A 144,179-nucleotide genomic window follows, 5' to 3' on the forward strand; every position below is an offset into this window, starting at 1 on the left:
ACAGCGTCCCAATATATATTATACTCTCAACTCACACACACGTATCTATGTACTGCACGTGATAATAATAGGTCCAATCAAATTAAACAAATAATATATATGATGCTCTTTACTCATACACAAGTATCTATGTACTTCACGTGATAATAATAGGCCCAATCAAATTAAATAAATTTTCCGCTGACCAATTCATCACTCACACACCATCCAAAAAAATACGATTTATGGTGCATTTATTTCCCTAAAAAATTCACGAGAAAGGAAACTATTTTTCGTGAAAATCATTTTCAATTGTTAGTTTTTATTTATTTGGTGAATTAGGGAAAACGATATCTTTCATGTTAAAAAGGGAAGTCGTTTTTCCCTGATCTAGGCTAGTTGTTTTTAGTCCATGAAATTTTTTTTCCATTATCCAAATACCGAATAATGAAAAAATAAATTCATGAAAATAGTTTTCTTTCAAACAAACGAACCATTAATGTATCTGGGATTATTACAGGACATGGAGTTTGTGTTGAATTAATTGGTAAAAAAAATGCTATGTTTACTTATAAAAGCATACTAAATTTTGTTTCCTACATAAAATTTGATATGTTTAACATTGCTCTAATTTGTATAGCCAAGAAGAGGCACACCCCATTCATGTTCGCACAAGACAAAAGCACAATCTCAAATCTACCCTATCTCATCTCTATCCACAGTACTATATTCTTAGTTTTCCTTCTACTGAGTTTTATCCTCTCTTTTTTTGTGGGGATGAATATTCGGTTCGTTACGTATACAAAAATTCACAATCTTGCATGATTACTTTGACTATTCTTTTTGACATCCGATTAATGTAGAATGGGTCAAATCATTACGGATTCATTACATAAAACAAGATAATTACCGCAATGCCATATTATAAGATTAATATGCTGAATGACGGATGCACAAAATGTATTGTAATTTTGTTAGACAAGTTTGAACCACCACATGGTGAAATTATTTTAAATATCCAATGCAATCGTGCCACATCATACATTCACAGTATAGAATATTGTTCAAGGTCAAAACAATAATATATACATTACTTGCACAAGCGGATCATCTATTGATATTGATATTGGAATACTTTAAACGTATGAAAATAAATACAAAGATAATAAAGGAAAATTACGCTTCCAAAATCATATAGAATCCAAGGTTTGACTATCCGCTTCACTCTCTCTCCTCAATCGTCACCGGGAACCCACCCTTCATCTTCGAGCTCAGGTACGAAATGAACAACGGCTCCTCCCCTTCCTCCGCCGCGGGCACCACCCTGAACTGCCGCAGCACCCCGGCCACCACCCTCTTCATCTGCAGGAACGCCATTTCTTTCCCCAGACAAACCCTCGGCCCCGCCTGGAAGACCGGGTACGAGAACGCGTCCCTATTGACGAATGTCCACTTCTCCCCGCCGTCCTCTGCCGCCCTAAGCCACCGCTCCGGCCTGAACTCCGGCCAGTCCTTTCCCCACAGCTGCTCCAGCCTCCCCATCGCGTACGGATGGTACGTCACCCACATCCCCTTCTTCACCACCGTGCCGTCCTCCAAGACGTCGTCGCTCACCGCCTCCTTCGTGTCGAGCGGCACCGGCGGGTAAAACCGCATGCTCTCACACAGTGATGCGTGCGTGTACACCATCTCCTTCACATCATCGTACCCTGCGGCATGTGCATCGGACTTCTCCATGATCTCACCCCGGACTTTGGCCTCCACCTCCGGGTTCTTGTGGAGCAGCCAGAAGTACCACGTGAGAGCCGCCGATGTGGTGTCCCGGCCGGCAAGTATGAAGCTAATGACGATGTCAATGACGAAGTCCTCATCGGAGTGACCTGAGCTCAAGAACCGTGACAGGAGGTCATCGGCAGCTGACTCGGGCGACGACTTCTCGCTCAGCTCTCTCTTCTTTTCGCTCACGATTTGTTTCGCAAACTCACGGACTTCGGAGATTGCGACCCGGAGGTGCTTCTCGGATCCTATGTTGAAGAAACGCTTGATCCTCCAAGTTACAGAGAATAACTCTTGAAACCTCTCGCTGCTTATTCTCACTGCGTCTTCAAACGCTTCTGCGAACTTCGCCTGTCGAATGTCGAAAAACTCGCTCTATGAGTGATGGGATTGACAGAAATTTGTGTTGTTTGCCAAGGCTCACCCAAAACTCCACATCTTCTATATCTGTAATTTAGTTAAATGAGTCAGGACAGTACTTACTCTCGGCTGAGGAAGCGATGGCGACAGATACTTGGCATCAAACCCGAACGCGATCTTGCATATGTTGTCGAAGGCGAACCTCTGGAGGATGTCCTGCATGTCTATCACTGACCTGCTCTTGGCGGCGGACGCCAAGAGAGGCACGAGCCGCTCGTTCACCTCCGCATCGACGACGGTCTCGACGAACTTCCGCAGCGACCGGGTGTTGAACTCGTGGCTGGAGACCTGCCTCTGGATCTTCCAGGACTCTCCATCGCTATTGAAGATTCCATCGCCGAGGACGTCCCGGAGGGTCGTCTTGAAGACGCCGCCCTTCTCGTAGTTGGCGAAGTGGGTCTTGAGGATGTGCTGGACGTTCGCAGGATTGCCGGTGAAGACCTGGCGGTGACCGAGGGGGCGGTGGAAGACGTAGGTCGCCGACGGGGAGTTCCGGACCAGGTCGGCGGTCCAGTCGATCAGCCGTTTGATGTTGGCGAAAAGCGAGAAGTAGGAGCCGAAGATAGGGTAGACTCTCGGGAGGTTCTTCGAGGACGGCGGCGACGATTTGTAGAAGAAGAAGACGACGCTGATAACGATGAACAGTGATGGGAAGAGGATGAAGTGAGAAAGTGAAGAAAAGAGATCAAAGCACGACATGGTTGAGAAGGAGGAGGAGATCATGGTGTACGAGTAGTGGTTGGGCTCTGAGACCTTTCGTGGGGTTTCAGGATTTCATGTGCTGGCAGCGGTTGAAATGAGTGGGTGGGATATTTATAACCTTATGAATATATTTTGATTTTAAGTTGTACCCAATGTTTTCTCATGTTCACACATTCGGAGGCAAATGTTTCCACCGTATTTGTTCATAGTCAAGGTTCCAATTATTCTATCTCCAAAAACGTAATGAATGAGCGTTCTTCACGTTTACTATTTGCAGGGTATAACTTGGAATTTGCTCGCTTTCAATGTACTATTTCTAGACGTTGACCCAAAAAGCAAAAGTGCTCCCTGACTTTTATGCTGTTAGAGATGTATTTATGCCTCTCGACTTCGAACCTAACTCTATTATTAGCACGATGTGATTTCATTTGATCACGACCCAGTGGTGCAATTATAAATTTCATCGGAATAATTGGAACAAGACTTATTAAATAGCACAACATATTATAAATATACGATGTGGGATCCGAGTTAAATATATCTTATGCCCAACATCATAAATAAACTCGCATGCGAATAGTTCCTTTTACATTACATGAAGATGGATACGAGTATTGTACTTTTAAAATTGATCGTGCAAAGAAAAAATCTAAGATTTTTTCCTATTAAAAATACATTAATATATTTTTTCCAAACAAAATCTTTTTCATTTAGAAACTTCGTCCCGACCCTATGAGTTGAGAAAATCAATCTTTCTTTTGACTTTGTCAAAAGTGACAGTTGCACGACCTGGGATGTTTCCGCGAAGCCTACGCAAGGCATGGATCGGACTAAGAAATCTCGAAAGAGGTTTTGTCATTGTAGACGTCATCAGCAAGTAATGGTTTCTATGGGTTCGATTCGTGTGCATTTATTATGTGTACTTTGCACGGCGGTTAAAACAATTAAAAGACGTCTCGCCGGATAAAGTCGACTGCATCACCGGCCATGAATTGCGATCCCGGCCACCTACCTCCTCCCGATCGACGGAGGGATAGAGAGAGAGAGAGAGAGAGAGAGAGAGAGAGAGAGAGAGAGAGAGAGAGGCGTGGAATGACAAGGCCAGAATCGAGTGGTGACAAAGGTGTGGCGTTTGCATCGTGATGGCAGGGGCAGAGAGACAGAGAGGCCTATATTTGCATGGGCCTAATTCTAAAAAAAAGGACCAACTTTAGGTCAAGGAACAATTGTGCCTCGAACTTTTTTTTGTCACATAAAAAAGCACTAACTTTAGGTCGAAGGACAATTTTGGCCCGAACTTTTTTTGTCCGGTAAAAAAGCACCAATTTTATGTTGAGTGACAATTATGGCCCCAATTTTTTTTTTTGTCTTATTAAAATCATCAACTTTCATCATGATCCCAAATCTGGCCCTTGTTGACTTTCACCATTATTTGAGAAAGAAGGTTATGGTGTTGAGCTTGGTGAATCTCGTCCATGGCGTCTGTCGACAGGCGGTGGTCAACTTCAGATTACGTTTGGCTAGAGAGATTCAATCTGGAGATATTTTTGACTTGTCAGTGAAGTGAAGGAGACGAACAGTTTTACCGTTATTCTTCAAATTGTGGTTTAGAGAATAAGACAATAAATATTGCTTTAAATCCAGTCAGCAAGCCACGTGGATTTATTGCTAATGTGGAATAGTCAAGTTAGATAATCAATGGTTCTAAGTCAATAAGGGCCAGATTTGGGATTTAAGTTAAAGTTAGTGCTTTTTTACGAGACAAAAAAAAGTTGGGGCCAGAATTGTCTCTCGACCTAAAGTTGGTGCTTTTTTACAGGACAAAAAAAAGTTTGGGCCAAAATTGTCCCTTGACCTAAAGTTGGTGCTTTTTTACGGGACAAAAAAAAGTTCGGGCCAGAATTGTCCCTAGACTTAAAGTTTGTGCTTTTTTTTGGAATTAACCCTATTTGCATGGGTAGTATTTGATTTCCCTATTCCCTACGTTTTGAAAAAGGCTTTGATAGCACAATAGTGTTTGTGCCATTGTGAGAGTAACAGCATATTATAAATCATAAAATTTTGAAGGAATGGACCCGACAATAATTTATAATTATTTATTATTTATTTTATTATGGTCCAAAAAATGTTAGGGTCATGTTTCGCCACGGCATGGAGCTCTATGTCGGGATTAGGGTCGTGCTCACGTGGCTTAGAGCTCGACACTACATCTAGGGTCATGTTTCGCCTCGGCGTCGAGTTCAACACCACAATCCCAAGTTTGAGCTTGGCGGAGAGAGAGAGAGAGAGAGAGAGAGAGAGAGAGAGAGAGAGAGAGAGAGAGAGAGAGAGAGAGAGAGAGAGAGAGAGAGAGAGAGAGAGAGAGAGAGGGGGGGTGCCCCTGGAGCATGCCTTGTAAACCTGAGAACCTACAGGGTTCGATCCTGCTCCAGGGTCTTCCCATAAGCCGGCTAATTTCTTTTTTTTTCATTTTTTAATTTATTAAAAGGAAAAAATTCGCTAAAACACCTCATTATATAAAACTGAGACAAAGCAAGTACAACAAAATGACAAGAACAATACAAAACAAACAGAAAATATAAAATAATTGGGAAGTGTCCAATTCATCCCTTAGTCGAGCAAAATGAAAGTAAAAGCAACAACAAAAATTTTATCCATAAAAGTAACTATACATAAAAGATGAAAATACTAAGGCATCTTCAGCTACATTATTATGGAGTGTTGAGAGCCGTTGACGGTTGAAAGAATTGAATTATTTGAAGGAGGTGGAGATCAAACAATCCATGTCCCTAAAAAGTTTGCCCAATGTATCGACATTAAGCAAGTTGGAGATAGATTGGAACGCCACCAAAAGCTACGGAACACATCATTTGGCTAGGGAAGCAATTGTGAGTCTCGATATTATAGGACAAATAAGCTTCATCCCCAAAATGCAAGAACTTCTGTTGGACGAGTATGAAAGGTGTGCAACTTCGAGGTGAGTGGTTCCACAGTGGATAGGTTCCATGCTTCAAGGTGGGTAAGTTTCAAACATGGAATTTGGAAGGGGTGAGTGGTTCCATAATGGGTAGGTTCTAAGTTGTCATGATCGATTTTCAGTTTTTGAAATCTGAAACCTATCATGTAGATATTGGAATCGAATCGAAACCAATCGGCTAGTTGGTGGTGTCGATCCCTAGTTGGAACTGGTCGGTTCAATCCTGGCATCAATTGGAGGCGGGGGTAGCGCGTTGGTCGGTCACAAAATAACAACTTTTATGTGGTACACTGATGGTATAAAAAATTCGTTACGCAAGTGGAGTTTGGGCATGACACGTATAGAATTTCTAATTTTGACAAACTGCATTCATTCTATTAATATGCGAGAGCTTTCTTTTACGACTGTTTGTGTAAAAAGTATATATAAAAACACAGACGGTTTCCGTCACGTACAGTCCTTATGTACCCAATTTCAATCGGATCCTATTGAGTAGCCTTGGCGTTTTTCTCTTTCCTTTTATAATGATTTTCTTCCTTCCATCACTTTTCGCAAGAGGCGGCCCTATACAATTTGTTCGAAGCTTACACACCAAGAAAATTGAATCGGATAGTTCGGCTTCACCGCAACGGCAAGGAAGACCCGAAAAGATTGACGTACGGAATGACGGGATCTTGTTCATATCATCGACAGAAAGAGACGATGCGGAATGTGACGTATTTAATTCAAACACGTGAATAACTACCATTCTCTATATTGCCAACCAATCTCCGTTTTTATTTTATTTTGCCCTCTCCTTCTAGAACATATAAAAGCTGGTAAAGTTTCTTAATGATTACGAGAAATTAATATTCCGTGCATATTACATTGCTAAAAATAACCCAAAAACCAATTTTAAGTTGATATATATTAGCCTCAGGTCTACAAGGTACTGTTTGGATTGAGTGATCGGGAAAGACGTGAGCTAAAATTTGGGGTAAATGGCCTGATCACGAGATTAGTTTCATTTGATGGTGGGTGTCACTAGAAAAAATCTGGCCTACAGCAATGTCGCTGACGATCAGTATATTTCATCGCCAAAAGCCGGGGTGACAGGAATCTTCGTCGCTGAGCCTCCGTCGCAACCCCTTCTCGCTAGGCTAACGCTACACAAATTCGACATTCCATGGCCATAGCTTCTAGCAACGGTGACAAAATTCTTCTTTTCTTGTCTTTGTAGACACCCAACTTTCGACGGAACGAGAGTTCGTCGCCATAGGTTGTCCGTGGTGACAAAATATGTTCCGTGGCCGTAGGTAGTCTATGGCGACGAATATTATTTCCTCATCGTAGAGTACCCTACAACGACGGAATAAATTTCGTCGCCGTCGGCTTTCGATAGTGATAAATGTCGTATGCGCGTCGTGACGGTGCTCAGTATGTCGTCAGAGCCTATCGCTGTAAAGTCCTAGAAAATAGAAAATGCATTAAAATACCTAAAAACTAGAATTGCATTTAAAGACATAGAAACTATAACTTTGACTCTTGCAAATTCGTGCACCATCCTTGGAAGCCGAATAGTCAGCGTAGGAGATCACCAAACAACGATATTTGAGACGGGGGGTTATAACCTATAATTGCAAGGGCTAGTACTTGTGCACCTAAACATGTTTCAGGATTGAGACGGGGGGTTATAGGTGCATTAGGAGTGGATGCAGCATTGAACATGATATTTAATCATGAAAAACGTAAACATGTTTTTAGTATTGCCAAGTTGTAATGTTGACCATGCCATCTGTTCAAATATAGATAAGTACCAATACACTGTTCAACCTTGTAGCATTTTGTGTATTTTTTTTTCAGACAGATTCACTAATTATTTTAGCAAGTATGGAGAAATTGCTGACTCTGTGATTATGACGGACAAGCATTCTGGAAGGCCTCGAGGTTTTGGATTTGTCACATTTGCTGATTCATCAGTTGCTGATAAGGTTTTGGAGGAATGCAACGTCATAGACGGTAGAGAGGTAATATTCTCTGTCCCAGTCAATTTTTCTACTGCGCAAAACAACTTCCTTGTCATGTTAGAGCTTTCTTGGATGTTGTATCATGTCAGGTAGAAGTGAAGAGAACGATCCCCCGGGAGGATATGGAAGGAAAATCGGCGTTAAGGACAAAAAAAATCTTTGTCGGTGGACTCCCAGCATTCCCGAGTGAAGGTGGCATATCCCGCATTTGATTTTGTCTCTCTGAGACACGAGAATTTATCAGTTGACACCATGCTTTACTATTGCAGATGAGTTGAAGGAGTACTTCTCTTTCTATGGGGGCATAGTTGAGCATCAGATAATGCTAGACCACACGACTGGACGGTCTAGAGGCTTTGGGTTTGTCACATTTGCTGAAGAAGATGCTGTTGAAAGGATAATATCAGAAGGCAAAGTGCATGAACTTGGAGGGAAACAGGTGAGTTATAATTCCTAACTGGGAGGAAACTTCCTCCTCCTGTTCATCGGAGATGAGCAGCTTCTGACGTGGCTCCGACCATAATGCTTAGGTTGAAATTAAGAAGGCTGAACCAAAAAGGGAAGGTAGTGACTACAGTGGAAGCCAATCCAAATTCAGAGGCAGTTTCAACAACAGTGCGGGTGGTTACGCTAAAGAATATTATCCACGAGATGGGTTTGGTGGGAAAGTAGGCAGAAATTTCGGCGGGGGTTATGGAGGTTTTGACAGTTGTGGAGGCTATGGAAGTTAATATTGGAAGCTACGGTGGAAGCTCGGCTGCATTCTATGGTGGATATGGTTATGGCTATGGTTTTGAGGGACCAATGTATGGTGGCGGCGCTTATGGAGGCAGCAGCAGCTATGGTGCCCCTAGTGGTTATGGCGTGAGTGGTTTTTATGCTGGTAATAGAGGCTATGGAAGAGGCGGTGCCCGCTTGTCGCCTAGCCGCCCAGGCCGTCGCCCGTCGCAGCGCCCCGCTTGCCCAGCCACTTGCCCTGCCGTGGCCGAGCACCTAGCCCGTGGCTGAGGGCCGTGCCGACGACCGTGCCGAGGCCTCGCTCATTGGCCGACCGTTGTGCCGACCGCCGCGCCGAGCCCGTTGGAGCTGCAGTTACTCCATTATTTAATCAATGTTAAATATAAATTCTAGAAATTAATTTTGCTTTTAATTAGATTTAAAATCCAAATCGTCCGTAAACAATATTCGTCGCACACTTTGTCGCTAAAGAATTAATAAAAAATCATCACTAAATCCGTTCCGGGCAAACGTCTGTGGCAAAAGTCAAAATTTGGAATGGCAAATTAGTAACGAATTTCACCACGGATCAGTTGGTCACAAATTAATGACCAAAAAAAAAAATCATCAAAAATTAGCGACGAATTTTGCCACGAATACATTTCGTTGCAATTTTTAGACAAAAAAAAACATTTCGTCGCAATTTAGAGACCAAAAAAAATTTTCGTGGCACATTAGCGACGAATACAGTTCGTGGCTAATTTGCTACGAATTTTGCCACGAATAATTAGCGACGAATTTTGCGACGAATACAGTTCGGGGCTAATTTGCGACGAATTTTTCGACGAATACAGTTCGTTGCTAATTTGAGATGAATTTTGCGACGGACAATTAGCGATGAATTTTGCGACAAATACAGTTCGTGGTTAATTTGCGACGAATTTTGCGACGAATAAAGTTCGTGGCTAATTTGCAACGAATTTTGCGACGAATTTTTTTTCGTCGCAAATTAGCGACGAAAATTGATATTTTCCGTTGCTAAATTTTGCGACGCCGAATTAGCGACGGATTTTTTTCCGTCGCAAATTCGTTTAGCGACGAATTTTGTCAAATTTTTCGTCAAAATTCGTCGCTAAAATCTTGTTTTTTTGTAGTGTAATTGCACCATCGGGCCGTGATCAAATCAAATCATATCGTGCTAATAATAGAGTTAGGTTCGGAGATGAGAGGAATATATACATCTCTAATCGTATAAAAGTTAAAAAGTACTTTTGCCTTTTGGATTAAAGTCCAGTAATAGTAATCAAAGGCGAGCAAATTCCAAGTTTTACTCTTGAAATAGTAAACGTGAAGAACGCTCATTCATTACGTTTTTCAAGATGATATAATGAGAACATGACATTATATAATGAGAAAACATTGGGTACACCTTAAAATCAAAATATATTCATAAATGCTTATAAATATCCCACCCACTCATTTCAACCTCCGCCAGCACACGAAATCCTAAATCCCCGCAAAAGATCTCAGAGCCCAACCGCCACTCGCACACTACGATCTCCTCCTCCTTCTCAACCATGTCGTGCTTTGATCTCTTCTCTTCACTTTCTCACTTCATCCTCTTCCCATCACTCTTCATCATTATCAGCGTCGTCTTCTTCTTCTTCAAATCGCCGCCGCCGCCGTCCTCGAAGAACCTCCCGAAAGTCTACCCTATCTTCGGCTCCTACTTCTCGCTTTTCGCCAACAGAAAACGGCGGATCGACTGGACCGCCGACCTGGTCCGGAACTCCCCGTCGGCGACCTACATCTTCCACCGCCCCCTCGGCGACCGCCGGGTCTTCACCGGCAATCCTGCGAACGTCCAGCACATCCTCAAGACCCACTTCGCCAAGTACGAGAAGGGCGGGGTCTTCAAGACGACCCTCCGGGACGTCCTCCGCGATGGCATCTTCAATAGCGATGGTGAGTCCTGGAAGATCCAGAGGCAGGTCTCCAGCCACGAGTTCAACACCCGGTCGCTGCGGAAGTTCGTCGAGACCGTCGTCGATGTGGAGGTGAACGAGCGGCTCGTGCCTCTCTTGGCGTCCGCCGCCAAGCGCAGTTCAGTGATAGACATGCAGGACATCCTCCAGAGGTTCGCCTTCGACAACATATGCAAGATCGCGTTCGGGTTTGATGCCAAGTATCTGTCGCCATCGCTTCCTCAGCCGAGAGTAAGTATCGTCCAGACTCATTTAACTAAATTACAGATTTAAAAGATGTGGAGTTTAGGGTGAGCCTTGCCAAACAACACACATTTCGGTCAATCACATCACTCATAGAACGAGTTATTCGACATTCGACAGGCGAAGTTCGCAGAAGCGTTTGAAGATGCAGTGAGACTAAGCAGCGAGAGGTTTCAAGTATCCTTCTCTGCAATTTGGAGGATCAAGCGTTTCTTCAACATAGGATCCGAGAAGCACCTCCGGGTCGCAATCTCCGAAGTCCGTGAGTTTGCGAAACAAATCGTGAGCGAAAAGAAGAGAGAGCTGAGCGAGAAGTCGTCGCCCGAGTCAGCTACCGATGACCTCCTGTCACGGTTCTTGAGCTCAGGCTACTCCGATGACGACTTTGTCATCGACATCGTCATCAGTTTCATACTCGCCGGCCGGGACACCACATCCGCGGCGCTCACGTGGTACTTCTGGCTGCTCCACAAGAACCCGGAGGTGGAGGCCAAAGTCCGGGGTGAGATCATGGAGAAGTCCGATGCACATGCCGCACGGTACGATGATGTGAAGGAGATGGTGTACACGCACGCATCGCTGTGTGAGAGCATGCGGTTTTACCCGCCCGTGCCGCTTGACACGAAGGAGGCGGCGAGCGACGACGTCTTGGAGGACGGCACGGTGGTGAAGAAGGGGATGAGGGTGACGTACCATCCGTACGCGATGGGGAGGTTGGAGCAGCTGTGGGGAAAGGACTGGCCGGAGTTCAGGCCTGAGCGGTGGCTTAGGGCGGCAGAGGACGGCGGTGAGAAGTGGGTGTTCGTTAATAGGGACGCGTTCTCGTACCCAGTCTTCCAGGCGGGGCCGAGGGTTTGTCTGGGGAAAGAAATGGCGTTCCTGCAGATGAAGAGGGTGGTGGCCGAGGTGCTGCGGCGGTTCAGGGTGGTGCCCGCGGCGGAGGAAGGGGAGGAGCCGTTGTTCATTTCGTACCTGAGCTCCAAGATGAAGGGTGGGTTCCCGGTGAGGATCGAGGAGAGAGAGTGAAAGGGATAGTCAACCCTTGGAAACTATTTTCTCTTTATTCTTCCTTTAATCAATATTCTATATGAGTTTGGAAGCGTAATTTTCCTTTTTTTTGGGAGGTAAGCAGGGGAATAATGTGTGTAATAAATTTTCCTTTATTATCTTTGTATTTATTTTCATATGTATAAAGTATTCTGATATCAATATTGATAGATGATCCGCTTGTTGTTTTGACCTTGTATAATGTTCTATACTATGAACGTATGATCCGGCGCAATTGCATTGGATATTTAAACAATTTCACCATGCGGTAGTTCAAACTTGTCTATCAAAATTACAATACATATGGTGCATCTGCCATTCAGCATATTAATTTTATAATATGGCATCGTGGTAATTATCTTGTTTTATGTAATGAATCCGTAATGAATTGACCCATTTTACACTGGTTGGATGCCAAAGGGAATAGTCAAAGTAACCATGCAAGATTGTGAATCTTTTTTTATACGAGCTCATAGTTACGAATCACTCAGTAGACGCAATGAAACCGAATATCCATCCCTGAAAAAAGAGAGAGGATAAAACTCGTTAAAAGAAAACTAAGAATGAGAACTACCAATTAAAAATGATTTTCATGAAAAAATAAATGCACCATAAATTATATTTTTTGAATAATATTTGAGCGTTGGGCCTATTATTATCACGTGAAGTACATTGATAAGTAGGGGTGAGCGGTTATAGGTTCCTCACAGGCTTCACCTGAAATCTAGAATCTACCATCGGGTACAGGTTTCTCATTTTTTAAAACCTGGAACCTACCTGTCGGAACGTGGAAATTAGAACCTACCATGTCACATGTTCCAGGATTGGTTCTAGGTTCTAATAGGTTATTTTTTTTAATTTCATTTTTAGTTAAACAAAACAAAAATAAACGCAACAATGACTAGTTATTGGAAAGCAACATTTCGCTTAATAAAAAGGGGATAGAACATACAAATAGCAATTGTTGGGATGCAACACATGACTTTAATTCCAAGGCATGATTAGAGTCACTTCATTCATCCAAACGGTTGCTACAATGTTTATATAGAAAATTCCCCATAATCTCTCTAAAATCTACCCAATAATGACAAACCGCACAAACAATTATAAAGTGCAACTGACTTGGATCTTAAGTGAGACCATATAATTTTAGGCGATGTCCAGGTAGGTCTATCATTTGGCAGATAAAATGAGCCAACTAGAGCACATGGAAGCAATTAAAATGCATGCACATATCGCAAAGGAGATTGGTAGTGAGCAAAGTCGAGATTTGTCTGCAAATCAAGCATTCTTTCAGGCTATGCAGGCACGATCATATGGCTAAGATAACAAAGCATATGGTCTCCCATGGTCTCTATCTCGTAACTATGCAAAACTTAATCCGTCGCAAATTTGCGATGAATTTATTTTCCGTCGCAAATTTGCGAAGGATTTTGCGACAGATTCTAAAAATAAAGGGCATTTTCCAATCCGTCGCAAAATCCGTAGCAAACTTGCGACGGATTTATTTTCCGTCGCTAATTTGCGACGGATTTATTTTTCCGTCGCAAATTTGCGACGGATTTATTTTCCGTCGCTAATTTGCGACGAAATTAGCGACGGAAGTGATCTTCACGGCACATGGCGCCCATTTTTTTAAGTCCGTCGCTAATTTGCAACGGAATTAGCAACGGAATTAGCGAGAAATGTTTATACCGACCAATTTTTCGAATCCGTCGCTAATTCCGTCGGAATCTTGAGTAGATATGCTTCTACACTTTTACATACAATGACACATTACTCATATTTGACGAATTAGTAAATGTCATGATCTAATTCGTCTAAGGGCGGTAAGTCTGGTGATGTTTTTTTTTTTTTCATTAGAGCAGCGAATTAGGAATGTCAAACAACTACGGGAGGTTGTTGCGAAATGGGCCCATGTGACTAGCATTACGAACACTGTGGAGAAACATGACTGGTGTGGATGTTGTTGTTACAAACAGACTTGATTGACGCTTTCTCAAATAACAATAGGGCTCTGATACCAAGTCAAGAATGTGATAAAAAAATTAAGAGCAATATATATATCATTGTCAAATGAAGAGTACACGAACCTATTTATCGGTTTTATAGGATGACTATCTAAAAGGGAAAATATCAATTACAATCAATTAAAGGAAATATAGGGAATCTTCTAAATATTTCTCTAATAGAATGCATGCCCTCTATTCACTCATCATTCGGATGTAACCCTTTAGGAGTAATTCATCTAATTGGTTAGATCAAATTGGTTAGGTCTAAATAAGAATATCTCTTTTATATGATCTCCTATAGATATCCCCATATAGATACATTGACTTTACATTTCATACTTTCACCCAATTCCGATCTATTTGAAAATTGCTATAATTTATTTACCCATATATTTACGCATACATAAGAGCTACGTGCAGAGGAAACCGCCATATTCAACTAAATAGATATCTGTGTTATCTATATCTAAGTCTTGAAAAAAAATAAGATAAGATTTGCACCTATCGAATCTAAAAAAGCTTATTTGGGAAGAGAACATTTTAAGAGATTATCTAATATCTTGAGTTTATAATAGATCTTCTTATCTAATTTGAATTTGTAATATCTAATCTCTCTTAGAATTGGACGTGTAGCAAATCGTCCGATCTCTTTTGAATTTGAACTTGTGACAATCATCCAATTTAGTTTGAATTTCAATTAATAATTGTTAGTTTCCCTACGATTTGATTTCATTAGGCAATATTTAGTTTGTCTTGTGATGGAGTATATTCCTTATGTAGTCATCGTCCTTATCATGAGAGATTGAGACATGGTAATCATCGTGATTAGACTTAGAAGAACTTAGGTTTAGTTTTAGAACACTAAAAAAAACAAGGTTTTAGCGACGAATTTTGCAACGAAAAATTTGACAAAATTCGTCGCTAAACGAATTTGCGACGGAATTTGCGACGGATTTATTTTCCGTCGCTAATTTGCGACGGATTTATTTTCCGTCGCAAATGCCGTCACTATTTTTGCGACGGATTTATTTTCCGTTGCTAATTTGCGACGAATTTTTATTTCGTGGCAAATTCTGTCGCAAATTAGCGACGAAAACTTTCCGTCGCTAATTTGCGACAGATTTATTTTTCGTCGCAAATTTCGTCGCAAATTAGCGACGAAAAATTTTCCGTCGCTAAATTCCGTGGCAAAATCCTTGTTTTAATTCAAAAGGCAAAAGTACTTTTATCGCTAAATTACTGGACTTTAATCCAAAAGGCAAAAGTACTTTTTAACTTTATACGATTAGAGATGTATCTATTCCTCTCATCTCCGAACCTAATTCTATTATTAGCACGATATGATTTGATTTGATCACGGCCCGATGGTGCAATTATAAATTTTGCCGGAATAATTGGAACAAGACTAACTTATTATATAGCACAACATGTCATAAGTACACGATGTGGAATGAAAGTTAAATATATCTGATGCCCAACACCATAAGTAAACTCGCATGTGAACAGTTCTTTTTATATTACGTGAAGGTGGATATGTGTATTGTACTTTCAAAATTGATGGTGCAAAGAAAAAATTTCACGATTTTTTCCTATTAAAAAAGGCATTAATATATATTTTCCAAACAAAATCTTTTTTCATTTAGAAACTTCATCCCGACCTTCTGAGTTGAGAAAATCGATCTTTCTTTTGACTTTGACAACAGTGACCGTGTCGCGACCTCGGATGTTTCTGCTTCTCTGCGAAGCCTACGCAAAAGTCCTGCGTTTTTGGGCAAGCATGGGACTAAGGAATCTCGATTTCCTCATTGTAGAAGTCATCAGCAAGTGCTGGTTTCCATGGGTTCAATTCGTATGCATTTGTTGTGCGTACTTTGAATGGCAGTTGGAACCAGTTCAAAGACGCCTCGCCGGATAAAGTCGACCGCATCACCGGCCATGAATCGCGATCACCAGCGACCTACCTCGATCTCGACTGACGGAAGGATATAGAGATAGAGAGGCGTGGAACGACACGGCCAGAATCGAGTGGCGATAGAGGTGCAGCAATGGCGTTATGATTGTAGGGGTAGAGAGAAAGAGACGCATGTATTTTCGGGGGTAGTATTTGACTTTGCTATTCCCTATGTTTTGAAAAGGGTTTTAATAACACAACAGTATTTGGACCATTGTGAAAGTAAAAGCATATTGTGAATTATAAAATTTTGAAAGATTGGACCCCATAATAATTTTTAATTATTTGTTATTTATTTTATTATGGTCCAGAATGTACTGTTAATCTAATAATAGATTAAGGACCGTCGCCTAAAAACTTGATATAGTTTGTTCACTTGCACCAGACGGTCCTCCTTAGAAGAATTCATGTCATTTTAGAGATTCCGTTTTGAGCTCCATCTAACAATTTTAACTTGATTACAAGCATATCATTTTCCTTCGAACTTTACCCCTTCAGACATTCCAAATTTACAAATTAGAAAACACACATAACCCAATCCCTCACCCAACCCATAACTCATGCCTCGGCCCCCTCTCTGCCGGTGTCGCCTACGACCACCATGCTCGTCTCCCCCATCCCTCACCCACTGTTCTCTGTCGCAATCTTGCCAAGCTCGTCGTTTGATCTAGGTTGTGCTCGCCACGGCATCAAGCTCTATGTTAGGATCAGGGTCATGCTCATCGTGGCTTAAAGCTCGACACTACATCTAGGGTCATGTTTCGCCACGGCGTCCAATTCAACATTGCAATTCCCAAGTTTGAGCTTGAGCTTGGCATAGAGAGAGAGAGAGAGAGAGAGAGAGAGAGAGAGAGAGAGAGAGAGAAAGAGAGAGAGAGATGCATGTTGACTTGTGGACCACAACGTTGGTCATGTTGACTTGTGGACCACAACGTTGGTGATAGGGGTTAGCAGTTTCACGGTGGATAGGTTCTAAACCTGGAACTTAAAACCTATTTTGTTGGACCGGTTCCCAGTTTGTATAACCTAGAACCTGTCCTGTAAACCTAAGAACCTACCTTGAAACCGACCCTGTTGATTCAATCCTGTTCCAGGGTCTCCCCGGGAATTGACCAATTTCTGTTTTTTTTATTTTTATTTTTTATTCATTAAAAGGACAAATTTTAGTATAACATCTCATTATTTAAAACCGAGACAAAGAAGTTACAACAAAATGACAAGAACAATACAAAACAAATAGAAAATATAAAATAAAATAATTGAGAAGTGTCCAATTCATCCCTTAGTCGAGCAAAATGAAAGTTAAAGCCATAACAAAAAACTTTATCCATAAAAGTAACTATCCACAAAAGATGAAATACTAAGACATCTTTATCTACGTTATTATGGAGTGTTGAAAGCCACCGACGGTTGAAAGAATTGAATTATTTGAAGGAGGTGGAGATCAAACAATCCATGTCCTTGAAAATTTTGCCTGATGTGTCGGCATTGACCAAGTTGGAGATAGAGGGACGCCACCAGAAGCTGCAGAACACATCATTTGCCGAGGAAGCGATTGTGAGTCTCGAATAAGCTTCATCCCGATAATGCAAGAACTCATGCTGGATGAGTATGAAAGGTGTGCAACTTCGGGGTGAGTAGTTCCACAATAAGTAGGTTCCATGTTTCAGGATGGGTAAGTTCCAAACTTGAAATTTGGAAGGGGTAAGTTCCAAACTTAAAATTTGGAAGGGGTGAGCGGTTTTGGAATGGGTAGGTTCCAAGCTGTTAGGACCGAATTTCAGTTTTTGGAATCTGAAATCTATTATGTAGATCTTGAAACCGAATCGAAACCAACCGTGTAGTTGGCGGCGCGGATCCGTAGTTGGAACCGGTTGGTCCGATCCCGGCGTCAATTGGAGGTGGGGGTAGCGCATCGGTCTGTCACACAATATCAACTTTTATGTGGTACATTGATAGTATAAAAAATTCGTTACGCGAGTGGAGTTTGGGCATGACACATGGAATTTCTAATTTTGACAACCGCATTCATTCTATTAATATGCGGGAGCTTTCTTTTACATCTGCTTGTGTAACAATTATAAAGACACCGACGGTTTCCGTCACGTAAATTCCTTATGTACCCAATTTCAAACGGATCCTACTGAGAAGCCTTGGAGTTTTCTCTTTCCTTTTCTAATGATTTTCTTCCTTCCATAACTTTTCGCAAGAGGCGGCCCTATACAATTTGATCGAAGCTTACACACCAACGAAATTGAATTGGATAGTTCGGCTTCACGGCAAGGAAGACCCGAAAAGATTGACGTACGGAATGACGGGATCTTGTTCATATCATCGTCAGAAAGAGACGATGTGGAATGTGACGTATTTAATTCAAACGCGTGAATAACTACCATTCTCTATATTGCCAACCAATCTCCGTTTTTATTTATTTTGACCTCTCCTTCTAGAACATATAAAAGCTGGTAAAGCTTCCTAATGATTACGAGAAATTAATATTTAGTGCATATTACATTGCTAAAAATAACCCGAAAACCAATTTTAAGTTGATATATATTAGCCTCATGTCTACGAGGTACCGTTTGGATTGAGTGATCGGGAAAGACATGAGCTAAAATTTGGGATAAATGGTCTGATCATGAGATTAGTTTCATTTGATGGTGGGTGCCACTAGAAAAAATCTGGCCTGCAGCAATGTCACCGTCGATCAGTATATTTCATCGCCAAAAGCCAGGGTGACGGGAATCTTCGTCGCCGAGCCTCCATCGCAAAAGCCCCTTCTTGCTAGGCTAACGCCACACAAATTTGACATTCTGTGGCCATAGCTTCTAGCAATTGTGACAAAATTCTTATTTTTTTTTGTCTCCGTAGACACCCAAATTTCGACAGAATGAGAGTTCGTTGCCATAGGTAGTCCGTGGTGACAAACATGTTCCGTGGCCGTAAGTATTCTATGGAGATGAACATTATTTCCTCGTCGTAGAGTACCCCACAATGACGGATTAAATTTCATCACCGTCGGCTTTTGACGGTGATAAATATCGTATGCACGTCATGACGATGCTCAGTATGTCATTAGAGCCTATAGCAATAATGTCCTAGAAAATAGAAATCCATTAAAACACCTATAAACTAGAATTGCATTTAAAGACATAGAAACTATACCTTTGACTCTTCCAAATTCGTGCAACATCCTTGGAATCCGAATAGTCATTGTAGCATATCACCAAACAACGGTAGAAATTGATAAGAACAACCTCCATTCATAGGGTTATCGGTAGGGAGTCTTGAAATTGACAATAAACTTGTATATTGATATCTCGATAGCCGATCGGCAATCATGAAATCGACAACTTGTCCATTGAATCGACGACTTTTTCCGCATAATCGACATATTCATCTTGAATCGATCGACAAAGCCTGTTGCCCATGCGAGTGATGATAAGATTAAGTCACTAATTAAGAAGCGGTCAGGTAAATAGATCAATTGCCGAAAAATCGATAACGGCATGAAGTTCTATGGTAAAGATTTGACCAAGTTATGTCAGCAAGAAGGCATGAAGTTCAGATTACGAAGATTGGATGTCCAGCGTATACTCATGCGAGTGATGATAAGCTTGAGCCAAGGGAGAAAATGTGCATATTTTTAGATTATGCACGTGGGGTGAAAGGTTGCTAATCACGATGTACTAATCCTAAATCACCCGATTTTCTAATCAGTAGAGACGTGATCTTTGATGAGATTACTATGCTTTGATAGATGAGTCCCGAGACACAGAGCAAATGGATCATAGTGCTAATAGTAAGGTGGAGCTTATGGAGGCCTCAAAGGTAATAAAGGTTGAGACCTTAGATAAAGCCACAATTCCTAAAATTGGTAATAATAAACAAATAGCATAGCTGCAACATTACATAGCCACAAACTAACATATAAGGCAAATCAAACCACTAGTACGTTATGGTTATTCTAATATTTTGTATGCATTAACTATAGGTGATGAGGTGAGATAGATGAGCCTTTGTCTTATTCTAAAGCTATGGCTAGTGCTGAGTCGTCGTAGTGGTTAGCGACCATGACCGAAAAGATGGAATCACTCGCTCGGAATAAGATAAGGGAGTTGGTCAAAGTACCCAAGAGTCAAACAAACGGACCCTTAATGTATCTAGGATTATTAGAGGACATAGAGTTTGTGTTGAATTAATTGGTAAAAAAAAATGCTATGTATACTTATAAAAGCACACTAAATTTTGTTTCCTACATAAAATTTGATATGTTTAACATTGCTCTAATTTGTATAGCCAAGAAGAGGCACCCCCCATTCATGTTTGCACAAGACAAAAGCACGATCTCAAATCTACCCTATCTCATCCCTACACGCAGTATTCTTAGTTTTCCTTCTACTTAGTTTTATCCTCTCTTTTTTTGTGGGGATGAATATTCGGTTCGTTACGTATAAAAAAATTCACAATCTTGCATGATTACTTTGATTATTCCTTTTGGCATCCGATTAATGTAGAATGGGTCAAATCATTACGGATTCATTACATAAAAGAAGATAATTACCACGATGCCATATTATAAGATTAATATGCTGAATAACGGATGCACGATATGTATTGTAATTTTGATAGACAAGTTTGAACCATCACGTGGTGAAATTGTTTTAAATATCCAATGCAATCACGCCGTATCTTACATTCACAGTATAGAACATTGTTAAAGGTCAAAACAATAGTATGTACATTACTTGCACGAGCGGATCATCTATCGATATTGATATCAGAATACTTTATACATATGAAAATAAATACAAAGATAATAAAGGAAAATTTATTACACACCTTATTCCCCGGCCTACCTCCCAAAAAAAAATGGAAAATTACGTACGCTTCCAAACTCATATGGAATCTTGATTAAAGGAAAATTAAAGAGAAAATAGTTTCCAAGGGTTGACTATCCCTTTCACTCTCTCTCCTCAATCCTCACCGGGAACCCACCCTTCATCTTCGAGCTCAGGTACGAAATGAACAACGGCTCCTCCCCTTCCTCCGCCGCGGGCAACACCCTGAACCGCCGCAGCACCTCGGCCACCACCCTCTTCATCTGCAGGAACGCCATTTCTTTCCCCAGACAGACCCTCGGCCCCGCCTGGAAGACCGGGTACGAGAACGCGTCCCTATTAACGAACACCCACTTCTCACCGCCGTCCTCTGCCGCCCTAAGCCACCGCTCCGGCCTGAACTCCGGCCAGTCCTTTCCCCACAGCTGCTCCAGCCTCCCCATCGCGTACGGATGATACGTCACCGTCGTCCCCTTCTTCACCACCGTGCCGTCCTCCAAGACGTCGTCGTTCACCGCGTCCTTTGAGTCAAGCGGCACGGGCGGGTAAAACCGCATGCTCTCACACAGTGATGCGTGCGTGTACACCATCTCCTTCACATCATCGTACCCTGCGGCATGTGCATCGGACTTCTCCATGATCTCACCCCGGACTTTGGCCTCCACCTCCGGGTTCTTGTGGAGCAGCCAGAAGTACCACGTGAGAGCCGCCGATGTGGTGTCCCGGCCGGCAAGTATGAAGCTGATGACGATGTCGATGACAAAGTCCTCATCGGAGTGACCTGAGCTCAAGAACCGCGACAGAAGGTCGTCGGCGGCTGACTCCGGCGACGCCTTCTCGCTCAGCTCTCTCTTCTTTTCCCTCACAATTTTCTTCGCAAACTCACGGACTTCAGAGATTGCGACCCGGAGGTGCTTCTCGGATCCTACGTTGAAGAAACGCTTGATCCTCCAAGTTACAGAGAATAACACTTGAAACCTCTCGCTGCTTATTCTCACTGCGTCTTCAAACGCTTCTGCGAACTTCGCCTGTCGAATGTCGAATAACTCGCTCTATGAGTGATGGGATTGACAGAAATTTGTGTTGTTTGGCAAGGCTCACCCTAAGCTACACATCTTCTATATCTGTAATTTAGTAAAATGAGTCAGGACAGTACTTACTCTCGGCTGAGGAAGCGATGGCGACAGATACTTGGCATCAAACCCGAACGCGATCTTGCATATGTTGTCGAAGGCGAACCTCTGGAGGATGTCCTGCATGTCTATCACTGACCTGCTCTTGGCGGCGGACGCCAAGAGAGGCACGAGCCGCTCGTTCACCTCCGCATCGACGACGGTCTCGACGAACTTCCGCAGCGACCGGGTGTTGAACTCGTGGCTGGAGACCTGCCTCTGGATCTTCCAGGACTCTCCATCGCTATTGAAGATTCCATCGCCGAGGACGTCCCGGAGGGTCGTCTTGAAGACCCCGCCCTTATCGTAGTTGGCGAAGTGGGTCTTGAGGATGTGCTGGACGTTCGCAGGATTGCCGGTGAAGACCTGGCGGTGGCCGAGGGGGCGGTGGAAGACGTAGGTCGCCGACGGGGAGTTCCGGACCAGGTCGGCGGTCCAGTCGATCCGCCGTTTGATGTTGGCAAAAAACGAGAAGTAGGAGCCGAAGATAGGGTAGACTCTCGGGAGGTTCTTCGAGGACGGCGGCGGCGATTTGAAGAAGAAGAAGACGACGCTGATAACGATGAAGAGTGATGGGAAGAGGATGAAGTGAGAAAGTGAAGAAAAGAGATCAAAGCACGACATGGTTGAGAAGGAGGAGGAGATCATGGTGTACGAGTGGTGGTTGGGTTCTGAGATCTTTCGTGGGGTTTCAGGATTTCGTGTGCCGGCAGCGGTTGAAATGAGTGGGTGGGATATTTATAACCTTATGATTCTATTTTGATTTTAAGTTGTACCAAATGTTTTCTCATGTTCACACATTCGGAGGCAAATGTTTCCACCGTATTTGTTGATAGTCAAGGTTCCAATTATTCTATCTCCAAAAACGTAATGAATGAGCGTTCTTCACGTTTACTATTTGCAGAGTATAACTTGGAATTTGCTCGCTTTCAATGTACTATTTCTAGACGTTGACCCAAAAAGCAAAAGTGCTTCCTGACTTTTATGCTGTTAGAGATGTATTTATGCCTCTCGACTTCGAACCTAACTCTATTATTAGCACGATATGATTTCATTTGATCACGATCCAGTGCTGCAATTATAAATTTCATCGGAATAATTGGAACAAGACTTATTAAATAGCACAACATATTATAAGTACACGATATGGGATCCGAGTTAAATATATCTTATGCCCAATACCATAAATAAACTCACATGCGAATAGTTCCTTTTACATTACATGAAGATGGATACGAGTATTGTACTTTTAAAATTGATCGTGCAAGGAAAAAATTTCAAGATTTTTTCCTGTTAAAAATACATTAATATATTTTTTCCAAACAAAATCGTTTTCATTTAGAAACTTCGTCCCGACCTTGTGAGTTGAGAAAATCAATCTTTCTTTTGACTTTGTCAAAAGTGACAGTTGCACGACCTGGGATATTTCTGCGAAGCCTACGCAAGGCATGGATCGGGACTAAGAAATCTCGAAAGAGGTTTCCTCATTGTAGACGTCATCAGCAAGTAATGGTTTCTATGGGTTTCATTCGTGTGCATTTATTATGTGTACTTTGCACGGCGGTTAAAACAGTTAAAGGACGACTCGCCGGATAAAGTTGACTGCATCACCGGCCATGCATCGCGATCCCCGGCGACCTACCTTATCCCAACCGACGGAGAGAGAGAGAGAGAGAGAGAGAGAGAGAGAGAGAGAGAGGCGTGGAATGACAAGGCCAGAATCGAGTGGTGACAAAGGTGTGGCGTTTGTGTCGTGATGGTAGAGGCAGAGAGACAGAGAGGCCTATATTTTCGGGGGTAGTATTTGATTTTCCTATTCCCTAAGTTTTGAAAAGGGCTTTAATAGCACAATAATATTTGTGCCACTATGAGAGTAACGGCATATTATAAAATCATAAAATTTTGAAGAAATGGACCCCATAATAATTTATAATTATTTATTTTATTATGATCCAAAACAGTTAAAAGACGTCTCGCCGGATAAAGTCGATTGCATCACCGGCCATGAATTGCGATCCCGGCCACCTACCTCCTCCCGATCGACGGAGGGATAGAGAGAGAGAGAGAGAGAGAGAGAGAGAGAGAGAGAGAGAGAGAGAGAGGCGTGGAATGACAAGGCCAGAATCGAGTGGTGACAAAGGTGTGGCGTTTGCATCGTGATGGCAGGGGCAGAGAGACAGAGAGGCCTATATTTGCATGGGCCTAATTCTAAAAAAAAGTACCATCTTTAGGTCAAGGAACAATTTTGCCTCGAACTTTTTTTTGTCACATAAAAAAGCACCAACTTTAGGTCGAAAGACAATTTTGGCCCGAACTTTTTTTTGTCCCATAAAAAAGCACCAACTTTAGATCGAGGGACAATTCTGGCCCGAACTTTTTTTTGTCCGGTAAAAAAGCACCAATTTTATGTTGAGTGACAATTATGGCCCCAATTTTTTTTTTTGTCTTATTAAAATCATCAACTTTCATCGTGATCCCAAATCTGGCCCTTGTTGACTTTCACCATTATTTGAGAAAGAAGGTTATGGTGGTGAGCTTGGTGAATCTCGTCCATGGCATCTGTCAACATGCGGTGGTCAACTTCAGATTACGTTTGGCTAGAGAGATTCAATCTGGAGATATTTTTGACTTGTCAGTGAAGTGAAGGAGACGAACAGTTTTACCGTTATTCTTCAAATTGTGGTTTAGAGAATAAGACAATAAATATTGCTTTAAATCCAGTCAACAAGCCACGTGGATTTATTGCTAATGTGGAATAGTCAAGTTAGATAATCAATGGTTCTAAGTCAATGAGAGCCAGATTTGGGATTTAAGTTAAAGTTAGTGCTTTTTTACGAGACAAAAAAAAGTTGGGGCCAGAATTGTCTCTCGACCTAAAGTTGGTGCTTTTTTACAGGACAAAAAAAAGTTTGGGCCAAAATTGTCCCTTGACCTAAAGTTGGTGCTTTTTTATGGGACAAAAAAAAGTTCGGGCTAGAATTGTCCATAGACTTAAAGTTTGTGCTTTTTTTTGGAATTAACCCTATTTGCATGGGTTGTATTTGATTTCCCTATTCCCTACGTTTTGAAAAAGGCTTTGATAGCACAATAGTGTTTGTGCCATTGTGAGAGTAACATCATATTATAAATCATAAAATTTTGAAGGAATGGACCCGACAATAATTTATAATTATTTATTATTTATTTTATTATGGTCCAAAAAATATTAGGGTCATGTTTCACCACGGCATGGAGCTCTATGTCGGGATTAGGGTTGTGCTCACGTGGCTTAGAGCTCGACACTACATCTAGGGTCATGTTTCACCACGGCGTCGAGTTCAACACCACAATCCCAAGTTTGAGCTTGGCACACAGAGAGAGAGAGAGAGAGAGAGAGAGAGAGAGAGAGAGAGAGAGAGAGAGAGAGAGAGAGGGGGGGGGGGGGGTGACCCTGGAGCATGCCTTGTAAACCTGAGAACCTACAGGGTTCGATCCTGCTCCAGGGTCTCCCCATAAGCCGGCTAATTTCTTTTTTTTCCATTTTTTAATTTATTAAAAGGAAAAAATTCGCTAAAACACCTCATTATATAAAACTGAGACAAAGCAAGTACAACAAAATGACAAGAACAATACAAAACAAACAGAAAATATAAAATAATTGGGAAGTGTCCAATTCATCCCTCAGTTGAGCAAAATGAAAGTAAAAGCAACAACAAAAATTTTATCCATAAAAGTAACTATACATAAAAGATGAAAATACTAAGGCATCTTCATCTACATTATTATGGAGTGTTGAGAGCCGTTGACGGTTGAAAGAATTGAATTATTTGAAGGAGGTGGAGATCAAACAATCCATGTCCCTAAAAAGTTTGCCCAATGTATCGACATTAAGCAAGTTGGAGATAGATTGGAACGCCACCAAAAGCTACGGAACACATCATTTAGCTAGGGAAGCGATTGTGAGTCTCGATATTGTAGGACAAATAAGCTTCATCCCCAAAATGCAAGAACTTACGCCAGACAAGTATGAAAGGTGTGCAACTTCGGGGTGAGTGGTTCCACAATAGGTAGGTTCCATATTTCAGGGTGGGTAGGTTCCAAACCTGGAATTTGTAAGTGGTGAGTGGTTCGAGAATGGGTAGGTTCTAAGTTGTCATGATCGATTTTCGGTTTTTGAAATCTGAAACCTATCATGTAGATATTAGAATCGAATCGAAACCAATCGGGCAGTTGGCGGTGTCAATCCCTAGTTGGAACTGGTTGGTCCAATCCCGGCGTCAATTGGAGGTAGGGGTAGCGCGTCGGTCGGTCACAAAAAATCAACTTTTATGTGGTACACTGATGGTATAAAAAATTCGTTATGCGAGCGGAGTTTGGGCATGACACTTATAGAATTGCTAATTTTGACAAACTGCTTTCATTCTATTAATACGCGAGAGCTTTCTTTTACGACTGTTTGTGTAAAAAGTATAAAAACATCGACGGTTTCCGTCACGTCAAGTCCTTATGTACCCAATTTCAATCGGATCCTACTGAGTAGCCTTGGAGTTTTTCTCTTTCCTTTTATAATGGTTTTCTTCCTTCCACAACTTTTCGCAAGAGGTGGCCCTATACAATTTGGTTGAAGCTTACACACCAAGAAAATTGAATTGGATAGTTCTGCTTCACGGCAAGGAAGACCCGAAAAGATTGACGTACGGAATGGCGGGATCTTGTTTGTATCATCGACAGAAAGAGACGATGCGGAATGTGACGTATTTAATTCAAACACGTGAATAACTACCATTCTCTATATTGCCAACCAATCTCCGTTTTTATTTTATTTTGCCCTCTCCTTCTAGAACATATAAAAGCTGGTAAAGCTTCCTAATGATTACGAGAAATTAATATTCTGTGCATATTACATTGCTAAAAATAGCCCGAAAACCAATTTAAAGTTGATATATATTAGCCTCAGGTCTACGAGGTACCGTTTGGATCGAGTGATGGGGAAAGACGTGAGCTAAAATTTGGGGTAAATGGTCTGATCACGAGATTAGTTTCATTTTATGGTGGGTGCCACTAGAAAAAATCTGGCCTACAACAGTGTTGCCAACTATCAGTATATTTCATTGCCAAAAGCCATGGTGACAGGAATCTTCGGCGCCGAGCCTCCGTCATGAAAACCCCTTCTCACTAGGATAACTTATGCCGAATCACGATAGAAAATTGACTAAACAGGAATATTTGATAGAGGAACAATTCGTCCTCTCAGGTGTGATTATAAAAAAAATCCAAAATCCAAAATTCTCCATAAAACGAAACCCTAAACACCCTTTTATATGCTGTTAAACCTAATTACAATAGGAAACATGAAAATTACGAAAACGCCATTAAAATACATTAAAATAACAAAAACTGCCTAAAACCCAAAAGCTTGAAAACCCATCTAAACGATTCCGAAACGCAAAAAAATGACGTCGATCACAGCAAAGCGGTGAGTATTGACCAGCGGCCCATTTCCACACAGCCGATCAAATTTCAGCCCATTCCAAGTTCACCAATCTAAGTGCATCATCCTCCCCTGCTAGGAAAAAGATTCGCCCTCGAATCTACTTCAGCTTCATCTTCATTGATATCATTCGCCTCAGGTTCTTCCTCATTTGCATGATAAGGTGATAAATCCGGTACATTAAAAGTCTCGGACACATTGTACTCACTCGGCAGCTCGATCTTATAAGCATTGTCATTAATTTGCTCAAAAACTCTGAATGGTCCTTCAGCTCTAAGTTGCAATTTGTCAAACTTGCTAGCTGGAAAACGCTCTTTTTTAAGGTGAATCCACACTAGATCACCCTCTTTGAAAATGACTCTTTTCCTGTGCCTATTGGCTCGCTGCTTATACTTCATGTTTTGCTTGTTGATCTGATTATGGATCTGTGAATGTAGCTCTTTGATCTGCTTGGCATGCTCATCTGCGTCTAAACTGAACTGCTTGTGAACTGGCAATGGTGTGAGATCCAGAGGAGTAATTTGATTATGCCCATAGACTATCTCAAAAGGACTCTTACCCGTAGTTCGATTCTGTGACCTGTTGTAGGCAAATTCAGCCTAAAGTAACACCAAGTCTCATTGTCGCGGGCTATCTCCAACCAAACTTCGCAGTCAGTTCCCTAAGCTTCGATTGACAATTTCGGTTTGCCCATCAGTATGGGGGTGGTGAGAGGAACTAAACTGCAATTTGGTTCCCATGTGCCTCCAAAGAGTGTGCCAAAAGTGACTCACAAACTTCACATCACGATATGAAGTTATGGACTCGGGAACTCCATGTAACTTAATAATCTCCTGCAAAAATAATCGAGCAACCCGTGAAGCATCAAAGGTCTTGTTACAGGGAATAAAGTGAGCCATCTTCGAAAATCTATCGACAACCACCATTATGGAATCCTTATTCCGCTGTGTTCTTGGCAATCTCAAGACGAAATCAAGGCTGACATTCTCCCAGGGAGCATCCGGAATAGGTAAAGGCATATATAAACCAGCATTGGTACCTCTGGTTTTTGTCATATGACATACTCTACACCTCTCTACAAATCAAGTCACGTCACGATCCATTCGAGGCCAATAAAAGTGCTTACACAGCAAGGACATCGTCTTATCCACTCCAAAGTGCCTAGCTAGACCTCCTGCATGACTCTCAGTAATAATGGATTCTCTCAAAGAGCACTGAGGGATACACAGCCTATTGCCTTTGAAAGGAAACCCCCCCACAACCAGAAACTGTTCAAAGGGCCCTGTTTTGCACTTCCTCCAAATATCCCCAAAAAAAAGATCATCAACATACAAATCCTTAAAAGAATCAAAGCCCAAAACTCTCACCTGCATCGTAGATAGTAGAGAATGTCTTCTGCTCAATACATCTGTTACTTTATTCAGCGCTCCTGCCGTATGTTTAATGGCAAAACTGAAAACCTAAAGAAACTCCACCCACTTTGCATACCTAGCATTCAACTTATGTTGCCCATTAATGTACTTCAAAGCTTCATGATCAGAATACAAAATAAATTCTTTCAAGATAAGATAGTGCCTCCAATGCTCCAAGCTCCTCACTGTGGCGAAAAACTCTTTGTCATAAGTCGATTATCTTCTCTTCGCTTCATTCAACTTCTCGCTGTAGAACGCCACAGGTTTATTTTTTTGGCTTAGGACGCCCCCAATACGAATGCCTGAGGCATCACAATGCACCTCAAAAACCTCACCAAAATCTGAAAGCACTAAAACTGGGGCTTCAGTCACCTTTTTCTTCAACAATTGAAACGCAACGTCTACCTCTTTGGTCCACACAAATCTGTCTCCCTTCAGACAATCCGTAAGAGGTGCAATAATAGTGCTGAAATCCCAAATAAACCTCATATAAAAGGACGCTAACCCATGAAAGTTGCGTACCTCATGAATATTCTTTGGAATCTCCCAATTCGTAATGGGTTCGACCTTAACTGGATCCATTTGAATGCCTTCTTTCGACACAATATAATCCAAAAAAGTCACATTATCAGTTAAAAAGTGACACTTCTTTGTGTTGGCATACAATTTCTGCTCTCTCAAGGTCTCAAATACTCTTCTCAAGTGCCGCAAGTGTTGCTCAATCGAAGCACTAAAAACTAAAATATCATCAAAATAAACAACAACAAATTGGCCAATAAAAGGACGAAAAACCTAATTCATCAGCCTCATAAAAGTGCTTGGCACGTTGGACAACCCGAAGGGCATCACCATCCACTCATACAGACCATCTCTAGTCTTAAACGCCATCTTCCACTCATTTTCGGGTCGCATCCTAATATGATGATAATCACTCCTCAAGTTTATCTTCGAAAAGATAGTCGCTCTATGTAACTGATCAATCAAATCATCAAATCGTGGGATAGGAAATCGAAACTTGATTGTGATTTTATTGACAGCTCTGCTATCTATGCACATCCTCTACGACCCATCTTTCTTAGGAACCAACAAGGCCGGCACTGCACAGGGTGCTTTCTCTGATTGCGCCTTTCTCTAACAACTCATGCACTTGTCTCTGCAACTCCTCATGTTCCTTAGGACTCATTCTGTAAACTGCTTTATGGGGAATAACAGTTCCCGGGATGAAATTAATACAATGCTGAACGTCTCTCATGGGAAGCAACCTAGGTGACATCTCTTCCGGTACAACATCAGCAAACATCTCAAGCAAGGGCAGAACTTGGGTAGGAATTTCGGGATTGTCAGAATTTCGCTCCATCACCACATTGGCAAAAACTTCAGGCACGTTCACTGTTTCTTCTTGAAATTCTGATCTGGACAGCAGATTATTCTTCACATCTTTTCTCAAATCTGAAGGACCTGTGGTAATGGTACGGCCATCCTTCTTGAAGGTGTAGGTGTTTATGAAGTCATCATGCTGTGTCTTTCTGTCAAACTGCCACAGCCTCCCCAATTGAATATGACAAGCATCCATTGGGACCACATCACACCACACCTCATCAATGTAATTTTTCCCAATCGAAAATTGCACAAGACATCTCTTGCTCACCTTCATCTCGTTCCCTTTCCTAAGCTACGACAGCTTGTATGGTTGAGGATAATCTTTTGTTTTCAACCCCAACTTCTCCACCATAATAGTGGCCACCACATTCTCGTAGCTCCCCCCCATCTATTATCATTCTGCATACTTCTCCTCTACTAGTGCACTTAGTATGAAAAATATTATGTCTAAGCCACGACTCATCATCCGCCACAGCAACATTTAAGATTCTTCTAACGACTAGGGACTCACCAGAATTAGCATAGATAATCCCTTCTTGTTCTACATCCGCATCCTCTTGTTCGCCTTCAGATTCATCATAGATTGGACATTTATCAAAGATTGGATTATCAACAAGCGTCACAATCTGTCGGTTAGGACAATCAGCAGCAAAATGCCCAAGTCCCTAACACTTGAAACATCGCTTGGCTGCAGCTCCTCCGCTACTAGTTCCAACACTACTCTGCCTCTCCTTGGATGCAGGTTTAGAACTCGCAACCTTAACTACGGTTGGTGTCGAATTGGTTGCAGATGTTCCCGCTTTTCCTCGGGATTCTTTGCCTGACCATCGATTCCGAAATTTGGAACCCACATTCTTCCTTTTATACTGACCTTCCACCTTCAAGGCGAACTTGCACACATCTTCATAGGTTCAATATTGCTGTAATTGGACAACATCATAAATTTCATACCGTAGCCCTGCCAAATATCGAGCAATTATTTCCTCGTCTTCCTCAGCCGCATCACAACGCATCCACAATCGATCAAACTCCTTAGTATATTGCTCGACTGTTAAATCTTTCTACTTAACGTTGTGATACTCAATAAACGCCTCCTGTCTAGAATGAGTAGGTAAAAATTTCTTTTGCAACAATGTCTTCATCTTATCCGAGCGGTTGACGTTTGATTTCCCCTCTCTAGCACGCTAACCTTTCACATGCTCCCACCATATCGAGGCATGTTTTCGTACCCTAATAGCCACTAATTTAACTTTCTGCTCTTCAATCATATCCTTAATATCAAAGATCCTCTCTACTGTATGTAACCAGTCAATAAACTCATCAGGATGAGCCTTACCATGAAACTCAGGAATCTCAATCTTCATCTTGAAATTACGAAAAAAGGGCTGATTTTCATGTCGTACTTCTCGATTCCGTTCTTAGTTTAGAACCCCGAAAGGGTTGACGTCCTCCCCTTCATCATCGGATGGATCCTCATATTCCGCTCTTTCTTCGGATTGAACATCCAACCTCGCCTCTGCAAGTTGTCACTCCAAATCCTATATTTGCCTTATCTGTTCTTCAATTTCTACGTCTCGCAGATCTCTTAGATGCAGTTGTTCGTTTGCTTCAGGAACGACTCTACACCCCTGACCACTACGAGCCCGCCGTCCACGACCAACGCGATTATGTTCAGCCATTGATTCAAGTAACCTGTGTTTTGATACCAAATGATGCCGAATCGCGATAGAAATTGACTAAACAGGAATATTTGATAGATGAACAATTCGTCCTCTCAGGTGTGATTATAAAAATAAAAAATAAAAAATCCAAAATTCTCCTTAAAACGAAACCCTAAACCTAATTACAATAGGAAACGCGAAAATTACGAAAACGCCATTAAAATACATTAAAATAACGAAAACTGCCTAAAACCCAAAAGCCTGAAAACCATCTAAACGACTCCGAAACGCAAAAAAAATGACGTTGATCATGGCGAATCGGTGAGTATTGATCAGCGGCCCGTTTCCACACGGTCGATCAAATTTCAGCCCATTCTAAGTTCGCCAATCTAAGTGCATTAATAACGCAACACAAATTCAAAATTCTGTGGCCATAGCTTCTAGCAATGGCTACAATATTCTTCTTTTTTGTCTCCATAGATGCCCAACTTTCGACAGAATGAGAGTTCATCGCCATAGGTTGCTCGTGGTGACAAAATATGTTCCACGGCCATAGGTATTCTATAGTTAGGGGTGTCAAAACCAAACACGATACCCGAATCGAAACACGAACCGACCCGACCCGAACACGAAATTTTCTTATTGGGTCGGGTTAGATCTCAACTTGTTTGGGTAACAATAAAAAGAATTGGGTATTGTTTGGATCTATTGGGCAACCCAAACAATAACCAAAACCCTATACCACTTCAAATGCACTTCGTCCACCTCAACCGCCTCCTCCTCGCCCCCGACTCCCCCGTCCCCTGCGCCTCCGGCCTCCGCCCCTCCCCAGCCGCCACCCCTTCCTCGGCTCCCCCGAGCCCCTCGTCGCCCCTTCTCTCCCCCTCCCGTCGTGACTTCGTCATCCAGCTCACCTCCTTCGATTCCGACCTCTCCGCAGACCCCATCGCCGCCCTACCGCGAGAACGCACGCCATCTCCACCGCACTCAGAAGAGAATCGCAAAAACTCAAAAGGCCTACCGAGTCAAAAGCTGGAGGAAGCGAGCGACCGGCGAGGACTACATCCAACACTCGAAACCTACAGGCGACGCGAGCGAGCGGCGGACACCGCCGTCGCCGGCGGACGCGCGGCCCCCTACGCATGCGGACACATACAGAAGCATACGTACAGATCATGGAGAGCGAGAGAAACCACGCGCGAGATAGAGAGAGAGAGACGGGGAGAGGGGAGGGAGGGGGGAGGAAGGGAAGCGAACCATCGCCGTCCTTGTCGAACAAGCTGAAGGCCTCCTTGAACTCGGAGATCTGGTCGTCGGTGAGCTGATCCGCCATCTCAAAACCTTCCTCCCTCCCTCCTCGTCCTCCTTCCGAAATGCGAACAGCGAACGGAGATCGCGAAACAGAGGAGAGAGAAAGAGAGCGCTAGAGAGAGAGAGGGGGTGGGAAGAGCTTTCGTGAATCTTACGAAGAAGACGAGGCTGAACCCGACGCCTGCGGCGGCGGTGGTGGCGGGCTCGTCGACGACGCGAAGTCCTCCTGCTGCGGCAGCAACGATGCTGGGACGACGGGCGCAGAAGGCGGCGATGCCGCGGCGGTGGTTGAATCGCTGAGGCTTCATTGTTTGAAACACAAAACCCACCCCGACATGACCCGGCCCGATCGTGTAGCTTTATCTTGTTCGGGTCTTGTCTCGGGTCGGGTCGAACACATATGCCCAATATTTGGGTCGGGTCGGGTATCATGAAAACCCGACCCGACCCGATCCATTGACACCCCTATCTATAGTGACGAACATTATTTCCTCATCGTAGAGTACCCTATAATGACGGATTAAATTTTGTCACCGTTGGCTTTTGATGGTGATAAATGTCATATTCGCGTCATGATAGTGCTCAGTATGTTGTTAGAGCCTATAACAATAAAGTCCTAGAAAATAGAAAATGCATTAAAACACCTAAAAACTAGAATTGCATTTAAAAACATAGAAACTATATCTTTGACTCTTCCAAATTCGTGCACCATCCTTGGAAGCCGAATAGTCATCGTAGGAGATCACCAAACAATGACAGAAATTGATAAGAACAACCTCCATTCACTGGGTTATCGATAGAGAGTCTCGAAATCGATAATAAACTTGTAAATCGATATCTCGATAGTCAATCGACAATCATGAAATAAACTTGAAACTGTGCTACTTTTTTATTTGTTCGATCTGTTATTTTTTAATTAAGAAAAAATCACAAAAAATTCAAATTATGCTCACCGTGACACATTTACCGTAAATTTGTTTTTATGATGCCAAAAATTTCAAATTTGTACTCGCGTGACATATTATCCTTCTGTCAATGAGGACTGTTAGAAATAAGCTTACATGGACGATGAAAGGCAAAAAATATTGACATGGCGCCCAAAGAGCTTAAATGAAATAAAAACATCTAAAAAAAATCACTTGATGAAACTCTGAAGGAGGTTCAATATGTCGTAGGGATAGAAATTTGGACATTTTTATATCATAAATTTTTTTTAGAATAAATGTGTAACAATGGGCATAGTTTGGGATTTTTGATATCACAAGAATAAATTCATAATAAATGTGTCATAGTATACATAATTTAGAACTTTCAGTAGTTTTTTCTCTTTTTTAATTTTTCGCAACTTTTCAATTTTTTTTTCAATTTTTGCTGATGTAGGGTGATGTGTACAGTCAAATTAGTAAAACACGGGTCCAATGACTCAGTTGGATTGCTACATCATATGCCAATCAGACCAAATTGGTCCAACTCAAAATTGAAAGTCCTAATTAAAGGGGAAGAAGAGTACAAACACTGTTTATGACAACTTCCCAATATATGCTCTTAACTCATACACACTTATCAATGTACTTCACGTGATAATAACAGGCCCAGCGCTCAGATATTATCCAAAAAATATAATTTATGGTGCATTTATTTTTTCATGAAAATCATTTTTAATTGTTAGTTTTCATTCTTAGTTTTCTTTTTACGAGTTTTATCCTCTCTGTATTTTCAGGGATGGATATTCGGTTCAGTAACTATAAGCTCGTATAAAAAAAGATTCACAATGGTTACTTTGACTATTCCCTTTGGCATCCAACCAACGTAGAATGGGTCAATTCATTACGGATTCATGACATAAAACAAGATAATTACCACAATGCCATATTATAAAATTAATATGCTGTATGGCGGATGCACAATATGTATTGTAATTTCGATAGACAGGTTTGAACTATCACATGGTGAAATTGTTTAAATATCCAATGCAATTGTGCCGTATCATACATTCATAGTATAGAACATTATTCAAGGTCAAAACAACAAGCAGATCATCTATCAATATTGATATTAGAATACTTTATGCATATGAAAATAAATACAAAGATAATAAAGGAAAATTTATTACACACCTTATTCCCCGGCCTACCTCCCAAAAAAAATGGAAAATTATGCTTCCAAACTCATATAGAATATTGATTAAAGGAAGATTAGAGAGAAAATAGTTTCCAAGGGCTGACTGTCCGTTTCACTCTCTCGCCTCAATCCTCACGGGGAACCCACCCTTCATCTTGGAGCTCAGGTACGAAATGAACAACGGCTCCTCCCCTTCCTCCGCCGCGGGCACCACCTTAAACCGCCGTAGCACCTCGGCCACCACCCTCTTCATCTGCAGGAACGCCATTTCTTTCCCCAGACAAATCCTTGGCCCCGCCTGGAAGACCGGGTACGAGAACGCGTCCCTATTAACGAACACCCACTTCTCACCGCCGTCCTCTGCCGCCCTAAGCCACCGCTCCGGTCTGAACTCCGGCCAGTCCTTTCCCCACAGCTGCTCCAGCCTCCCCATCGCATAGGGATGGTATGTCACCCTCATCCCCTTCTTCACCACCGTGCCGTCCTCCAAGACGTCGTCGCTCACCGCCTCCTTCGTGTCAAGCGGCACCGGCGGGTAAAACCGCATGCTCTCACACAGCGATGCGTGCGTGTACACCATCTCCTTCACATCATCGTACCGTGCGGCATGTGTGTCGGACTTCTCCATGATCTCAACCCGGACTTTGGCCTCCACCTTCGGGTTCTTGTGGAGCAGCCAGAAGTACCACGTCAGTGCCGCCGATGTGGTGTCCCGGCCGGCAAGAATGAAGCTGATGACGATGTCGATGACAAAGTCCTCATCGGAGTGACCTGAGCTCAAGAAACGCGACAGAAGGTCATCGGCGGCCGACTCAGGCGACGCCTTCTCGCTCAGCTCTCTCTTCTTTTCCCTCACAATTTTCTTCGCAAACTCACGGACTTCAGAGATTGCGACCCGGAGGCGCTTCTCGGATCCTACGTTGAAGAAACGCTTGATCCTCCAAGTCGCGGAGAAGAACTTTTGAAACCTCTCGCTGCTTATTCTCACTGCCTCTTCAAACGCTTCTGCGAACTTCGCCTGTCGAATGTCGAATAACTCGCTCTATGAGTGATGGGATTGACAGAAATTTGTGTTGTTTGGCAAGGCTCACCCTAAGCTACACATCTTCTATATCTGTAATTTAGTAAAATGAGTCAGGACAGTACTTACTCTCGGCTGAGGAAGCGATGGCGACAGATACTTGGCATCAAACCCGAACGCGATCTTGCATATGTTGTCGAAGGCGAACCTCTGGAGGATGTCCTGCATGTCTATCACTGATCTGCTCTTGGCGGCGGAAGCCAAGAGAGGCACGAGCCGCTCGTTCACCTCCGCGTCGACGACGGTCTCGACGAACTTGCGCAGCGACCGGGTGTTGAACTCGTGGCTGGAGACCTGCCTCTGGATCTTCCAGGACTCGCCATCGCTATTGAAGATTCCATCGCCGAGGACGTCCCGGAGGGTCGTCTTGAAGACCTCGCCCTTCTCGTACTTGGCGAAGTGGGTCTTGAGGATGTGCTGGACGTTCGCAGGATTGCCGGTGAAGACCCGGCGGTCGCCGAGGGGGCGGTGGAACACGTAGGTCGCCGACGGGGAGTTCCGGACCAGGTCGGCGGTCCAATCGATCAGCCGTTTTCTGTTGGCGAAAAACGAGAAGTAGGAGCCGAAGATAGGGTAGACTCTCGGGAGGTTCTTCGAGGACGGCGGCGATGGCGATTTGAAGAAGAAGAAGACGACGCTGATAACGATGAACAGTGATGGGAAGAGGATGAAGTGAGAAAGTGAAGAGAAGAGATCAAAGCGCGGCATGGCTGGGAAGGAGGGAGGAGATCGTAGCGTGCGAATGGTGGTTGGGCTCTTGAGATCTTTTGCGGGGATTTAGGATTTCGTGTGCTGGCAGAGGTTGAAATGAGTGGGGTGGGATGTTTATAAGCATTTATGATTATATTTTGATTTTAAGGCGTACCTAATGTTTCGTCCTGCTCACACTTTCGGAGGCAAATGTTTCCACCATGTCTGCCAAAAGTCAAGGTTCCAATTATATTGTCTTTTTCGTTTTGGGGCGTCCAATCATGTTATCTTCAAAAACGTAACGAATCAGCTTTCTCTTAAAAAAATAGAAAAACGAAATGATTATTATTCGCGTCCTGACTAAAAAAAAAGCAAAAATGTTTCTCGACTTTTAAGTGATCTGAGATGTGTCTATTGTCTCTCTACTCCGAACCTAACTCTATTATTAGCACGATATGATTTGTTTTGATCACGGCTCAATCATGCAATTATAAATTTTGCCGTAATAATTGGAACAAGACTTATTAATTAGCACGGCATGTTATAAGTAAACGATATGAGATCAGGGATAAATATATATGATGCCCAGCACTATAAGGAAACTCGCACGCGAATAGTTCCTTTTACGTTGCATAAAGATGGACGTGTATTGTATTTTTAAAATTGATTTTTTCCTACGAAAATTACAATAATATATATTTTCCAAACAAAATCTTTTTCATTTAGAAACTTCTTCCCGACCTTGTGGAGTTGAGAAAATCAATCTTTCTTTTGACTTTGACGAAAGTCCTACGTTTTTGGGCATGCGCGGGACTAGGGAATCTCGAAAGAGGTTTCCTCATTGTAGACGACATCAGCAAGTAACGGTTTCTACTTCTATGGGTTCAATTTCGTATGTGTACTTTGGATGGCAGTTAAAGCAGTTAAAAACCGTCTCGCCGGATAAAGTTGACCGCATCACCGGGCATGAATCGCGATCCCTGGCGACCGACCTCGATCCCGATCGACGGAGGGATATAACCTTAATTTGGACAATTTTCTAAATTTAACCTTAATCTTACGAATTGGTTTTTGTTAATCTAAACTGCTCACAATTCAAAGATTAAGCACTAAAATAGGATTACCAATGAAATCCCACCAAATTAAAAATACTGATATGTGTTCTACATAATTCCAGCGAAAAACAAAAAACATAATTCCATTTCACATAATCTGCATCAGGGGATGAAACAGCTCGAATGATAAGGCCAAAATAAGAAAGCAGGGATACAAGTAAAATTTCTTTGAGGAATTTTCACAAACATGTAGTGGGCTACTTATAACAATTAACAGGGATACCTCTATGAAGTTCTAATAATGACCCAAAGAAACATAGTCATTTTCATTAGCTCTAATTGAAGATCAGACTCAAAGTATTGCCCGTGTTCTTGCTCGACGGCCCTCGGGCGCCGCGCCATAGCCCTGGACAAGCAAACTTAGATTCACAATGCTACAAACTACGAGTAGATGTGAAAAAAAATGAGTTGTATTCGATATTCAATAAAAATATATTCTATCAATTTGTACATAAATCTTATATATCAATCTTGGTATAGCCGATGTCATTCTTTTGAATTCACTTAGCATCCAAGACTAAATATTTGATATTTAATTATGTAACTTCCATTTAACAATGTTATTACTCATTACTTACTTTTTTACTTTTACTACGGGTTTCCCCCTAAAATCCAAAACTGATTTTTTTTAATAAAAGTCGAAACGGTAACCTACATAATTCACGGAAAATCGGAATTTAAAAGTAGAAGGCACATGTAAGCATCCAATCTAGCTTTACCCATGTGAGTGTTTCGATTAATCCTTTGGTGTCCAAGGGGGTACTATTGACTGAATCTTTGGAGCAGGCGACGCAAGTACACACGTCATATAGACAATTTCGTCATGATAGCGAAGCTATATCGCATAAAATAAGTTACTACTAAACAAATTTCGACCAGTGCCCAATCCTACGAAATCAATGGCCAGATCATAAGAACAAAAACGCGACTTCCATTTGTTTATCTGGCTCTTGCAAGTCCGGTTAATGTCCGGGAATCATATTAAATTACATGATGTGCCCCGCCGACCGAGCATTTTGCTAATCAAGAACGTGTTGTGCTTAATAATAGAGGCAAAGGATAATACGAGATATTCTGAGTGCCACATGCAAAGCATCTGCTATCCTGTCACATCTTTGCTTGGTGGGTAAGGCAAAAGCATCGATTTACATAAGAAATCATCCTATGAGATCACTGCTTACGAAAGCTGCAGTGCACGGATTGATTTATTAGACAAGGGCAGGACCTTTCACATAATGGTCCTCGAAGTCGGTCGATGCTCAATTCGGATCACATAGTTCTATTCGATTAAAGGTCTCTACGATACGTGTCCGAGTGTAATAGTAATCACATGAGTCGTAAGCGAATTTATCAATTGACTAGCGAATTTACAATTTGACACGTATCCATCGATTCGATTGATTTAGATGCTCTTTCCTTGTACTTCAGTAATGCAAGCCGTATTTAAAAAGTCACGTATCTTGATTTGCAAGATCACATAGGTTGGAGAGAGGGATATAAAGGGCCTGTTTAGTAACCGGCTAAACAGTGCTTGATTCTATTTTTTTATTCTCGGGAACAAAAACAGAACAGAAATTCGTTTGATAAATTTTTTGTTCCCGGACACAAATTTGTTCCCAGAATAAGTTTTGGAACAAAATAAAAAATGAAAAAAAAATTGATTTTTGATTATGGGAACAAGAATCAGAAATAAAAGAGAATTTTTTTTTCTTTTTCTTCTTTCCTTCCTGGCCTGTGGCCAGTTCTTCTTCTTTCCTGGCCTGTGGCCAGTGGCAGGTGACCATGGGCCAAGGAAGGAGAAGAAGAAAAAAGAAAAAAGAAAAAAAAAGAGAAATAAATATTAAAATATTTAAAATATTATTAATAAAAAGAAAATTTATGCAGTTATCAAACGCATTTCTGTTCTTTTTCTATTTCAGGAATAGAAATTTTGGACCGTTACCAAATACCTTCAAATGCTCAAAAATTATTTACGAAAATAAAATTATTACTAAACGCACCCAAAAGGCACAAAGCCCTTTTATTTGCAAGTTCCTTGGAGGGACTTGGGCTCTTGTGGGCCTTTTATTTTTCAAAATTGGAAAAAGCAATACACGTGCAGTAGATGTCCTTAAACTTGTCATGGAGGTACAATTGAGTAATAAAACTTACAAAAAGTGCAATCAAGTTCTAAAACTGATCAAGTTGGTTCAATCAAGTCATTCCGTTAACTCCTCTAACTGGGTTAATAGAAAATACTGACATGTCTTATTTTTATTACTTTTTGAGATATGTGGTGATGATGTGGTGCTTGGTGGGCGCCACGTCCGAAAAAATATTCAAAACTATAAACTAAATTAGATGAAAAAAAAGCTAAAAAAAAACTAAACTCACAACCAACGATTGTGGAGCCCTCGCCGGTGGCTGCCACCAAAGTCGCCGGGAAGGGTCGGCGGAGGTTGCTTGGGCCTTTCCGAAGCTCGGCGACCCTTGCCCCAGATTTAAGCAAGGACTATCAGCCCTCGCCTGGGATCAGGGCTGGCGAGCGTTACCCACCCCAGGTGAGGCCTCATCGACCTTAGGCGAGGACGGCGACCCTCGCTCAGATCTAGAGCGAGGGTCGTGCCCTCCCCCAAATTTGGGCCTGTAGGCCATTGCTGGCCCTTCTCGGTGACTGTGGCGGCGGCGACCGGTGGGGGCTTTGCCAAGCTGTCATGGGTGAGTTTATTTTGTTTATCTAATTTAGGTTGTATTTTTTTTTTCTGACTTAGAGCTTAGTGGGCGCCATATCATCGCCACGTGTCTTGAAAAAATAATAAAATAAGACACGTCTGCATTTTTCATTAGACAAGTTGAACGGAGTTAACTTTAGGACTCGATTAAATCAATTTGACAAATTTTAAGACTTGATTGCACTTTTTGCAAGTTTTAAGATTCAATTGCATTTTCATGATAAGTTTTAAGACTTTTAGTGCATATATCCCCTTTTCAATTTATGTCAAGATATTTTTAGACTTTTAATTATGACATTGGGGAAAAACTAAAATTGTGTGCGCTTGAAATTCATCCAAACTTTTGAAATTTATTTAAAAACCTATGTTATAAGGAAATTTTAGTAGAAGATTTTTAAAAGTTAAGATCGTATATAGAAATGCTAGTGCTCCTAATTATGAAACACGAGGAACCGGACAGAAAGTAAGTTAGAAAATATAGTATGAACTCATTATAATAAGCGGTTTGCATTTCATCAAGAACAAGAAAGGATGAAATTTCAAGAAACTGTTGTATATTTTCTTCTAAACGTAACCATTATTTCGATGATTATCTATATAATTAATTATCTGACAAATATAAATTGCAATATTTTCTTCCCCAAAAAAATCGCATATATAACTTTTATGACTTTAATGGAATTTGCTAATAAGTTGTATGATTAAAAATCACATATTTGAAGATAATGAAAAAACTTACGATATTTTCATCAAGAAAAAAGAGATCAATTTAAATAATTTAACCGCAGTTTTAACTAGCCATTTTATGGCTAAAGTATTTTAGAAATTTTTTAAGAAACCTATAGAAGTTATAGTATCATCGGGAACTTCACATGATATTAAATTTTTTTTTATCGATACATCATATTGATTCAAAGACTTGCATACGATGTCATTTATCTTAACGAGGATTTCAATTAAAAACAAAACAAGGATTTCAATCAAATTGGCAAACTTGTACGGATTAACTGTACGGATTACCAATTAATACTTGGTTTAAATTTGACATTCCCATACGACTTTGGATCGAGACGTGACGAAAGAAAATAAGTTTTTGTTGAAAAATAATGTGACGACTAGTTTTTGTGACTAAACAAAGAATAAGGACGAACATTGAAAATTCCTACAAGCACGCGACCCTTCAATTGGAATTGGAATAGATATCTCAACCCTACTTCCTATAGAACTTTCTAACCAATCTATATGCCCTCTCTCTCTCTCTCTCTCCGTGAAAAACTTTTCTATGAAGAAATATTCAATAAAACCATGTTTATTTTATTTTTTTTCTCGGTGATTTTTAATATTAATGCATTAGACTTCTCTAAAGAAAATTGTTGCACATACTGTCACGCCCCGAACCCCAACGGGCTCGCGACACCCCTCGATGGTCAATCATTGAACGCGACGTCCCAGGACGCGTCGCCAACCCAAACGAAACACCCAACGATAAAGGCAAGCGGAAGCGAAATTAAAACAACCAGGACAATAAAATATGACAAAGGGATAGCAGCAAAACAATAATTCCAAATACACAACATCAAAAGGGAATAGTGGTGGGGTATCCTACTGCTATACAAAAGAGGGGCACACAAAATATGGGATAACTTGACCCGTCCTCCATCCCCGAGATACCCTGGTGTCGTCTCCAATCAATCACGGTCATGAGATCGAAAATGGTTATATAATAACCGTGAGAACGAGTCTCAATAAGCAACCCCTATACCCCACATAGGCCAATGCGTACCCAGACAAGTCGTACATGCAATCTACCCGATTACATATATATAATTCACATAAATGGACTTACCTCGCCATCCAACCACATGCCCACACTGCACATTAGTCAAATCATAATAATGCAATAATAGTCAATGACACATCAAAATCATTTGAGCGCCATACACACGTACTTTCATCCAATTCAACCCAAACACATTTCACATGCGCATCCATCCAACTTTCACACGACCGGGTCAACACCACCCAGTCCGCCCTCCGATCAATCCGGCTCTGTCCCGGTCAACACCCCAGCGAGGACCTTTCAAAATAAGCTTTCACATGACCCGGGTCAACACCCATGGTCGGCCCTCCGATCAATCCGGGCTCTGTCCCGGTCAACACCCACAGGACCTTTCTTACTTTCACACGACCCGGTCAACACCCCACGGTCCTTTCTCACAACCCGGTCAACACCCTCGAGGTTAGCGGCCCTCCGTCGATCAGGGCTTTTCTCATGCACATGCACCATAATACAAAATTCACCATGCTCTTAGTCATATAAATCAATTTCAATCACCACCCTTTCACTAATGTCAATCTCGCACGCCACATCAGTCAACTCAATTCATGCTCCCCACATCGGTCCACCGACCCGACATTCATGTCGGCACATTCAATTAATCCAATTCACCCACAAGCGCCACGACAATTCAGTCAGGCATATTTATCTCGATCAATCACTAAATTAGCCGCACAATTATCGCCACAATAATTCACCAATTAAGCACAATCGCCTAATTAGCCCACGCCTAATTAAAGTCCTAAGCCGGTACTAAACACATCCTAAACAAGTCTAAAAATACCCAAAGTACTAGGTAGGGTTTAGGAAGTTACTTACTTGGTTTTGGCCGGAGAAAATCGGCTCGGGCCTAAAATGGCCCGGGTGAACAAAGTCTTAGAACTAGGCGCGGGCATGGGTCAACGGGCGCGGTGGCCAAATTCACGGAAAATCGGAATTTAAAAGTAGAAGGCACATGTAAGCATCCAATCTAGCTTTACCCATGTGAGTGTTTCGATTAATCCTTTGGTGTCCAAGGGGGTACTATTGACTGAATCTTTGGAGCAGGCGACGCAAGTACACACGTCATATAGAAAATATGCCATGATAGCGAAGCTATATCGCATAAAATAAGTTACTACTAAACAAATTTCGACCAGTGCCCAATCCTACGAAATCAATGGCCAGATTATAAGAACAAAAACGCGACTTCCATTTGTTCATCTGGCTCTTGCAAGTCCGGTCAATGTCCGGGAATCATATTAAATTACATGATGTGCCCCGCCGACCGAGCATTTTGCTAATCAAGTGCGTGTTGTGCTTAATAATAGAGGCAAAGGATAATACGAGATATTCTGAGTGCCACATGCAAAGCATCTGCTATCCTGTCACATCTTTGCTCGGTGGGTAAGGCAAAAGCATCGATTTACATAAGAAATCATCCTATGAGATCACTGCTTACGAAAGCTGCAGTGCACGGATTGATTTATTAGACAAGGGCAGGACCTTTCACACAATGGTCCTCGAAGTCGGTCGATGCTCAATTCGGCTCACATAGTTCTATTCGATTAAAGGTCTCTACGATACGTGTCGGAGTGTAATAGTAATCGCATGAGTCGTAAGCGAATTTATCAATTGACTAGCGAATTTACGATTTGACACGTATCCATCGATTCGATTGATTTAGATGCTCTTTCCTTGTACTTCAGTAATGCAAGCCGTATTTAAAAAGTCACGTATCTTGATTTGCAAGATCGCATAGACTGGAGAGAGGGATATAAATGGCATGTTTAGTAACTGGCCAAACAGTGCTTGATTCTATTTTTTTATTCCCGGGAACAAAAAAGAACAGAAATTCGTTTGATAAATTTTTTGTTCCCGGGCACAAATTTGTTCCCAGAATAAGTTTTGGAATATAATAAAAAATGAAAAAAAAATTGATTTTTGATTATGGGAACAAGAATCAGAAATAGAAGAGAATTTTTTTTTCTTTTTCTTCTTTCCTTCCTGGCCTGTGGCCAGTGGCAGGTGACCATGGGCCAAGGAAAGAGAAGAAGAAAAAAAGAAAAGAAAAAAAAGAAAGAAATATTTAAATATTATTAATAAAAAGAAAATTTGTGCAGTTATCAAACGCATTTCTGTTTTTTTTCTATTCCAGGAATATAAATTTTGAACCGTTACCAAATATCTTCAAATGCTCAGAAATTATTTACGAAAACAAAATTATTACTGAACGCACCCAAAAGGCCCAAAGCCCTTTTATTTGCAAGTTCCTTGGAGGGACTTGGGCTCCTGTGGGCCTTTTATTTTTCAAAATTGGAAAAAGCAATACACGTGCAGTAGATGTCCTTAAACTTGCATCGTGGGTACTGATTGAGTAATAAAAACTACAAAAAGTGCGCAATCAAGCTTAAAATCGATCGAGTTGTGTTTATTTAGTTCATTTAACTCCTCCTCTTTGGGTTACTAAAAAATGCTGACGTGTCTTATTTTTATTACTTTTTGAGATACGTAGTGATGATGTGGTGCTTGGTGGGCGCCATGTCTGAAAAAATATTCAAAACTATAAACTAAATTAGATGAAAAAAAAGCTTAAAAAAAAACTAAACTCACAACCAATGGTTGTGGAGCCCTCGCTGGTGGCTGCCACCAAAGTCGCTGGGAAGGGTCAGCGGAGGTCGCTTGGGCCTTCTCGAAGCTCGGCGACCCTCGCCCCAGATTTAAGCAAGGACTATTAGCCCTCGCTTGGGATCAGGGCTGGGCGAGCGTTACCCACCCCAGGTGAGGCCTCATCGACCTTAGGCGAGGACGGCAACCCTCGCTCAGATCTGGAGCAAGGGTCGTGCCCTTCCCCTTTAGGCCATTGCTGGCTCTTCCCGGTGACTGTGGCGGTGGCGACTGGTGGGGGCTTTGCCAAGCTGTCATGGGTGAGTTTATTTTGTTTATCTAATTTAGGTTGTATTTTTTTTTTCTGACTTAGAGCTTAGTAGGCGTCATATCATCGCCACGTGTCTTGAAAAAATAATAAAATAAGACACGTCTGCATTTTTCATTAGACAAGTTGAACGGAGTTAACTTTAGGACTCGATTAAATCAATTTGACAAATTTTAGGACTTGATTGCACTTTTTGCAAGTTTTAAGATTCAATTGCATTTTCATGATAAGTTTTAAGACTTTTAGTGTATATATCCCCTTTTCAATTTATGTCAAGCTATTTTTAGACTTTTAATTATGACATTGGGGAAAAACTAAAATTGTGTGCGCTTGAAATTCATCCAAACTTTTGAAATTTATTTAAAAACCTATGTTATAAGGAAATTTCAGTGGAAGATTTTTAAAAGTTAAGATCGTATATAGAAATGCTAGTGCTCCTAATTATGAAACACGAGGAACCGGAGAGAAAGTAAGTTAGTAAATATAGTATGAACTCATTATAATAAGCGGTTTGCATTTCATCAAGAACAAGAAAGGATGAAATTTCAAGAAACTGTTGTATATTTTCTTCTAAACGTAACCATTATTTCGATGATTATCTATATAATTAATTATCTGACAAATATAAATTGCAATATTTTCTTCCCCAAAAAAATCGCATATATAACTTTTATGACTTTAATGGAATTTGCTAATAAGTTGTATGATTAAAAATCACATATTTGAAGATAATGAAAAAACTTACAATATTTTCTTCAAGAAAAAAGAGATCAATTTAAATAATTTAACCGCATTTTTAACTAGCCATTTTATGGCTAAAGTATTTTAGAAATTTTTTAAGAAACCTATAGAAGTTATAGTATCATCGGGAACTTCACATGATATTGATTTTTCTTTTTTATCGATACATCATATTGATTCAAAGACTTGCATACGATGTCATTTATCTTAACGAGGATTTCAATTAAAAACAAAACAAGGATTTCAATCAAATTGGGCAAACTTGTACGGATTAACTGTACGGATTACCAATTAATACTTGGTTTAAATTTGACATTCCCATACGACTTTGGATCGAGACGTGGCGAAAGAAAATAAGTTTTTGTTGAAAAATAATGTGACGACTAGTTTTTGTGACTAAACAAAGAATAAGGACGAACATTGAAAATTCCTACAAGCACGCGACCCTTCAATTGGAATTGGAATAGATATCTCAACCCTACTTCCTATAGAACTTTCTAACCAATCTATATGCCCTCTCTCTCTCTCTCCGTGAAAAACTTTTCTATGAAGAAATATTCAATAAAACCATGTTTATTTTATTTTTTTTCTCGGTGATTTTTAATATTAATGCATTAGACTTCTCTAAAGAAAATTGTTGCACATACTTATGGTGCGTGCCCATTTAGGGCGCTAATGATAACAATTTTATTCAAGGAATAGATTTCTGGCTAGAAATAGATTTTTCTATTCCTTGAACGAGTTTCTGAATAGAGATACGCGTTTGACATCGATACAAAATTTCTCTTCCCGGAACAGATATACGTTTGATAATGATACAAAATTTTTCCCTCTTACGCTTTTTCTCATTCATCGACGAGTGGCGTGAGGCGGGGGGTGGAGGTGGCTGGCGGCGGGCAGCCTGTGGCGGCGGCCGGCATCGGTCATGGGGGGTGGCGGCGGCCAGCAGTTGGTAGGTGGCAGCCGCATGTGACGGGATATTGGAGGCGAGGGCGAGTGATGAGAAGAGTTTTTATTTATCTTTTTGTTTCAGAAATAGAAAAGTAAAAAAATTTACTTCATATTTCTGTTCCAAATCTATTTCTGAACTAAAAATTTGTTCCAAAAATAGAAAAAATGAAATTGCATTCAAACGGATTTCTGTTTCAAACCTGTTGTTGGAAACAAAAAAATGGAAAAACAGAGAAACGTAATGGTTATCATCCGCGCCCTAACTGTTTACGAATAAGTAATGTGAGATTTTATGGGACAATTACCAACTGTTCTAAAATCTTAAGATGTTAGATGAAGATGTGGTTTAATATTTATTTATTCTAATACTCCCCCCTCACACTTAGTCTGGTCTTTTTGCCTAGTACTAAGCGTTGACATATTTAATCGGGGAGGCAAATGGGGTCTGGAAAGATTTGAACTCAGGACCTCTAGCTCGATACCATGTGAGATTTTATGGTACAACTAATAACTGTTTTAAAAGTTTAAGCTGTTAAATGAAGATATGGTTTAATATTTAATTATTCTAATAAGTAAATTTGTCAAATCACTCAAGGTAATTTTTCTTTTGCATGGCGTTCATAAAATCGTACGTGATGCATAATCATTATGTATGAACATAATCTTACGAGCGAATATGAAATGAAGGTGCGAATTTATAAAAAAAAGGTCGAAAAAAGTAATCTTCCATGCAAAAAACGTGACAATCAAAGCTATCCATCCACTTTGATATTCATTTATTCGTTTTCCTGATCACTGAGCCTATCCATAATCCATATCTTCTTCCCCGTATCGTTGTTAGTGGTTATCAATCCTTTTATATATATATATATATATATATATATATATATATATATATATATATATATATATATATATATATTGGAATTTCTTAAAAGATCGTACATATACTTTTGACTTTTCTGGTCCTCCATTCAAAGCTTTGAACGTCGACCAAGAAAATAATGTACGTCGTCCTTCGGCATCTAACGATTATATCTCTTCTTGGGTCAGAATTGTCACTCACCCTAAAATTGATGCTTTTTTACGAGACAAAAAAAAGTTGGGACCAGAATTATCACTCAATTCAAAATTTGTGCTTTTTTTTTTAGAATTAGCCCTAGTCTGAATAGAAAAACCCCGTACTTCACATGTCAGTACCACGTGTCATGACATGTATAGAAACAAATATCTCTCCTTGGCTATTGTTGTCACTAAATTATGGAACGATCCTGAAGATGTGAATCCAGCTCGCACATAATTAGATGAAGTAAGCGCCGCGTGAGTCCACATAACCCCACGTTGCATGGGCAGTGGGCTCACATTCATCGGGTTCATGCAATAATGACTCTCTGACTGTCCGGCCTCTCTCTCCTTGGGTTATGTTTGTCCGCTTCATCTCTCATCCTCTCTCAACCGCCGGCTGCCATCAGGTTAGCGCCCTCTCTCGCTCGTTGCCATGGCCACCGGGGTATCAACCGCTGCACCAAAGGGCGGCCCAAACCCCGGATCCGAGGTCTGATGTCGCGGCCCGCTAGTCCGTGATGGGGATGCGGTGAAGGGCTTGGGCTTGGGCGATGGCAGTGCATGGATCCACTCCCGTCACTAAGGAGAAGCAACAGTTCTTTTTGTCGGACAAGCCGCCTATACATCTGTGAGCTTTCTGCACATGGATCCTCGAACTGCAGATATGATAAGCGGGTGTCATATAACGTGAGGTTTAAAGTTCTAGTAGCTCGATTGAACTGCTCGAAAATTATTTGAACTGGGCTCGACAACCATCAGAAACCTACTTGATTAATTGCTCGATTCGAATATCTGAAGTTTTAAGGGGGGCTCTAACCCTAATTTGCCTAACAAGATCTAAGCCCGCCCGTATATTGGAGCCTAATCACTGTAAAGATCTGTTCGTCGAATGGGCAAGTTCTTAGAGGGTTCAATTCACCTAGCTCAAGGGACAATACCCCTTTTTTTCCCGGCCAAGAGTCCATATGCCTCAAACACGAAATAGTTGCTTTTGGTTCTGAGCTTATGGCTTCAAAAAGGTAGGACTTCCTCTTTATATATTGCTCGCTTGCTCACTTGGCCATCTCGAATAGTAGAGAAAACTGAGGAGAGAGAGAAGTGTTTGAGAGGAGAATGTTTATGTGGAGAATGCTCCGTTACTTCTTATAAATTATAATGTTGGATAGGTGATGATACAAATGAAAAGGAAGGGGCCCATATACATTTGAGCCCTTCCAATTACAATCTTAGATTTCCCTTTGACCTAACAATGAAGATCCAATCTTTTCATCTACCATCTACCCCATTCATTTCAAGAATTCTCCAGAATACAAGTTGTACATTACCGACAACAACGTCAACGACAATTTAGAGTACTCACTAAACTCTAGACCCTTAAAAACGTGAAGGCTTGTTCGGTCGCCTTAGCCACCTCCTTGGCCTGTTGTGCCTTGGATACCTCTCGTCCACGTAGTTGACTAGCATAGTGACAGATCATCCTGTAAGTTTTCCCAAGGAGTCACCTAGTGATGCCACCTCTCTCTCTTAGCAAATTGACACCAAGAAAAATGAAGAGGGTGCTTGCGCCCATATAATGCACCTGTCATTTCCACTCGTAAAGTAATTAACCTTCTAAAGCACACATCCGGAATGGAGGAATCCGCATATCATTGTCCAGGTAACATCCTTAATATCGATAACCACAATCTTAAATTATCATTCTCAAGATTACCAAAACAGATTGATTGTAAGGACGCCTTGGTATGGCTCGCTAAGTCGTTCATGGTTTCATGCCCATATGCAATTCACACTATTCATTCTTGGCTTTTCTATGCATGGATAATTGCTCCGAGTTTCTGGTATTTTCATCCTAGTTCCCTCCCAAAACAAATTCTTGTAGGCAAAAGCACGTGGCCGGAGCTCATCGGACGAATCGGGAAGGTTGCGGCGGAGATCGTAGAGAGAGAGAACCGCAATGTTAGAGCCCGGGTGTTGCCGGAGGGGACGCCGGTGACGAGGGACTTCAGGTGCGATAGGGTTTGGGTTTGGGTCGATAGGTAAGGGAAGGTCACTCAAGTTCCACATATCGGCTAATATGTCCTTCCCATTAGTTGAACTCCGGTTGCTGCTCAAGTTTTCTCTGTGGTTGTTGTAGTTGTTGGATGCTTGGCCTCTCTCTTTCTTCTTGCCTACCTTACTCATCAAGAAAATAGTTACATAAAATTACTATGTATTCTTATATTTATGAGATAGTCATGGCCCTCAAGTGATCGAGGAGATCATCTTTAACCCTTGATCCGCACCTCATTTCACGCCTTAACTGTTTCAAATACCAAACTTAATTGTACGGTTTAACAATTAAGTTCTTATCATCTTTCCTTTATTAGCCTACTAATCGACAAATCATGTTCTTGCCTTTTCAAGGGATTAAAAAGAGCACGCGGCACCAAATTTGAATAAGGTTTTTTTTTTTTTAAATCACACTCTAAGTTCAACATAAATGTGGGGCGACACGAAGTGGGGGCGGCGAGACCCAATTGCCATCCCTCAACTTTAATGATGTCGAAGCCTAAGATGCGTGGCTTACCACGTAAAGGCATAGAGCATCGCGTGTTACGTAATTCCGGAACTTCAGCCTCCAATCACGAACCTACCTATCGAAAACAACATCGATGGGACGTGTTTTGGTCCCGTATTGAAAGCTACTTATTACGAGCGAAAAATAAGAACACGTCTCCTTCTTATAATTACAAAGGGAAGACCCAAACAAACCATAAAATACCAAAATATCGTCCTCAGTTTCCACTTCGATACCAATTTCCCCCCCCCCCCCCCCTTCTCTTTCCAAAAACATCATTCGGCATCCTCGTACACAAATCCTATGAGCGAAGAGATTCAAAATTGCCCTCCTCTCGTAAGACACCGACTCCCAAATTGAGGTCGACGCCACCGGCGTCCGCGGCCTCGACTCTCGGATTGAGGTTGCCGTGGTGGTGACCTTGTGGGGATCGTCGGCCACCAAGCTCGTCGGAAGTCGAGCCCCAACTCTAGGAGCCACCAGAGAGAGAGACACGGGGACAGCATTCGGTGGTGGCTCTGTGGCGAGGGACGTGAGCAGAGCAGAGGGGAGAGAGAGAGAGTATAGAATATCGATATAGATAAGCGGTGTTTCCAATTTTTTTAGCGACGTTCCACGTATTAGATAAGTTTCTTTAAAAAAATCTAAGAGAGAGACTATACCTAATATATATATCTACTCATCTTGCTAATATAGACAAAAAATTACATTTCACTGATAAGCAGTCGGTAAGTTATTCAAATAAAAATTGGTTCACTCATATAAGAGTTGATAAATTGAGGCATTAGTACAAAAAAAAGAAAAAATTATAATTTATAAACTCTCAAAACGAAGTATTAACTTTATAGAAGTTGTCATTAAAATATAAAGGAAATTTGTTGATCCGTAACTCTTTCTACCAAGGAGCTTTCGACACTTACTAATTTTTTCAAAACTCTAGCTGTACGAAAAAAAGGTTTGTTTTTCTGATAGAACAACAATAGACTGGTTCTGACGATTCTTATCGTTACGATAAAAATATGAACGAAGAATTCATAAAATGAAAGCGCAGGTTTTTTACTAGTAGAAACTAAAACTAATCCCTGTACTTATATTTCATCTTGCATAACAAAAATCAAAATCGAGCCCGGATATTTTATTGCAAGAAAGATTAGATTACTTAAACGAAAAAAGAAAAAAAAAGAAAAAGAGAGAAACAAATCCATCATATAAAGGCCCAAACCTCGGATTCTAACGGGCTGGGTCGAAGCCAACACATGTTGTCATTTCCATAAAACCTCTTGCACCTTCTTGCGTCGACGGTGCTGCTGCTGGTCATGAAACACAATGCAATACAAACATGTCCAATTTTGAGGCGAGCGACGTTCGGTTTTAGAAGTCTCTTGCGACGCAACCATGTGGGTCATAGCTGCTTTGAGCCACTGGCTTCAGAAAGGCCGAGATTCGGCCCGAGAAGCCTTAGCCTTCGGGATGCCAGAGCTGTCGTCGAACGATTTCGATTGCCAAAACCAATTCGAAACATGGGTCTCGCTCGTCGGACGGCGAATGTCAATCGCGCGCTCGACGTCCGTTACCGGGGCCCGCCGTTCGATGAGCACGTGATTCGCGTGCGTCGTGGGACTTTATCATCGCGTTGCGGGAAACGCTTATATCGAGAAAAAACAAACGACATCACAACTAGGCCTGCGCCAGGGAACAGGAACAGGAGAGGAGCCCCTGGTTTAAGGATTGGGAAAGTTTCGGGGGGCGGGTACAAAAGGGTGGTCGGACTTCGAAACGTGTCGCAGTTCGATCTTGAAATTTGATCGTGGCCCAGGAGCACGAATTCAAGAATCTCTCTTTTGACTCCCGTGTAGTCCGTTCGGGTGGGCATCCGAGCGCCTCGAAGATCAACGGCGGAGCCACCTCCGAGCTCGGCAGGTACACTCGGTGTCGCTACACTGAGGGATGGTTTCGACTCCTTTTCTCGATTAGAAGTCTGGAACTTGTTCTCTGCTTTTCTTTGTCGGAGTAGGACTAAGCTTTATTGCTGCTCTTCTGGGTGTGGCTGCTTCGATGGGTCTAACGGGTTGCTGCGTGTGAGCCTGGTTTTTGCTGTACTGGGTCGTCCTCTCTTGCTATGCTCGTGATTCGAGATCTCGTCGATCTCTGTGGATTCTTTGAAGATCTGGGTTTTCGGGTGTCCTTAGAATTGGATTAGAAATTGAGGCTTCGAGGTATTCCTGCTAGATTTGTGTTACATGGTATTCTAATGGCGTGTGGATCTTCACCCAGTAACTGCGAGATGCTTCCGCTGAGTCGGTAGATTTGGGGCTCTTCAAGTCTTAGCTTTTGTCGATGCTGTTCGAGATGCCTTGGGGCTTCGCGATTTGTCGGATGGTGTTTCGCTAGAGGTTTCGATTAGTCGATCGTCTGTTCTACTTGGAGGGGTTAGGGTTTTCGTTTATTGATAGATGTGGAAGCAGAAAATGGGTGAGAAGTTTTGGGCTAACGAAGATGACAAGGTGGTGGTTGAGTCCGTGGTGGGTAGCGAGGCGTGCGAGCTTTTGATATCTTCTGGAAATGCTGCGTCTGATGTTACGTTGCCTGGTGATTTGGGTGTGCAACAGGGGCTAGCTCAGCTTGTAGAGGGGTCTAATTGGAATTATGCTGTTTTCTGGCGCGCCGCAAGCTTACGAACTGGCGGAATCGCCTTAATTTGGGGCGACGGACATTGCCGTGACCCAAAGGTTGGCGCAGCTGAAGATGGAAGCTCCCACCAAAATGTCAAATCAGATAGAGTTGAGAAAAAGGAGGAACTGAACAAGTTGGTGTTGCAGAAGCTTCATAGCAGTTTTGGTGGGTCTGCGGATGATAATTTTGCTTCAAGGTTAGATGGAGTCTCAGATGTAGAGATGCTTTATCTGTCCTCAATGTACTTTTCTTTTCAGTCTGATTCTGCGTATGGTCCTATGGGATCTTTGAAGTCCAATAGAGTAATTTGGGCTTCGGATGCACCGACTTGTTTGGATCATTATCAATCGAGGTCATTCCTTGCAAAGTCAGCTAGCTTTAAGACGGTGGCATTTGTGCCTTGGAAGAATGGTGTTGTGGAGCTTGGTTCTGTCAAAGCAATTCCAGAAGAACAAAATATTGTAGAGATGGTGAGGACATTGTTGGGAGGTCCTGCTTCTAACAAAACGAAGGTGCTTCCGAAAATTTTTGGGCAGGAACTGACTTTAGGCGGTGTAAAATCTCAATCAGTGACCATCAACTTCTCCCCCAAGGTGGAAGATGATTCCATGTTCACTTCAGAAACGTTTGACGCACAGAGGGTTGATTCGAATCAATTTCATGGGGGTACATCAAATGGATATCCTAGTGACAATGAGGGAAAACTGTTTTCGCATCCAAACCAAATTGTCATTGGGGGTTTCAGTCCTCAGACAAGAATTTCTGGCTTGGAGCAACACAAGGATGAGTCATCTCACCATGCTGATGACCGAAAGCCACGGAAAAGAGGAAGGAAGCCTGCTAATGGGAGAGAAGAGCCGCTCAATCATGTGGAGGCAGAACGCCAGAGGCGAGAGAAGCTTAATCAGCGGTTTTATGCATTGAGAGCTGTCGTTCCCAACATCTCCAAGATGGACAAGGCATCGCTCCTCGGTGATGCCATTACATATATCAATGATCTCCAGATGAAAATCAAGGTCCTTGAAACTGAGCAGGATATGGTTAACAATAAGCATAAACCGCAGCTAGTGCCCGATTTTGATGTTCAGATGAGACATGAGGATGCAGTTGTGACAGTGAGTTGTCCCTTGGATGCTCATCCAGCTTCCGAAGTCATAAAAACTTTGAGAAATCATCAGGTTGCTTCAGAATGTGATGTCTCCATGAAGGATGGTAACGAAGTGATGCATACATTCTCCATCAGGACTCAAGTTGGCGGCGCCGAGCAACTGAAAGAGAAGCTTGTGGCTGCTCTTTCAAAGTAATCTCAACTTCTTAAATCCATGCGTGAGGTGAATCTCGCCACCTGCCCTGGATTCGTTTGTGAGATATTTGAGTGATGTAGGTTGTTGACTAGTAAATTTAGATGCATTTCTTGACATGTAACTGTTTGTATTCATATATAAATTGTTGGACAAGCTTGTTAAGGTCGAGATGTGACAGAGTGTCCTGCTAATGTGCCTACAGTATGTTGGTGCGGAAGAATAAAGGACGACTTCAATTGTAGTGTTTGAACCTCTGGACTCGGTCATTGTCAGCTTGTTAGCTTTTTCTTTCCTTCTATTCTTCACAATGTTCGCTAGTTACCTTCGGATTGTCAAGTTTGATGCACAAAGTAAGCATTGATTTGCATTTGCGTCATTTCTTCCATACTCGATATGCTTGGGCCACATGTTGTGATTCACGTGTCGTGATATGTGAAGCGGCGTTTGTGTGCCAACAGTCATTGTTCTGATCTTCTGCAAACCAAATTTGGAGCAGTCATTACTATGGGGACTGCGGCTGCTGGTGCATGAAATTAGCAGTGCTCTGTTTCTTCTCTCTATTTCCTTTTATCTTCTTTTGGTAACCCGATTAGCAGTGACTTGCTATGGCCAACGACAATAATAGAATAAAGTTAGCGTTGGCTTGCAAGAGGTAATATTTGGATCATGTCGTGGGCTTGCGTTCCGTATCATAGTAGCAGCATCGGTGCCTTTCACGTACAATTGGAGCATCGATTGCGTGCAAAAGGAAGCGGGCGGTGGATGCGGAGATAAATACAAGTTTATAAAAATAACAAATGTCGTTAAATTAAAGGGATAGGTGCATTAGAAGTCTCAAAATTTGTCACGAAAGTGTAATTGAGTCTTAAAACTTTCAAAAAGTACAATCAAGTCCTAAAACTTGTTAGCATTTTATTTGTCAAGTTATTTAGAGTTAATGGATGACTTGATTACACCAACGTGACAAGTTTTAAAACTTGATTACACTTTTTGAAAGTTTAAGGATCCAATTGCACTTTCGTTACAAGTTTTAAGACTTGATTTTGAAAATTTTAGTACTCAATTGTACTTTTGTGATAAATTTTAGGATTTCTAGTACATTTATCCTTATATTAAAAATAATTGAACAAATTTTTGTGAGTAACTAAAATGGGGATAATTGTCCAAAAAGTCTTAAACCTATTGTAGGGTGGCCAATTTAGTCCTAAACCTGTCAATTATGCTAATTAGTTCTAAACCTTTTGATGATTTTCCAATTTAGTTATAAACCTTTCGATTATGTTAATTTAGTCCTAAATCTATTATTTGGATAATTGGCCAAAATGACTAGATTGACAAATTGTCAAAAGGTTTAGGATTAAATTAACTAACCGTTAAAAATTTTAGGACTAAATTGGCACAATTGAAAGGTTTAGAACTGAATTGGCTACTATATAACAGGTTTAGGACATTTTGAATAATTTTCCCATCTAAAAAATAGCAAGTCACATAAATAAAGATTGGTAAGTTCATATAACATTATGTAAGTTTGAGGCTGTGGAAAATAAACAAATAGAGGTTACCGAAAAAACTAGTGACCGACAATAATTTTTACTACCAGTCCTTTTTAATGCTTACCAACTCCTTCGAAAATCTACTAGTAAAGAAAAATGATCCGTATAATTTAATGAAACAGCAGAATCGTACTGAGAGTAGAAGACGACTAGAAAACACAAAATAAGATCCATATAATGATTGATCAACAATAGGGGTTTTGTTGCAGCAAGGTTAACACAGTCGCTTGAACATTGTCAGCAAAAATTGCACCGCCAGCACCACACCTTGGCGACTTTATCGACATTGCAAGATCTAGCTCCATAGTTGCCGTGCGTAGTCTGATCTTTTTTGCCTAATTCTAAGCATAGATATATTTAATTGGGGAGAAAAATAAGGCTTAGAAAGATTTGAACTCATGACATCTTACTCTGATATCATGTGAGATTTGGTAGGGATCATCGCCAACTATTCTAAAAGTTTAAGCTGTTAGATGAAAGCGTAATTTAACGTTTAATTATTGGAACACAAGAAGTTCCTTGGCATGTAGGATGACCTTTGGGTGATAAAGAGAAAGTTAATGACAGCCACGTCCTAATTGCGTGCTTACGTCGCCCGCCATAGCGAAACCTTTGTCCCTCGAATAATTGGGGCTTAAAGAATGCAAACCAGCTCTAACGTGATAAATTGTTGATGATGAGGCTATCAAAATGTGATGATTAAACATTGTACGGACTGATCACAATGGTGTACATTTGACTTCTCCAAGATTGTGGTTCGCGCTCATCAACCAAAACGCATCTTCTTGGATCGGGAGAGAAAATAGGACAGCTGATGATGAAGCACTAGTGAAAATTATATAATGTTACTATATCTCTTTACATTTAATCGTTGCGTCAAAATTTCAATAGGTTGTACAATATTTTTCCCTTTATTGTTTCACAGGCGTAAATTTCACTTTTCACACCCACGGGAAAGGAAAATATGCAATTTCATCCGTTAAACGATGGAGAAGCAGAGAGAAATGAAAGAACGAGGGAAGATTTACAATGAAAAAATCGTCAGTGTTGCAACTTGAAGTCCTTGTGGATTAATTATGCTCGTTCACTTCTTCCTATCTGCGGCCACGCCGGATCAAACCATCTCTTTGTCACTGGCATGACCGGCCGGAGGAGCCACTGCAGCGTGGCCCGCGAAGTTCCTGGTCTGCGCGCAAGGCGCCCCTCCTCTGCTTGGGGTGTAGCCACACCCGTTCCCGGGAGGACAGACCGGGCCCTTTTGCAATATGTTGAACAAGCGATGGGGGTCATGATTTTGATATTCATCTCTTTGGTGGAGCGATCTGCAGGCTTCATTGGGTTCGAATCGTAGCAACAAAAGCACAAGAACGGCCACTAGAAGTGCCCTCACGAACTTCATTGTTTTTGGGGGATCGATTGATTTGATGTTGCCGTCGAGAACGTTGGAATTTGATTAGGGTTTGTGCCTATGTGTTGGTATTTGTAGACCATATAGGCCGAGTCTGACTTCAAATCTTCTTTCGAGACGTGTTTTTGAACGTTGACTATCTGTGCACGAGAGAATATGAAAGGATGAACGGGTCAAACGCAAGAATTGTGCGTTAGTATTCGTATGATTCGTGCACACACGCTGACAAGAATGCGTCACCTGGGGAGCGGTTCTTGATACGATGTAATTACGTTTCGTAGGTTCCTGTCTGTTGGTTTGGGAATTAGGATTGCAGAGGTCGATGTCATGGAACGTGGCGCAAGAAAACACCTTTATCTGCTAATTTTGAACGTCTTTGCTTGTTCTGTCGTTGTTTTGCAACCAGTGAAGGCCCGTGCTAGGAGAATTGGTCATTCCATGTCGTTCGTAGGGACGATGCGGCCGATGGATAATTTTTTCGAGCCGGTGAATTTCTTTAAGAGATTGTAAGTGATAAAGAATGGTTGGGAGCAAAAGGTACCGGTAATCCGAGTTTTCGAGAGCTTCTTGGTAACTTAGGACACTTTCATGAATTTTATTTACTCTTTTTTTTACAGCTTACAAATAATCAATATCAATATGATTTTTTTACTAAATTTTAGTTGTCTTTCTTATCGACGCTTAAATTTACTCACTCTACCAATCTTTATTTGAGTGACTTACCTACTTTTGCTAATAAAGTAACTAACTAATTTTGGGTTGCCAATTCTCATTTGAGTTGTTTATCAAAATTTATTAGGTACTTTTTTAATTTATCAACTTTTGTTATCGTTTAGCAACACTTATATTTAGAGCTGTGCATAGTTTGGTCTTTTTTGCCTAATAGTAAGCGTGAATATATTTAACCGGAGAGGCAGATGGAGCCTAGAAAAATTTGAACTCAGGAACTTTTGCTATGATATCATGTGAGATTTAGTGGGGACCATCGCCAATTGTTCTAAGAATTTAAACTATTAGATGAATGCGTGGTTTAACATTTAATTACTGGAACACAAAAAGTTCCTTGGCATGTAGGATGACCTTTGGGTGATAAAGAGAAAGTTAATGACAGCCACGTCCTAATTGCCGTGCTTACGTCGCCCGCCATAGTGAAACCTTTGTCCCTCGAATAATTGGGGCTTAAATAATGCAAAATCAGCTCTAACGTGATAAAATTGTTGATGATGAGGCTATCAAAATGTGATGATTAAATATTGTATGGATCTAGCACGAGGTGTACATTTGACTGCTCCCAGATCGTGGTTCGCGCTCATCAACCAAAATGCATCTTCTTGGATCGGGAGAGAGAATAGGACAGCTGATGATGAAGCACTAGTGAAAATTGTATAATGTTAATATATCTCTTTACATTTAATCGTTGCGTCAAAATTTCAATAGGGTGTGCAATATTTTTCCCTTTATTGTTTCACAAGCGTAAATTTCACTTTTCACACCCACAGGAAAAAAACATATGCAATTTCATCCGTTAAAGGATGGAGAAGCAGAGAGGAATGAAAGAATGAGGGAAGATTTCCAATGTAAAAATCGTCAGTGTTGCAACTTGAAGTCCTTGTGGATTAATAATGCTCGTTTCACTTCTTCCTATCCATGGCCACGCCGGATCAAACCATCTCTTTGTCACTGGCATGACCGGCCGGAGGAGCCACCGCGGCGTGGCCCGCGAAGTTCCTGGTCTGCGTGCAAGGCGCCCCTCCTCTGCTTGGGGTGTAGCCGCACCCGTTCCCAGGAGGACGGACCGGGCCCTTTTGCAATACGTTGAACAAGCGATGGGGGTCATGATTTTGATATTCATCTCTTTGGTGGAGCGATCTGCAGGCTTCATTGGGTTCGAATCGTAGCAGCAAAAGCACAAGAACGGCCACTAGAATTGCTCTCGCGAACTTCATTGTTTTTGGTGGATCGATTGATTTGATACTGTCGTCGAGGACGTTGGAATTTGATTAGGGTTTGTGCCTATGTGTTGGTATTTGTAGGCCATATCGGCCGCGTCTGACTTCAAATCTTCTTTCGAGACGTGTTTCTGAACGTTGACTATCTGTGCTCGAGAGAAATAGAAATTTCTGAAAGGATGAACTGGTCAAATTCAAGAATCGTGCATTAGTATTCGTACGTTTCGTACACACACGCTGACAAGAATGCGTCACCTGGGGAGCGGTTCTTGATACGATGTAATTACACTTCGTAAGTTCTTTTCTATTGGTTTGAGAATTAGGATTACAGAGGTCAATGCAAAGGAACGTGGCGCAAGAAAACATCGTTATCTGCTAATTTTGAACGTCTTTGCTAGTTCTGTCGTTTTGCACCAAGTGGAGGCTTGCAAATTTCTTGATACGATATCGTTGACTTACGATGCTTAAACTTACCAACTCTATCGATTTTCATTTGAGTGACTTACCTATTTTTTTTATTAAATTACCGATTAATTTTGGATTGTTAACTCTCATTTGAGTTATTTATCAAAGTTTGTTTGGTACTTTTCTAATTCATCAACTTTTGTTATCATTTAGCAACACTTTTATTTGCCTCTCTTACAAACAACTTAAATTCACGAACATTTATGTAAATTTACTGAACTTTATTCGTGTGAATTATCAATTTTTCTCCCATTAGATTACCCACCGGTTTGGGTTTACCAAATCTCGTTTAAGTTACTTACTAATGTTTGAAGCATTTATCAGATTTTTGATTGAGTTATCAACTTCTATTTGTGTTACTTGCTATCCCTACAAACTCTTTTTAGAAAATATAGATCTCAAGTTACTATTAAATTTTGCGTTACCAACTCAAATTGCTAGGGACTAGTGACAGGCTGTGAGTGTGAGCTATAATAAAGTAAAAATCCTATACTTTCCATCTTGAAATTCGAAAAGGAACTTCATATCACGCACGGAAATCAAACTTCAATGCAAAATTATAAAAATCAAAGAAACCAGAACGTGCAAATTGGAAGACAAACTTCAGACTTTTGAAACGGAAGGGTGGCAGTGGTTATTGAGGCTAGAGGAGACGGTATAAGATAATAATCGATGAAAAATTTAAGAAAGATCCTTCTTTTTTATTATTTAAAACTTTGGAGAGTCACAATTATGTGAAGACCCAGTGGCGTCGTCTGAAATCTCTCCAAGAAATTTCTTCATGTGCGTGCACAATTTCTTCCTTAATTTATAGTGGTGGCACAGACAAAACTTCTGTTCTTGATCCAAATGGCAACGAAATGAGTGATTTTCATCTTGGGAACAGAGGACCTTCCTCGACATGTCTCCAAAATTTTCGATGATTCCACGCTTCAATTTGGCTTCTCTCTCATCTTGTGAAACTAGGTTGCGTTTGGCAAAAGAAAACCTCTCGTGATCACGGGCGTTTGCAATACTTGTAGATGATCTCTGTCTCCGCTCGGCAGATGCATTGTTCGCATTCCGTGTTGTCGTAATGGTCGATGTCGCGCACCCATCCTCTCCTCTCGCAGTGCTCGTTCTGCATTCGGCAGTCGTAGTGAGGAGGCTCTCCTTTGAAGATCGTCGCGTTGTTCCACCACATGTTACGCACGGCGTCAAGGTACTTCTTGCGGCATTCCACCACTCGCCCGCTCGCATAGACTTTTCTTAGCAATCGAACTCCCTCCTCCTTAAACTCGCCGCCTTTGCCGATGAGGAGGAGCCCAACGACATAGGAAGCTTCAAGATGCCCGATCTGCGCAGCCCTCTTTAGTAGCTCCATTCCTAGCTCCACCTTCACGAAACTTATATACTCATACTACAACATTCACAAATCACAAATGGTTAATTTCTAGCTTTGAATGAAATTATAGAGAATAAATTAGAGAGATAAATCATGTAATTAAACACGTACCAATCCTTGCGTGTACAAGGCTTCCAAATTATCACATTTGATGCACCTCTGAATGAAGGCGTTGGCTTCTTGGGGATGCCACCACAATATCTTTGAAATCTTGTCGAGTGATATTTGTCGGTATACGTAGTCTTCTTTGGCTAATTCATTAAGAATTTTGCAACTGCCGGGGAGAAAAAATGACAAGAACAAGATCTAATTATCTAGGTCGTAATATGAATCAGGCATGCTACCGGGGAAAGGAATTGTTTACGGCAAAATAGAAGATTAGTTTATGGCGCTAGTAATGATTTGACGTCATTTGCAACGATATCATAGGAACAACAAATTTCATTTGTACAGTTAATATATGAGCATATTATCATAAATTCTAATGCTAGTATAACAATTGCAATGGTTCTTTGTACTCCACAGTTGACACTATATTATATCTTCTAACGTCGGATTCCCAGTAACTTTGAAACCATATAATCAAGTTTGTATGGCCAACATCGAGTTTAAAAATCTTTATTAGATAAAGTCATCTATCTAGCAAGAACGCTTGATTGGATGAATAACATCACAACATACAACTACAAAAGCGCTATGTATTACTGTATTAGAATTTCTCTCTCATGTATGATTCAGAGATGAGTAAAATAGGAAAAAGTAAAACATTTGCCCCATATTATTAAAAGAAACCTAGCGAGCCCCAGATTATTAAATTCTCTACAATTTTTTTGCTAGAAAATTAAATTCTCTACAATCATTATTTCTTTAATCAATCAATCGCATGTTAGAGAGTATTTTGTTGAAGGGGAAGATTAACTGATACCTTATTTTCACGTTGAAGAAATCGTCCATGGAGTTGGCGGCGACAGAAGCAAGAATCTCCACCACCACATCATTAGGAAGAACATGGAAGGATTCGATCTCCATAGTTCGCAGACAATGGTGAAGCGACTCAATTTTGATCGCGAGAAAATCGTGTTTCTCGAATCTTTCGGTCTTCGATTGCTCGAGGCAAAAGCAAAGGAAGTATACTAATAATGATTGAAGTGATTGAATAAGAAGAAGAAACTACTCGAAACTTGATCAATGCTTGAAGAGTGAATTCATATAGTGTATATTTATAGAAATATTTTACACTTGTGTTGAACTAAAACCTTGTACGATTCCAATTAGGAAATTAGATTTGACGCAATCTCAAGTTTCGTCTCCTTTTAAGTTGCTTGTTTCCTGTTTTGGTGAGGATTCACATCTATCCATCAATGATCACCCTAGAGTCTAAATCAGGAAAGTGAAATTTACGAAGTAATTGGAGTGAGATTAACACAGTTTTAAATAACGGTCATGAACTCGAGCCCTAAAAAACATTAAATATTCTCTTCTCTTGTAAGTCTAGCTTGTTTGGAAGTGCTAACGAACTGTACTTTCTAATTTTACATTTTACTTTCTTTTCAAAATAATAAATATTTTAAATTGCATAAAATTATGAAACAGATCTAAGTTTAACTTGGGCTCATATTGAAATATTTTAAACGATTTTAATTATTTATATTGTACGCTCTATACCCTAAACGGGAGAAAGACACTACAAGTGCCAACAGTTGTATATGATGCTCAATTTGGTGCCAAAAGTTTCTTTTGAATCACTTAAGTGCTAAATTTTTTGAAAAACGATCACTTAAGTGTTAACTCCCATATGATTGATCGAAAATCCGACGTGGCCTTATTTATTTATTTATTAATTTCTGAAGCCGACGTGGGTTGCTAGAGGTCCAGTCAGCATGTCAACAATAAAAACGACGTCGTTCGGCAGATTTCGCCTCGATAAGAACACCCTAAATCCTCAAATTGAAAGAGAACTCCAATTTGAAAACCCTAACCGGCCAATTTGAGCACTTATTTTGGTTTGCCCCCAAAATTACCAGCTCAATCTTGCAAATGGAGGGTAAGAGCCTCTGCAGAGGCTCACATTTGTTCCAACAAAGCAAACACTAAATCCCTAATTTTGCCCTCGTTGCCCTAATTTTGCCGTCGGAGCCTCAAGGAGAGAAGATGACAAATATGAGTGAGTGAGAGTTACAGAGATGGCAGGTAAGTGACGGCAGGCGAGTGACGGTGAGCGAGTGACGGTGAGCGAGTGACGGTGGGCGGGCGACGACCTAGAGATGGCGGGCGAACGAGCAAGCGACGGTTAGTAGTTTGTTCGTATGCGGTAACAGGAAGCGACACCCTCATTTTCATCCACTTTCTGGGACGTCATTTTGGCCAGACGCTATATGCAACGTCGTTTCGTTTATTGGAGCCATGTCGAACGAAAAAATGACATCGTTTTTCACGTTCACGTAGATTGTGTTTTAAAAAATATGCCACCTCACTTTTTTTTTATAAAAGCCACGTATTAATTTTGGCCGGAATTTCTTGCCGTTGGTACTTGAGTGATCGTTTTTTCTTCGATTTGGCACTTAAGTGATCCGGCGAAAACTTTTGCATCAAAATGAGCGCCGTACACAACTTTTGGCACTTGTAGTGTCCTTGTTCCTACCCTAAACTAAATGGGTGAACACATATTTTTAGGTTTCCTTGGATATTCTTTCCTCAGGCCTAGCTCAGTTTTCATGTTGATGCAAGTTTTGGCTTTCTTCTCTAATAAAAGTAACCCATCACTAATCCAAATTTTTCACGCTCTCGTAGAGGTCGGTAACATTTATATGATCGTTCGCAAATTTGATTAGGCATTTGTAAAAGAAGTAAATAAAATTTTGTTAATGATAAGAAAAGTATCATTTTTCAGAAATAAGAGAAGTTGTTAATTTAAAAAAAAAAACCTAAAAAATATCGGTAACTAACTCAAAAAAGAATTAGTAACGCTAAACTAGTTGGTAACTTAATCGGACAAAAGTTGATATTAACTCTTATTAAGATTGGTAATTTCTAAAAAGAGCCAGTAAATTTAACGAGTTGATAAGGAAGACAAATAATAGCTGATCAGTATTAAACAAGAAACAAGAAAAGAATCGCCAGTATGAAACTTAAAAGAGAGTAAGTAAACTAATTTTATTTGATAACCTATTGGGAGATAAGCAGGTATTATGCAAATAAAAGTTAGTGAAGTCCTATAATTATTGATTAATTTAGGCACTTGTAAGGAAAGTAAATTAAAATTGGTAAAAATAACAAAGTTTGATAAATTATAAATAAATAAATAAAATTTTATAGGTAATTAAAACGAGGGTCGGTAACTTAAAAACTATTTTGGATTTTAATAAAAAAAGTTGATAAATAACTCAAACATATAACGGTAAAAAGGATACAAGAGTTTGTAAATTTGAAACGTAGGCAAGAAATGCAAATAAGAAGTTGGTAAAATTGAAAAGAAGTTACTATTATTTATAAAAGTGTCGGTAAGTTACTATTAAATTACCAAAAGATCTGGTGACCCACAATTATTTTTTCTAACAATTTTTTTTTTACTTTTACCAATTCTTTCATAAATCTACTAATATAGAAAAAAAATCTCTCTAGCTCCTCAGTCGGCGAATGCAGAGCCAACTGGTTCGATCGATCGAGAGAGAGAGAGCTTAAAATCAGTGCATAACTTAAGAATTTTGTTGGCACGTAGGATGACCAAATTGAAGTGCTTACACACACGCTACCCTGCCACAGCAAAACCTTTCCCACAAAGCATAATTGGGGCATAAAGACTGCAAAATCAGCTCAAACGGGATGCATTATTGATGATGAGGCTATCAAAATGTGATGATTAAACACTATTCGGATCGAGTACAAGGTGTGTATATCAATGCTATGTGATCGTGATTCGTGGTCATGAACCAAAAAGCATCTTCTTGGACTGTGGGGGAGAAAACAGGAGAGCTGATGATGAAGCACGAGCGAAAATTGCGTACGGAGAATTGCACATACTCTCTTCTCCAAGAATTATAGATTTTCTAGGTTACCCCTTAAATATCTATATATTTTCTTTTAAGATACTTTGAATAGGAATATGTGGCTAATAGATTGGCCAAATATAGTATTATCTAGAAATAATTAGGAAGATATTTTCTCTACAAATATATAGGAGATTAGAATCACCTCCTTGTGGGGCTATAAATAACGAAAAAGTGCTCCTTTTGGGTGCGAGCATGGGTCCCATCTTAGTGTGTGTGAGTGTGCGTTTGGCTCCTAAGTATTTGTGTGTGCCTGTGCGAGAAGTTCTCCCAGCCAATATTGTAGAAAAAGCCTCTAACGAAGAGGGTGTATTTTCTTTAAGCGAGCTTTGTGTCTTTCTCAACTAGTGGTATTAGAGCCACGCTTCCGCATTATGGGTGAGCAAGATGGACCGCCCAAATCGGGACCGGACAGGACCGGAACGGACCGATCGGTTTGGTCTGGTTCTCAAAAATATCGGTCCGGTTCCCGGTTCCCGATTTTAGGGTGAGAACCGGATCGGATCGGACCGACAGGACCGGACCGATAAATATATATTTCTAATTTTTTCATATATTTATTTATTTACTTTTTAAAATTTTTGAAAAAAATAGAAAGCCTAGGCGAATTTCCCCAATCCTCTCTTGCTTTTACCAATAAGTGATTGGTTCCATTAAAACCGGACTGGACCGGCCGGTCTACGGTCCCAAGACTAGCCGGTCCGATCCTCGGTCCTAGAAACTGGGAACTGGTCCTCTCGGTCCGGTTTCCGGTTCTTGTGTTGGACCGGACCGGACTGGGAACCGCTCACCCCTATTCCACACTCAATATATTTCTTTGCTCTTTCACACTGGAAAAAGAAATTAGATTTCATCCATTAAACAAAGGACGAAGAGAGAGAGAGAGAGAGAGAGAGAGAGAGAGAGAGAGAGAGAGAGAGAGACAGAGAGATTTCCAATGAAAAAATCGTTAGTGCTGCAACTTGAAGTCCTTGTAGATCAATACTCTGTCCATTTCTGATCCTCGACCACGCCAGGTCAAACCATCTCCTTGTCACTGGCATGACCAACCGGAGGAGCCACTGCGTCGTGGCACGTGAAGTTCCTGGTTTGCGTGCAAGGCGGCCTCTCTTTGGTGGAGCAATCTGCACGCTTCATTGGGTTCAGACCTCGGCAGCAGAAGCACGAGAATGGGGCAACTAGAATTGCCCTCAGTAACTTCATTGTTTTTAGTGGGTCAATAGATGATGTCGTTGTTGAAGGACTTAGGAATTTGATTCGAATGGGGGTCATTCTTTCGGGACGTGTTTTGAATGTTGACTTTCTGTGCTTGAGATAATTACAAAATTATGACAAAAATGAATGGGTCAAAGGCAAGAATTGAATACGAGTATTTATATGTTTCATGCAGATGACGAGTGCGTCACCTGAGGAGAAACCTTCTTGATACGATGTGATTATATTTCATTAAGTTCTTTTCTATTGGTTTGAATATTAGGATTAAAGAGGTCAAGTCAAGTAACGTGGCACAAGGAGGAAACGTCATTGTCTGCTAATTTTTTTTTTCTGTCGTTGTTTTGCGCCGAGTAGAGGCCTGCGCTAGGAGAATTAGTCATTCCATGTCGTTCATAAGGACGATGTGACCACACCGGTCAATCTGATTTGTCGATAATTTATTGATAATTTACGATTCTTTCTTGTATTTTATTTACTCTTTTTTATAGTTTAGAAAAATTATCGATACTTCTTATCTTTTTTGTTGTTGTTGCTTGAATCGATACTTCTTATCTTATACTAAATTTTAGTTGTCTTCCTTTTCAATGCTTCAATTTGGCAACTCTCATGTGAATTTACCAATTTTTATCTGAGTGACTTACATATTCTTTTCGATTAAATTATCAACTCATTTTGGGTTACCAACCCTCATTCGAGTGACTAAATATGACAAAGTTGTACTGTTGGGAGCTGTTGTCAAACTGTGAGTGCGAACATTAATGAAGCTAAAATTCTCGAAAAAAAAATTTGGATGGAAGCGGGACGGGATGGCATGCCAAATCCCTCCTAGTTAACTTTTTACTACTTTCGTAACCCGTCCCAAACCCGTTATAGTTTTTAATAATAATGTCCCAAACCTGCCTCACTAAAAATAGTCGGTTCCCGTACCCACAAGCCGCCATAGTATTTTATATTGTAAGGTCAACTTAAAAAATCCCCAAAACTGTTTCAAATCCTAATGGAGTTAGTAATTATGTATACTTACTGTACCACTTTGGGATTATGAAGGAAACAAAGACAATTTAATAGCAATCAATATAGGGTTCGGGTATCGGCTTTCTTGATTATAAAATTCCACCACGTTAAACAGAACAAATCAGTAATTTACCCTTTTTTTATTTTTTATTTTTTTTATTTATACGTAGTGATCCTGTGGGGACGAATCGAGCGCTTTAAAAGTTTGAATTGAGTCGCCATTAAATTTCAAAACCCACGATTCTTGTGACCGGTGACCGAAGAAAAAGAAGACAAAGCATGGCGAAGCGTAAGTCAACGCAGGCCACTAAACCAAAAACTTTTTCATACTGCAGAAGACGAGCACACAAGCAAAACATGAGGCAGCTTCTAAGAACATTACGTGTTGTCCGTGCCCAACACTGCATGCTAGCCCTGCTGGGTCGATACATGAACCCTTCGTTTCCACCATGAGCAATGCGTCGACAAGATTTTTGGGAAGCCTTTGGGTTGGGACTTGTCATTCAGGTTCTTTCGTGCTGAATATTGAGACATGTTCCTGTATATTGGTGATCGACTACTCAGATGAGCGTTTGCTTCTTTTTGGGCGTTTGTGCTACATACGTTTGAATGAGACTTTCGGCCTTGAATTGGAATTCCACACTATTTGCAATGCCCGTTTTCTTCGGTATGATTGTCAGACCACATGTTTTGGAAAGCTTCGATTTGGTCGGCTTGGGGCTTCGTTTTTCTGAACTTGCATCATTCAAATTCTTTAATTCTGAATGTAGAGACAATGCTCGTGTCTATTGTATTGAGATGAACGTCGGTTTTGTTGCGTATTGTTACATTTCGTTGAAACGAGAGACTTGACTGGAATTGGAATTTCCCAAATTTTATATATATGTATAAAATTTGGATGGAATGGTAATTAGATTGTGGCAAAATATTACAGAAAACCTAGAACAATATTCATTTAATGAAAACTTGTCTTCCTTGACGACCAATTCAAATACTTCTTCTTCTTTCTCTATAAACAGTGCAGTCAAATTCCATATCTGGTTATCCATAACCGTGGCAGTCAAGAATTCAACAATCCCATGCCCGTTCAACAGGTTTGATCAAGAGAAGAAGAAACGAAGCAATTGCTGGTAGCTGGGCAAAGGCACAATATAAAAACGATACCTCTTCAGACACATTCTCTTCATTGTACACACAAAGTAAATAGACACACAACTTGCAGCAACCAAAACAGGAGAAAGTTATAGATTGTTGGAAACCAGCCAAGGATGAAGAAGATCCTATCTTCAAAAGTAGCCGCTGGTGTGATGGTTTTGTTGTTCTTGATGGGAACGTCAATGCGACCAAGTGAGGCGTGCCGGCTTCTGATTAAAGGGAACGGAGGAGCACGGGCTGGTAATATGGAACCGAGTCTAATTGTTCTCCAGACCCTGCAAAAGGGTCCGACCCCGTGCCCTGGGAACTGCGGCGGCTACACTCCCAAAAGTAGCGCCACTACTAGCACCATTGGCACCAAGGTCTTTGCAGGCCGATCAGCTGTGGGCGTGCATCCACGTGGTTCTGCCGATCATGTCTCTCGATCTGGTGTCTCTACTGATCGTAAATAGTTGGTTCTCCATGCAAAGGACGCTTGTTAAGGGAATTGAGTAGTTGCAAGCAAAAAAGATTGAAGAAGAACCAATACAGAGTCTAGATGCACAAACGAACAATTCTATTTTTCCTTTTTTTATTTTTATTTTTCGGATGGATAATTTGCATCTGTTGTGGAATGTATAACTTGGTAAACGTGTTTAATTAGTTCGATTTAGTCCTTTAAGCCTAATGAATTTGTTAGCAGTTTTTTATTAGTGATAAAGGCGCGAAGCCACAACCCGAGTTTGTTAGCAGTTTCATTCTTCATTGTTTTGTGAATTTGGGATTGATGAAAAAACCCGAGTGTTGTTGAAATGGTAACAAAGCAAATGTTGCGCCAAGTATATTTCTTGGTGTGTACCAAGAATTAAGCTAGAGAAATTCAATGGGACACAACTTTTGTGTGTGATAAATTAAGCTATGCACTTCCTAAGTGACTCAAGGATTTGGTACGGAGGATTAAGTTGTGTTCATGTGTCATAACTCGATGTTGTACCCCTATCATTGACAAACATTAAATTTTTATTTAGCGTGTTAACTTGCGTATATATTAAATTCATGTCAATGCATGTCATTTTTGGATTTGCCATATAATAGGGTTTAAATGTGTTAATCTATGTAAAAATTGTTGTAAAAATAAATGGCTTCGAATCAAAAGAGCAACAAGTCGGACTTTGAAGCGTGATATCACTTTCCTTAAGGATTTATTTGCCCCACAATGTTGCTAATGGTCACCGCAAAAATCCTCCATGATACAATAAAGTCTCAAAATGAGAATACTAGATAGCAATTCTAAGATTTCTCCGCGCCTCTCTAGAAACAATTGAAAATGATGGCTATAGTTTTCGAAAGAAGACTTGAAAAATTGATTTCTCTCATTCTTGCCAAAACTCGACATATATAGAAATCGGTCTTAAAGAACATAGGCAACTCTTCACGAAACGTCAAAGCTAACAAAGATATTTTTTCGGAAGAAGTTGCAAACCGAACAAAATGCAACCCTTCGGGAAAGATTGAAAACCGAACAAGTATAATCTCCAAAAGTTGTCTTGAAAAGACACATGTAAAATTCGGAATAAAATAAAATAAAATATATATAAATAAAATTCCGAATTTTCATAATTTCGAAAATTATTTAATAAACAAAAAACAACCTTTCAACTAATAAAGATTAATGAGATAACCTTACGAAATAAAATAAAAAAAATAAAGGGATTAGTGCTAATTAAACCGCTGCTAATAATCAAGCGCACCGCACGCGGGTATTGTGTGACTAAAGACACACCCCATCGTCTTCACTCTAAGTGAGCAAGAAGATATTCACGCGATATAAAGTTTCGCCCACTTTCTCAAAACTTTCCTATGTGCGACAAAGAAAAGAGCATTATTTTGTTTGTTTTACAAACAAACATCCAACAAAAAATTGCCACCCTATATCGCTGTAGCTAATTATGAAAAGTCGGGAACAATGACAATTCTATAGTAGAGGCCTGTGGTAGGAGAAACGGTCATTCTATGTCGTTCGTAAGGACGATGCAACTCTATGGACTATTTTTTTCATATCGGTCAAATTATAAAAGAGCTTTATAAGTGGTAGAAAAAATTAACGATCATTTGATCTTTCAATAATTTGCTGGTAATTTATCAACACTTTTATGAATTTTACTAATATTTTTTTGATGGTTTACAAGTTATCGATATCTTATCTTTAATCAAACTTTAGCTGTCTTTTTTACCAACTTTTAAATTTATCAATTCTTATATGAATTTATCGATCTTTATCAAGGGATCTAACTTCGATGCAGAATTAGAAAATATCAAAGTAATCAGAAAGTGCAAAATCTTAAACAAACTTCAGAAATTTTGAAATAAGAGGGTGCGAGTGGAAGTTTATTGAGGCTAGATGGTATAAGTTATAATCAAGGAAATTTTTCTTTTTATATCTTTAAAACTTCTGAATTGTTAACATCATTGAAATCATAACTATAGATAGTATAGAAGGGGATTAGAGAAAAACGTACTTAATATTATGAAAAGCACTAGCATTATCAGATGTTTACTTATATTAGGTATTTATTCTTTCGTATATTTCACCCAATCTACCCAAATTCTTCATGGATGATGCTAGACCCTCCTATTCGAGTTCATAGAATTGGATCATCCTCACAGAAGTTGAATCACCTGGTAAGTTTTGATGGTATGAAATGCAGTCAAATCTGATCGTGAAAACAGCTTCACATTGCTGAACCTTTTAAAAAGTTTAACCTCAGCCGTGATAAGCTCTTTTGTGTTTGTGATAAACAAACCCGTTCTAAACTCGGTGCGGAGTTTAGTATATTCCAAACGCGCAGTTACCGTCTTGCACTTGCAACGCACCATAGTATTTTGCAATAAACAGTAGCCTTATGTTTCATATATGATGAACAATCTCAAGTTCGCAAACTCGACTGTATGTTCAAATCTCATCTATTGTATATCTCCAATTAGAAATCTATGGAGTCTCAAAATATAACACTAAATGAATTTAAGATCAATGATCATAAAAATCTATATAATGAAACAATAACCGGAAACAAGGGACACACAAATGGAGTCCTCATACAAATACATTGTACTGAGTACAATGTGACACTCGGTTGCTTTCATCAAAACCACAGGAATTAACTTGCCTAATCGTCGCATCCATGCTTAACCAATATGTACGTAAATGGAGTCCCTTTCTTAATCAATTGCCGCACTGCCGTCTCTTTTACTTGCTGCTCAAACAACATTCATACCGCTGAAATACTCTCATGTTGACCAGAAACAAAATAGCAATTGACCCTTTCTTCTGTTTACTTAATGAACCCGTGTGGTCGAATCGACCGGTTTAAGTTTGAACTGACTCCCCATTAACTTTTAAAACTCACGAATCTCGTGACCAGTGACCGAAGAAAAAGAAAAAAGGATCGAAGTACCAACTTATACGTTGGTGAAGCATAAGTCAACGCCGGCCAATAACCCACAAAGTTTTCATACTGCACAGACAGGAGCACACATGTTGTCCGTGCCCGACACTGCACGCTGGGTCTATACATGAACTCTTTGTTTCCACCATGAGCAACATCACAACAAGATTAAGGAAAATCTTTTGATTTGAACTAGTCATTCCGGTTCTTTTATGCTGAATGTTGAGACATGTTCCTGAATATTGAGATTGTCTAGATGAGCGTTTGTTGCTATTGCGCGTAATTGGTACATATGTTTGAATGTGACTTTTGGACTTGAATTGGAATTCCACACTATTTGCAATTCCCCTTTTCTTAGGTATAATTGTAGGACCATATGTTTTGGAAAGCTCCATGTAGTCGGACTGGGGGCTTGTTGTTTTGGACTCGCGTCATTCAAATTCGCTGACCCTGATCGTAGAGACAATGCTCTTGAATATTGTATGGAGATGAACCTCGTCTTCATTGCGTATTTGTTACATGTCGTTGGAACGAGAGACTTGACTTGAGTTGGAATTCCACACATTGTAGCTATGCCCATCTTTGAGAAAGTAAACATTTGTTTTTCTTAGTATCCTATCGAAGAACACAAGTATTCCACACGACACATAGCATCGACATCGCTGACCAGGAAAAAGGAATTTCTCAACAAGCAAAAAGAGGAACAGCGGCATAGCAGCATACGAATACCCGTTTGCTCCGAAGCATTCCATCTAGGAATTTCTATTCTTGATTCACCGTCACGCAGGTCTAAGATATAAACTTTTGCAAGCGTTATCATTCAAACCGTACATTTGCGCGCATGTCCGTTCATGACAAAGTCTTTATGCTAATATCTCAAATACAGGAACGAGATGAGGAGTGATGCTACGTCCAAATGATAACATATCGAGATTATCTTGGACTAATACTGTCATAACTGAGTTTAATACTGGTTGGCAGCTAGGGTTTCTCATTGTACTTACTATATGTGGACCTCACTGTTGCTATGTGCAAGAACTTGTGTAAGGAATAGGTAATCACCAACCAGTTTGTTGAGACCTATTTTTAATTTGCCCAAAATTAATTACACAAAATTTAGGAATTAATTTTCTTTAATTCCTAAAACAAAAAAATATTTCTATTTAAATGCATTGCATATAGACATTAGGCATATATGCATTAATAGGGCCTATTAGAGCATATTTTCTTAAATTTTAAACAAATTTAAAAAAAAAAAAAAAAAAAAAAAAAACGAAATTGATTCGGGCCGGGTCGGGGCTGGGCCGACCCGGCCCTTTTCTTCCTTTTTCTTTTTTTCTTTTTCCTCCTGCGCGGGCCCAGCCCGTTTCCTTTTTTTCCTCCGCGCGGACTGGGCTTGGCCCGGCCCAACCCCTTCCTCTCTTCCTTCTCCCTCGCCGGTCGCTCTCTCCTCCCCTGTTCTCCCCTGTGCGCAACCGAAGCGTGACGCACGGCGGCGCCGCTCCTCATCGTCGCCATCCTGGGCCGGAGGAGGCCTGTGCGAAAGCACGCCACGTGGACCGGCCATTAAGGCCAGCCTCCCGTCTTCCTCGTTTCCCAGCTTTCTCCTTCCCGCTCTTCTCTCGCATCCTTCTTCGCACCGGCCCCCTCTCTCGCTGCTCTCGCACCGGCTCACATGGCCGCGAAAGTCGCGCGTATAGATAGGCCGCAGTGTGCCGTCATCATTGCGTACTTAACGAAGCCGGGGACGCCGTCTGCTCGCCTATAAAATCGAGAGAGAGAGAGAGCCTGTGGTCGGCTGCTTCTAAAAGACAGAGAAAGAGAGACCGAGCAAGACAGAGACCGAGAGCCTCTTCCCGGCGACCGCCGTACTCGCACCGCGCCTCGGCCCATCCATCCCCGCCGCCGAGCCGACGGGCGACACGCTGAAAGAGAGAGAGCCCTGGTCGGCGAAACACGAGAGAGACCGAGAGAGACAAGAGAGAGAATAGAGAGAGAGAGGAGCAAACCGAGGCCACGCGGGAGCAGGAAGGACAACCAAGAACATCGCCGTCGCCCACGGAATAGCTGAAGCCGCTCGACGAGCCGTCACCGGTGAGCTCCCCCGCCGAGACCCCCGTCCTGCTCTGTTTTTTTGACACGGCCGGGCCGGATTCACGCCGGCCGTGTCGCGTGATTTCCCGGTCCATGCCGTCGCGGCCCTGGGCCCCTAGTCTCGGTTGAGAACCGGCCCTAGCCGGAGTCGACCGGTTCGTCGGAGGAGGCAAACACCTCGCTTTTGGCACACGCGTCAACCTGCTTGACAAAATGCCTCGGAGGCTGGTTTCGTTTTGAGTCGCCGGCCGGCGAACAGTGTGGCCTGACGGTGAGTCCGGGTAAGTGGTGAAGCTCGGCGTTCAACCGGAAGGCGTGCTTGGGGCGGTACGGTCTCCGGGTCGGCCGCGCGGACGGCCATTTTGGCTCACGGCGCCTCCCCAAGGGGAAAGTCTGATGTCTCGGCCTGGATTCGACCCGAATCAATGATCCGACCCGGTCAACGCCGGGTCGGATCCGTTGACCCAGCCTGCCTCCGACCCGACCCGGATTGACCGATCCGACCCGGGTCAACGCTCGGGTCGGATCCGACCCGACCCGGTTAATATTATATTATTATTTTATTTTATTAAAAAAAATTTAAAAAAATTTTAAAAAAGTTTAATTTTTTTTTTCTGTATTATTTTTTTTTCTCTTTTTCTTTTCGAAAAAAAAAATTAATTAAATTTTTTTTTAATTATGTTATATCTAAATTTTTAATTTATTGCTGTATTATTATGCATATTATTGTCTTATTTAAATTAGACAAGCCTGAGATTGCGCGTTAATATTTTGCATGTTATTTTTATTATCGCCGTATTATTATGCATGTTTTTAATATAATCGCATGAGTTGTGTTTTGAATGTCATCTGACTTAGTTAAGGTTAGAACCTTAGGCTGCATGAATTGTTGTATTCTTGACTGCTGATCGTTTCTGATTATGCACTCGCTTGATCACCTCACATGTTAGGAGAAAGGTCCTAAAATCCATCCAAATTGCCCGACAAATGTTTTTAAATGAACAGTGGTAAAAAGGTACCGAAAGGGCATTAGTTATCCAACTAGTGTAACCAAGTCCCCGAATCTGTTAATCTCGGTTCGAGGAATAGGGTGATTCTCCCATCACCCTATTTGGGTTTCTAATCGACCCACCCCAAATCGATTAGTGGCGACTCCTCGATATAAATCACCTGCATGTTAAGAAACTTAAACCCTAAGTCGCGATATGGTATGGGCTTAGGAGAGCCCGAGTTAAGTCCCAAACCTAGACTTAACACGTACCAGGCGAGCCCCCCCTTTTTTGCATGTTGATAAAAAAGGGCTCGGGAGTTCGGTCGCGACAGACTGGCGACTCCGCTGGGGAAATCGCCTTTTTTTTAAAGTGGACTTAAGCCAAAAATTTATCCTGTTCAAAATGATTTTTGTTTGGCAGCAAGGACTCCAGGTATGATCCTGACATTAAGGTGTTATTTGTCTTGCAGGTTCGAATTGATTGTTTATAATTTGTTGTGCATGCCTTAATGATTTAGCACTACACCGTTGCACACACAACCACGCTGCCGGACCTGGGCCGCGATAGGGCATGTTAGGATGGTGTTAAGAAAGATACGACCTCGAACGCGAGCCCGCGATGTAGAGGTTGCCTTTCTTTTCCCCGAAATTTATTTTTAAAAATCGTAAAGAAGTATCTTTAGCCGCTATTCGCGTGACTATAAGATATTCCTTTCGATTTGGCCGAGGTTAAAAGGACTTGACATCAACGCGAGACTGCGATGGTCAGGCACCCTTTTAACTTCATGTTGCTGAGCCAGTCTAGATAGAAATCGAACCTCACTCCTCATGTGCATGTTGTTGCGATTGCCATGGTTCAAGGAAAGGTATATATTCTACCCCTTCTCATTTTTTTTATATATATACGGCCTACTTATTCAATTGATTTGTTACTGTTAGGCCACCCGTTGATTGCAGTCTATATACCAGGGATACGCTTATTGCGGAGCTTGTCCGTAAAAATAAGCGCCTCCGAGAGACCGTGATTTCCCCATCGTTTATAAAATGAGTATTCGGGAAGGGCACCCTTTTGTTAAAAGCCTCTGTCTTTTATATTTCCTAGTAATTATGTTCGGGGATTTTGGTTATCTCCCGTAAAAATGTTTTTAGGTTGTACAAATGTTAATATAACTCGGGCCATTTTTTTTATGCTTTAAATGAAATTTTTTGCTCCCTTAATGACACTCACCGCGGCCTTCGGCCCAAGTGGTATCCGGGGATGAGCAAGACGGTCCGAGGCGACCGGGTTCAACCCTGGGACGCCGCCCGTAATGTTAATATTAATAAAAACCCTTTTTGCTTATTTTTTCTTTGCAAATAAAGAAAATATGCAATAATAATATGACTAAGTCATAGAATGATTCTTTATTGGGCATTATACTCATTCATATACGCGTTTGCAGTAGTTACAAAAATGGCCGAAGAAAATGTCCGCCTCAATAACATGGAAGATGAGATGAAAATGGTCATCAATGCGATCCAAAATCTCACAAAGCAGGTGGAATCCATTCATGGCAAGCTCACACCTACGCCCGCAGAGCTGAAGTGGTGTTACCACCACCGTCTACCGGAAAAGACAAGACCTCCGCCGCCGATAGCAACATGCCCCCGCTAGAGGACGATCCGCTTCCCCTTGCCGTCGGAAGGCCGAACTTGAAGCCGTACCGATGACAACAGACAAACGCCTTGCAAAGGTCGAGGAGATGTCGAAACAGCCTACAAGGCCCGCAGAATCGCCGTCCCACTTGACCCGTCTATATACAAACGGTCAAAGTACCGAAAAATTCAAGATGCCGGAATTCGAGAAGTATGACGGTACCTCATGCCCCTGACATCATTTGCACATGTATCATGTGCGGATGACCCAAGACGCTGACAACGAACCCTCATGATTCGACCTTTCAAGCGAGTTTGATCGGGCCACCGACATGGTATATGTCGAAGGATGTGGATACTTTTAAGTCTTGGGATGAGGCCGCTGATGCATTCCTTAAGTATTATCAATTCAACCTCGACGTCACCTTTACTCGTGACGATCTGGAACGCGCTGAGAAGAAGAAGAGTGAGTCCTTCAAAGAGTATGCCACCAGATGGAGAAACTTGGCCGCCCAGGTTACCCCACAACTCACTGATCATGAACAAGTAAAATTGTTCATAAAGTCTCTTCCATATGAATACAGACACCGCCTGGTTGGTGCCACTGCTGAATCCCTTAATCGTCTTGTTCCTGTGGGTGAACGAATCGAAATGGGATTGCGTGAGGGGTGGTTTGCGTACCCCACTTCCACAAGCAAGAAACTCAAGCATGAAGAAGGAGAAAGAACCTCCGACGGATGCGGATGTTGCATACACCCAAACCGCTCGTCCTTCCCCAATGATTCGGATGAGCAAAGGACAAAGAACCGGCCTCAGCCGCAAGCCGCCCCAAAGGCGAAATAACAAAAACAGCTTCACGCCACTCCCTTTGCCTATGTCTCGCATCCCGCCTATTCTCCCCGGAAAAGAGGTTGCTTGCTAAAGAGCCAAAGCGTGAAAATCCCGAGCGTTTCCCCAACTACGATCCCTCCGAGGCATGTGACTATCATTTGGGCGAAATGGGACATTCCGTCAATGATCGCGTTGTTTTGAAAAATAAGGTCCGTAAATTGCCGGATGCAAAGATGTTTTCATTCCGCAACGCACCACCCAATCAAGCAGAGGCACGGATATCGTCATTGAGTAAATCGTAGACTCAATTTTCCTCCTTTAGAATAGAGGCATATTTAATAGTTTGAATCCTCCTATGTAGGAGCTTTTCTTGCTTTCTAAAAGTCCCAGTTGTTTTCTAAGATTCCTAGTTTTCTGAATTTGTAATTATGCTTGGAATTTTAGTATTGCAATTTCCATTCCAACAAATGTAATTCGCCTGAACTATTCAAAAGAATTACAAATGTTTTGTTTTGAGGGCCTGAGGAAGTATCCCAAACCGGCCCGTTGATGATATCCAGCCATGTAAAGGAAAATGTTCTGAGGCCCGGACTTCCTCATGCTTCCTCGTTTCTAAGCTTTTGAAAATAAAATGAACGTTTTATCATTTTTCAAAAGGGCCAAAAAAAAAAAAAAAGAACAGTGGTGGAAAAGTGTGCATGCTCTTAGCCCTGTTTGTTTTTCTAACTCGCTCACTTCGTGTCTCAGAGCATACTCCTTTTTAATTTGTTATTACGAAGGAGACATTTGGAAATGATACAAACTGAAGAGCACATCAGCCCCTGGTAATGATCGTGGACCAACTCATCTGATAGGAGTAGTCCAAGCGAAGATCATCCAACCTTCAAATGAAACATGGGGCAAATCTCATTACTACCAGTGGGTGATATCAGCCCCAGAAAGTCAAAGAGAATGCTGAGCATTCCTTGACTCCATGATGAGCGAAACATCATTTTGTACAAAAGTCGGGGGCAGATCAAGAAAAGATTATCCCTTTTGAAAGAAAAGGTATGTCTTATTCCTTAACAAATTTTGGAAATGACATTCCATCCCTTTTCTTTTGCAGATAATGAACTGGAGAACATGCTCGACTCTGACGTGCTAGCGAGCCGGATAGAGCACCAATGTTGGAATCTCTCGAATGAAACATGCAAAGAAATGCTTAATTGGGATAGTAGACTAGGGGGCATGCAATCTCCCAGTCCATCAAAAAGGGTGTATTTCGTTCCTAAAGTTCATCCACTTTAGCATGGAAATGACATATCTTTTCCTTTTACATAGGACAAAATTGAGTAAAGAACACTCATGGTACAAGCAGCTGGAAAGGACTTTGCATATGACAAAATGGCGTCAAGGCAGATCCTGACAACCACAGAAGTATCGATGGTAGTCATGCCCATGTTCGTCAAAGACCTTTAAAGCAGAGATTAGCTTTGCTGCGAAATTCTCCACGCAAGCAATTGCACATGCCTGTGCGATTGAGAATCGGAGCATCCACAAGAAACTCTTCAACATGCTGGAACCGCATTGACACAGCATGCGCTGACAATAGAACCCTCTATTCGGGAGCACCCCTAATTATAGAGGATTTCATTCGAGCTTCGAGACTTAGGATATGGAGGAGCAGATTGAGACAAAGAAGGCTGAACAAAGTAAAGAGGAGAAAAGACTCTGCTAGCTTTGAAGGCAAAATGGAAGAAGGGTAATTTGTATCGTTCTCAATTTACCCTCAATCATCTCATTTCTAACATAAGTTCATATTTTTGTCAGAAGGGAATTATCGACATCCGAGGAAACTCAAGGAGCTGTCAATCTAATCTCAAATAAAGGGAATTACGAAGGGTAATGTTGTATCGTTCCCAATTCATGTCCCTCAATGAGCAGTTCATTAACACGGTCTTTCTTATTACCTGGCAGGTTTGTCTCGCCGCCATTGCAGCATAGGTAAGTATCTCTTTCCCTTAAAACTCTTCTTTAAGAGTTGAAAGAAACAAAAGAAGGAGGAAACATGTTAAAGCAAATAAACGCTTAACCTTCCCCCAAGTGTATTGCATGTCTTTTGGAAAGAATTTCGCATGGTAATTTTACCTGTTTAATTCACCAATTCCCTATGAAAATTTTGACAATTCGACGAATGGTGTCGAACTGCTCCGATGTATTGAATGAGGTGTGTCAGGATGATGAGAGGCAATCCTTAGTCTATACTCATTCTCACGTACCAAACCCATGTAAGATGAGCGAAAAGGTTCCACTTCTACAAGGTAAAGGGGTTTCTCGCATAAGGTACGGTAGCCAAAATGACGAGAGGCAGTTCATTTCTCTGCCCCATATACTTCCATTAATCCTTTGCTTGACCATTTGAGCCCATACACTTGAAGGTTCCCTTTAAATCACCCCTGTCAAGAACCACCCCACATTGGGGCAGCTTGAGGTAAACCAGCATTATAGGAAGGATTCAAATCCAGAGGGAGCAAGAAGAGCGTCCCTCCTTTTTGGTCACCGCCCCTGTGGCTTCGACCTCGTCATTTTCACGGGTCCGGCGGTCCTCGACAGAGTCCTCCAAGACAAGCACACCATCGATGGCCGGACAGTCGAGGCTAAGAGAGCTTTGTCAAGAGAGAAGCAGCAAACTAAAACTTGTCCAAAATGCCAACATCTTATTGATAACAGTGATGAGCAAGACAAGAAGGATGAGGAGTTTGTAAAATCTAAAATTTTCTATGATCATCAGCTGCAGCAGCTCACACAAGGTGAAAAGATGAATAGAAATTTTCTTGCTCTCATTTGCATTAATCTTGAGTGTTTTTATTGCAGATGAACTCTCACAATAATTTAAGTGCCTTAGGATGACGAAGAGCGGTTCTTCTTCTATCCCATACACTCATATCCCTTGCTAGCCCAATTGAGCCGGCGATTTCATTTCGTACCAACCTGGGCTTGGTGATCATCCCCTACACCTGGGCAAGGCAAAAGTCACCACGGCTTGAGCATCGTGGTCCAAAGTACCGAATCAAGATGAAGACTCCAAGAGCCTAATAACATTGTCTCCGCTCAAACTTGTTTAGGCTAGTCCCGACAACACCAAAAGAGCAATAAAAAATGCTGAAAACTTGGGGCATGAAAAAGCAAAGGTGTGCCTGGTAAAAGCAAGGCCAATGCCCATGAATAAAAATCAAAGAAAAGAAAAAGGAGAAGAAGAAAAACGATGAAAAGACGACCCCAAAGGGTTAAACTTGAGTTCTTCTTCGATACAAATTCCTACTTTAGGAACTCTGTCTTGACAAAGATCTGTCACATGACAGATGAAGACAAGCCTATTCTTGAGAAAACAATTGGAACAGAGATAGAATGGTATCCAGGAAAATGCTTGACGCAGAAGCTCCTCAAGAAAATGTTGTCAAAGATGCTAAAACATGGGATTACCCAGGGAGTTGTTCAAGAGGATCCTGATGATGAAGAAAAAGACAGGTGACAATGCCAAGATGATCACCAACTCTCACCCTTACACACATTTTTGAGCCTAACGATCCTTTCGTTTCTCAACCTGTGAACCGAGCCCACGTTACGTCCCTCATGAAGTCTCTTCTGACTAGGACACTTGATTTAACGTGAAATTTCAAATGTTTATAAACAACGCCGAGGAAGTGCGAGCAAGACTATTTCTATCTCGTTTTGGTGGTTCTTGACTTGTAAACCGGGAGATGATTGCAGAATATTTTCTTTCATGGCCTTGACTTGGACAAATACCTTCATTAAGCCATTGACCAAGCCTACATTACGACCCCGAAGAAGACCTCTCGCATTGCGCGCACAGATCTGTTTGCGAGAAAACTCTGACCCTCGCAGATGTGATAACGGTCGATTGAGTGTTTTCGATGTTCCCGCATTAATGGACGGGACAAATAGCCCTTTTCAATGAGAGCGAGTGGAAAGTCCTTTCTGACTGAGGATCCCTCGCTCAGCATCTCGAGAAGTCCACCTCCCAAGCGAAAATTGTCTTGATTGACCCTCGGTGGATGTTTGGTGATGCAAACATGGCAAAATCATCATGTATGAACTTTCAAATACACATTCTGGGATAGCCTAGCTTGTCTATCCTTGATGAATGCATGCATGTTTGCGCTAACCCTCTTTGACAGGTAAAATATCCTCAAAGACTCAAAGAACATATGACCTTTGGAGCGTCTCCAAAGATGTCACAGAAAATTTCTTCCGCTCCCCAAGTGGAATTGACACAGCATGCTTTTGTTGCTTAGAGTTCTAATCCCCAGTGATAGAACACGAAAATTCGGGCACTGGAGAAGCCCTCATTATCATCACAAAAAAGATGCCCTGAAAAAGGTCGGGTATTCAGCAGATGATACATCAAACCTCCGGGTAAGAAATCCTAGGTATTTCATCAGAATTCTTTTCAAACTACCCAGAAGGTAAACATGGTGTTTCTTTGAAAAAGAAAAGCATCTTGACTAGCTGGTCAAGATATTTCATACGATATTCAAGAATAGCCTCGCTTGTCTATTTCTCCGATGAATACGTATGTCTTTGCACAAAAACTTGTCCGACAGAGACACGCCCTTAAGAGGCGGTGAACGTGCCCAGGTAAGTACATTTTACCCATGCCGGTTCCAAAAATCCAGGTACCTATGATTGTTATGGTACCCCCCTCTGAACATTGGATTGACCCCTTTGTTCACCCTCTGAACATCGGATTGACCCCGTTGTTCACCCTCTGAACATCGGAATGACCCCGTTGTTCACTTTCCTGAGCATGGAACTGACTCCCTCTGTTCACATCAAATCCTCGGGCGAGGACCCCCAGGTGCTCATCGTTTGAGCTTTTTCAAGACCTGCTGGCGAGGACCCACAGCAAACCAACAAATCCTCGGGCGAGACCCCTGTGTGCTCATCGCTTGAGCTTTTTCAAGACCTCGCGAGGACCCACCAGCAAACAATCAAATCCTCAGCGAGGACCCCTGTGTGCTCATCGTTTGAGTCTTTTCAACACCCGCCGGCGAGGACCCACCAGCAAACCAACAAATCCTCTGGCGAGGACCCCTGTACTTTGCCAAAACAAAATCCAGTCAAATCAAGGCGACCGAAGAAAGGTTCGGTCCTAGACAGACAAAATCCATACCAAGGCGACCGAAGAAAGGTTCGGTCCTAGACAGACAAAATCCAATACCAAGGCGATCAAGAAAGGTTCGGTCCTAGACAGACAAATGAAATCCAGTCAAGGCGACCGAAGATAGGTTCGGGTCCTGTGCGAGTGATTTCCCCAGTCGAGGCAACCGAAGGTAGATTCGGGTCCGAGACAAATGAAATCTAGTCAAGGCGACCGAAGAAAGGTTCGGGTCCTAGGCGAGTGATTTCCCCAGTCAAGGCGACCGAAGAAAGGTTCGGGTCCTAGACAAAAACAAAATCCAGTCAAGGCGACCGAAGAAAGGTTCGGGTCCTAGACAAAAGCAATCCCCGTCAAGGCGACCGAAGAAAGGTTCGGGTCCTAGACAAAACCAATCCCCGTCAAGGCGACCGAAGAAAGGTTCGGGTCTTAGACAAACCATTTCCCCCCCGTCAAGGCGACCGAAGACAGGTTCGGGTCCTCGACACACAATATCAACTATCTGGAATTACTCTACCCTTCGGCAAGGTAAGTAGCCCAATGTATGTTTTTATTTGTTTTAGCACGCATCATCTTATCGCATCATAAAAAATGGGACTCCGGTCTCGCCAAAAATAACATTCATTGAACATGCATGGGCCAAATTTAGGTGCCATTTTATCTTTGAACGTAACCTCTGCGAGCTCAATCTCTGCGAGCTCACCTTCAAAGAGGGGCAGCTGTTGACACCTATTTTTAATTTGCCCAAAATTAATTACACAAAATTTAGGAATTAATTTTCTTTAATTCCTAAAACAAAAAAATATTTCTATTTAAATGCATTGCATATAGACATTAGGCATATATGCATTAATAGGGCCTATTAGAGCATATTTTCTTAAATTTTAAACAAAATTTTAAAAAAAAAAAAAAAAAACGAAATTGATTCCTAGGAATGGGTGGGCCGACTCGCCCTTTTCTTCCTTTTTCTTTTTTTCTTTTTCCTCCGCGCGGCCCAGCCCGTTTCCTTTTTTTTCCTCCGCGCGGACTGGGCTTGGCCCGGCCCAACCCCTTCCTCTCTTCCTTCTCCCTCGCCGGTCGCTCTCTCCTCCCCTGTTCTCCCCTGTGCGCAACCGAAGCGTGACGCACGGCGGCGCCGCTCCTCATCGTCGCCATCAGGTCAAAGGAGGCCCAGCGAAGCCACGCCTATGGGACCGGCCATTAAGCAAGCCAAATTCCCGTCTTTCCCTGTTTCCAGTGCTTTCTCTCCTTCTCGCCTGTCTCTCTCGCACCTCTTCTCCGCACCGGCCTTCTTCGCTTCTCGCTTCCGCACCGGCTCGCCATGGCCGCGAAAGTCGCGGGGCAGATAGGCCGGTGCAGGCCGTCGTCATTGCAGACGTAACGAAGCCGGGGGACGCCGTCGTTCGCCTATAAAATCGAGAGAGAGAGAGAGAGCCAGGGTCGGCCGTTTCTAAAAGACAGAGAGAAAGAGAGACTGAGCAAGACAGAGAGACCGAGAGCTCTTCCGGCGACCGCCGTACTCGCACCGCGCCTCAGCCATCCATCCCCGCCGTCGAGCCGACGGCGGCGACACAGTGAAAGAGAGAGAGCCCCCGGTCGGCGAAACACAGAGAGAGACTGAGAGAGACAAGAGAGAGAATAGAGAGAGAGAGGGAGCAAACCGAGGCCACGCCGGAGCAGGAAGGACAACCAGCAGCATCGCCGTCGCCCACGGAATAGCCAGAAAGCCGCCTCGACGAGCCGTCACCGGTGAGCTCCCCTGCCGAGACACCCTGCCCCGCTCTCTGTTTTTTTGACACTGTCGGGCCGGATTCACGCCGGCCGTGTCGCGTGATTTCCGGTCCATGCCGTCGCCGGCCCCGGGCCCCTAGTCTCGCTTGAGAACCACCAGTAGCCGCGAGGAGCCGACCGGTTCGTCGGAGGAGGGCAAAACACCTCAGTTTTTGGCACACGCGTCAACTGTTTGACAAAATGCCTCAGTGAGGCTGGTTTCGTTTTGGTCGCCGGACGGTGAGTCCGGAGTAAGTGGTGAAGCTCGGCGTTCAACCCGGGAAAGGCGAGGCTTAGGGGCGGTACCGGTGCAGGTCGGCCGGCGGACGGCCATTTTTGGCTCCGCTGGCGCCTCCCCCGCGGGTCTGTATGTTCGGGTCGGATTCGACCCGAATCAACAGATCCGACCCGGGTCGGTTCCGACCCGACTCGGATTGACCGATCCGACCCGGGTCAACGCTCGGGTCGGATCCGTTGACCCGGGTCGGTTCCGACCCGACCCGGATTGACCGATCCGACCCGGGTCGGATCCGACCCGACCCGGTTAATATTATATTATTATTTTATTTTATTAAAAAAATTTAATTTTTTTTTCTGTATTATTTTTTTTTCTCTTTTTCTTTTCGAAAAAAAAAAAATTAATTAATTAATTTTTTAATTATGTTATATCTAAATTTTTAATTTATTGCTGTATTATTATGCATATTATTGTCTTATTTAAATTAGACAAGCCTGAGATTGCGCGTTAATATTTTGCATGTTATTTTTATTATCGCCGTATTATTATGCATGTTTTTAATACAATCGCATGAGTTGTGTTTTGAATGTCATCTGACTTAGTTAAGGTTAGAACCTTAGGCTGCATGAATTGTTGTATTCTTGACTGCTGATCGTTTCTGATTATGCACTCGCTTGATCACCTCACATGTTAGGAGAAAGGTCCTAAAATCCATCCAAATTGCCTGACAAATGTTTTCAGAAATGAACAGGGTAAAAAGGTACCGAAAGGGCATTAGTTATCCAACTAGTGTAACCAAGTCCCCGAATTCAGTTAATCTCTGGTTCGCAGGAATAGGGTGATTCTCCCATCACCCTATTTGGGTTTCTAATCGACCCACCCCAAATCGATTAGTGGCGACTCCTCGATATAAATCACCTGCATGTTAAGAAACTTAAACCCTAAGTCGCGATATGGTATGGGCTTGGGAGAGCCCGAGTTAAGTCCCAAACCTAGACTTAACACGTACCAGGCGAGCCCCCCTTTTTTGCATGTTGATAAAAAAGGGCTCGGGAGTTCGGTCGCGACACAGTTGTAGGATCCATTTGTCCGGAACACATGATGTGGTGGGGACAAGGTTTATATTCACCAGTGTTAATCGAATCAAATGTGTGGACACATTCCATGTTATTCCATGTATTTTAATATCATTTTCTTTTATTTGTCTCGATGTATTCCACTTCTCGTGTATAAGACTTCAATATATATCTAGACATGAAGTCAATTCTCTTAACTTAATTTTCCGGATTTTCTACTTCCTCGTCGAACTCCTTTGGATTGAGTTAGTGTAGACATCTAACCTTTTCTTTTGTTCAAAATATAAAATCTAATGTCGCAATGTCACCTTTTGTACCTTGAAAAATTTTACCTACATTGCTTCCCTGTTATTAGCACAAGCATGGCTATACAGCTAATTGGAAATTAAAAATAAAGTACTTGTGTGTTTGGACAGGAAGCGTACCAACAGAAGTAAAGTGCCACGTGGTTATGTCACGCAAAGTGTTCATGTTGAATAACTAATTAAGATGCATCTCTGTTTATAGGTGTAGTTCACACCGAACGAACTAAAAAATGTTAAGATAATACTTAACATATTACACGATATTACCATTACTCTCCACTAGTGATGGTGCAACTATGACCAAAGATTGCAACTTGTGAAAGATTGGCAACCGAAACTGTGGATCAGAGATGTTTATTACATTTAATGAAATAAGTCCAAGAACATTATTCAAGCCAAAAAAGTCTTATGGGATATTCAACTGCAATTTTCGGGCGATGGATATTATTCTAAAAGTAAGTGTCTCGTATAACACTTTATTTGTATTTTATAGATGAAGATTACATGGTAAGCAATTCGCAAGGATGTATATCGTTAATTTCCTTAAAGTATATAAAAAACTTTCAGCATTATGACTGTAGCATCAAAAAACTACAATCACATTTTTAGATTAATTGTATAACAAATGAGAAAAGCTTGCATACTAAACTACAGCAATATTTAATTACAAGATTTTTTTAAAAAGTGTTATCCTTAGTTATTGAACTTTTATTACTATTTTCAACGTTCCTTACCAAAAAATAATTAAATATATTTAGACAAGCATACTAATTTGGATCTAGGCCTTAGAGTCTCATGTCTGCCTCACATTAACTTAGGTTCAGCTGCAAGGACCAATGCTGCATTTTGTCCGAGCATCTTTGGCCCTGGCGATTCACTTTTTGCCCTCGTAGGATCAAGCAGACCACAAGTTTTCTTCGACTTACTCACCCACTGGAGTGATGCTGCTCTAATACCATTTGCCACAGGCCGGAAGTTTCTTGGCCACGGAATAGCCCGTGCGGTGCTTGATAGGTCGTTCACACCAGGCTAACCCTCGTTCTCTAGTTGTCCCAAAGAACAATACAGCGAATAGCTTTCTCATATCAGATCATACCACCTAGCATAACTTGGGCGTTTAGTTCATCAAGCGATACACGCATAATACTTTAGGCACCACAATTGGTTTCGGCCTGCCATGGCCTCATCAGGAGAGTGGCATCAGCTCCCGACCAGTTTGTGCACGGGAGGCCAACTCTGCCTTCAGAGCTCTTACGAGTATACTTATTCCATCCTAGAACTCTTAGCACCAACTGTCCTGACACTACTTCCACGATCCAGTTGTATTGATCCATTTTGCATCACTCATTCTTAACCTAATAACTTCGAGCACCATTTACAAGGATATGAAAGTACAAGAGAATCGCGGTCTGTGACACAAGCATACTAGTTTGGATCTAGGCCTCAGAGTCTCATGTCTGCCCCCACATTAACTTAAGTTCGGCTGCAAGGACCAAGGTCCAAGCATCAGAATCCCTTATCTATCTACTGATCTCTCGAGTTCTAAGTCCCAAGTTGAGCCAATCCCCAAGGTTCCGAGTCTTGAGTGTAGGACATAGATTTGTGGTGGGTACGTGTTAGGCCTTGGAGAGCCCCTTGACACATTCTCATGTCTGGCTGTCGGGAACTTGAGACATATAGCTAATGTCTCAACTCTAGTGCCATACTCCCAAATTATGATGCACATTCAGATATATTTTTATTTTGAAAGTCAGATATCTATTTGTTTAATATGATTTTAATATCGATAAAATTTAATGGATTGAGAAATTGACAATTAATTTTTCAATGATACTTTCCGCTTGTAATTCTGTTCCAATTTTTCTCATAATTTTGAAATTTTGAGGTTTTATTTTTTATTTTTCCTTTTTTGAAACAAACCCCACTTGAGTCGGTTACTTGCGGACGCAAACCACACTCAAGTGAGATTTATTTAACGCTTCAATTAAGGCGCCTTTGAAATGAAATATGTGTGTGTGGGTATATGTCCGAACACCATGTTGACATCAAATTGGTGGAAGTATAAAAACCGGAAATTAATTGGACATACTGAAATTTGTCGTGTGGAAACAATGGTGCATGGGACGTTGTGGACATGATACAACGACAAGTAAGTCAAGGACGAGACAGTAGCTGTTCTACGACCGACCAAGTCAAATTCTTATTAACGCTTCTTCTTCTTCTTCTATTCCCTCTCTTTTTAACCATTGAAGTCAAATCCGAATTGCTTCTCTAACTGCGGCAGTCAAAAATCAAAATCCCGTGTCCAACAATTTAATCAGAAAAATCGAGGAAACACCTAAAACTATAAGCTGGTGTTTGCATATAAATACGAGAGACACCACCCATACTTTTGTCAAGACTAGTCCAAAAAAGCAGATAAAAGTCAGTAATATAGCTGAAAGATGAAGAAGTTCCTGAGAGTTGGTGTGATCTTGCTATTTTTGGTGGGAACATTAGTGCAACCACATGATTCATGCAGGGTTCTAATTAAGGGCAAAGAGGAAAATGTCCTTGTTCTCCAAAACCTGGAAAAGGCTCCGGAGCGCCCTCCCGGAAATCCTGAAGGCTACACTCCAGGCAGCCCTAAACTCGCTGCAGACACCACCAACACCAGGGCCTTCGCTGGCCGAGCCATGGCCGCTCCGCGTGTGGTTTCTCCTGTCACATTCCTAAGTTCAGCGTAGCTGCCAATCGCAAATTGTTGGAGCTCACCAAAGAATACTTATCAGTAGGAATGTCTGTGTTGTGGCAATGAAATTCCTAAAGACCAATAAGTAGCTCCAAGTATAGAGGTTCATAGAAACCGATGATATAGTCATTTCACACGAATAAATTGCATAAGAGTTCCGATGATCAATTTCCATCTATTATTGTGTTGAGTATGTAACTTGGTGAAACATGTCTTGTTCGATTTAATCGTCTAAGTCTTATAAATTTCTTAGCAATCTTCTTATTCAGTGACGTTCTATCAACAAATTGGGAAGCGTCCAATCAATAGTTTTCCAACATTGACGCCCAATGTGCATAAAAATTACTTATGTGCACGAAAATTACTAATGCCATAAGAATATTACTAGTAAATGAAACGTTTTAAACATACAAACTACATTCAATTAGTTACTTCCCAATATTAAAACTACCTGGCGTATCAAAAGTTATTTCGATATACATGAAAATTATTAATTACATGTGAATGTCAAGAGTTTATGAAAATTATTAACCACATAAAAGTTACTAAGAGTAATGCAAGTTAGTTTCATGTATATGAAAATCACCAATGACATATGAATATCACACATACGTGAAAGTTACTGACCAAACAGTTTGCGATACTTTCCTGTATTGAACGTTACAAAGGAAAGTGAAAAGTTATCCATCTAAAAAATTGTCACTACTATTACATATCGGATTACTAGTAAGCGAAAAGATTTAAACACATAAAGCTTTTTTTTTTTTTATATTAAAGATTACTGAACACATCGAGAAGCAGTAGTTACCTAAAGAGTTAATACCACGAAAAACCCCAAACTGGTACACATGTGACAAATTTACTGTCTGTTAGTTTCGGTAAATTTTACCGTCAAATTGCTGAGTTGGATGACACGTACCAATTTGAGGTTTTTTGAGGTCAAAATATTAGTTTGGGGTAAATTTGTCACATGTGTACTAGTTTGGGATTTAGTTTGGGGTAAATTTGTCACAGATATACCAGTTTGGGGTTTTTCGTGATATTAAATCTTACTTAAACGATCAAAGTATCTTTCTTATACAACGATTTAGCGAAGGTATAAACATTTTTATATGACATGAACTATCGACATTGAACTTGGTTATCTTTATTGTGTTGTAATTTGAAGAACATAAGGCACAGGACAAGAAAACCACGTGCCCCCAAAAAGAAAGCTTCCCCTTAGCCGGCAATGTATAAAAAAAGAGCCATTGTTTTTCTTCGTCTGAGGAAACTGTCTTTGATTAGTGCATTATCAACATAAACTTTAACCCACCACTACAAAAAAATAAGGATTTAGCCACGGAAAATTAGCGACGAAAAATTATTCGTCGTTAATTGCGACGGAATTTGCGACGAAAAAAAAATTCGTCGCTAATTTGCGAAAAAAAAAATTCATGGCTAATTTGCGACGAAAAATTTTCCGTAGCTAATTTGCGATGGAATTTGTGACGAAAAATTTTCCGTGGCTAATTTGCAACGGAATTTGCCACGAAAATAAACTCTTGCTTCGCTTTCTCGACTATTTTTTTTTGTGGCTAAATTAATTGTAAAATATGTCTTGAATTTTATGTACTCGATCCGGTTCATCATTCGACCCGACATATTTTTTGTGCGACCCCAACCCTCCGCGTCACGAACAAATTTCTATGGTGGTTTGCCCAAGCTGGAGTAAGCGAGCAGATGTTGCGGGGGATTCGGGGGCGTAGCCCCAGAAATTATTTTTTTGGGGAGCCCTATTTATACTACGATTAGGTTTTTTCATTGATTTAGCCACGAAAATAAATATAGTAGGAAAATGCCGCGATACTTAATTTTCGTGGCTAAATCTGTGGCTAATTAGCCACGGAAATAAATATAGTAGGGAAATGCCGCAATACTTAATTTCCGTTGCTAAATCCGTGGCTAATTAGCCACGGAAATTAATATAGTAAAAATTCGGTGTGCGTGGGCAATTCGTGGCAATCATGGTAAAAATAAGAACGTCACGGAGCCATTTGAAGAAACCATGGTAAAGTTTTCTCTTCCTTCATAATGATTATTTTTACTAAATAAGTTATAGAGAAGTTTGTCCATTTACGTTCTGACATTAACAATGTTTTACAAATGCAGGAAGGAGGCTTGCGATGACAACTGTTACAATGAAATTACACAAATCAATTTTTTTAAAATTCTATTTGATAGTATTCAACCACTGATAATGAATGTTCTTAAAAAGTTCTAAGTTGCTAATCTGTTTAAAAAGATGATATTTAAAAAAAAAAATCCTTTGCAAGGTCCCAAGGTATAATAAGAGTAAATACACTTTTTGATATATTTTCTTCATATTTTGTATTTTATAAATACCTGAATTTTCACTACTATTTCCATGGATTATGATGAAAGTAAAGATTAAGGCTAGTAAAATTTGCCACGGATTTAGCCACGAATTTGAAAAAAAATGAATTAGGCGTGTGTGGGCAATTTTTTTCAAATTCGTGGCGAAATCCGTGGCAAATTTGCCACGGATTTGAAAAAAAAATGAAGAGTTAATACCACAAAAAACCCTAAACTAGTACATTTGTAAAAATTTTACCCCAAACTATTTTTTTGACCATAAAAAACCCCAAACTGGTACACTTGTGACAAATCTACCCCGAACTATTTTTTTGACCGCCAAAAACCCCAAACTGGTATATATGTGACAATTTTACCCCGAACTAATTTTTTAATAATTTTTTTATTTTTCGAATTTTTTTATTATTTTTTTATTTTTTCTTTACTTTATTTGTTCCTTTCTCTTCAACCTCGGGCCGGTCGCCGGACCGGCGACCGGCCAGAGGCGGAAGCCGGCGAGGTCGAGCCTCGCCACATCTAGCGGGGCTTCGTCCCGCCAGTGCCGGGCGAGGCACGACCTCGCCGGCGTTGGGCGAGGTCGGCCTTGCCCCGCAACGACGAGGTCGGCCCTCGCCAACGCCGGCGAGGCTCGACCTCGCGGCCCGGCCGACGGGACCGGGCCCTCGCCGATCCGGCGAGGCTCGACCTGCCCAATGCCGGCGAGGTCGGCCTTGCCCGCAACGGCGAGGTTGAGCCTCGCCGTGCGTGGCGAGGCCGACCTCGCCTAACGCCGGCGAGGTCGAGCCTCGCTGGCCGGCCGGGACTTCGCCAGTTTTTCGCCTCCGCTCGCGGCAGTCGGGCGGCGACGGGCCGAGGTTGAAGAGAAAGGAAAAAAAAAGTAAAGAAAAAATAAAAAATAATATTAAAAGATTAGTTCGGGGTAAAATTGTCACATGTATACCAGTTTGGGGTTTTTGGTGGTCAAAAAAATAGTTCGGGGTAGATTTGTCACAAGTGTACCAGTTTGAGGTTTTTTATGTTCAGAAAAATAGTTTGGGGTAAAATTGTCACAAACGTACCAGTTTAGGGTTTTTCGTGGTATTAACCCAAAAATGAATTAGCCGTGTGTGGGCAATTTTTTATGAAATTCGTGGCTAAATCCGTGACAAATTTGCCACGGATTTAGCCACGAATTTCATAAAAAATGAATTAGGCGTGTGTGGACAATTTTGCCACGGATTTAGTCACGAATTTGAAAAAAGGCTAGTAGAAATGAAATTCGTGACAAAATCCGTGACAAATTTGCCACGGATTTAGCCACGAATTTGAAAAAAATTGAATTAGCTGTGTGTGGGCAATTTTTTAAAATTCGTGGCAAATTTGCCACGGATTTAGCCACGAATTCCATTTTTACTAGACTTTAATGAAATTCTTGGCTAAATTCGTGGCAAATTTGCTACGGATTTAGCCACGAATTTTGAAAAAATGAATTTTAGACGTTTTTGGACATTTTTTTAAAATTCGTGGCAAATTTGCCACGGATTTTGCCACTAATTTTTAAAAAATGAATTTTAGGCGCGTGTGGATATTTTTTTTAAAATTTATGGCTAAATCCGTGGCAAATTTGTCACGGATTTAGCCACGAATTCCATTTTTACTAGACTTTAATGAAATTCGTGGCTAAATTCGTGGTAAATTTACAACGGATTTAGCCACGAATTCCATTTTTACTAGACTTTAATGAAATTCGTGGCTAAATCCGTGGCAAATTTGTCACGAATTTAGCCACGAATTCCATTTTTAAAAAAATGTCCAAAAACGCCTAAAACACCTCTCCGTCGCCTAAAACACCTCTCTGTTATTCCTCAGATCCCCCCTTCCGCCAAACACCTCTCCGTCGCTCCCTCCTCCTCTCCACCAGCCATGATGGCCACCCTCACCGCCACCGCCGCCGTCGCCTCCTCCTCCGTCGCCATCCGCCCGTTCCGCTCCCACAAGCCCTCCCGCGCGCCCGCCGGGATCCGGTGTTCCGTCGCCGAGGGCCCCGCGATCTCCCAGCCGAGGGCCGCCGGCGGGGGACTGGTTGATTGCGTGGTGGTCGGGGGCGGGATCAGCGGGCTCTGCATCGACCAGGCGCTCGCCACGAAGCACCGCGACAGGGCCCCCGACGTGGTCGTCACCGAGGCCAGGGACCGCGTCGGCGGCAACATCACCACCGTCGAGAGGGACGGCTACCTGTGGGAGGAGGGCCTCAATAGTTTCCAGCCATTCTGAGATTTGTACGTTCCCATTCCGAGATTTATACGTTCCGTCGGCCCCATTCCGAGATTTGTAGGTTCCGTCTACTCTGATTTTGTGACCTTCTTATTGAAGTTCTCGAGTATGTTCGTGTGTCAACTGATAGATACATCGTCGGATTATTGTAATGGTTGTCGTTGCTCTTGTTTCGTTAGAATTGGGTATAGTCTTGATCGAGAAATGGAGATGATGTTTGTGAGTTTATAGGGTAAATGGGTCAGGATAGGGTGCTTTGCAAGTGTTTGATGAATGACCCAGTTCTCCAATTTGAGAATAGACGTGCAATTTTGGACCTTTTTTTATGCTGTTGCGAATAGCGGGGCGAGGCTCGAATCGGCGTGAGTTCTTTCTTGGGTGTTCTTCCTTTTTTTTTTTCTGGGGAAAAGGAAGAAAATGGAGAGGACAAAGCAATCGTTGGATAGATGCTCAAGAACACTCAGACTTCACTTGCAGAAGGTAGTGCTTCATGTGTTAATTTTTGTGAAGCTTTCGTTGGATAGATGCTTGCGACCTTTTTTAGCCAGGTTATGGCTGCTATTGGAGGAAATACTGCAGGTCGAGGTAGGAGGACTTTAATTTTAAGTCGTTGAGTTAATAACTATTTTAGTTCACATTTCTATTATGGTATTGATTTTCATCTTTTGTTTTTATGTGCACAGGGGATGCTGTTGTCAATGTTTACATAAACCATGAAAGAAGTTTGCTTTTGTGGAAATGAGATCTGTTGAGGAGGCAAGCAATGCAATGGCCTTAGATGGCATTATCTTTGAGGTAAGTTCAATTACATTTTTAACATAATTCTACATTTTTTCTTGCGGTGGATCTGTCCCCTTTTTTCAAGGACATTCATATATCTACAACATTGACAAAACGTTAACTAGTTTGAATTTTTGTGCAGGGAGCGCCTGTGAAGGTCAGGAGGCCCAGTGATTACAACCCCTCCCTTGCAGCAACTCTTGGTCCTAGCCAACCTATTCCTAACCTAAATGTTCGTGCGGTTGGTTTAACCCCGGGTTCTGCTGGTGGGCTTGAAGGTCCTGACCGCATTTTTGTGGGTGGATTACCATATTACTTTACAGAAGTGCACGTGAGGGAGCTGCTGGAATCTTTTGGTCCTCTTAGGGGTTTTGATCTAGTGAAAGACAGGGAGACTGGAAATTCCAAAGGCTATGCTTTTTGCGTTTATCAAGATCTCTCAGTCACGGATATAGCTTGTGCAGCTCTCAATGGCATTAAAATGGGCAACAAGACTCTCACTGTTAGGTGTGCTAACCAGGGTGCAAACCAACCAAAACCTGAACAGGAGAGTGTTTTGTTGCATGCACAGCAGCAGATAGCTCTGCAGGTGAAAGGTTTTTACATTCATCGTTGAGGAGTGCTTTTGCATGGTCATGTTTTTCTACAATTTCAATTTTTTGGCTAATTCTTGCAATTTCAGTTCCGTGAATTATAGCAGCATTGTTGACATATTCTCGAGTATATTCATAGTAGTTTTTTTCAGCGTCATCTCCGCTTTTATTTTATTTTGCATCTGTGAGTTGGAACTTTAACTGAGATGTGGTTCATTGAATGTGTGACATTGGTTTCTTCTTTTTAATTTGTCTTGTTACGATTGTGTCCTCAAATCTAAATTACCAAGGCTTTTTAACTTTTGCAGAAGCTTATGTATCAACCTGGTGCACTTGCTACTAAAGTGGTATGTCAAACACAAGTAGTTACTGAGGATGAGCTTAAAGATGATGGGGAGTACGAAGATATATTGGAGGATATGAGACAAGAAGGCGGAAAATTTGGTAAGAACTGTCTATATAGTTCTTGTTAATTTCTGCTCTTATTTTGAGGTTTTTGACTCGCCAAAAGTATATTAATATTTTTGTTCTTTCTTTGTGCTGTATCTCTGTTTTACAGCCTTTTCTTGTTCCACATTCTGCTTAAAGAATCGGGCCTAACATTCAGAAAGAAGTTTCCAAAGCCTTATATCTTCACCTAGATTTCAAAATCTAAGCTCTTTTCTTCGTTCTAATGATACTTGTTTTGCAGGTAATTTGGTGAATGTGGCCATACCTCGTCCCAGACCAGATGGAGAACCTTCCGCAGGTGTTGGAAAGGTAATTCTACCACCTGCTATGGGCAATGCTCTTCTGCCTCCCTGGGTATCTGCGTTTGTCTGCATTTTTCTCCCTCTGGGTGTTGGGAATACATGGGTGCTCATGTGTCTTTCTGCTTTTGGTTTTTTTATGACGTTTGGAGGAGGGGGTAAGGGGTGTTGGCTGCTACCATGTTACAATACTCTCCCATCATAAGTTGCAAATTATCTGTTATATTATGATTCGTTGTCTCTGATTCTTTTCTATCCTCTGTGGCCAATGTGCCTACTGTGCAAGACTTAGGAAATGATGGATTTGGGGGTTGATAATGTAGTGCCTTGTTGCCATAAAAGACCTGACCGCAAATTAATAATTGTAGTGCTTTGTGGCCAATCCTTGGTAATGGACCATCCTCTACTGAAAATTGTAGATGAGGGTCGAGATCATGTCTCCTTTGGTGCCCTGAACCAATGTAATGAAATGTATGAAGTGATATTAAATTGCCAATCCAGCATTCTTATCACTGATGCAATTGCTGGATTCCAGAAAATGCTCTGCATGGATCCTAGAAGAAGCAAGATGCTCTGCAAGAACTTCATGATCTTATTACCTCGAAGAGATCCCGAGCATGGCAAAATACCCTTGAGAGGATTATGTTCAAGTACATTGAGCTATGTGTTGATATGCGGAGGGGGAGATTTGCCAAGGATGTTCAAGTACATTGAGCTATGTGTTGATATGCGGAGGGGGAGATTTGCCAAGGATGTTCAAGTACATTGAGCTATATGTTCAAGTACATGGAAAATGTAGATGAATGTATTTCATTTTCATATTATTATAATAGTTTGATCACATTGAGTTATATGTTCAAGTACATGGAAAATGTAGATGAATGTATTTCATTTTCATATTATTATAATATTTTGATGTTATTAAGTGCTTAATCAATGTTAAATACAAATTCTAGAAATTAATTTTGCTTTAAATTACCTTTAAAATCGAATAAGAAAATGAAATACATTCATTTTGGTGGGTAATTTAAATTACCCACGAATTTTGCCACAAATAAGTTCGTCGCAAAAAACTGACAAAAAAAAAATTTGGTGGCAAATTAGCCACGAATTTTGCCACGAAATGTGTTCGTCGCAAATTAGCGATAAATTTTGCCACGAATAATTAGCAACGATTTTTGCCACGAAAATATTTCGTCGCAATTTCGTGACCAACAAAATTTTTTTTTGAAAAAAATAGCGACGAATTTTGCCACGAATAAAGTTCGTGGCAAATTAGCGACGAATTTTGCCACGAATACACTTCGTGGCAAATTAGCGGCGAATAATTAGCGACGAATTTTGTTTCGTGGCAAATTAGCCATGAATTTTGCCACGAATAATTAGAGACGAATTTTTTTTCGTCGCAAATTAGCGACGAAAATTGAAATTCTATTAGCGACGAATTTTTTTCCGTCGCTAATTTCGTCGCAAATTCGTTTAGTGATGAATTTTGCCAAATTTTTCGTGGCAAAATTCGTCGCTAAAACCAACTTTTTTTGTAGTGCACATTTGTATTCAATTAAGTTTTTAAGTGAGTGGGTCCATAAGCTTATAACCTGCCAGTATGATTAGGGGACATGTCCTCCAACTAGAGATATAAGAAAATATGACCTATGTAAAATGGAAACCAAACCACGGACAAAATCCCAAGCATTAGACACACTTTTGGGGGAGCTCGATACCGGTACAATACTCTTAGCAATTCACCGAGCTCTAAGCCATGCATAGAACTCATGAGTTCGAGGTATGTCGTAAGCGAAGTTTTGAATAATTTATGCTGAGTTGCCAAACTGCGACATATTTCATGTGAAAAGATTTCCAGACTGTTAACATCTTGGTGGGGTAACAGTAATAGACTCACTAATTTCAGACCTTCGAATTACGGGGGATGCGGAGTAGTTATGGTTCAAATTGAATATTTTGTAATGAGGATAGTGTTGAGGAAAACTCCTATTGATTTTGAGGTTGACAAAACCTTCTGTGTTATTGTAAATCTGATACTTATTCTGAATAATTTTATTCCAGGTCTGTATATTCTGGAAGCTCAGAAGAAAGTTATTCAGACTTTACAAACTGTCAAGTATGTTTTTGAAGACCCACATAATCTAGGTTACGAGATTCGGACGAAGTTATTCGGATGCGATGCGAAGTAGAAGTTTTCGATGCAAATGCGAGCGAAGAAATTATTCGGACGCAGAAATTCTTCAGACGCAGACGCTGAAATTCTTCAGACGCAGACGCAGCATTTCTTCGCACGTTGCATTCGTAACATATCACAACAAGCTAGTAATCCGGCATGGATTTCACGTGAAGGAATGTTCGATTGTCTCAATCGAATCGGATTGATTGACAAATCAAACATCACGACAAGAATGCATTACAACGGACAAAGCTCTACTTATGGAAACCAAGATTCTGATTGTATGGGCGAGCAGAATCAGCGGGATTCAGAATCTGTCAACCAACGGCTACTCAATCCTTATACAAATCTGTCCAAGGTGAAGATTGGAAGATGATCCTCTGAAAGCTGTCCAACGGCTAGTTTGGAAGTAGAGGAGTATTTAAGGAGATCAACGAGCAGCAGAAGGAAGAACAGAATCAAGAATCAACAAGTCCAAAGTCTGAGCATACTCCAATCATTTCTCTTGTCGTTCTGAGCAAAACATTAAGATCTTGAGGGATACTTTGTAAGAGTGATTGTGTGAGATAGAGAGTCCTATCATACACAAGAGTATTGACTCTCACAAGTTGTAATTCCTCTTGGTTACATAGTGAAATCCAGCCAGTAGGCTGTAAGCGTGGGAGAGTGGACGTAGGCTTGCTATAAGCCGAACCACTATAAACTTGTGTGCAGTTTTTCTAATCCTTAACTCTTACTTTACATACTGCACATCAAGAGCACCGTCTATATAATCTGTCTTGAATCTGAATTTTATTCAGACTCTTCTGTGATTTACTTTGTTTCCGCATAAATTTTCTAAAATTGTTTTAGATCACCTATTCACCCCCCTCTAGGTGATCCTTGCTAGCTACATCAATTGGTATCAGAGCAAGGTTGCTCATTTATTGAAGTGTTTTACTTCTGAGCTAACGATCTATATGGCTAGCTATGGTGCTCCAGGGCTCATTGAAGGACAGAGCAACAACAGGACCACCATATTTCGATGGCAAGGAATATAGTGTCTCGGAAGAATAAGATGAAGGCATTCATAAAGTCAATTGATCACATGCAATGGGATGTCATCATCGAGGAGTCAATCCAAGATCTTCGGTTCAAAAGAAAAGGCGAAGCAAGCATAACAACAGATCCTCCATTATCTCAAACTGATATATCCAAAAGAGAAACTTTAGATTCCAAAGCAATTTATTCTCTCTATTGTGCTTTATCTCCTATTGAATATAAAAAAAATTGCTGCTTGTGAATCAGCTAAGGAAATCTGGGGTACTCTCCTTGTCACTTATGAAGGAACAGATCGAGCCAAGGAAACTCAAATCAATCTTTTGCTTGGTCAATATGAATCATTCAAAATGAAGCCTGGAGAATCAATTGCTGATTTGTATGACAGGTTTACTGATATAGTAAACGGTCTTGCTTATCAAGGACAACCAGTTCCGGATGCAATGAAAGTCAACAAACTCCTGAGAGGACTGACAAATCAGTGGGATACAATCAAAACATCTCTTCGAGAAACACAAAGGATCAAGCCTCTATCAGTGAATGAGTTAATTGGAACTCTTCAATCATATGAGACTGAGAAGCGAAATGAGGAGATTGAATCCAGAGGTAATAAGTCAATTGCCTTAAAGACTAATATTGATTCTGATGCAGATTCTGAAAATGAAGATGTTGATGATGAAGAGTTAGCTCTCTTTATAAAGAAGTATAAGAAAATGAAGATCAAAGGAAGAAACCTCAGAGGTAAGAAGCCTTTTGAGATGAAGAAGTCCCTCGATGAAACAGAGAGATCTAAGGATGTCATATGCTTTCACTGTAAGAAACGTGGACATATTAAGCCAAATTGTCCACTTCTGAAAAAGAAGACCAAGTTTGAGAAAGCAAAGAAGGCCTTAAAAGCAGAAACTTGGAGTGACACAGAGTGTGAAGACAGTGATGAAGATATCTCAAATTTCTGTCTAATGGCTAAGTCAGATTCAGACCTAGACTCAGATTCAGATTCTGATCCCAAAGTGGAGATTGAGGTAAAACATTCTGACATGCCTATTGAAGTATCAAATTACATTGATGAATTATGCTTTGAATTCAAGACTGCTCTTAAATGCATCTCTTCTTTGAAAAAGGAAAATTCATCACTGAGGCAACAGGATGTTTCACAAAAAGAAAAAATCGATTTCCTTCAAAAAGAATTTCATCAAGTCAAGGAAAGTCGAGATTTTCTTTCCAAAGAAAATGCAGTTTTGAAAAAGCAAGTTTCAGAAATTACTTCCAAATTTTCAAAGGGTTCAGAAACCTTGAAGCATATCCTTTCTATCCAAATTCCTTACTACAACAAATCTGGTCTCGGATTTGTGAAGGAAAGTGATAGCTTGATTGATTTTCCAAAGGTCAAGGAGAGATTAAAACAAAGACCTCCTCGACAAGCTTATAAAAATCATTTCAAAAGGAATTTTGTAAAACCTGTTGGTCGAAGTGCACTCAAGTGCTCAAAATGTGGAGATCCACAACATTTTGAGAATGAATGTCCTAAGGTCTGGAGACCTGTTAGAAGAGATTTTGTTAAGACAGCCTATACTAATGCTCAAGGACCCAAACAAATTTGGGTACCAAAGAAAACTTGAGATGCTGTGTTTTTTGCAGGTTACCACAAAGAGAAAAAGGAAGTGGTACCTAGACAGTGGATGCTCTAGACATATGACAGGAGATCCAAGTATATTCGTTGATCTACACAATCTGAATGGTGGAAAAGTATCCTTTGGAGGAAATACCAAAGGAAAAATCGTTGGCAAAGGAACAGTTGAAATTGGAGGACTTACAATCAATGATGTCTCGTTGGTAAAAGGACTCAACTACAACTTGATAAGCATAAGCCAACTATGTGATACAGATTTCAGAATCAACTTTCAAGAAGATACATGCTCAGGGACAAGCAAAGATTCTTCTCAAACATTTACAGGAAGAAGACATGGCAATATCTATCTTCTAGATGTCAATCCAATCTCCACTCATTGCTTGATCTCAATCAAAGAGGATGAAGATTTATGGCATAGAAGATTGGGGCATATCAGTATGAAACAAATCTCAAAGATCTCAAACAAGAAACTGGTTCGAGGTCTACCAGATTTGAAATACAAGAAAACAGAGTTATGCAATGCCTGTACTCTAGGAAAACAAGTAAGAAGTTCTTTCAAGTCTATACATCATGTTTCCACTAATCGTGCTTTGCAGCTTCTTCATATGGATCTTTTGGACCAACCGAACACGAGTATTGGTGGTAAGAAATATTGTTTAGTCATTGTTGATGACTTCACAAGATTTACTTGGGTGTTCTTCCTTGCTCATAAAAATGAAGCACTTTCATATTTTTCAAAATTTGCAAAAAGAGTTCGAATGAAAAGGGCTATTCCATTTCCAAAGATTAAACCGATCATGGGGGAGAATTTGAAAATCAAAGTTTTTCAAACTTTTGTGAGGAAAATGGCTTTCAACACAATTTTTCTACTCCTTATACACCAGAACAAAATGGTGTTGTGGAGAGGAAAAATCGTTCTTTGCAAGAAATGGCAAGAACTCGTTGATTGAAAGCAAAATTCCTTTTCATTTCAGAGCGATATGAGCTTTACAAGATGCTATATCATTAATGTGAGCTTTTCTCAGACCTATTCTTGAGAAAACCCCCTATGAGCTTTTCAAAGGTAGAAAGCCCAACATTTCATATTTTCGAGTGTTTGGTTGTAAATGCTATATTCTGAAAAATCCAAATGACCGCACTGGAAAGTTTGATGAGAAAGCAGATGAAGGATTTTTTCTTGGATACTCAACTTCAAGTAAAGCATACAGAGTCTACAACAAGAACTCTCAGACTGTTGAAGAATCAATGAATGTGAGGTTTGAAGAAAACATTCAGACTCACAGAGATGAATCTGAACCATCTCCCAACATTCAAGATCTATCAGAAGATCATCAACAATCAGTCTCAGAAGGACAAGAAGATATAATACAGACTCAACCAGAAAGTTCAAAGTCTGCAGATTTTCAGAAGGAAAAATATGACAAAAACTGGAAACACAAATCCAGTCATCCGAAGAACCTCGTTATTGGAGAAATAGAAGATGGTATCAAGACAAGATCCAAACACAAAGAGAACATCAGCAACTTGGCTTTGATATCAGAAATAGAGCCAAAAGAAGTTGGTGAAGCTTTATCAGATGAAAGCTGGATCGATGCTATGCAGGAGGAACTTCAGCAGTTCAGAATCAATAAAGTATGGGAGCTTGTGCTAAGACCCAAAAATCATCCAGTAATTGGAACAAAATGGGTATTCAGAAACAAACTGGATGACAAAGGGAAAGTTACAAGAAACAAAGCAAGACTGGTTGCAAAAGGCTATTCTCAAGAAGAAGGCATAGACTATGATGAAACATATGCACCAGTTGCAAGGTTAGAAGCCATTCGGCTATTATTAGCTTATGCTTGTTTCCATAACTTTAAATTATTTCAGATGGACGTGAAAAGTGCCTTTCTGAATGGATATATCAAAGAAGAAGTATATGTGGAACAACCACCTGGTTTCGAAAAACCAAGAAAGAGTGATCATGTCTACAGACTCAAGAAGGCTCTTTACGGTCTGAAACAAGCACCAAGAGCTTGGTATGAAAGGTTAAGTAACTTCCTTCTGCAAAATGATTTTACCAAAGGTAAAGTTGATACAACTTTATTTGTTAAGAAAAAGGGTAAGGATTTCCTACTTGTTCAAATTTATGTTGATGATATAATCTTTGGATCTTCTAACGAATTGCTATGCAAGGAATTCTCAAAGAATATGCAGAATGAGTTCGAGATGAGTATGATGGGAGAATTATCATTCTTTCTTGGCCTTCAAGTGAAACAAACCAAAGATGGTACATTCATTTGCCAAGAGAAGTATGCAAAGGAGATTATCAAGAAATTTGGATTACAGAATTGCACGAAGACAGACATTCCCATGTCTCATTCATCCAAACTGGACAAAGATGAAAATGGAAAAAAGGTTAATCAGAAGGTGTATAGAAGCATGATAGGCTCTTTATTATATCTAACTGCATCTAGACCTGACATTCTTTTTAGTGTCTGTATGTGTGCAAGATTTCAATCGACCCAAGGGAATCTCATTTTTCTGCATAGTAAAAGAATAATCAAATACATTGGAACATATCCAATGTTAGGTCTTTGGTATTCCAAAGATTCAGATTTTACTCTTCTATGGATATTCGATGCTGATTTAGCTGGATGTAAAGTGGACAGGAAAAGTACTTCAGGTACATGTCAACTGTTTGGGAATATGTTGGTATCCTGGTACTCAAAGAAGCAGAGATACGGTTGCACTTTCTACGCAGAGCGAGAATATGTAGCATTGGGAAGTTGTCGTGCACGCATTCTCGTGGATGAAGCAAGCAATTACAAGACTTTGATATTGAAGAATCAAGTGTTGCAATCAAATGTGACAACACAAGTGCAATCAATTTGACAAAGAACCCGATTCTTCATTCTCGAGCTAAGCATATTGAAATCAAGCATCACTTTATTCGAGATCATGTTCAAAATGGTGATGTAAATATTCAATTTATTGATTCTAAGAATCAATTAGCTGATATATTTACAAAACCTCTTGATAAATCTTCATTTGAATTCATTAGAGAAAAACTGTGCATCACTTATCCATTTTCTTGAAGTGTTTAATAGACAGGAACATTTTTCAGACTCAAGTATTCTCAGTCTGAACATTTTTCAGACTCACAAAGAAAGGTACGTTCCTTATTCAAATTTTGGCGGGCATATAATTGACATTTTTTTGGCAGGATATTTTTATAATTCGTTATACTTGGTAGCAAATCAGGTATGTATTCTAATTTATCTGATAAAATCTGCCTAATATATTGTTATGTTTAGTTAATTTTTAGAGAGTATATTTTCTTCCTACTTGTTTGGGATATCTTTTAATTTCTAAAAGTACTTTTTCCTTCCAAAAGTTATCCACTTCCTTTTAAACCCGTCCTTCTTTTCAAAACCCTATCAGTACGATCTTTTTCTCTCAAAAACCTTCCGATATACAGAGACTCTCCTCTTCTTCTTCCAAAAGATCGAAACTTTCGTCTCCAAAGGTGATCATAATGCCGGTCAAGATGGTGGCCCATAGAAGATCTTCTCGTATCCTCAATCAAGACTCAAAATCTACCGCACCGGCGGAATATTTGGAAGTTTCAGACTCAGAATCCGATCATCATGCAGACCCTTCTGAAGCGTCAAAACCTCAGCGATCGTCTCCACCGAAATCGTCTGGTAAAACTGATTTTCGGTTCATAAACATTAAACGTGTGTGGGGGAATTATCAAAGGCTGAAAAGGAATAATGCCTCTGAGTCGGCTCTTCATGCTTGTCTGAAAGACAACGATCTTCGCTCTGAAACTCACCTTGTGAAAATCTATTCTGAATATTGCACTAAATCAGGGCAAGTTCCAACCAGCACTACTCCACAAGAAACTTCTTCCAGAAAGGGCAAAGAAAAAGTTGGAGAAGCTTCAACTCCATCTGAAAAGAAATCAGTTTATGTAAGCCCTAAGACATCTAGTGCTTCAAAATTTGTTGTTCCAGATGATGATGCACGATTTTTTGAGAATTTTGAGATAAGAGTTGGAATAGCATCTGGCCTGCCTGGAACAGGAGGCTTATTCAGAAGCACTGCGCATCAGATGTACTACAGGCTGTTACTTGATAGAGGAGTAATGAACAATAGAACTGTGGATTTCGAGTATTTGGAGAAGGCTGGAATTTCTGTACAGAACCTGTTTGAAAAATTAGGGGTTTATGAATTTTGCCTTCAATCTGCCAACACTTATGCTGAATTAACTGCCTACTTTTATGTTGGTGATAAGAAAGTTGATTTAAAGGCGCATGAGTTGGCAAGGATAATTGGAGCCACACACTCCACTTTTACTCCATTGGCAGTAAGTCTTGAAGAAGCTTCTCAGCTAGCTTCTGAAAATCCGAATTTTGCTCAAGGATCAAAAAGACATCTCTCCTATTCTGACTTATCCAGACGATCCGTGATCTTGCATAAGATCATCATCAACTGTTTAAAGCCAAAGGATGCCTCAAAAACTGACCTATCGAAATCAGAGATCAAGCTTATTTGGGCTATCTTGACAGGTCAATCCTTCTCTCTTCCTCACCTCATAATATTCCATATGTACAGAGCATTACAAAAGGATAAGGGTCATCTGCCATATGGAGCTTTGATCACTCGTATCTTCATGTATCTCAATTTATCTATTCCTGGTGAGTTGCGAGAAACTATGCTTCCTCTTATGTTTGTTGGAGAAAAAATGCTCTCCAAAATGAAGAAATTTGAAGATGTAAGGGACATAGTAAAAAGGAAAGAGGCTCAAAAGTCAGAGGCAAAATCTGTTGGCAAGAAAGTTCAGAAAGAAAAGGAGCAAAGGAAAAGAACCAGTTCAGCAAGCAAGCAAACTGATTCTCCAACCCCAAGCAAAGTGTACAGAAAGAAAAGAAAAACTCTTCTGCATGATGAAAATGATGAAGCAGAAGCAGAACACTTTGAATCAGGTCACACTGCAGAACCAGAACATGTTCCTGAACCAGTTCCCAATGTTTCAGAACCAATTCATGAAGAGCATGTTTCTGAAGTTCAATCACCTGTTCAGGGGGAGATTCCACCAGAATCAGCCACAGGGTACAATCAGTCTGAGGAAGCTAATGACCAAGGTCAGCCATCTGAAAATCAGAACATCCTTTCTATTCTGCTCGAGATAAAAGACAAAGCAGGCTGCTCTAGAACAAAATTTGCAGAACCTACATAAAATTGTTGAGGAAAACACCAAGGCTCAACAACTTCAAGCAGCAGCAGATAAAGCAGAATTAGAGGAAGCCATTGCTATGTGCTCATCCAGCATGGATAAGGCCATAGGTCAATGCAGTTCGAAGATTGAGGAGGCTGTCTCAATATTGGAAAATTTTCAACTGATTCGTACTCCTAAAAAAATAGCCTGTTTTTCAACATTTCTCTCTATTTTTTTTCAATTGGTCTGTAATATTTCTCATACCTCTTGTTAGACTGGTTGATTTCTTAATATCAGTGCATTATCCTATCTATTACTATTCTTTTTGTTGATGACAAAAAGGGGGAGAAATTTTATTGCAGATTTACAGGTGATTCTCAAAGGAAGAAAGACACAGATATCAACAGAGTTTGCTATTTCAATCTGTGTTTATTGAGCTTAATATGTTTATTTTCAAAATAATTAAATCTGTAAAGAAAGTTTTGTCACCATAAAAAAGGGGGAGATTGTTGAGGAAAACTCCTATTGATTTTGAGGTTGACAAAACCTTCTGTGTTATTGTAAATCTGATACTTATTCTGAATAATTTTATTCCAGGTCTGTATATTCTGGAAGCTCAGAAGAAAGTTATTCAGACTTTACAAACTGTCAAGTATGTTTTTGAAGACCCACATAATCTAGGTTCCGAGATTCGACGCGGGTTATTCGGATGCGGATGCGAAGTAGAAGTTTTTCGGATGCAAATGCGGACGAAGAAATTATTCAGACGCAGAAATTCTTCGGATGCACGCCTGAAATTCTTGAGACTTGCAGCGTTGAATTTCTTCAGACTTGAATTCGAACATATCACAACAGCTAGTAATCTGGCATGGATTTCACAGAAGGAATGTTCTGATTGTCTCAATCTGAATCAGATTGATTGACAAATCAAACATCACGACAAGAATGCATTACAACGGACAAAGCTCTACTTATGGAAACCAAGATTCTGATTGTATGGGCGAGCAGAATCAGCGGGATTCAGAATCTGTCAACCAACGGCTACTCAATCCTTATACAAATCTGTCCAAGGTGAAGATTGGAAGATGATCCTCTGAAAGCTGTCCAACGGCTAGTTTGGAAGTAGAGGAGTATTTAAGGAGATCAACGAGCAGCAGAAGGAAGAACAGAATCAAGAATCAACAAGTCCAAAGTCTGAGCATACTCCAATCATTTCTCTTGTCGTTCTGAGCAAAACATTAAGATCTTGAGGGATACTTTGTAAGAGTGATTGTGTGAGATAGAGAGTCCTATCATACACAAGAGTATTGACTCTCAGAAGTTGTAATTCCTCTTGGTTACATAGTGAAATCCAGCCAGTAGACTGTAAGCGTGGGAGAGTGGACGTAGGCTTGCTATAAGCCGAACCACTATAAACTTGTGTGCAGTTTTTCTAATCCTTAACTCTTACTTTACATACTGCACATCAAGAGCACCGTCTATATAAGCTGTCTTGAATCTGAATTTTATTCAGACTCTTCTGTGATTTACTTTGTTTCCGCATAAATTTTCTAAAATTGTTTTAGATCACCTATTCACCCCCCTCTAGGTGATCCTTACTAGCTACATCAGATAGGACTTGATAAACGTGCAAAGAGCTCGCTAGCAACGCCCTTTTAACTCATCAAAAGAAAAAAACAAAGTAGTGATCGATGATAACGAGACTTGAAATATGGACGAGCAGCTTAAAATCTAGAGGATGAGCTAGCCATACGTGACCTGCGAAACATTGAAGACTATGCTAAGCTCCCAGACGTTGACAACTATGTGATGGTCACCCCTTCCTGAGTATCAACCCTCCTGTCTCTTTCCCTTTGTTTACTTCCTTTTACAAGCTTCTGATACATCGATTATTCTTATTAACAATAAAGTCTACATAAAGCAATTTCGAAATAGGAAAATAGCCATGCCATCTAAGTCTCATCGTGTTAAAATTGTAAGTCAGCAGTTTCAATGGTTAATTTTTGTCGCAAACCACTTGGGAAGACTAATGAATTACCAAGTGGGCACGAACAATTACACTCAAAAGAGATGGTGCCTATGCCTAGCAGGGACTCTCCTAAGTTTATACCAATCGCAACTCGATACTCAATATAATCTCATTGTCAAACTTATCTTTTGGAGCCGCAGTTATGGGTTGATTAGACAACTAAGTAAAATGCGAAGTACATTTTACTTCTACGAACCATAGATTCATGGATATTGGAACTTGATTATGCTAGATTAATTTAACACTCTTTCGGTATATTTTCTCTTTTATTTCGAAAATGTTTAGATCAGTTTTAAATTCTAAACCACTAATATGTGAAAGATAATCATGGGGACGCGCAAACAATAACGCAAGACTCAATAATCAAAGCAGTAAATATTTTACTTTGAGCATATTAAGGGTGCGAATGGTAACCATTCTGCTCTAGAAATCAAATTCTTGCCAGAAATTGATTTCTAGAATTCTTGCCAGAAATCTGTTTGGTAAAACATGACTAATTCTGCTCTAGAAATTGATTTCTGGAACAGAAATCTGTTTTGATTTGTTGATTTTTTTTGCACCTAAAAAAATTTAAATTTTACTCAAAGTGGGTGGCCACAGGTATCATAAGTCATTCTGTAAAGTTTTGAATATTTTGATTTTTTAAATTTTTTTTGAGCACCTAAAAAAATTTAAATTTCACTCAAAGTGAGTGGCCACAGGTATTCTAAGCCATTTTGTGAAGTTTTAAATTTTTTTTATTTTTTTGGGCACCTCAAAAAATTTAAATTTTACTCAAAGTGGGTGGCTACAGGTATTCTAAGCCATTCTGTGAAGTTTTGAAATTTTTTATTTTTTTTATTTTTTTTTTGGGCACCTCAAAAAATTTAAATTTCACTCAAAGTGGGTGGCCTAGCCAGCAAAAGTAAAGCTTCACTATCGCCCATTGAAACAAGGATTCTACAAATTTCAACTCAAAAGGATATATGCAAAATCATGTGAAATGCGTGAGTATGCATGAATATGCAATCAAACCCTAATACACTAATGGCCAAAATATTGCTTTGAATCTTGCTGTGTCTGCTAGATTTCTCATATACGCCATCTGCTCGTCTCCTTTTGGCCGTGAATCATGCAGAATATTGCTTTGAATCTTGCTGAATTTTTGCAAAGAAAGATAACTTTTCTCTCCTGTTTCCATTCTTCTCTCATTCGACCTTTTCAAATTTGGCTACTAGCTTTGTATTATGTCAAGAAATATCTGCTGCATTCCACCTTTTTTTAGTGTGCCCACAATGCTTTTTGTTTGCTGAAACGTTTGCCAAACATAAGAGCCATATTGAAATCTTCCTTTGCCGTGAACGGTGAACATGCATGCCCAGGGAACTCCCATAAGTGAATTTTGACCAATGATTCTTTCCCCAATACTAATGGTGGCCAGTTTTCTTACCTTCATGTTCACCCAATTTTTCAAAACAAATTTGCGTTGCTGCCCATCAAGCTTCATCAAAAACCACTTCCCTAATCACGTGCAAGGCACGTGTGGAATTCGGTCAAGGTCAATTGAAGTACGGGCTGGCCGAAGTCCCAATAGGACTTGAATCAAATGGGCTTGGTCTTAGAGTTTCAAATGAATTTGGGGCCTAAGTTCAAGCCCATCTATCATGCCGGGCCAATTCGAATGCAATCTATGACCGAGCCGATGAAGTTTTTTTTTTTTTTTTTGGTGACCCAGGGAACCCCCGCACGGCCGACAGCCGGGAGATAAACCCTGGGGGCGACACGTGCTAGCCACCGAGCCGATGAAGTTTATTCAGTATGAAACAATAAAGTGCATAATGCCTCAATGTTTAAGTGCAATGCAATATTAATATCTTTGTTTAGGTATCGAGTTCGATCCCTAATTTTTATTGCGATAAATAACTAACTAAGATAGCCAAGATTTGGATGTCAACACTCTTGGCGGCAATTAACAGGAGGACTTGATTACATAATTAGAGATAGCTAGAGGGCTTGATTGCAAAAAGGAAGATATAAAGGACCGCATTTGACGGATGATATAAGATGGAGAACTATAATTCTAGGTTTAATTTAGGGTTTACATAGCGTCGGTGGAAGAGAATGTTTCTACAAATGTGATCGAGACATTAACTTTGTTTGTGACCCCACATTGCCCTCTTTGAAATGGACAAGGAATCTTCATGTCTGGGCATTTGTCGCACTTTATTCATTCAAACTCATCCTCTTTGTCTTCCGTTTGAATTCATGAAATTAGTTCATGTTTGACCACCGTGGATCTTGACAAAATGGGTTCAACATGCATATTTCCCGATTTAAGTTTTACGTAACTGATGATCACTTAAATTACCTTCCCTTTGCTTTACGCAAAACTCTTAAATATAGTCTTTCGAGCCTTGTGAGTATTTTCTTAGCATTTTTTTGTTCGTTCTGCGTCAACTACACTACTAACAGAGATGTTTCTTAACTAGTTATTCAACACGGACACTTCACATGCCATCACCACGCGTACTTCGCTTGGTACGCTTCCGGTCCAAACACGCGGGTCTTTTATTTTTAAATTTCCATTTTGTTGTATAGCCATGTCTGCGCCAGTCATATGGAAGCAATGTAAGTTATTTTCCCGGTCCAATAGGTGACATTGCAAGTTTCATATTATCAAATTATTAGATTTAATATCTTTGACCACAAGAAAAAGTAAGATGACTACATCGAATCAATGCAAAGGAGTTGGAGGAAGAAGCAGACATTCCGGAGAATTAAGTAAGAGAATTGACTTTTTGTCTGGATATATATGGAAATCTCTTACAATTTGGATGGAATGGTAATTAGATGGCCTAATATTACAGAAGACCTAGAATTATATTCATTTAATATAAAAATATCCCCAAATTTAAAGTGCTAAGGAGACCGCGGAACTTATTAAGATTTTTTTTTAGCTTTATCAAATTTAACATGACTTAATTCCAAAAAAAAAAAAAAGCACCAACTTACTTGACTGACAATTCATACTCGAACATTTTTTTTTTGTCTCATAAAAAATCACAAACTTTCATTTAAGTCACAAATCTGACCTAAACAATTTGAAAATTTTATATTACGGGGAGCGGATTTGGACTCGAGTTGATGCTTTTATTGAGACAAAAAAAAGTTCGGGTTAGAATTGTCACTCAAGGTTAAGTTGGTATTTTTTTTTTGAAATTACCGCAATTTAACATCCATTGTAGTCGACTGTAACAACTTGCGGTTAAATTGTCTTCCTTGACGGCCAATTCAAAGTTTTCTTCTTTTTCGTCTTCCCTCGCTATAACCAGTGAAGTCAAATTCCAAAGCTGGTTCTCCAACCGTGGCAGTCAAAAATTCAACAAGTTCAGGCCCGTTCAACAATTTTGATCAAGAGAAGAAGAATCAAAGCAAGAAGAATCAAGGCAATTGCTGGTGGTTTACAATATAAATACTACACATCCTCAGACAAATTATCTTCATCGTACCCACATACACACACAACTTACAACAACCAAGAAAAGAAGATCACCGGAAATTATTAGAAATCAGCCAAGGATGAAGAACATCCTAACTTCAAAAGTAGCAGTTGGCGTGATGATTTTGCTGTTTTTGATGGGAACATCAATGCGACCAGGTAAGGCGTGCCGGGTTCTGATTAAGGGCCGCGAAGGAACGCCGGCTAATAATAAGGAGCCGAGTCTAAGTGTTCTCCAGATCCTGCAAGCGGGTACGACCCCGAGCCCTGGGAATGGTGGCGGCTACACTCCTGGAAGCAATACCCCCGCCAGCACCACCAGCACCAAGGCCTTCGCGGGCCGATTAGCCATGGGCGTGCCTTCACGTCATTCTGCTGATCGCATACATCAATCTGCTGTCGCTGCCGGTCGTAAATAGTTGGTGCTCCATGGAAAGGATGCTTGTGAAGGGAATTGAGTAGTTGTTAGTAGAAAGATTGGAAGGAACCAATACACAGTTTACGAGCACAAAATAATTAATCTTTATTTCTTTTTAATTTTTTTGGATGGATAATTTCCACCTGTTGTAAAATGTATAACTTGGGGATACATGTTTAATTTGTTCGATTTAATCTTCCAAGCCTAATAAATTCGTTAGCAATTTCTTGTAAGTGCAAAAGGCAGGAAGTGACTGCCCAATTTTGTTGGCAATTTTGCTCTTCATCGTTTTGTCAATTTTGGATGAATGAAAAACCCATTTTATTGACATGATACCAAGGATTAAGCTTTAGAAATTCTACGGGACCTTTGATAAATTAATAAGCACTTCCTCAGTGACTCAAGGATTTTGTAAGGAAGATTGATTTGTGTTCACATGTCATAATTGGATGTTGTACTCGTGTCATTGAAGAACATTAAACTTTTATTATATGCTATAAGAGCTTATGTATATCAAACTCGTGCCAATGTGTGTCACCTTTTGGTTTGCCGTATTATAGCATTCAAACGAATTAATTTGTGTCAAAAATTTGTCGGCCTTGAATCGCTTTAGCTAATTAATAAAAGTTGGGAACCAACATAATTCTATGGTTCCGTGCCCAAAAAGATAATAATTTCTTTTTTGTAGTGGTAAATTTCGATAAGTATTGGTAAGTGTAAAAAACAGTTGGTAAAAAAGACATTTTTTCGGGTAACTTGTTGGTAACATACCTACACTTTTTTGAAATTACCAACATTTTCTATAATTTGTAGATTATCAATTTTTATATTAACTGATCATCTTTCGTTTTTTTCTTTTTTCCTTTCTGCATGTTAAAGTGATTTTCTAACTTTTGTTAGATTAACTTACCAACTAGTTTTGGGTCACAACTCTCATTTGATTTACTTACTAAAGTTTTTTTTAATTATTTACTTTTCTATTGCGTTAACAAATTTATTTGCATTGATTTGCAACCCATTACTTCTACAATTCTTTCTGGAGATTTTTTGGGTCTCAACTCTTTCTAGAGATTACCAACCTAAATTAGTGTGACTTACCAATTTTCTGTCCGTTAAATTACTACTTAACACTTTTAGGTTACCGATTTTCATTTGGGAACTTATCAATGTTTATTTATTTTTTAAATTTGCAAATTTTCTAATCATTTACATACATTTTTTTCATTCATAACAATGCCTTAAATTTACTATTTTTCTTTAAAAGTACCAAACTTACCAATTTTTTTATTAAGTTGCCAACTAGTTTTAGGTTATCACCTCTCATTTTAATACTTACCAAGTTTATTTTTCTTTAAACTATCCATTTTTTTTATTTTTTTATTTTTATTATTAAAAAAATTAACGTTTCCTAATTACGCCTTAAATTTATCGACTCTTATACGAAATTACTAACTTTTAGTTAAGTGATTTATCAACTTTTTTTCTGTCAAGTTATCAACTAGTTCAGCATTAAGAATTTCCTTTAAATATATTTAACTACGTTTATTTTGTTTTTTTTTTAATTTACCAACTGAGAAGACTTGGAAACAGTGATTTCCTTCTTCTTTTTTTAATTTATCGACTGAGAAGATGTGGCACACTGCCACGTGAACAATTCTCGGCAAAAATTGGCCAGAAGGACTACATTGGCATTTCGTGTAAAGGTTTATAACTAAATTGGCAAAATTAGAAAGTTTTGGACTGAATTAACATCTATACAATAAATTTAAGACTGATTGGACAATTTCCCCAAGTAACTCAAATGATAGTTTGTAACCTATGAGTAGCTGGTAATTTAGTCACTCAAATAAAGATTAGTAAATTCATATAAGAGTTGGTAAATTTAAGATATTTGCAAGAATGACAAATAAAACTAAGTAAGAGATAAGAAAATTTGATAATCTGTGAACTATTGAAAAAAGTTAGTAATCTTATAGACATGTCGGTAAGTTATTAACAAGTTATCAAGAAATAATGAGAACGATAACTTTATTTGCCAACAGGTTTTGGCCACTTACGCATTCTTTCAAATATCTTCGTGGGAACAAATACGAGAAAAAAGACCTGTGAACTCTAGAAAACACCTACATTCAAGAACTAATTATACCCCACCTCAAGCGTGGAACTTTGTACTTGGCTACCATGCAGAGTCTCATATGAACTACAGAAATTTTCAAATGTAGTCTTAGCAGCAAATATCAAGAACTGAACAACTCTGCCAAACGTGTAGAGATCTGCTAAATTACTCCCTTTTCTTGTTGGCAAAAAGAGAAATGACCTTCAAATTGTCCCACTGCTCACGAGATGCAAACCGGGCCGCAGACTGGGTCGCCAAGTCCCGGCCGAGCTTCGGTCTTCCTTCTAATTGGGTTTCCTTCCCTCCTTCGGCCCTGTGGGCCATTTCATGCACTGATACTTTGTCTCTGAACATAGACTGGTTTTCTGGTTAATTAAAGTGCGACCTTAATGACAAAAAGAAGAAGGGAGAAATGACACGCTCCATAATTAATGTCTGTAACACCTTTTTCTATCCTTGTGCTGCCCCCCAGTAGCACATCGGAAACGGAAAAGTGGGGAGTCGGGATTCGGATTTTACTTTTGACCATGCGACCACGTACGTGTCCAAACGCTGGTCGTGACTCGCGAGGGTCAGATGCAAAGTCAATTTTGTTAAAATTTCACAGCTGGTCAAAGCGTGTCCGAGGTCAACTATGCTGGTGAGGCACGTGTAGGGAGACCCTGCCAGGTATGAAACTCCGTTCCGTTTTTTGCACCCATCGTCGAGGCGGTCTGATCATTGCGAGGAAAAAGGAGACAAGGATGTTGAGAACTCAAATTCCTGCCCCTCCGACCAAAAAAAATATAATAAAATTTCCTGCCCCTAAAAAACATGATTAAAATTCAAACAACAAAATATAAAAGATTAATTCTACAAAAAAACTACAAACTGGTACATTTATGATAAATTTATCCAAAACTAATTTTTTGATCACAAAAAACTCTAAACTGGTACATCTGTGACAAATTTACCCTCCGTTAGTTTCCGTTAAATTTTACTGTCAAATTGTCGAGTTGGATGATACTTGACAGTTGACGGGTATACCAGTTTAGGGATTTACCCTCCATTTATCATAGGTGTACCTGTTTATGGTATTTCATAGTATTAATCCAATTTAACGGAAACTAAAGGAGGGTAAATTTTGTCATAAATGTACTAGTTTAAGATTTTTTATGGTATTAACCCAAACATAAAACCCAGAAAAGAAAGGCCAGACTCTGACCCCCCTCGTACACTCCATTTCCATTTCCAATTCCCCCTTCTATAATCCAAAAGATTGACCCCCCCCCCCCCCCCCCATTTTCTCTTTTGCCCAAGTGCCTCTCCCTTTCTCAAATTTCTTTTTTCTAGACCCAAGTCCACACGCATCAAATATGATGACAACTGTTAGATTGTGAGAACACCTATGTGAGACTTGCTCGAAATTTATGTTGTGAAAACGGTTAAGATCGATTCGGTTTGTGTGGATCCGGATCCAACTAAGAAATCCTGTGTCCGAACCTCTTCACGTATCACCGATAACGAGTTTATGAAGATATCAATTAAGTTTACTTGTGATTTTCTTCCATTTTTTTCTCTTGATTTTGAAATTTTGATGTTTTATTGGAGTGGGATTTAGGGCGCAAATGATAACCATTCTATTCCAGAAATCAATTTCTGGCAAGAAATAGATTTTTCTATTTTTATTCCATAGACGAGTTTCTAAGCCAAAATATGTGTTTGATAACGACACAAAATTTCTATTCTCGAAATAGAAATTCGTTTGATAACGGTACAAAATTTCTCCATCCCGAGTGGGCAGCAGAGGACGGCGGTGGGAGACAGCTGGCATCGGGTTGCGGCGGGAGGCGGCTGGTGTTGGGTTGGGGCGAAGGACGGTAGACGGCGGGCGGCGGTGGGAGGCGGCCATCGGTGGGCGGTGGCAGACGATGGTGGTGAGAGGCAGCCGACGGCGGTGGGAGGTAACTGGCGGTGACGGCAGGTGACAGATGGGCGGCCGGATAGTAGCGAGAGCGAGCGATGAGAAGAGTTTTTATTTTTTATTTCTGTTCCAAAAATAGAAAAGTATAAAATTTTACTTTTGATTTCCGTTCCAAACCTATTTTTGGAGTAGAAATTTGTTTCAGAAATAGAAAAATGAAATTGCGTTATCCAAATTTGTTTCCGGGAACAGAAAAATAGAGAAACATAATGGTTATTATTCGCGCCCTTAATTGCTGAAGGAAATCCCGCTCGGGTGAGATTTATTTAACGCTTCAAGTAAAGTGCCTTTTGAAACTGGATAGATAAGTTATCCAATTTCCAGGGTTATATGAACGATGGAGGTATGTCTGCACTCATTTGAGAGTAACAGAGTCGTTATCTTCATACTTTTCCTTTTGTTTTTTGCCATGTACGTAGTTACCTACAGGAAATTGACATGTATGTGGTGAACATTTTTACTTATGCAATGAGTGAAGATTTCTCAGAGTTCATATGAAATGTGTGTGGACACCACGTCGACATTTTACTGGTGGAAATATAAGGTCCGAAAAATAGTTGGACATACTGAAATTCGTCGTGTGTAAACAATCGTGCATGATGACATCATTCTCGGACGTTGGGGACATGATACAACAAACGAGTACGTCAAGGACGCGACATTTGTTCCACGACCGACCAATTCAAATTCTTACAAATGCTTCTTCTTCTATCCCCTCTCTGTTTAACCAGTGAAGTCAAATTCAAATTTCTTCTCCAACTGTGGCAGTCAAAGATCAAAACCCGTGTCCAACAATTTAATCAGAAGAATCGAAGAAATACATAGGACTATAAGCTGGCTTTTGCATATAAGTACGAGGGATATCTCTCACATGACAAGGCATCCTTCATCATACATTTTGTTAAAACTAGTGACAAATTGTGCCAAGACCCGAAAAAGCAGAAACAAGAAAAGTCGGGAATATAGCATAAAGATGAAGAAGTTCCTGAGAGTTGGTGCGATTTTGCTATTTTTGGTGGGAATATTAATGCAACCAAACGAGGCATGCAGGGTTCTAATTAAGGGCAAAGAGGAAGCGTGGGCTAACGATCAGCCAAGCATTCTTGTTCTCCAAATCCTCGACAAGGCTCTACCACACACTGCCGGAAATCCTATTTCCTACACTCCGGGCGGTCCTATACCTGCCGCCGACACCACCAACACTAGGGCCTTTGCTGGCCGAGGCATGGCCCCTCCTCACGTGGTTAGTCCGGTCGTGTCCAGCATAGCTACCGATCACAAATAGTTGGAGCTCACCAAAGGACATTTATCATTGGGATTGCATGTGTTGTGGAAATTAAATTCCTAGATTCATAGTAGATAATATATCCATTTTGCACGAATAAAGTGTTTAACATTTCCGATGGTTAATTTCCATCTATTGTGTAGAGTATGTAACTTGGTGAAACATGTGTTGTTCGATTTAATCCTCCGTCTTAAAAATTTCTTGGCAATTTTGTTCTTCAGTGACGTTCTGAAATAGAAATTTCGCGTGTGAGACAGAAATATTATGGAACATTAAACATAGCCATGACTCACTTGGTAACAAATTCGGTTTGTTAAGTGACATACAAAGCTTTTATTAGGTTTGAATGACTCACTTTATTATATGCATTTTTTCAATTTGTCACAACACTTAATTTACTAAATTTATAGATTAGTCTCAGCATACTGGGCTTTACTCTGAACTAATTTGCTTCCTCGTGCATTGCACGAGTTTTTGTTTAAATTTTAAATCTGAAATTGAAGTTCACATACAGCCTATAAGATAACATAAAATCAATTATAATAACATGAATTTGATTGTGGCAAAAAATTATAATGTGTTCATAAAATATTCTTTTTGTTATCTTTCGATTCTCCCATTTGTTTTCTTGAGTTATTTCCTTATTTAGAGAGGCGTAGATTAGTCCTAAAATATTCGATTATATGCCATTATAAAATGTCATATGTAAGAAAAGATCTGGAACTAATCGCTAGAATAATATTAATATGAAATGTTATATATAAGAAAAGACCCGGTGATAATCGTCAGAATTATTGATCTATTATTTAAGGAAATTGATTTTCATACAGTAAAGTAAATTGAAAAATATCATATCAAGTAATTTTTTTCAAATCTATTTCTAACAACTAAGATAATCATTTGTAGAAACAATTGTGTAAAAAGACTGGTGATGAATTACCAAATTGCGACAAGCATGTGGTTTTGCTAATAAAGGGATTGGGAGGGTGGAGCCGGAGAGTACCAAGTCCGGGGTTCGATCTTGTGAGCACCGCATACACATGTACATAGAAAAGAAGAGTAAAATCAATAAAGAATTAAACAAATTGCGAGCTCTCCAAAAATTGTAAATCGCAAGAATTCCGAGACATCAGAAAATTGAAGTAGCTCATTAGGTCAATAACACAATACTTGCACTTGCCCCCCGAAAACAAACTTTCTCCTTAGCCAGCAACATCAAGAAGGAGTCACCGTTTTTCTCCTTATCTGATTGGAGGAAATTGTTTTTTGATTAGTGGATTACGAACAAGAACTTTACCCACATTTATATTTAGTTAAGTTTTATTGGAATAGTGTCCATAAACTTATAACCTACCAATCCAAAGTATGTTTAGAGAAAAAAATTCCAATAAGAAATGGAAGAATATACAACCTATGTGAAATGGAAACCAAACCCCAACGAAATCCCAAAGTATTAGACACGACTTTGGTGGAGCTCGACGCTGATACAAAACTCTTAGCAATGCACCGAGCTCTAAGCAATGCACAGAATTCACCAGTTTGATTTATGTCGTGGTTGATTCTCTAAGTACCTCATGCTACTTTTTCTAATTGCGACAATACGTCATCTAAAGAGATTTTCTTACTGTTAACGTCATTGAAACTATAGTAACGGGCTTGCCAACCTCGGACTTTTGGGTCGTGAGTGGTGCAAAGTAGTTTGATTCAAATTAAACATTCCGTAGCCGGTGTGAGACTCTTATGCAACATCCAAACAGGGTTACTAGTGCTACCCTTTAACTTATCACAAAAAAAACAAGAGAGAGAAGAAAACAAGGTATTCATCGACAAATGGGTTCACCGTCTCTTTCCCCTTGTGTACTTGTTTTTACAAGCTTCTGATAAGCATTCTCGAAATAGAAATATTGCCATGCCATTTATGTCTCAGGGAAAGTACCAAAAAAGTCTTAAACCTATTGCATTTGTACCAATTCAGTCCTAAACCTTTCAATTGGATCAATTTAGTTCTAAACATTTTCACATTGGTATCAATTCAGTTCATCCGGTCAATTTAGGCCCAAAATCGCTGACGTGGACATCGGCAGTCCTACGTGGCACCACCGGCCCTGACGTGGACAAATTTTGTAATTTTTTAATAATTTTTTCAGATTTTTTTAATAATTTTTTTCTCTTTTCTTTTCTTTCTTTTTTCTTTTTCAGACACCGTTGCCCAGCGAGGTCGTCGGCTGACCATCGCCAGCCACAGGCGAGGGCATTGGGCTGTCGTTCAGATCCAGGCGAGGGCCGAAACCATTGTCTGTTGGCTGGTAAGGGCGTCGCTGCCCTCGCCCGCCACGAGCGAGGGCCACGATGCCCTCACCTGGATCTAGGCGAGGGTTGCTGGCCCTCGCCTATGGCCGGCGATGGTCGGCCGGCGACCTCGCCGGCCAACGATTTCTGAAAAAAGAAAAAAAAAAGAAAAGAAAAGAGAAAAAAGGAATTTTTTAAAAAAAATCTGAAAAAAATTATTAAAAAATTATAAATTTTGTCCATGTCAGCGCCGATGCTGCCACGTAGGACCGCCGGCATCCACGTCAGCAATTTCCGGCCTAAATTGACCAGATGGACTGAATTGATACCAATACGAAAAGGTTTAGGACTAAATTGTTTAAATTAAAAGATTTAGGATTGAATTGGTACAAATGCAATAGGTTTAGGACTTTTTTGGTACTTTTCCCTATGTCTCGTCGTGTTAAAATTGCCACATCATCATTTTTAATGGTTAATAGGACTTGATTGCATAAATAAAGATAGCTTGAGGACTTGATTACACAAAAGAAAATATCAATGATCAAATCTTACGAATGATATAAGACAGAGGACTAAAATTCTGGGTTTTAATATAGTATTAACACTATATACAGCATCTGTGGAAGAGAATGTTTCTACCCATGTGATCAAGGCTCGGTTTTCAGCCCTGTGTCCCACACTGCCCGCATCCTCTTTGTCTTACCTCTGAAATTTATTAAATTTCTTCTTGTTTGACCACCGTCCGTCGTGACAAAATGTGTTCAACACGCATGATTTTCCAATTCAAATATTTACGTAATTGATGGTAGCTGGCAGGAAATAACGAGAAGGAAATCTATTTGGGTCTTGACATGCTCTTGGAAAACAAGAAATGAGAAGAAAATAAAAGGATTCAAATGTTCTTTAAATCAAAACCGTTGAAAAAACTAAGAATCACTCCACGGGATGCCCATGCGTTGGAAGTCCTTGTTTGTTCATGACAGAGAAATTGGACAAGTTATTTGTATGGTCCAATTAGAAGAAACAGGCGATTATCGGGTCCAAATCACTGCCATAATCGCAAAGGACTCTATGATCTACATGGCTCCGATATCACATCGAAAATTGTGGGACTACCATAAACTAGACTCAAAGTTACAAGTTTTTAGATGAAAGTGTGATTCAATATTCAGATGAAAAACCATTTATGTATCTAGCGGTTTGTTGAAAAATTGAGATGTGTCTTGATAGAAACTAAGGGGCTTTGGAGGTTGGGAGTTTGCGGTAGTAAGTTGATTAGATGTATATGTACCAAAAATTGATTGGAAGGGCTATCGATCGTTGGGTGGTCTTAAGCATTTATACAAGTGGGTCATTCAACACCGGATAAGAGTGTGCTATGGGATTTACTATACCAATTTTACAAACCAATGTTAAGATAATCACAGTATCATGGCTGAAATGGTTCTTTGTATTTGAATAATGTCAACTCTTTAATCTGATATTTGCTTTTGCTTAACCCAAAGAGTTCCGACAAAAGTAATTTATGCAATTATTGTTTTAGAATGTTTACATTATACACGTTTATTAATTATGTTCCTAACTAGACTCATTAGTTTTAGAGTAATGATAGGTGAAAGAAGTCGGAGGTTGTTCTTAATTATGCATGACAAATGTACATACATATATTACAGTATTTAAATGTTAAACAAAACCTTCTTCCAATAGTTTAAGCTTTTTAGAACAAGTTGGCATTAGTTCTACAAAATTTTACAGTGTATCTCTTTCTAAGCCCCTATTGGCGTCCAATGTTATATCTATCTACATTTTAGCCTTTGGTCAAGGTTCAGCCTACATGCGAGGGGGAGTGTTATATTATTTAAACATTAAATCACGATTTCATCTAATAATTATAGTTTTTTAAATAAGTTGGCAGTGGTCATATAAAATTCTACAACATACACACGGGATTTAAGGGAACTACAACGTTTATGTATATGATTGTTATCTTTCTAGTTGCATGATTAAAGACTAATGTTAGAATTCTACCAAAGATCTCTTTTATATTGTTTTCCATATTTTCAATGTATGAAATATTTCTATCTCCCGCAGCAAATTTCAATCTCTTTTATAGTGTACAAAGTAAAGAGCTTTTCCTGATTTTTAAGAAAGCTATGCTTTACACTCCTCTTAAATTCTATGGTAGATTGATTAGCTTAACCCTTTGGAACACCGCGGTTTTCTTTAGCCTGGAATTGGCTCCATTGTCATTAAAAGGAATAAATCTGCCCCATTGATAGTTAGATAATTGAGCGCAAAAGCACTAATTGGATGCTTAGCAGTTTGTTAAGAGAACGTCAATGAACAACAAAATTGCTAAGAAATTTATGACTTGAAGTATTCAATCAAACAAATAGAGCAAGTTTCACCATATTAATTACATATTCTACACAATATAAGGGAGTTAACCATCCCAAAGGTTAAAGACAATTTATTCGTGCATATGACTATATTATTGGTATCTCAAGACTTACAAACTACTTATGTTCCAGGAATTCAATTTCCACAATGCATACATTCCCCTTGATATGAGTGTCCTCTGGTAAGCTCCCACTATTTGCGATTAGCAGCCACGGTGGACTTAGTGATGTGATTGGAGTAACCATGTGGAGGAGCCACGGCTTGGCTGGCGAAGGCCCTGGTGTTGGTGGTGCCAGCGGCAAGTCTAGGGCCGCCTGGAGTTAGGCCTCCTGGATTTCCGGCAGGGGGCACCGGACCCATATCAAGGGTCTGGAGAACAAGAACGCTTGGCTTATCGTTAACCCACCCTTCCTCTTTGCCCTTAATTAGAACCCTGCACGCCTCCTTTGGTTCCACTATTGCTCCCACCAAAAAAAGCAAAATAACCACACCAACTGCTACTTTTGAAGTTAGGAACTTCATCTTTTTGGCTTGGTGTCTGTTTATCTCTTCTTTCTTTTGTTTTGGTACAATTTGTGTGTAATACAACAAAAGGTACAATGAAGGATGTCTTGTCTTGTGAGATATGTCGATCCCATTTATATGCATTGATTGGCTTATAGTTTTTGTGTATTTCTTCGATTCTTCTTATCAAACTCCTTGGACACGGGTTCTCGATTTTTGACCGCCACAGCAGCAGCGTAGACTTTGGTTTTGATTTCACTGGTTAAAGAAGGGAAGAAGAACAAGCATTAATGGAAATAATTTGAAAAGTAATGCTAAAGATACTAAGATGTGGCAAATAGCAGGTGGTTATTGAAGTTCGTCGGCCATTTAAACACTCAATAAAAATCTGTCAGATGTGAGTACAATATATTCCGAAAAATATCCAAGTCACTGAATTGCACGATAAGAACGAAAGTTTATGATTTAAGAAGGGCTTCACCACCCTTATGCCCTCTTTGAAACGGACAAAGAATGATTGTGTTTGGGTATTTGTTGACCCACAAGTTTTCCCAGTTCGACTTTGTTCAATCGATCTCATCCACTTTGCCTTAACCTTTGAAATTTATGAAATTTCTTTGGGTTCAACCCCCATATTTGTACGACGATGACCAAGTAAAATCTGAATGCGGACTTGACCTAGATACTTCCCCGTTCCAGTTTTAGGTTATTGGTGATCCCCAGCAGAATATAACGAGAAAGGAAAAAAATTTATTCCATGCGTTCTTGGGAAAGAAGACGAAAATGAAATATTTGACAGGTGTTTTTTAAGTTAAAACCGTCGACAAAATAAGAAATACTCCACACGATGGTTTCATGGAAAGTTCTTGTTGTTCCTAACGTATTTATTCAAATACAACCTTTTTTTTATGAAGATAAAACACGCTCATGTAGGTAAACCTCGAACCGACGAAACAATTAATGAATAACCTCAGGGATTATGTATCGATCATACGAACCAAGCCCTCATGGACCATTGCTCATGTGGGCTCCACAAGGAAACTAACATGATGAAAGGTCGGATGGTCTTAGTTTCCATTATCTATAAACCATACGATATCAGCTCGATAATAGCCAAACCTCCTTCGACATCTTCCAGACAACCACAAATTGATACAAAACCTAATTGAGAAATAAATGGTGGACAAATGGTAACGAGTAAATAGACAGGAGATAAGCGAGAACGGATCATTGGAGGCCATGAGATCAAAGCCGTAAGGGATAAGCAGGGAATTGACAGTAAAGACGGAGAGATTGTAAGGGACACTCTTAATGGGCTCGGGGAGGGTGGCCTCGGAGGGGGAGTAAGGGGCAGAGGAATGACAGAGACGGCGCCGGTGGAGGGGTTGCGTGCGATGTCGAGGAGCCGAAGTTGTTAAGTTATTTTCAAATTATTTTTATCCAATCCGGATTTATCCCACTCCCTACCCCGGATTTCTTATCCGGCATTTTATATGGATCTATCCGGATTTATCCGGTGCGGAGGACGTCATCAAACATCGGATAGGAGAAATTTTTATCCTATCCAAATACAAATTTGGATTACCAAACGCAGTCTAAGGATTTTTTTTTTACTAATCCAATTTCCAAAGCATTGATTATGCATGATATGATTGATTGTTTAACAGGTGCCCCCGAGACACTCATTAATAAAATCATTTTCAAATATCAATTGTTTGTAACTTTTTCTTTTCTAGATATACATATAAACTGGAATAAGTTCCCAATGGACCATGTTTTTTCTGTCCGTTAAATTACTACTTAACACTTTTAGGTCACCGATTTTCATTTGGGTTACTTATCAATTTTTATTTATTTTTTAAATTTGCAAATTTTCTATTCATTTACATACATTTTTTTCATTCATAACAATGCCTTAAATTTACTATTTTTCTTTAAAAGTACCAAACTTACCAATTTTTATTTATTAAGTTGCCAACTAGTTTTAGGTTATCACCACTCATTTTAATACTTACCAAGTTTATTTTTCTTTAAATTATCCATTTTTTTATTTTTACAAAAAAATTAACGTTTCATAATTACGCCTTAAATTTATCGACTCTTATATGAAATTACTAACTTTTAGTTAAGTGATTTATCAACTTTTTTTCCGTCAAGTTATCAACTAGTTCGGCATTAAGAATTTCCTTTAAATTTATTTAACTATGTTTATTTTGTTTTTTTTAATTTACCAACTGAGGAGACTTGGAAATAGTGATTTCCTTCTTTTTTTAATTTACCGACTGAGAAGATGTGTCACACCACCACGTGAGCAATTCTCGGCAAAAATTGGCTAGAAGGACTGCGTTGGTATTTCGTGTAAAGGTTTATAACTAAATTGGCAAAATTAGAAAGTTTTGGACTTAATTGACATCTATACAATAAATTTAAGACTGATTGGATAATTTCCCCAAATAACTCAAATGATAGTTTGTAACCTATGAGTAGCTGGTAATTTAGTCACTCAAATAAAGATTAGTAAATTCATATAAAAGTTGGTAAATTTAAGATATTTGCAAGAATGACAAATAAAACTAAGTAAGAGATAAGAAAATTTGATAATCTGTGAACTATTGAAGAAAGTTAGTAATTTTATAGACATGTCCGTAAGTTATTAACAAGTTATCAAGAAATAATGAGAACGATAACTTTATTTGCCAACAGGTTTTGGCCACTTGCGCATTCTTTCAAATATCTTCATGGGAACAAATACGAGAAAAAAGACCTATGAACTCTAGAAAACACTTACATTCAAGAACTAATTATACCCCACCTCAAGCATAGACCTTTGTACTTGGCTACCACGCAGAGTCTCATATGAACTACAGAAATTTTCAAATGTAGTCTTAGCAGCAAATATCAAGAACTGAACAACTCTACCAAACGTGTAGAGATCTGCTAAATTACTCCCTTTTCTTGTTGGCAAAAAGAGAAATGACCTTCAAATTGTCCCACTGCTCACGAGATGCAAACCGGGCCGCAGACTGGGCCGCCAAGTCCCGGCCAAGCTTCGGTCTTCCTTCTAATTGGGTTTCCTTCCCTCCTTCGGCCCTGTGGGCCATTTCATGCACTGATGCTTTGTCTCTGAACATAGACTTGTTTTCTGGTTAATTAAAGTGCGATCTTTATGACGAAAAGAAGAAGAAGGGAGAAATGACACGCTCCATAATTAATGTCTTTAACACCTTTTTCTATCCTCGTCCTGCCCCCAGTGGCACATCGGAAACGGAAAAGTGGAGTCGGGATTCGGATTTTACTTTTGACCATGCGACCACATACGTGTCCAAACGCTGGTCGTGACTCGCGAGGGTCAGATGCAAAGTCAATTTTGATGAAATTTCACAGCTGGTCAAAGCGTGTAGGAGGTCAACTATGCTGGTGAGGCACGTGTAAGGAGACCCTGCCAGGTATGAAACTCCCGCTCCGTTTTTTGCACCCATCGCCGAGGCGGTCTGATCATTGCGAGGAAAAAGGAGACAAGGTTGTTGAGAACTCAAATTCCTGCCCCTCCGACCAAAAAAACTATAATAAAATTTCCTGCCCCTAAAAAACATGATTAAAATTCAAACAACAAAATATAAAAGATTAATTCTACAAAAAAACTACAAACTGGTACATTTATGACAAATTTATCCAAAACTAATTTTTTAATCACAAAAAACTCTAAACTGGTACATCTGTGACAAATTTACCCTCCGTTAGTTTCCGTTAAATTTTACTGTCAAATTACCGAGTTGGACGATACTTGACAGTTGACGGGTATACGATTTTGGGATTTACCCTCCATTTATCATAGGTGTACCTGTTTATGGTATTTTGTAGTACTAATCCAATTTAACGGAAATTAACGGAGGGTAAATTTGTCACAAATGTACTAGTTTAAGATTTTTTACGGTATTAATCCAAACATAAAACCCAAAAAAAGAAAGGCTAGACTCTGACCCCCTTCGTACACTCCATTTCCATTTCCAATTCCCCCTTCTATAATCCAAAAGATTGATCCCCCATTTTCTCTTTTGCCCAAGTGCCTAGCTCTCCCTTTCTCAAATTTCTTTTTTCTAGACCCATGTCCACACGCATCAAATATGATGACAACTGTTAGATTGTGAGAACACCTATGTGAGACTTACTCGAAATCCACGTTGTGAAAACGGCTAAGATCGATTCGGTTTGTGTGGATCCGGATCCAACTAAGAAATCCTGTGTCCGAACCTCTTCACGTATCACCAATAACGAGTTTATGAAGATATCAATTAAGTTTACTTGTGATTTTCTTCCATTTTTTTCTCTTGATTTTGAAATTTTGATGTCTTACTGGAGTGGGATTTAGGGCGTGAATGATAACCATTCTGTTCCAGAAATCAATTTCTGGCAAGAAATAGATTTATCTATTTTTATTCCATGGATGAGTTTCTGAGTCAAAATATGCGTTTGAAATAGAAATTCGTTTGACAACGGCACAAAATTTTTCCGTCCCAAGTGGGCGGCGGAGGACGGCGAGCGGCGGTGGGAGACAGCCAGCGTTGGGTTGTGGCGGGAGGCGGCCGGCGTTGGGTTGCGGCGAAGGATGGCAGACGGCAGGCGGCGGTGGGAGGCGGCCACCAGTGGGCGGTGGCAGACGATGGTGGTGAGAGGCAGCCGGCGGTGGTGGGAGGCGACCGGCGGCGACGGCGGGCGGCAGGTGGATGGCCGGATAGTAGCGAGAGCGAGCGATGAGAAAGTTTTTTATTTCTCATTTCTATTCCAGAAATAGAAAAGTATAAAACTTTTACTTCTGATTTCTATTCCAAACCTATTTCTGGAGTAGAAATTTGTCTCAGAAATAGGAAAATGAAATTGCGTTACCAAACGAATTTTTGTTTCAAATCTATTCCTAGGAATAGAAAAATAGAAAAATAGAGAAATATAATGGTTATCATTCGCGCCCTTAATTGCCGAAGGAAATGCCACTCGAGTGAGATTTATTTAACGCTTCAAGTAAAGTGCCTTTTGAAACTGGATAGATAAGTTATCCAATTTCCAGGGTTATATGAACGATGGAGGTATGTCTGCACTCATTTGAGAGTAACGGAGTCGTTATCTTCTTACTTTTCCTTTTGTTTTTTGCCATGTACGTAGTTACGTACAGGAAATTGACATGTATGTGATGAACATTTTTACTTATGCAATGAGTGAAGATTTCTCAGAGTTCATATGAAATGTGTGTGGACACCATGTCGACATTTTACTGGTGGAAATATAAGGTCCGAAAAATAGTTGGACATACTGAAATTCGTCGTGTGTAAACAATCGTGCATGATTACATCATTCTCGGACGTTGGGGACATGATACAACAAACGAGTACGTCAAGGACGCGACATTTGTTCCACGACCGACCAATTCAAATTCTTACAAATGCTTCTTCTTCTTCTTCTATCCCCTCTCTGTTTAACCAGTGAAGTCAAATTCAAATTTCTTCTCCAACTGTGGCAGTCAAAGATCAAAACCCGTGTCCAACAATTTAATCAGAAGTATCGAAGAAATACATAGGACTATAAGTTGGCTTTTGCATATAAATACGGGAGTTATCTCTCACATGACAAGGCATCCTTCATCATACATTTTGTTAAAACTAGTGACAAATTGTGCCAAGACCCGAAAAAGCAGAACAAGAAAAGTCGGGAATATAGCATAAAGATGAAGAAGTTCCTGAGAGTTGGTGCGATTTTGCTATTTTTGGTGGGAACATTAATGCAACCAAACGAGGCATGCAGGGTTCTAATTAAGGGCAAAGAGGAAGCGTGGGCTAACGATCAGCCAAGCATTCTTGTTCTCCAAATCCTCGACAAGGCTCTACCACACACTGCCGGAAATCCTATTTCCTACACTCCGGGCGGTCCTATACCTGCCGCCGACACCACCAACACTAGGGCCTTTGCTGGCCGAGGCATGGCCCCTCCTCGCGTGGTTAGTCCGGTCGTGTCCAGCATAGCTACCGATCACAAATAGTTGGAGCTCACCAAAGGACATTTATCATTGGGATTGCATGTGTTGTGGAAATTAAATTCCTAGATTCATAGTAGATAATATATCCATTTTGCACGAATAAAGTGTTTAACATTTCCGATGGTTAATTTCCATCTATTGTGTAGAGTATGTAACTTGGTGAAACATGTGTTGTTCGATTTAATCCTCTATGTCTTAAAAATTTCTTGGCAATTTTGTTCTTCAGTGACGTTCTGAAATAGAAATTTCGCGTGTGAGATAGAAATATTATGGCCATGACTCACTTGGTAACAAATTCGGTTTGTTAAGTGACATAAAAAGCTTTTATTAGGTTTGAATGACTCACTTTATTATATGCATTTTTTCAATTTGTCACAACACTTAATTTACTAAATTTATAGATTAGTCTCAGCATACTGGGCTTTACTCTGAACTAATTTGCTTCCTCGTGCGTTGCACGAGTTTTTGTTTAAATTTTAAATCTGAAATTGAAGTTCACATACAGCCTATAAGATAACATAAAATCAATTATAATAACATGAATTTGATTGTGGCAAAAAATTATAATGTGTTCATAAAATATTCTTTTTGTTATCTTTCGATTCTCCCATTTGTTTTCTTGAGTTATTTCCTCATTTAGAGAGGCGTAGATTAGTCCTAAAATAGTCGATTATATGCCATTATAAAACGTCATATGTAAGAAACGATCTGGAACTAATCGCTAGAATAATATTAATATGAAATGTTATATATAAGAAAAGACCCGGTGATAATCGTCAGAATTATTGATCTATTGTTTAAGGAAATTGATTTTCATACAGTAAAGTAAATTGAAAAATATCATATCAAGTAATTTTTTTCAAATCTATTTCTAACAACTAAGATAATCATTTGTAGAAAAAATTGTGTAAAAAGAATGGTGATGAATTACCAAATTGCAACAAGCATGCGGTTTTGCTAATAAAGGGATTGGGTGGGTGGAGCCGGAGAGTACCAAGTCCGGGGTTCGATCCTGTGAGTACCGCATACACATGTACATAGAAAAGAAGAGTAAAATCAATAAAGAATTAAACAAATTGCGAGCTCTCCAAAAATTGTAAATCGCAAGAATTCCGAGACATCAGAAAATTGAAGTAGCTCATTAGGTCAATAACACAATACTTGCACTTGCCCCCCGAAAACAAACTTTCTCCTTAGCCAGCAACATCAAGAAGGAGTCACCGTTTTTCTCCTTATCTGATTGGAGGAAATTGTTTTTTGATTAGTGGATTACGAACAAGAACTTTACCCACATTTATATTTAGTTAAGTTTTATTGGAATAGTGTCCATAAACTTATAACCTACCAATCCAAAGTATGTTTAGAGAAAAAAATTCCAATAAGAAATGGAAGAATATACAACCTATGTGAAATGGAAACCAAACCCCAACGAAATCCCAAAGTATTAGACACGACTTTGGTGGAGCTCGACGCTGATACAAAACTCTTAGCAATGCACTGAGCTCTAAGCAAATCACAGAATTCACCAGTTTGATTTATGTCGTGGTTGATTCTCTAAGTACCTCATGCTACTTTTTCTAATTGCGACAATACGTCATCTAAAGAGATTTTCTTACTGTTAACGTCATTGAAACTATAGTAACGGGCTTGCCAACCTCGGACTTTTGGGTCGTGAGTTGTGCAAAGTAGTTTTGATTCAAATTAAACATTCCGTAGCCGGTGTGAGACTCTTATGCAACATCCAAACAGGGTTACTAGTGCTACCCTTTAACTTATCACAAAAAAAAAAGAGAGAGAGAAGAAAACAAGGTATTCATCGACAAACGGGTTCACTGTCTCTTTCCCCTTGTGTACTTGTTTTTACAAGCTTCTGATAAGCATTCTCGAAATAGAAATATTGCCATGCCATTTATGTCTCAGGGAAAGTACCAAAAAAGTCTTAAACCTATTGCATTTGTACCAATTCAGTCCTAAACCTTTCAATTGGATCAATTTAGTTCTAAACCTTTTCACATTGGTATCAATTCAGTTCATCCGGTCAATTTAGGCCCAAAATCGCTGACGTGGACATCGGCAGTCCTACGTGACACCACCGGCCTTGACGTGGACAAATTTTGTAATTTTTTAATAATTTTTTCAGATTTTTTTAATAATTTTTTTCTTTTTTTCTCTTTTCTTTTCTTTCTTTTTTTCTTTTTTCAGACACCGTTGCCCAGCAAGGTCGTCGGCTGACCATTGCCAGCCATAGGCGAGGGCATTAGGCTGTCGCTCAGATCTAGGCGACGGCCGAAACCATTGTCTGTTGGCTGGCAAGGGCGTTGCTGCCCTCGCCCGCCACGAGCGAGGGCCACGATGCCCTCACCTGGATCTGGGCGAGGGTTGCTGGCCCTCGCTTGTGGCCGGCGATGGTCGGCCGGCGACCTCGCCGGCCAACGATTTCTGAAAAAGGAAAAAAAAAAAGAAAAGAAAAAAAAAGAGAAAAAAGAATTTTTTTAAAAAAAAATCTGAAAAAAATTATTAAAAAGTTATAAAATTTGTCCACGTCAGTGCCGATGCTGCCACGTAGGACTGCCAGCATCCACGTCAGCAATTTCCGGCCTAAATTGACCAGATGGACTGAATTGGTACCAATACGAAAAGGTTTAGGACTAAATTGTTTAAATTAAAAGATTTAGGATTGAATTGATACAAATGCAATAGGTTTATGACTTTTTTGGTACTTTTCCCTATGTCTCGTCGTGTTAAAATTGCCACATCATCATTTTTAATGGTTAATAGTGTTGAGGAAAACTCCTATTGATTTTGAAGATGACAAAACCTTCTATGTTATTGTAAATCTGATACTTATTCTGAACAATTTTATTCCAGGACTGTATATTCTAGAAGATAAGAAGAAAGTTATTCAGACTTTACAATCTGTCAAGTATGGTTATGAAGACCCACATAATCGAAGTTCTGAAATTTAAACTAAGAAGTTATTCAGATGCAGATGCAGAAGCTGAAGTTATTCAAATGCAGATGCAGACGAAGAAATTATTCAGACGCAGACGCAGAAGTTCTTCAGATGCAGACGCAGAATTTCTTCAGACGCAGAATTCAGAACGTAACACAACAGCTAGTGATCTAGCATGGATTTCACAAAAGGAATGTTCTGATTATCTCAATCAAATTGATTGACAATCAAACATCACGACAGGAATGCATTACAACGGACAAAGCTCTACTTATGGAAACCAAGATTCTGATTGTATGGGCGACCAGAATCAGCGAGATTCAGAATCTGTTATCCAACGGCTACTCAATCCTTTGTATACAAATCTGTCCAAAGTAAAGATTGGAAGATGATCCTCTGAATGCTGTCCAAACGGCTAGTTTTGGAAGTAGAGGAGTATTTAAGGAGATCAACGAGCAGCAGAAGAAAAACAGAATCAAGAATCAACAAGTCCAAAGTCTGAGCATACTCCAATAATTTCTCTTGTCGTTCTGAGCAAAACATTAAGATCTTGAGGGATACTTTGTAAGAGTGATTGTTTGAGATAGAGAGTCCTATTATACACAAGAGTATTGACTCTCAGAAGTTGTAATTCCTCTTGATTACATAGTGGAATCCAGCCAGTAGGCTGTAAGCGTGGGAGAGTGGACGTAGGCTTGCTATAAGCCGAACCACTATAAACTTGTGTGCAGTTTTTCTATCCCTTAACTCTTACTTTACATACTGCACATCAAGAGCACCTTCTATATAATCTGTCTTGAATCTGAATTTTATTCAGACTCTTCTGTGATTTACTTTGTTTCCGCATAAATTTGCTAAAATTGTTTTAGATCACCTATTCACCCCCCTCTAGGTGATCCTTGCTAGCTACATCAATTGGTATCAGAGTAAGGTTGCTCATTTATTGAAGTGTTTTACTTCTGAGCTAACGATCTATATGGCTAGCTATGGTGCTCCAGGGCTCATTGAAGGACAGAGCAACAACAGACCACCATATTTCGATGGCAAGGAATATAGTGTCTGGAAGAATAAGATGAAGGCATTCATAAAGTCAATTGATCACATGCAATGGGATGTCATCATCAGAGGAGTCAATCCAAGATCTTCTGGTTCAAAAGAAAAGGCAGAAGCAAGCATAACAACAGATCCTCCATTATCTCAAACTGAGATATCCAAAAGAGAAACTTTAGATTCCAAAGCAATTTATTCTCTCTATTGTGCTTTATCTCCTATTGAATATAAAAAAATTGCTGCTTGTGAATCAGCTAAGGAAATCTGGGATACTCTCCTTGTCACTTATGAAGGAACATATCGAGCCAAGGAAACTCAAATCAATCTTTTGCTTGGTCAATATGAATCATTCAAAATGAAGCCTGGAGAATCAATTGCTGATTTGTATGACAGGTTTACTGATATAGTAAACGGTCTTGCTTATCAAGGACAACCAGTTCCGGATGCAATGAAAGTCAATAAACTCCTGAGAGGACTGACAAATCAGTGGGATACCATCAAAACATCTCTTCGAGAAACACAAAGGATCAAGCCTTTATCAGTGAATGAGTTAATTGGAACTCTTCAATCATATGAGACTGAGAAACGGAATGAGGAGATTGAATCCAAAGGTAATAAATCAATTGCTTTGAAGACTAACATTGATTCTGATGCAGATTCTGAAGATGAAGACGTTGATGATGAAGAACTAGCTCTCTTTATAAAGAAGTATAAGAAAATGAAGATCAAAGGAAGAAACCTCAAAGGTAAGAAGCCTTTTGAGAAGAAGAAATCTTTCGATGAAACCGATAGATCGAAAGATGTTATATGCTTTCACTGTAAGAAACGTGGACATATCAAGCCAAATTGTCCACTTCTGAAAAAGAAGACCAAGTTTGAGAAAGCAAAGAAGGCCTTAAAAGCAGAAACTTGGAGTGACACAGAGTGTGAAGACAGTGATGAAGATATCTCAAATTTCTGTCTAATGGCTAAGTCAGACTCAGACTCAGATTCAGATTCTGATCCCAAGGTGGAGATTGAGGTAAAACATTCTGACATGCCTATTGAAGTATCAAATTACATTGATGAATTATGCTTTGAATTCAAGACTGCTCTTAAATGCATCTCTTCTTTGAAAAAGGAAAATTCATCACTGAGGCAACAGGATGTTTCACAAAAAGAGAAAATCGATTTCCTTCAAAAAGAATTTCATCACGTCAAGGAAAGTCGAGATTTTCTTTCCAAAGAAAATGCGGTTTTGAAAAAGCAAGTTTCAGAAATTACTTCCAAGTTTTCAAAGGGTTCAGAAACCTTGAAGCATATCCTTTCTATTCAAATTCCTTACTACAACAAATCTGGTCTCGGATTTGTGAAGGAAAGTGATAGCTTGATTGATTTTCCAAAGGTCAATGAGAGATTAAAACAAAGACCTCCTCGACAAGCTTATAAAAATCATTTCAAAAGGAATTTTGTAAAACCTGTTGGCCGAAGTGCTCTCAGGTGCTCAAAATGTGGAGATCCACAACATTTTGAGAATGAATGTCCTAAGGTCTGGAGACCTGTTAGAAGAGATTTTGTTAAGACAGCGTATACTAATACTCAAGGACCCAAACAAATTTGGGTACCAAAGAAAGCTTGAGATGTTGTGATTTTTGCAGGTTACCACAAAGAGAAAAAGGAAGTGGTACCTAGACAGTGGATGTTCTAGACATATGACAGGAGATCCAAGCATATTTGCTGATCTACACAGTCTGAATGGTGGAAAAGTTTCTTTTGGAGGAAATACCAAAGGAAAAATTGTTGGCAAAGGAACAGTAGAAATTGGAGGACTTACAATCAATGATGTCTCTTTGGTGAAAGGACTCAACTACAACTTGATAAGCATAAGCCAACTATGTGATACAGGTTTCAGAATCAACTTTCAAGAAGATACATGCTCAGGGACAAGCAAAGATTCTTCTCAAACATTTACAGGAAGAAGACATGGCAATATCTATCTTCTAGATGTCAATCCAATCTCCACTCATTGCTTGATCTCAATCAAAGAGGATGAAGATTTATGGCATAGAAGATTGGGGCATATCAGTATGAAACAAATCTCAAAGATCTCAAACAAGAAACTGGTTCGAGGTCTACCAGATTTGAAATACAAGAAAACAGAGTTATGCAATGCCTGTACTCTAGGAAAACAAGTAAGAAGTTCTTTCAAGTCTATACATCATGTTTCCACTAATCGTGCTTTGCAGCTTCTTCATATGGATCTATTTAGACCAACCAGAACACAGAGTATTGGTGGTAAGAAATATTGTTTAGTCATTGTTGATGACTTCACAAGATTTACTTGGGTGTTCTTTCTTGCTCATAAAAATGAAGCACTTTCATATTTTTCAAAATTTGCAAAAAGAGTTCAGAATGAAAAGGGCTATTCCATTTCCTGCATTAAAACTGATCATGGGGGAGAGTTTGAAAATCAAAGTTCTTCAGAATTTTGTGAGGAAAATGGCTTTCAACACAATTTTTCTACTCCTTATACACCAGAACAAAATGGTGTTGTGGAGAGGAAAAATCGTTCTTTGCAAGAAATGGCAAGAACTCTGTTGATTGAAAGCAAAATTCCTTTTCATTTCTGGGCAGATGCAGTTTTTACAGCATGTTATATCATTAACAGAGCTTTTCTCAGACCTATTCTTGAGAAAACCCCCTATGAGCTTTTCAAAGGTAGAAAGCCCAACATTTCATATTTTCGTGTGTTTGGTTGTAAATGCTATATTCTGAAAAATCCAAATGACCGCACTGGTAAGTTTGATGAGAAAGCAGATGAAGGATTTTTCCTTGGATATTCTACTTCAAGTAAAGCATACAGAGTCTTCAACAAAAACTCTCAGACTGTTGAAGAATCAATGAATGTAAGGTTTGAAGAAAACATTCAGACTCACAGAGATGAATCTGAATCATCTCCCAACATTCAAGAATCATCAGAAGATCATCAACAATCAGTATCAGAAGGAAAAGAAGATGCAATACAGACTCAACCAGAAAGTTCAGAGTCTGCAGATTTTCATAAGGAAAGATTTGACAAAAAGCGGAAACATAAATCCAGGTCATCGAAGAACCTCATCATTGGAGAAATAGAAGATGGCATCAAGACAAGATCCAAACACAAAGAGAACATCAGCAACTTGGCATTGATATCAGAAATAGAACCAAAAGAAGTTGGTGAAGCTTTATCAGATGAAAGCTGGATCGATGCTATGCGGGAGGAACTTCGTATTCGGAATCAATAAAGTATGGGAGCTTGTGCCAAGACCCAAAAATCATCCAAAGAATTGGAACAAAATGGGTATTCGAAACAAACCGGACGACAAAGGGAAAGTTACAAGAAACAAAGCAAGACTGGTTGCAAAAGACTATTCTCAAGAAGAAGGCATAGATTATGATGAAACATATGCACCAGTTGCAAGGTTAGAAGCCATTCGGCTACATTAGCTTATGCTTGTTTCCATAACTTTAAATTGTTTCAGATGGACGTGAAAAGTGCGTTTCTGAATGGATACATCAAAGAAGAAGTATATGTGGAACAACCACCTGGTTTCGAAGAACCAAGAAAGACTGATCATGTCTACAGACTCAAGAAGGCTCTTTACGGTCTGAAACAAGCACCCAGAGCTTGGTACGAAAGGTTAAGTAATTTCCTTCTGCAAAATGGTTTTACCAAAGGTAAGGTTGATACAACTTTATTCGTTAAGAAAAAGGGTAAGGATTTCCTACTTGTTCAAATTTATGTTGATGATATAATTTTTGGATCCTCTAACGAACTGCTATGCAAAGAATTCTCAAAGAATATGCAGAATGAGTTCGAGATGAGTATGATGGGAGAATTATCATTCTTTCTTGGCCTTCAAGTGAAACAAACCAAAGATGGTACATTCATTTGCCAAGAGAAGTATGCAAAGGAGATTATCAAGAAGTTTGGATTACGTAATTGCAAGAAAACGAGACATCCCCATGTCTCATTCATCCAAACTGGACAAAGATGAAAATGGTAAAAGGTTGATCGGAAGGTATATAGAAGCATGATAGGTTCTTTATTATATCTAACTCGCATCTCGACCGACATTTTTAGTGTCTCGTATGTGTGCGAGATTCCAATCAGACCCAAGGGAATCTCATTTTTCTGCAGTAAAGAGAATAATACGTTGGAACATATCCAATGTTAGGTCTTTGGTATTCCAAAGATTCAGATTTTACTCTTACTGGATATTCTGATGCTGATTTAGCTGGATGTAAAGTGGACAGGAAAAGTACTTCAGGTACATGTCAACTGCTTGGGAATATGTTGGTATCATGGTACTCAAAAAAGCAGAATACAGTTGCACTTTCTACAGCAGAAGCAGAATATGTAGCATTGGGAAGTTGCTGTGCATAGATTCTGTGGATGAAGCAGCAATTACAAGACTTTGATATTGAAGAATCAAGTGTTGCAATCAAATGTGACAACACAAGTGCAATCAATTTGACAAAGAACCCAATTCTTCATTCTCGAGCTAAGCATATTGAAATCAAGCATCACTTTATTCGAGATCATGTTCAAAATGGTGATGTAAATATTCAATTTATTGATTCTAAGAATCAATTAGCTGATATATTTACGAAACCTCTTGACAAATCTTCTTTTGAGTTTATAAGAGACAAATTGTGTATCACTTATCCATTTTCTTGAAGTATTTGATAGACAGGAATTTTTTTTCAGACTCAAGTATTCTCAGTCTGAACATTTTTCAGACTCATAATGAAAGGTACGTTCATTATTCAAATTTTGGTGGGTATATTTTTGGCATGTTTGACAGGATATTTTTATAATCGTTATTTATGGAAGCAAATCAGGTATGTATTCTAATTTATCTGATAAATTGTGCTTAATATATTATTATGATATCATCCTGTTTTGTTAAGCTTCCAAGAGTATTTTTTCTTCCTACTTACTTGGGATATCTTTTTATTTTCTAAAAGTAACTTTTCTTTCCAAAAATTATCCACCTCCTTTTTAAACTCGTCCTTCTCTTTTCAAAACCCTATCAGTACGACCTTTCTATCTCAAAACCCTTCCGATATTCAGAAAGTCTCCTCTTCTTCCTCCAAAGATCGAAACTTTCGTCTCCAAAGGTGATCATAATGCCGGTCAAGATGGTGGCCAGTAGAAGATCGTCCCGTATTCTCAATCAAGACTCAAAATCTACTGCATCGGCGGAATATTTGGAAGTTTCAGACTCAGAATCTGATCATCCTGCAGACCCTTCTGAAGCGTCAACACCTCAGCGATCGTCTCCTCCAAAATCATCTGGTAAAACTGATTTTCGGTTCAAAAGCATTAAACATGTGTGGGAACACTATCAAAGGTTGAAAAGGTTCAATGCCTCTGAGTCGGCTCTTCGTGCTTGTCTGAAAGACAACAATCTTCGCTCTGAAACTCACATTATGAAAACCTATACTGATTACTGCACTAAATCTGGACAAGTTCCAACTCGTTCTACTCCACAAGAGACTTCCTCACGAAAGGGCAAAGAAAAAGTTGGAGAAGCTTCAACTCCTTCTGAAAAGAAATCGGTTCAAGTAAGCCCTAAGTCATCTAGTGCTTCAAAATTTGTTATTCCTGATGATGATGCACGATTTTTTGAGACTTTTGAGATGAAAGTGGGAATAGCATCTGGTTTGCCCGAATCAGGAGGTTTGTTCAGAAGCACTGCGCATCAAATGTACTACAAGTTGTTACTTGCTAGAGGAGTAATGAACAATCGAACTGTGGATTTCGAATATCTGAATAAGGCTGGCATTTCTGTACAGCACCTGTTTGAGAAGTTGGGGATTTATGAATTTTGTCTTCAATCTGCCCATACTTATGCTGAGTTAACTGCCTACTTTTATTCCAATCTTTCAATTCTGTCACCAAATTGGATACAGTTTACTATTGGTGACAAGAAGATTGATTTAAAGGCACATAAGTTGGCAAGGATAATTGGAGCCACACACTCCACTTTTACTCCATTGGCAGTAACTCTTGAAGAGGCTTCTCAAGTAGCTTCTGAAAATCCGAATTTTGCTCAAGGATCAAAACAACATCTCTCTTATTCTGACTTATCCAGAAGATCTATGATCTTACATAAGATCATAATAAACTGCTTGAAGCCTAAGGATGCCTCAAAAACTGATTTGTCAAAATCAGAGATCAAGCTCATCTGGGCTATCTTGACAGGTCAATCCTTTTCTCTCCCTCACCTCATTATATTCCATATGTACAGAGCATTATAGAAGGATAAAGGTCATTTGCCATATGGAGCTTTAATCTCTCGAATCTTCATGTTTCTAAATCTATTTATTCCTAGTGAGTTGCAAAAAACTATGCTTCCTCGTATGTTTGTTGGAGAACGAATGCTCTCCAAAATGAAAAAATTTGAAGATATGAGGGAAAGAGTAAAAGGAAAGGAGGCTGAAAAGTCAGAGGCAAAATCAGTTGGCAAGAAAGTTCAGAAAGAAAAGGAGGAAAGGAAAAGAACAAGTTCAGCCAACAAGCAGCCTGACTCTCCAACCCCAATAAAAGTGTATAGCAAAAAGCGTAAAATTCTTCTGCAAGATGAAAATGATGAAGCAGAAGCTGAACACTTTGCAACAGGAGGATCAGAACATGTTACTGAACCAGATCCCGAGGTTTCAGAATCCATTCATACAGAACATGTTTCTGAAGATCCATCACCTGTTCAGGGGGAGAATCTGCCAGAAACAGCAACAGAGTACAATCAATCTGAGGAAGATCATGTCCAAGGTCAGCCATCCGAAAATCAGAACATCCTCTCCATTCTGCTTGAGATTAAAGAAAAGCAAACTGTTTTAGAACAACATCTGCAGAATCTACATAACATTGTTGAGGAAAACACCAAGGCTCAACAACTACAGGCAGCAGCAGATAAAGCAGAATTAGAGGAAGCCATTACTATGTGCTCATCCAACATGGATAAGGCCATAAGTCAATGCAGTTCAAAGATTGAGGAGGCTGTCTGAATATTGGAAAATTTTCAACTGATTCGTACTCCTAAGAAATAGCCTGTTTTTCAACTTTTCTCTCAATTTTTTAAATTGGTCTGTAATATATCTCATACTTTTTGTTAGACTGGTTGATTACTTAATCTCAATGCATTATTCTGTCTATTATTATTCTTTTTGTTGATGACAAAAAGGGGGAGAAATTATGTGCAGATTTGCAGGTTATATTCAAAAGGAAAGAAAGACACAGATATCAACAGAGTTTGCTCTTTCAATCTGTGTTTCTTGAGCTTAATATGTTTATTCATTTTCAAAATAATTCAAACTGCAAGAAAGTTTTGTCACCATCAAAAAGGGGGAGATTGTTGAGGAAAACTCCTATTGATTTTGAAGATGACAAAACCTTCTATGTTATTGTAAATCTGATACTTATTCTGAACAATTTTATTCCAGGACTGTATATTCTGGAAGATAAGAAGAAAGTTATTCAGACTTTACAATCTGTCAAGTATGGTTATGAAGACCCACATAATCGAAGTTCTGAAATTCAAACTCAGAAGTTATTCAGATGCAGATGCAGAAGCTGAAGTTATTCAGATGCAGATGCAGACAAAGAAATTATTCAGACGCACAAATTCTTCAGACGCAGACGCAGAAGTTCTTCAGATGCAGACGCAGAATTTCTTCAGACGCAGAATTCAGAACGTAACACAACAGCTAGTGATCTAGCATGGATTTCACAAAAGGAATGTTCAGATTGTCTCAATCAAATTGATTGACAATCAAACATCACGACATGAATGCATTACAACGGACAAAGCTCTACTTATGGAAACCAAGATTCTGATTGTATGGGCGACCAGAATCAGCGGGATTCAGAATCTGTTATCCAACGGCTACTCAATCCTTTGTATACAAATCTGTCCAAAGTAAAGATTGGAAGATGATCCTCTGAATGCTGTCCAAACGGCTAGTTTTGGAAGTAGAGGAGTATTTAAGGAGATCAACGAGCAGCAGAAGAAAAACAGAATCAAGAATCAACAAGTCCAAAGTCTGAGCATACTCCAATAATTTCTCTTGTCGTTCTGAGCAAAACATTAAGATCTTGAGGAATACTTTGTAAGAGTGATTGTGTGAGATAGAGAGTCCTATCATACACAAGAGTATTGACTCTCAGAAGTTGTAATTCCTCTTGATTACATAGTGGAATCCAGCCAGTAGGCTGTAAGCGTGGGAGAGTGGACGTAGGCTTGCTATAAGCCGAACCACTATAAACTTGTGTGCAGTTTTTCTATCCCTTAACTCTTACTTTACATACTGCACATCAAGAGCACCTTCTATATAATCTGTCTTGAATCTGAATTTTATTCAGACTCTTCTGTGATTTACTTTGTTTCCGCATAAATTTGCTAAAATTGTTTTAGATCACCTATTCACCCCCCTCTAGGTGATCCTTGCTAGCTACATCAAATAGGACTTGATTGCATAAATAAAGATAGCTTGAGGACTTGATTACACAAAAGAAAATATCAATGATCAAATCTTACGAATGATATAAGATAGAGGACTAAAATTCTGGGTTTTAATATAGTATTAGCACTATCTACAGCATCTGCGGAAGAGAATGTTTCTACCCATGTGATCAAGGCTCGGTTTTCAGCCCTGTGTCCCACACTGCCCGCATCCTCTTTGTCTTACCTCTGAATTTATTAAATTTCTTCTTGTTTGACCACCGTCCGTCGTGACAAAATGTGTTCAACACGCATAATTTTCCAATTCAAATATTTACGTAATTGATGGTAGCTGGCAGGAAATAACGAGAAGGAAATCTATTTGGGTCTTGACATGCTCTTGGAAAACAAGAAATGAGATGAAAATAAAAGGATTCAAATGTTCTTTAAATCAAAACCGTTGAAAAAACTAAGAATCACTCCACGGGATGCCCATGCGTTGGAAGTCCTTGTTTGTTCATGACAGAGAAATTGGACAAGTTATTTGTATGGTCCAATTAGAAGAAACAGGCGATTATCGGGTCCAAATCACTGCCATAATCGCAAAGGACTCTATGATCTACATGGCTCCGATATCACATCGAAAATTGTGGGACTACCATAAACTAGTCTCAAAGTTACGAGTTTTTATATGAAAGTGTGATTCAATATTCAGATGAAAAACCATTTATGTATCTAGCGGTTTGTTGAAAAATTGAGATGTGTCTTGATAGAAACTAAGGGGCTTTGGAGGTTGGGAGTTTGCGGTAGTAAGTTGATTAGATGTATATGTACCAAAAATTGATTGGAAGGGCAATCGATCGTTGGGTGGTCTTAAGCATTTATACAAGTGGGTCATTCAACACCGGATAAGAGTGTGCTATGGGATTTACTATACCAATTTTACAAACCAATGTTAAGATAATCACAGTATCATGGCTGATATGGTTCTTTGTATTTGAATAATGTCAACTCTTTAATCTGATATTTGCTTTTGCTTAACCCAAAGAGTTTCGACAAAAGTAATTTATGCAATTATTGTTTTACAATGTTTACATTATACACGTTTATTAATTATGTTCCGAACTAGACTCATTAGTTTTAGAGTAATGATAGGTGAAAGAAGTCGGAGGTTGTTCTTAATTATGCATGACAAATGTACATACATATATTACAGTATTTAAATGTTAAACAAAACCTTCTTCCAATAGTTTAAGCTTTTTAGAACAAGTTGGCATTGGTTCTACAAAATTTTACAATGTATCTCTTTCTAAGCCCCTGTTGGCGTCCAATGTTATATCTATCTACATTTTAGCCTTTGGTCAAGGCTCAGCCTACATGCGAGGGGGAGTGTTATATTATTTAAACATTAAATCACGATTCATCTAATAATTATGGTTTTTTAAATAAGTTGGCAGTGGTCATATAAAATTCTACAACATACACACGGGATTTAAGGGAACTACAACGTTTATGTATATGATTGTTATCTTTCTAGTTGCATGATTAAAGACTAATGTTAGAATTCTACCAAAGATCTCTTTTATATTGTTTTCCATATTTTCAATGTATGAAATATTTCTATCTCCCGCAGCAAATTTCAATCTCTTTTATAGTGTACAAAGTAAAGAGCTTTTCCTGATTTTTAAGAAAGCTATGCTTTACACTCCTCTTAAATTCTATGGTAGATTGATTAGCTTAACCCTTTGGAACACCGGGGTTTTCTTTAGCCTGGAATTGGCTCCATTGTCATTAAAAGGAATAAATCTGCCCCATTGATAGTTAGATAATTGAGCGCAAAAGCACTAATTGGATGCTTAGCAGTTTGTTAAGAGAACGTCAATGAACAACAAAATTGCTAAGAAATTTATGACTTGAAGTATTCAATCAAACAAATAGAACAAGTTTCACCATATTAATTACATATTCTACACAATATAAGGGAATTAACCATCCCAAAGGTTAAAGACAATTTATTCGTGCATATGACTATATTATTGGTATCTCAAGACTTACAAACTACTTATTAACTTCCAGGAATTCAATTTCCACAATGCATACATTCCGCTTGATATGAGTGTCCTCTGGTAAGCTCCAACTATTTGCGATTAGCAGCCACGGTGGACTTAGTGATGTGATTGGAGTAACCATGTGGAGGAGCCACGGCTTGGCTGGCGAAGGCCCTGGTGTTGGTGGTGCCGGCGTGAAGTCTAGGGCCCCCTGGAGTTCGGCCTCCTGGATTTCCGGGAGGGGGCACCGGACCCTTAGCAAGGGTCTGGAGAACAAGAACACTTGGCTTATCGTTAACCCACGCTTCCTCTTTGCCCTTAATTAGAACCCTGCACGCCTCCTTTGGTTCCACTATTGCTCCCACCAAAAAAAGCAAAATAACCACACCAACTGCTCCTTTTGAAGTTAGGAACGTCTTCATCTTTTCGGCTTGGTGTCTGTTTATCTCTTCTTTCTTTTGTTTTGGTACAATTTGTGTGTAATACAACAAAAGGTACAATGAAGGATGTCTTGTCTTGTGAGATATGTCGATCCTATTTATATGCATTGATTAGCTTATAGTTTTTGTGTATTTCTTCAATTCTTCTGATCGAACTCCTTGGACACGGGTTCTCGATTTTTGACCGCCACAGCAGCAGCGTAGACTTTGGGTTTTGACTTCACTGGTTAAAGAAGGGAATGAGAACAAGCATTAATCGAAATAATTTGAAAAGTAATGCTAAAGATGCTAAGATGTGGCAAATAGCAGGTGGTTATTTAAGTTCGTTGGCCATTTAAACACTCAACAAAAATCTGTCAGATGTGAGTACAATCTATTCCGAAAAATATCCAAGTCACTGAATTGCACGATAAGAACGAAAGTTTATGATTTAAGAGGGCTTCACCACCCTTATGCCCTCTTTGAAACGGACAAAGAATGATTGTGTTTGGGTATTTGTTGACCCACAAGTTTTCCCAGTTCGACTTTGTTCAATCGATCTCATCCACTTTGCCTTAACCTTTGAAATTTATGAAATTTCTTTGGGTTCAACCCCCATATTTGTACGACGATGACCAAGTAAAATCTGAATGCGGACTTGACCTAGA

The 144,179-nt window shown here is 40.0% G+C and overlaps 6 protein-coding genes and 2 pseudogenes across 6 annotated transcripts; 4 read left to right on the forward strand and 4 right to left on the reverse strand.

The window, feature by feature from the left end:
- Positions 1–1,073: 1,073 nt before the first annotated feature.
- On the reverse strand, positions 1,074–2,963 carry LOC130138863 (cytochrome P450 94A1-like). The gene is made up of 2 exons (XM_056314250.1): positions 2,239–2,963; positions 1,074–2,106 (listed from the first exon to the last, which is right to left on the reverse strand). The coding sequence occupies exons 1-2, from the start codon at positions 2,896–2,898 to the stop codon at positions 1,201–1,203; spliced, it is 1,566 nt and encodes a 521-aa protein (XP_056170225.1). The 5' UTR covers positions 2,899–2,963; the 3' UTR covers positions 1,074–1,200.
- A 4,510-nt stretch (positions 2,964–7,473) lies between these two features.
- Positions 7,474–8,868, forward strand: LOC130138932 (heterogeneous nuclear ribonucleoprotein 1-like; annotated as a pseudogene).
- A 1,160-nt stretch (positions 8,869–10,028) lies between these two features.
- On the forward strand, positions 10,029–11,971 carry LOC130138877 (cytochrome P450 94A1-like). The gene is made up of 2 exons (XM_056314315.1): positions 10,029–10,793; positions 10,926–11,971. Exons 1-2 carry the CDS (start codon positions 10,155–10,157, stop codon positions 11,829–11,831), a joined length of 1,545 nt encoding a protein of 514 aa, XP_056170290.1. The 5' UTR covers positions 10,029–10,154; the 3' UTR covers positions 11,832–11,971.
- An 8,391-nt stretch (positions 11,972–20,362) lies between these two features.
- On the reverse strand, positions 20,363–22,544 carry LOC130138864 (cytochrome P450 94A1-like). The gene is made up of 2 exons (XM_056314259.1): positions 21,817–22,544; positions 20,363–21,684 (listed from the first exon to the last, which is right to left on the reverse strand). Exons 1-2 carry the CDS (start codon positions 22,474–22,476, stop codon positions 20,779–20,781), a joined length of 1,566 nt encoding a protein of 521 aa, XP_056170234.1. The 5' UTR covers positions 22,477–22,544; the 3' UTR covers positions 20,363–20,778.
- A 12,570-nt stretch (positions 22,545–35,114) lies between these two features.
- On the reverse strand, positions 35,115–37,067 carry LOC115673380 (cytochrome P450 94A1-like). The gene is made up of 2 exons (XM_030595530.2): positions 36,334–37,067; positions 35,115–36,201 (listed from the first exon to the last, which is right to left on the reverse strand). The coding sequence occupies exons 1-2, from the start codon at positions 36,970–36,972 to the stop codon at positions 35,296–35,298; spliced, it is 1,545 nt and encodes a 514-aa protein (XP_030451390.2). The 5' UTR covers positions 36,973–37,067; the 3' UTR covers positions 35,115–35,295.
- A 15,571-nt stretch (positions 37,068–52,638) lies between these two features.
- Positions 52,639–55,072, forward strand: LOC115673486 (transcription factor bHLH3). Its single transcript, XM_056314594.1, has 2 exons — positions 52,639–52,765; positions 52,860–55,072. Exon 2 carries the CDS (start codon positions 53,299–53,301, stop codon positions 54,820–54,822), a length of 1,524 nt encoding a protein of 507 aa, XP_056170569.1. The 5' UTR covers positions 52,639–52,765; positions 52,860–53,298; the 3' UTR covers positions 54,823–55,072.
- A 6,122-nt stretch (positions 55,073–61,194) lies between these two features.
- LOC115673600 (F-box protein At1g67340-like) lies at positions 61,195–62,610 on the reverse strand. The gene is made up of 3 exons (XM_030595813.2): positions 62,507–62,610; positions 61,693–61,855; positions 61,195–61,596 (listed from the first exon to the last, which is right to left on the reverse strand). Exons 1-3 carry the CDS (start codon positions 62,608–62,610, stop codon positions 61,195–61,197), a joined length of 669 nt encoding a protein of 222 aa, XP_030451673.2.
- A 31,335-nt stretch (positions 62,611–93,945) lies between these two features.
- On the forward strand, positions 93,946–96,857 carry LOC115668007 (splicing factor U2af large subunit A-like; annotated as a pseudogene).
- The last annotated feature ends 47,322 nt before the right edge of the window (positions 96,858–144,179 follow it).

The sequence above is a fragment of the Syzygium oleosum genome, unplaced genomic scaffold (assembly GCF_021117445.2).
Source record: "Syzygium oleosum isolate NSW1041296 unplaced genomic scaffold, Sole_v2.1 Sole_v2.09, whole genome shotgun sequence".
NCBI classification, from domain to species: Eukaryota; Viridiplantae; Streptophyta; class Magnoliopsida; order Myrtales; family Myrtaceae; genus Syzygium; species Syzygium oleosum.

Coding starts and splice junctions, on each gene's coding strand:
- LOC130138863 (XM_056314250.1), bottom strand. CDS start 2,898: ATGATCTCCTCCTCCTTCTCAACCATGTCGTGCTTTGATCTCTTTTCT. Junction 2,107..2,238: donor CATCGCTTCCTCAGCCGAGA/GTAAGTACTGTC, acceptor GACATTCGACAG/GCGAAGTTCGCAGAAGCGTT.
- LOC115673380 (XM_030595530.2), bottom strand. CDS start 36,972: ATGCCGCGCTTTGATCTCTTCTCTTCACTTTCTCACTTCATCCTCTTC. Junction 36,202..36,333: donor CATCGCTTCCTCAGCCGAGA/GTAAGTACTGTC, acceptor GACATTCGACAG/GCGAAGTTCGCAGAAGCGTT.
- LOC115673600 (XM_030595813.2), bottom strand. CDS start 62,610: ATGGAGATCGAATCCTTCCATGTTCTTCCTAATGATGTGGTGGTGGAG. Junction 61,856..62,506: donor TTCTTCAACGTGAAAATAAG/GTATCAGTTAAT, acceptor TCTCCCCGGCAG/TTGCAAAATTCTTAATGAAT. Junction 61,597..61,692: donor CCTTGTACACGCAAGGATTG/GTACGTGTTTAA, acceptor TGAATGTTGTAG/TATGAGTATATAAGTTTCGT.
- LOC115673486 (XM_056314594.1), top strand. CDS start 53,299: ATGTGGAAGCAGAAAATGGGTGAGAAGTTTTGGGCTAACGAAGATGAC.
- LOC130138877 (XM_056314315.1), top strand. CDS start 10,155: ATGTCGTGCTTTGATCTCTTCTCTTCACTTTCTCACTTCATCCTCTTC. Junction 10,794..10,925: donor CATCGCTTCCTCAGCCGAGA/GTAAGTATCGTC, acceptor GACATTCGACAG/GCGAAGTTCGCAGAAGCGTT.
- LOC130138864 (XM_056314259.1), bottom strand. CDS start 22,476: ATGATCTCCTCCTCCTTCTCAACCATGTCGTGCTTTGATCTCTTTTCT. Junction 21,685..21,816: donor CATCGCTTCCTCAGCCGAGA/GTAAGTACTGTC, acceptor GACATTCGACAG/GCGAAGTTCGCAGAAGCGTT.